At 41.7% G+C, this 144,179-nt stretch overlaps 3 protein-coding genes across 4 annotated transcripts; all 3 read right to left on the reverse strand.

Annotated features, from left to right (window-relative positions):
- Positions 1-33,067: 33,067 nt before the first annotated feature.
- Positions 33,068-49,787, reverse strand: CCDC34 (coiled-coil domain containing 34; the record flags this gene model as incomplete). Its single annotated transcript, XM_079536965.1, has 6 exons — positions 33,068-33,276; positions 34,731-34,872; positions 36,051-36,209; positions 45,771-45,878; positions 47,720-47,848; positions 49,593-49,787. The coding sequence occupies 6 exons, from the start codon at positions 49,785-49,787 to the stop codon at positions 33,068-33,070; spliced, it is 942 nt and encodes a 313-aa protein (XP_079393091.1).
- A 6,170-nt stretch (positions 49,788-55,957) lies between these two features.
- LGR4 (leucine rich repeat containing G protein-coupled receptor 4) lies at positions 55,958-112,486 on the reverse strand (the record flags this gene model as incomplete). The annotated part of the gene is made up of 18 exons (XM_079537677.1): positions 55,958-57,237; positions 60,170-60,244; positions 60,852-60,973; positions 62,326-62,451; positions 62,737-62,808; positions 63,712-63,783; positions 64,979-65,044; positions 65,642-65,713; positions 65,965-66,033; positions 66,674-66,745; positions 66,832-66,903; positions 67,503-67,571; positions 68,668-68,739; positions 69,383-69,598; positions 78,609-78,680; positions 79,946-80,017; positions 91,816-91,887; positions 112,302-112,486. 18 exons carry the CDS (start codon positions 112,484-112,486, stop codon positions 55,958-55,960), a joined length of 2,856 nt encoding a protein of 951 aa, XP_079393803.1.
- Positions 112,487-119,831: 7,345 nt separating this feature from the next.
- LIN7C (lin-7 homolog C, crumbs cell polarity complex component) lies at positions 119,832-129,050 on the reverse strand (the record flags this gene model as incomplete). 2 transcript variants are annotated; one of them, XM_079536749.1, is made up of 5 exons in its annotated part: positions 119,832-119,987; positions 122,538-122,747; positions 123,081-123,152; positions 124,145-124,263; positions 129,014-129,050. In XM_079536749.1, 5 exons carry the CDS (start codon positions 129,048-129,050, stop codon positions 119,832-119,834), a joined length of 594 nt encoding a protein of 197 aa, XP_079392875.1. The 2 variants fall into 2 exon arrangements, with proteins under 2 accessions (XP_079392875.1, XP_079392874.1); XM_079536748.1 differs by having other exon boundaries at positions 128,996-129,050.
- Between the last annotated feature and the right edge of the window lie 15,129 nt (positions 129,051-144,179).

A 144,179-nucleotide genomic window follows, 5' to 3' on the forward strand; every position in this document is an offset into this window, starting at 1 on the left:
TGTAAATCTATGTAGTGAGATGCAAATGCAAGTTCTGAAGAAATGTGGAGGTTACCTTTGCAGATGGTGTTGTGTCCCTTCTTTAATCCAAGAAATGCTACAGAACAGCTATGCAGCAACATTTCTCAATTTGTATGGTACCATACAGTTACTTATTTTAGGGGGTGCTGCACAAGCTATTAGAGTCTCACCTAAAAGGTTTTCAAAGTTGGAATACTACGGATAGAAAACAGGAGGGCAGAGAAGACCTGGTTTGAGTAAAATGGCTATATTTCTGGGAGGCAGACACTGTCAAAAGGATGAAATCCTGACTTCACTGAAGTCAAGGTTAGTAAGAGAGGGAGTACAGCATCTAATCACATCTGTAATTAGGAAGTTACTTTTCATACCACTGAGAATCCTGGGCTGAGTTAATAACAAAAAACATATTGAATCCAAATCAACTTACAAACTCCACTAGCTTTCCTGAGGCTAACATCAGCTCTTTCCACAGCTTGTCACACAGCTTGCTTTGGCTAATCTCAGTTCCATGGGCTTAATCAGAAATAGGCATTTCCTGCCATGTTTTTGTTTGTTTGCCTTTTCCTGTGGGTGATTAGAGTATCTTTGTAACTACTTGCATTACAGATTAAATACCACCTGCAGGTGGGCTGAAGTAATCACATTCTGCTGAATGTTTATTAAAATAGTAATTGCTTTCATTTCCTCATATACACAGTGCACACACTATTTGTTGTATAAAATTATGTTAAAATAAAGAAGTAGAACTATAAACCTTTACAGACATGGAAAACCTCACTTAGTCTTCAGCTTAACTGCACATAGCAATTGTAGATGGAAACAACTTGTTATTGCAGAAGCTGGTATGCTTGAATAATTTTAAGTGCTTTGAAAACCTTTTGCCAGTACTTTACAAATAGGTAGCAGCATTTGCGATGCCTAGGAAGCTTTACTTGCACAAACACTGAATTAATCTGGTGCTCAGGAAAAATATTCAGTGTCTGTCACAGGGCTTACCATATTGTTCTTTCTAATACACGACCAAAAAACTTCAGGAGTCCAAGTCTCCTTTTTGCATGTTGATGTGCAGTCTCCTGATTGATGAAACCTGTCCAGACCTCTGAAGTGCCTGCACTCCATCTCTCCAGTCCCGGTGATCCTCAATTTAAACAGCCTGTTTTTTGTTTTTTTTTTCCTTCAAACACTGCCCTCCTTGTCAGAGATGTTATCTGGCCAGTAGAAGAATGCCAAACGCTTTGAGTTCATGTAGACCTATACACCCACAAAGTCCTATGCTGATTAGAGCAAATAAGTCATGTTGTACAGTTTATGCAAACAAAAGTTGCACAACAGAATTTAGAAGCATTACAGTGGCCAGGTACTAACTGGAATCTGCTCCATTCCCCTTGTTTGATTATTCCCCTCAAAACTGAATGATGGTTTTTTATGTGTCTAATTCCCTTCATCAGTGGCAAAATAATTTCCAACATCAGTTGTTGGTTTTGACAATAGAACATGGTTGTTCTGATATCATACCATATCACAGCTCACTGAGCTTGCTCATGTGGGAGAGACCTCTGCTAAGCAAAACAAAGCTCATAGGAAATGCATGACTGAGCAGGTATTGGCTGAAAAGCCATGTACGTGAGGACACAAATCTTGTCCTAAGGAAATTAGGTTTTTTTCCTGGGAATCACTTCTTCCAATTTCAAATGCAGCAAGCCCTGAGCCCACAGCACCATACCACTGATACCAACAAAGCATGAACTAGCATGGAAAAAACATCAATGCTTCTATTCATGCGTACCTAATCTCAGAGAGCTGAGGTGGAGTGCATCTTCATCACATCTCCACAGCAAGCAAGAAACAGGTATTCAGACAGCTTTCTGGCGTTACTGGCTGGTGAGTGGGTCTAAAAAGGATGCCACCAGTCAATCAGTTGTCATCTCTGGTTCAGGAGCTTCTTTGTTAAGAAAAATAAAAAAAGTATCATTAGTTCTTTAGTCCTGTGTCATTACCATTCTTTCATTAGCTTACCTGTTACTAAAATTGCAACATTAACTAAACTGTACTAGATTTATCTTGAAACAGATTTTCAAGATCATTTAAATCATTGGAACCCTCATAAGCCAATGTGACAGATAAGATCACAGAATGGCCTGGTTGCAAAAAAGCACAGCGCTCATCCAGTTCCAACCCCCTGCTGTGTGCAGGTCGCCAACCAGCAGACCAGGCTGCCCAGAGCCACATCCAGCCTGGCCTTGAATGCCTGCAGGGATGGGGCATCCACAGCCTCCTTGGGCAACCTGTTCCAGTGCCTCACCACCTCTGGGGGAAAAACTTCCTCCTAATATTCAACCCAAACCTCCCCTGTCTCAGTTTAAAACCATTCTCCCTTGTCCTATCACCATCCACCCTCATAAACAGCCGTTCCCCTTCCTGTTTACACACTCCCTTCAAGTACTGAAAAGCTACAATGAGGTCTCCCTGGAGCCTTCTCTTCTCCAGGCTGAACAAGTCCAGTTCCCTCAATTTTTCCTCACAGGGGAGGTGCTCCAGTCCTCTGATTGTCTCTGTGGCTCTCCTCTGGACCCTATCCAACAGCTCTCTATCTTTCTCGTACTGGGGGCTCCAGACCTGGACGCAGTACTCCAGATGGGGCCTCACAAGAGCAGAGAGGGACAATCCTGTCCCTGCTGGCCACCCCTCTTCTGATGGAAGATTGTTTCAGATGCTGTTATTTTTTTTCTTATTGGTTTATTGGTAATTTGGAGAGCCCTTGTATTCAGATATCACTAAGGAGATGCTTTTTATATGCTTTTTGCTTTTGACTGGTCTTTCTCTAGAGAAAGACTTACACACCAGCCACTGTAAGGGGCTGGGGATTGTACTCTGGATCCCACTTCCTATTCCACACCAACTGGGGAGGAACCACCCCCAAAATTCTGCTTGTGCGATGCAGCCAGCTGAAGTTGCTATGCACAACATCCTTAGTTACCACTGGCTTCCCAAACATCTTGAAAATTACTCAAAATTAAATTAAACAGATAAAACATTTTTATTTGATTTGCCAAACTGATCTTTATAACGAGCTACTTGAATTCCTTTGTAATGCTACTTGTTGAAGAGCCAAGAACTGCTTAGGAATAGGCTTAGGAAAAAATAGGCTTAGGGAAATTTGCAACTCATCTTGACTTTTGGAAGTGAACATGGCTGGCATGGCATGGCAATCATTATTTTAAAAATGCAGTCTGTAGGCAGCTAAACATGGTATTTTCTTGCATATTAAATACCAGCATTTGGTTTCGAATCAATTTCACAACATGCTTGTGAATGCAGACCATACAATGATGCCAATGTACAGCATGAAGTCATCTCTGTGCGCTATTAGAAGAGCAGAGAGTAATTTTACACAAAAGGTGTCTACATCTGGTACTGTTCATAAACACTTTCCACTTTTCCCATTCAAAACAAAAATAGCAACGTAGGAAAATCTGGGAATCTTTCAAGAATTGCTATGAATTACAGGAGAAGGAAAGTTCCAGCAATTATGGAGATTTGCCACGGACGTTTGCATACTTATCCCAGCAAATGTTTGATGGTTTCATAGCAATTTGCAAACACATCATGTGCACTGATCGAGAGGTTGCTATTTTCAGGAACGAACCCAGGGCTCTTTACATACCTGGTGAAGACAAAATCTCTGAGGGACAACTTGGAGATAAAGTCTGAGGGGTTTTGTGAGCCCCCTGCTTCCCAATGACAGGGACTGTTTTAGGCCACACACAGTGGAGAGCTGGAGGATCTTCTGCTAAAATCATCTACCCCTTTCCCTTTCATTCAGACTCATCTCTGCATTCACAAAAGGGTGACCCTTCTGTGCTGCTAAACAAAATGTATTTCTTCTGCCTATGTTTCTTTCAAACTATTAGCATTTTTCTGGAGCCCACTTATATAAAAACTGAACTCCACATCTGAACTTAGCAGTCACTAAAAGAAGCAATCCCTTCATCCAGTATTAAAACAAATTAAATGCATGTCAGTTTCCACCCCAGAATACTATATTCCTCCATTCAGTAATAACATTCTAATTTCTTCAACTACTTTCAGCTCAAGAGGACACGAAGCTAAAACAATGTGCCTAGTTTTTTAAGTAATATTTCCTAATGTCATCAGTGTTTACCTTAAATGTAAACATTCTCCATTCATTCCCTGGCACGCTGATGTAGTGATCTGGTAGAGTGTGTTAGAATTCCCTGAGCAGTTTTTCACACAGTGAAATTTTATGGATCGTCCTACAGTTACATGCTCAAAAAAATAAATATAAAACAATTTAAAAAAAAAACCAATAGCAACAACAGAAAATGCAGAAATTCAGATTCTAGTACTTCTTAATGGAAACAAACTTGGCAGAAAACCAAGCAGCAACCTTTCCTTTCCTTTTATTTATGCTGTATGCCTAAGAGTGACGGTACTTTTCATAACCAACCATTTCACAAACGTGCAGAGTTGGAGGGCTGGCACAATGCGACTCTCACAAAAGAGTATCCACTTTCAGCCTTTCAAGGTTTGCAACAGTCCATTCCAGAAGCTGAGTTCTGCAGGAGTACCAGCTTAACAGAAGCCTTCCGCTTCTTTAGTTGGCTGTTGACAAGGAAAAAAGAAAAGATAAAGACAACAGGGGAAGGTAAAAGCCAAGCGATTTTACTAGCAACACAGTAATTGACAAAAATTTACACTGCATTAACAATTGGATTCATTCTAGTGAATGGCAACAAGGGTTTACTCGTTGAAAAGCACAGCTTTTCAGAAACCTGAATTTGACCTAGACAAGTACAGGGGGACAGACTTTAACTGAGACATACTGGCGTAGCCTCACTTCCTTCAAGTACCTATGCTTACAGGCATGAACTGAGATATCCAAAGTTCATTTGTTTTTCAGACCACAAAAGTAGGGCTTCATGTTCTACCAATGTATTTTAGTAAAGCTGAGTAATGGAGTCTCACTTTGCTTTAGCCCACACATTTTCATGTTTCCCATACATCTGTTACCTTTTTCAGGCTCTCACTGAACCAAAAACACATCTGAATTTCCAAACTCTGAATTTCCAAACATCTCCTGACTCGGTTGAGTTTGTTCCCGTTACTTCGTTTTTTCTGTTGCACATATATCAACTAATGTTAAACAATGAAGACAACTAAAGTAGTGTCTTCTCCACAGGTTATTAAATGACCATTAATCTTTTCCTTTCAGCTTGAAGTCCTCCACAGAGCGACGGAGTTAACTTAATTTGGACATTACACAGAAATTCAGATGTGAAAGCTGGAGCAGAGAACATGGCTGAAGAGGTAACCAGAATGGTGCAGCAAAGGAGAAGACTTTGCACAATATCATGGCAGCCTCTCTGAAAGGCAAACTATCTAAGTTGTCAGAGCAAACAGATAGTTACCCAGCATCCAAAAATATACTTTGTTTGCACATATTTAGCTAAAGGAATATTAAATAATGAGATGATAGTTAAAGAATAGATAATGAGATAATGAATGAAAGGTAAACAAAGAACAGGAAAATGTGATTAGCCATCTTCATTTCACTGGCCTCAATATTTTTGTTACTTAAATCAATGACAAAATCACTCTTAACTACAGGTGAAAGACGTTTGAAACCGTTGTGTGTGCTTGCTTCTGTTGTGATAAGCTTCAAGCTGCACCTCCCAACATGTATTTGCAAGCACTCAAACAATTCTTACAGCACTATCTGTTTGTCCAAAACAAAACCACGGGTTTGAAGAAAGAGTACATGCAAAGACAGTATGTTGCAATTTGAAATGTCAAAATATGTTTTAAAAAAAAGTTCTAAAGTCACCTATGATATTTGATACTCTATTCCCATGTTTCTCTTAATTTGTTTATGTAACACTGCTGCAAGCTGCTGAACAGGAATGGCTGCATTTTTGGGATGGATGTAGTAAGCCCATAAGCATAGACTAGGGAATTTAGGGAATTTAGGAATTTAGAGGGAGAAAGCGAGGCCATATACAAAGGACAGAAAGAGCAAGAGGGCTTCAAGACCTCAAGTGAGGGCAAATTCTTGGCTGCACTGGAGATTACAGGAGTTTGTTCAATTGTTTCAGGAAAATCTAGATGATAAGGGTGGCTATGATGTGCTTGTATCTTGTGTAATCCATCTCAACTGTGGAACACAAGGACCAAAACAACCATTCTCTTGAGATGGCCTCCTCCTTACAAATTTTCAGTTCAAAAACCTATCTCCAAAGACAGCAGTTTGGCAGCTTTAAGACTGATTCTGGGATGAATAGGATATATTCTTTTAGCTATTCAAGTAAAGGAAGGAAGAACAAATAAAATATTGAGATTCTTCCTGCAGAGATATTACCACTCAGAATACTTGTACGTGTTAAAATCTTTCCTTTGGATTACTTTCCAGTGAGCTCTCACAGTACCTCCTGAAGTCTGCCTCAATCGCATTTCTGTGCTCTGCCAAATGTCTCCATGACTATATTTTCCAGTATGATAGGACTTCTGTGATGCAAACTGCATTACCATGTAACCATCATCTGGCTTCTTCCAGCAAACCCAGCCCTGCAGCAGAAGTGAAAGAAGGCACTGTGAATGTTTCATAACAACTGAGATGAATACAGATTAATCAGAAGCAAATCTAAATTGAAATAATTGCCTTAGTTTGACAAATTAGAATTCATACAGTCAGCCTGACAAGAAGTGCTACAATTTCTTTCCAGTAGCAAATCCCAAATCAGCTAAATAATATTTAAACCCCTCTCACATCCACCTCCAGTTCATTTTCCACGAGGACACCCCCAGCTCATGCCGAAGGGCAACATGGTTCCCACTTGGTAATTCATCTTCAGTGCTCCTTCAAGCACAGAAAGTGTCAAAGCTGTCAGCTTTTGTTTGAGCTGATGAGCAGCGTGTAGACAGAAGGCAGAGAAGATGTACGGCAGGATGTGGTTGCACGGTAGGTGGCACTTTCCTCTATGAGGTTTCAGTCTGGCAAGAAGCCCTGGTCAGTTCCAGACAACAGATACATTGTCCAAAGGTTCAGAAATTGAAGTGTTATTTTTTCCAGTGCTTTTCACTTGCAGAACTGCTGATCTGCTGTTGTCTAAGAATACAGCCTCATGTCTCTCTTCGCCATGGGGAACGGGCTGTTGTTGGAATCCTGTAAATATTGTAGTGAAGTCTTGTGCTGAGTGTTCTGACCACATTCAAATCAGGTCAACCTCACTCCGCTGTGCAAAATGATCTTAGTGGTTTGATTTGGATGAAACTGTTCTTTGTGTGCTTTGCACACACCTCTTCTATCAACTGCTATTTCTGTGAGAGTGGCTACTTTCCAGGAATGGAGAAATTGATTTCTGTGTGTGCTTGAGAAGGTGAAAAAGAGACAATTCAGCTGAGTTCACAGTTCACCTGACACTGTTGTTAGAATCTCAGAGGAGATGGTATGAAACAGTGACCCCCTGAAATCCTTCATCAGGAATTAGACAATACAATAGTTACAGTGGTTTAAAATTAATTTTTTCCACGGGCCTAGAAATAGTCTAATCAAACAAAACAAACATGTGGAATGCATCAGGCTTAAATTTTCAACATCAGCAACACTAATAGACCTTTTCTATAGCCAGGCACAACCCCTGTAATTCTACAAATTAGACTGAGCCCCTGGGAACTGTGCAACTGCAGCTGCTACACAGATGTGCAGATAGAAAATAAAGCAGATTCTTCCAAATAAGACTGGATGGGGTTCTGAAGCTAATAAAATTACCACTGATCTAGTGTTGACTGATAACTTTCTTCATAAGAAAAAGCCATACATTTTACCCCGTAGCAAAACACAGTCAGAGCTGAAAAGCGTCTTCCCACGGATGGGTGACAAAATCAAATTCCTCTCACTATCTAAACTCAACTGTGCTGCAACAAGAACTGAGGACAAACTCCCACTTCAGAGATGGTTAGATGACTAAACAAACTTTCAAAAGTCTGGCCTTGAGCACTTGTTTTTTCGGCACTTTTGACAACCACAGCTCTAAGATCTAAAGAATCTGACCGTGGCAAGTTTGTTTGGTGTGGAGCCCGTGTGGTTCAGCAAAACGCTTTAACAAAATGACTTTATAGAGCTCCGTGAACTTTACCAATTGGAAACTATAAATAAGTCACCAATGTTCAGGCACTGAACTGAACTTCAACAACCTTTAAGAAATCCTAATTAACACAGACACTGACAGCACACCGAACACTTCGGACTGCTCCTTTATGTGGGCATACCCATTCACAGCTAGATTCAAATGGCCAGAGTGGAAAGAATCCCCCTGCACTTAGGAAGAGAGAATAAAAAATGAACAAAGCGGTGATGAATATAGAGCGTGAAGCAGGAAGGGACAGGAAACAAGGAGAAAAAAAAAAAAGAGGACAAGGATTGAAAATGGACAAGAGTTGTAAGTGGATGTCACTGATGTGACAAATTCATAGGTGAGGGGGCAAAAGAGATCTTTATCAGTAAGCACCCTCCCAAACACACACATCTTACTGCAGAACTGTTTAAAACAGATTAGAACTGATTAAAACTGCATTTTAATCAAAAAGGCCTTTTACATGCTCCTCTTGGAACCTCATCAAAGTGTTGCCTCCTTAGTCAATATATTTCTTTAAGTCCCCAAATGTGCCTGAAACATTCCCTTTTGCTACTGCCGTAATGGCCTACAATCACTACGAGCTGTGGTCTTTTCAGCTAGGGTAAACAATATTGTGCCAATATTTGGCTGACAAAAACCTCCAGAAACATACCAGGAGCTTAAAATGGAGACATTGTAATTTTGTAGACAGCACTCCTCCCTGTGAATTACTGTTCTGCTAGCATCCTACCATGCCATTAGCAGACAGCAGTCTGATACCAGCCCAGCTAACCTAGGGCTTGTTTACAGTGCAATGTATTTGCTAAGGCATCACCACACCAACGTAACTACTCCCTTTCTGCTCTCTAGCCACAAGCAATCTCTCCAAGATTTGCAGTACGCACCACAGAAGTTTCAGAGACCCTGGCAGCCTTTCACAGAAGTAAGCAGCACAACAGTGGTGCCTTTGCCCAGCTCCCAGGGCACACGCCACAAACATCTTCTCAAGCCAAATTATTCCTATATAGTTTCCTTGGAGTGCAAGGTATTTCCATTCCATACCAGTCTAGAGCTGCTTATCTGGACTAGTGGGTCATTGTCCATTTTCCACCATCTGAGTCCAATGACTGAGAAGACTTGCTCATAACGTGCTGTTTTTAAAGCTCTTTCCAGATAAATACATGATGATATTTTTAAGGATGCCTTCCTGCAGCAGCTGAAAACATTACAGACTCTGACACCTACCTCATGGGGAATGGCATGCAGAGCTGAAGCTCAAAGCAGCACTGAGGCAATATCACAGGGAGCCGATCCTATTCCTCACCCAGTCTTGCAGATCACCCCCTGCACGCGGCAGATGCTGTGGCTGATCAGCATGTGGCTGATCCTCCAGAGAGAGGCAGGTCAGCATGCTGCACACTGGCCCAGCTTCCTCCATTTCCACCCTGGAGGGGCAAAACTCACAAGGGGAACTTAGGTATAAAGTGCCATAACACGCAGAGCAGCTGCTATTTCTCTTTGTGCCCCACTCAAGAAGTCAAGGGAAGAAGTTACAGCTTTGCTCATCAGCTTTTGGCACTGCCTCTTTCTTTACATGAGGATAACTGGAAGGCTGGATGAACTAGGGAATTGGTAATGAGTGATAAAATGCTTTTCAAACACCACATGTGCTTCTGATCAGTATTCCCTGGACAGCACTGCAGGGCTGCCATTGCTGCAGAACAAGACTGCCTATTTCACTTTTATGTATTGGTGGTAACACAGAGGCAGCTAATCATCCCAGTTCTGTAACACTGTAAGTAATAATGCTTGTCCTCAAAAGTTTGTATGTAAGACAGCCAGTGGAAGAAAGGAAATCATATCTTTGTTTTGCTATGGCAACTGATGCACTGGGATGTTTTTGCAAGGTCACATCGGAAACCTGCAGCTGAGCCAGAATTTGAACCTATCTTTTCTGCATGCAATTACATCACTGCCCTAACAGGTCCTTCCTTCCTGTCATACATTTGTTGTCTGACTTCTAGCTAAAGGCTTGAACCCAAGAAAATCAGCATGGAAAACAAGCATTACACGATTGCATCTAGCAAACAATTCCATCAGCAGTCAGCAGACAAAAATTCCTACTACACCTGCAGATCAGGACAGAGCAGTTATTCTACTGGCAAATCACAGTCAAATGCTACCTAGCTTTATTATGAGGCTCCCCATCGCATGTTCTAGGAGGTATAATTCTGGGCCAACTTTGAAAGCTATCCATGGAAAAAAAACGGCAAAGCTTGTTTGTATCTGTGCTGTGGAAGTGTGAACAGTACTAGGAGATGGAAATTTAGACCTAATGTACCAGCAGAAAGAGCTGGACATTGCTCAGCACATCGTTCAGCACAGCTGCTGGTTCACTGCCCGTTGCAGATACCTTTGCTTTCCTCAAGGAGCCCTAAATAAGAGCCTAGGATCTGACTAAGCAGAAATTGTTTGTTCTCTCCCAGAATGTAATGACAATTGCATTCATTTTGGGGAAGGTTTGCAGATACAGCATCATCAGCGCTAATGTCTTTGGACTGATGCTGAGCTTGTACAGAGCACACTGCTACTTCTCAGAACAAGCACAGTAACAGAAAGGACAAAGCAGAGAGGGAACACCAAGAAAACTCACAGCAGCAGATACTGTGAAATGGATAGCCTTAATTTACTGCATATTCTTCTCAGAAGTTACGGTAATAGAACATAAAAATAAAAGAGTTCCATATATTTCAGTTGTTCACAGATCTGAATGAGATGCATGCTAGCATTGCAAATTCCACTTCAAAAATTTAAGTGCAAGTAATAATCTGTTTTCCCCACTTAGTTATTGCTGTAAATCTGTAACATTCAACACTTTCACTTCACTGAAAAATCCTAGTTCACAAAAAAGAAAAAAGAAAAAAAAACTGGCTTAATTTTGGATTGGGTCAAAATGCTTGTGTGTTTTTTTTGGGGGGGGATGAGGAGGGGGATGGAAGGGGGGAAATCTCCCTGAAATCTGATAAAGTACATCCACGTTGAGAAATCAAATTTCACAATAACAACAAAACTCTTGCTGTACAAAGCTGTACACGTAGCTTTGCTCCTGCATTCCTGCAGGTCTACAGACTAATACACTTCGAAGAAACCTTATTTCAGAACTATTCAGTGGCTATGAGAGTTTTCAAGACTCCTAGTTCTTTTACTGCTTCAGCTGGGACCCTTGGGCCAGCCTATGCCTTGGGTTTCCGTGTTCTAGCCACTCCTTGGAAATGCAGCTTCTATGGCGTGGGGAAGGTCACAATTCAGAAAAGCCAAACACAAAAAGAGAACCAAGCCAGTCCAATACAAATCAGCCTTACAGGCAGAGTTTCAGTAGAGTTGTGAAGTTGATTTGGTGAAAACTCGCCAAAGTCTTTTATTGCAGAAGAGCTGCTTTAAATGTCAGCATGGGTTCTAAGAGAAAACTAGAACTATATGCCTTAAGAGACTTTGAAAGAGCAGCTAGATCTAGGGAAACCTGCCTACCCAAAAGCAAAAAAAACCCACCCAAAATGCCAACAAAAAAAGCCACAAAAAACCATTTATTTTTTCCAAAGTCCCTCTTATTCCAGAAAGTTATCAAGCAGCAGTCTACACTGTCATCTTCTTGACAGCGACTTAGAATACAGCCAAATGACAAAAGGCAATTTCGATGTATTTTGGTGGCACAAATTTCAAAAGCTCTCTCTCACATAAGGCCAAACCCTCCAAGAGATGCATGAGACAAAGTGGATTCACTGATTTTCCTGAACATACTTCTGAAATTTTGTAAAATGACTCAAGGAATCTAAATTGTCATGGTTAAAAGGTAGCAGGAAGATTTACAGGAACAAATAAATGAAACTGTATCATGCATCACGTTGACCTTCCAGCTACAAATCCAGACAAAACAGGTGATAATATAGTTAACCAGAATTGAATCTAATGAACGTAAAAATAGTTGTGCTCTCTTTGTGGACAAGATGTTATCTGGAAGGAAAAGCAGAGGGTGTTTGAAGACAGACAGATACATTTCTCAAAAAGTCTTTCGTAAAATACCAGGTCATTTAGGAAGTTTCCTCTTTGAATGCCTTTCCTTCGTGCCTTCTGTAACATGCCTTTCTCATTAACTTAAGTGGGAAAAGCAGGCACATTAAAATAGTTCCCCTAGGCTATAGTAGGGAATGTTTCTGGCACTTCCACCATTGTCTTAACTCCACCTACCACCAGAAAAACCATAGTGAGAGAACTGGAGTAAGGAGAGCATCTATGACCTTGTGCCCATTAAAAGTACCTCAATCAGAGTACGCAGGGATCTGCTATCTGAGACTAACAGGCCCAGTACTGAAATATTACTATACAGAACCTAATTTCCAGAAGTGTTTCCAGCACGATTACCTGGAAGCAAGCAAGGCTAGGAAGAACGTAGGGACACAAAGAAAATCCTGATCCTAAAGCTCAAGGGAAAAAAGAGGAGGTAAAGTAAACACGATTTTTCGGTACTATAAAACACTTATTTGATTTGGTTCTCATAACTGTAATTAGTTAGCTGATGGGCATACAAATGTTGTTAAGCCAAGTAAAGCATGTAACTTTCTAAAGGATTTGCCAAAGTAATAATTAGATTTTTATGTAGCAAATGCTGTTACTACTCAGGGACTGCCCTCTCTACTGTGGGTATAAAAAGATGCTAGAATATTATTATTAGAGCTGAGAAAAAGGCTTGTTAATGCATGAACTTCTGAAAGCATTTGTTTCAAAGTTACTAATGCCAACTCTGGGTGGCTACAAATACAGAACACAATCTAATTAGACCTAATCCTTAGATCTAGTAAAATTAGGCCCTAAAACCACAAACTTTACCTGAATAGTAAGGGAGATTAGGATTTGATCCCATGTCCCTGATGTTAATTTGTCACCCTAAATTGCCTGGTAGTAAACAATGGAAGGCCAATCCAGTGAGGTTGCTAGAAATTTAGGGAATATAATGCCTGGCAAAGATAAAGAAAGAATACTGTCTCCTGTTTACACTGGACATCAGCTGTATATGATTATCTGACCAGCTAGGATTAACTGGGCAATTATCCTGGCAAACAATGGGACATTGATGACAGTAAAACAAAAGCATCTCAGAGCACCTCCTTTGTTAGCATTGCTACCAGCTGGAGCCCCACTGAATTGTGTCCCTCCTGGCTGTCGTCCCAGTGCTATCAGTCCCCAAACAAGGACTCCACAGTTACAGGGGAAGCAGCGAGGGAAACAGTTTCTCTAACCTGTGAGCATTTAAGAATTCAAATATTTTTCCTCACTATAAAAGGAGCTGAAAATTTGGAAGGGAAGATGTCCACAGACAAATCACATGCAGAAGAACAGAGAGAACAGTTTTGCTTTCCACCCTTTTGGAATATTTCCTTCAGATTTTCATCTCCTTTATCTGAGCAAAAGCTGCATTTCAACGCTGAATTTCTAAAAGAAAAAAACAGAGAGAAAGAGAGAGAAATAGCAGAATAGGAATATCAAAAAACTCAGCTAGATTGTTGAATCTTTCCTGGCAACAATTCCAGTTCAGCAAATGGATTCATCTCATCAGAAGATTTCTGACTGGCAGTAGCCAGTGATACATAAAAAGATAAAAGAATAAAACAACAGCCTCATTCCCATGACTATTTCAAGCACAGAGCACTCCATTAAGGCCTGGCATGGCAGCTGCCATACTCTGTGGTGCTGTTTCCTACCCAATACCATAGCAGGCCTAACCAAATCCCAATAATTCAGAAGCTTAGACCTAATTCATCATCTGGCCAATTATATTTAGCCATAATGTTTTCTCTCCTGTAGAAGGTGAACATTCTCACTTCTGTAACGCATCAGAGGATGATGATGTCTGTAGAACACTTCATACTAAATCTTAAAATAGCTACAGTCTATAGCTAACAAAGTCTAAGACTCAATAACTTCCATGAATTCAAGTAGCTTTTATTTCTCATATTTCATTCCAGAGACCGATAGTCACTGAAACTTCATCAGCTTCAAATATACACTAAGTAAATAAGAGTGCTCTTCAGTTTAAGGAAATTAGTTGCATATACAGATATTTTTCCAGAAATTGAAGGCTGTGGTATTTCTTTTCTCCTGCTTTTTTGTGTCCAATATTTGGTGGAGATTTACTGAAGTAAAAAAGAACCACAAGGAAAGAGGAAAAATTACTTGAAAGTCATGCAAGTTAGCAAAAAGGAGAAAGCATGAAAGAGGGTCTTAGTACTTCATATTGCTAAGCAGGAAAGAAGTTGGGCAGAGATACTTTTTAATGAATGCGATGCTACATTTACATTCTTGTTCTCTCTGGAGATTTACACGTATTTTTAAGTTTTGACTGATAATAAATAGTAGATTTCCTGCCATTAACTGCAATGCTCCCTTTTCCCCTCCCAGGTTAATGGGCTCCATCCAACAGATCGAGCCCTTTGCACACAATAGCTCCCTTACTGCTGAGGCCCTGCAGAGGCCTGCTGAAAGCACACAAAAATATTTCTTCTGCTCTCTTCCTGAACTTCTTAAACTCTAGGTGACACCGAGTAAAGTACACTTTAATGGGGCCTCAGTCAAGTAAGCCAACCTTGTTGAACTAAGCAACGCTAGGTAGAAATAGAAAATAACTTTAAAAGACATTCTTGTTTCTTTCTGGAGGCTTGGTTCTTACTTTCCTTCGCAAGGAAATACTTATGTTCCCAGTTTTAATCCTCACATTACTGTAGAGTCAGCCAGCATTATTCAGATAAAGCAGCTACAGTTCATTATGCAGTGCTGCATCTGGTTTACGGCAGTACTTCTCCACTGCCACAGCAGTTGTCTGCTGGACTATGATTGTGATTTTCACTGAGTAATTTCCTCTGGTAGTCACCCAAGTCCAGTTAGCTAGAAGCAAGAGATGATCTAGGTCTCTTGTCACACTCCTTGAACATATATAATAAACACTGTCTTGAGACAACATTCCTCATTCAAACTGTACTTTGTATTGCTCAGCAGCATGCTTTACAACATTAAAGAAAATCAGCAAAAGATTAAGAGAAACTTGTGCACGTTAGAAATTCACCTTCACTCAGAAATTGGTTTAAAATCAAGCGAAGTATTCTACATCACAAGGATTTGCATGTACAGGGGTTAGACACTATCCTTCAAATATTTTACACTTTTATGCTGTGATAGTACTGTGATAGTAGCATATGTTGCTTATATTGATTTGACAATCTGTGTGCAGTAAACAAGTGAGGATCTACGCAACTTACAAACATTCAGGGTCTATGGACTCCCCAGTGATACAAGTAAAAGAGTAAACATTGGGTGGCAGGGCTACTTAATGTTGGAGGTAGCAGGGCTGAGGAGTACACAAGGAATGAGCAGGCACGTAAGATGCATGGGTAGCTGGAAAATGTATGGGAGGATTTTAAAAAGCAGAAGCGTTGATTTTAACAGGATCCTTCATCCAAAGTATAGTGAACCTCTCAACTTCACGCAGGTGTTACAGACCATATCTTCCATCAAGACATTTGTGATCTTTCCACAGCAAGCAGAAGTAGTAACCTTATCCATCTCTTTCTCGTACACACCTAGACTAATATACACGTTCCTTAACATTGATAAGAAACACTTCACAATTGTTTTTACTTTCAGTAGAAACTGAGAATAAATCACTGTATTCCACAAGAACATGAAATTTTCTATCTTTAATCTCAGTGTGATATTGCAATGAGAGAAGCCAGGAGTGTTTTAGTAGACATTATTTTATCCTTGCTGTGCTTTTCTCTGGAACAGAAGTTATGTTTAACTGTGTGGTCATGCAAGCGCTGGGAAAAAAGATGGAAGACATAAGATGTCTTCAAAAAGATGCTGTGCTACTAGTATTGTAAATCTCAGTCTTTATACACTCAAATTGCTATGAATATGATAAACCTACATTATCAAAATCATGCAGTCTTGAAACAGTTTTAATTTGGATTAGAATAAGAGTCATAAAAGACCTGAAATTTGAAACAAACCCAAACCCCAAGCCTTGATACTGTCACACGTATTTAAAGAAATTTGACTATACCAAAACCTGTCAAAATTAGCTAATGAGCCATAAATCAGCATGAGCTATAAACACTCTTTCAGGTGTAGAAAATAGTGGGAGATGTAGATTCTTCTTACCAGCTTAATCTGTACTTTCTATTTAGGTTTTCTTGTCTTTCACTGACCTCTGGGCACAGTCCTGGTAGGGCTCCAGCATCAAATTTCTGTTGACAGCAGACTGTTTGCAGAGTCCGAAAAGATTAACTAAACTCTATCTTCCAGGATTCCACCTCCACCAGTTTCTTACACAGTTGTGCATTCTCTGGATTTACATGTATCTAAAACTTCTTTATGACTGAAAAGACACAAATACACATTCCTTCATGCCTACTAGTATTTATACACAAGCAGCCAGTCTCTACCACTGCACAGCTACAGAAAATGCACCTCTTTCATGCTGGCATTAATGTATTTCATTCAATATTCAAAAGCAGTCTTAGGAAGGAGAGTAACATTTTCTTTAGTATGAAGCAGTTCCCAGTTTTGAAAATCTTACCACATGAATTAGATGGCAAGTCTATAAACCCTGAGGCAACGTAGGATACACACACTCCTTTTAATACAAGAATTTGATCATTTAAACAGCCACATGCATTTTGAAATATAGTCCTTGGAATTTTCACTTTACCCCCAGGCATTCTTTAAACAAAGGCTGCCTACATTTGCTGCACAGGTCTTCACACAGAGGTTAAAAACAACATCTTACAGTAAAAACCACAGCAACAAGAAAAACGCCAGTTTAAATGATGAGCCACAGCTGGGGATCAAGGGGTCAGCATTTTAACCTGAAGGAAATCCCTCTTCCACTCTTCTTATTATTTATTGAGCTAATTTCTGAACTATACTGCCATGAAGAGCACCGTTTCTGCACTTTCGCATGTTTACCTCTATATTTAGAGCAACTGAACAAAAAATGGCACAAGTAGGAAAGCAATCCACAGCTACTACAATACCAACTGCCTCTATTTTCCTTTTGCCTCTCCTTACCCCACAACCCACAACAAATTTTGCTTTCTCCATAACTTCAGTTCACTATATTTAGGTTAAACAGTCGCAGCCCTTAAGCTGAGATGCTTATCTCCTTTCAACTGCTAGCATCTAAAAGTGATCACAGTCCTCAGGCCTTTGTGAACTTTGCAACTTGCTGGATTTTTCTTCCTATGTGTCTATTCTGAAAAAACCAAACCCATGGAAAAACTAACTGAAACCAAATGCCAAGTGATCAGGGCCAACCATAACACGAGAGCCCTAAAATAACAGGAGAGACACTGCGGTAATGCCTGACCTTCTGAACTGTACATACGGGTTGAAGCAAAACAGCCCAAGTTCATGTCTTAAATGGTGCTTACTAATAGTTTATTTGTAATGCAGAAGAACACAGTTTATAGAGCCATGATTTTAAAGCTTCAACGACTTGCTTTGCATGCCAGAAATGACTTCACTTTTGGAATAAGCTTAAACAAGGTCACAGTTGAACTTTACTAGCTTGTATGGTCAAAAAATATTGAAGGAGGCAGTTTCAATGGCTGTAGACACTACCTCTGTCTTCTACCATGCTCCCACCTCAAAAAAAGGCAGGTAGTCTAGCAGATTTTCTGCTCCAAATATAGGGTTATTTGGCTGGCTCAAATCTAGCAATTCTACAATTTCAAATCAAAGTTTACAGACCTACAACACAACTTCAACAAATTTTTTACAGGGAAGTTGCCAGCCTGTTTCGATGTGCACCCAGCCCTTAATCAAGTGATACATCCATCAATTACACTTGGATTAGATCCATAGAAACGTGTGTGATCCTTATAATCTACCTATAATCTATAATCTTACTGAGGACAGAAAAAAACCCACAGTCCTTTGTATACATCTAAAGTGTTCAGATCGTAATGCCATCAGGAGGCTTAGTGATGAGAAACAGTTATCTTTGTGAAGATAAAGAAACGGTGATGCCTCAGTGAACAGTAACTTCAAACAAGAAAACTACTGCAGTGTTAATTCTACAGCGTCTATGCCACACATGTACAATGAAACCTGATTTAATCAAAAGCCCAGCTGCTGCTGGCAGAAATATAGACAACACTTCCTTTTCCTGCATATTTTCACTTCATTTAAAAAGTTTCATATGAATAACAAGAAAAATACAGTTTTATCTTCCCTTCCACCTTGGTCTTGAGTACATGCATATCTGTGTATCCATGCATATAGCCCTCTCACAGCAGAAGCTACCAAAGACCCTGGAAGAGATGGGCATGTAAATAGGTAAAAGAGCCCAAAACCATGCAATTTGCTATATTCTAATTGATAGATTAACTGAAATAAACAGTTTTGACAGTCCAGAAAGTGTTGAAAGAGATGTGACAGCCAGACTATAGAGGGGAATAAAAAAAATATATCAGTAAAATGTTTCTTAATGTATGAAGAACTCGATAATAAAAATGGAATCATTCATCATACACAAACAGATAGGGCAGTGCAGCCAAAGAATGAGCTGTTACGAACAGCTCATTTTGGCATAGGATCATACTTAACTGTACTACTTCCTCCAGCCCGTAGGTGAAGTCCTGCTAGAAATACTGCTGGGCAGAAACCAAACTTTCATCTGACCAGAATCACTGAACACAAACACTGAGACCTTTCCAACAGAACTCTTAGAGAGGAAGTAAAAATACGAGGGCTGCTTCAAAACTAATGTCTCCTATTTTATTCCAATGGCTCCACGCATCAGAGGTGAAATGTTGGTGATATGGCAGTAGAAGTTGAACCTTCCTACCAATACTCCATTACATTTTGTTGTCATGTAACAGGTGGCAGCAGAGGGGCAGTCTGACAAAATGGCATTGGACATGGAAGTACATACAAAGCAAAGGTGTGAATCCTCCACGCAGAAAAATTGCACCCACTGACAGTCACCAGTGCTTGCTGAATGTTTCTGGAGACAAGAGAGTGGATGTGAGCACAGTTTGGGGGTTTTGGTATCAAAAGTGAAGAACATTCGTTTCTTTTTTTTTCAGCTGGTTATAGCTGCAATAGAAGAATACCCAGAACTAATCAGGGCTTTGACAAGGATGCCTATGACTTACAGGAAGCTGGCAAGGACATGGAGTACCAACATACTGCTCCACCATACCACGTCTTTGTACTTGATCTTCTGCTGACAGCACTCATAACGTTTTCAGGATAGCACCACAAGATGCAGACATGACTTTGCAGGGGAAATAATAATTGCAGGCTGCAATGCCTTCCTTCTGAAATTCATAATGATTAAAAGTCCAATTATTTCATATGATCAAAACAGAAATCCTTCAGCCCTGACATCTGCCCAGTCCTACGATATGAAGGATGATCTTGATCTTTACAAAAACATCCTTGCGACATCTGCCTCCCCTCCCACCCCTTCAAACTATCAAGCTATTCTCAAACACTTGTACAAACAGGAAAAGGAAACTGAACTGACACTAACATTCTAAGCTTCAAAAATTACTGAGCTCCCTCATGCTGCATCATTTGTTGCCTTTTCAATCTTAATGAGGTACAAAACGTGGCGGCACAAAAGCTTTACTCAATTCTTAACAATTTTAATTCTTAACATTGAGGGTTAATTTACAGCTTACTCCAAAGCAGCACAAGCAAACAAGAGGTCTTACTCCAGAACTTTGAATTGTTATCTACACAGGATTGCAAAAGTTTTAATTTCTGATTCCAGAAAGTTATCTTAGCTCTTCTGTATACTGTCCTCTCCTTCTAAAAACAATCTTAAATTCCTGACTGATAAATCTCTTTAAGTCAAGAAAGCAGGATGATTTTGCAACTTTTCCTCTATCTGGTATTTTCATAAGTGCTGGAGAGCAACAAATAGCAGTGACACTTCCTAATGATTTTGCCTACATCAGTTTCTTGTGAACTAAAAATTCACAATAATGCAGACCCATTAAACAAAACATATTCCTAGCATGGTGTGAAAATCAAGCATCTGACAATCTAAGTAACAACACTTTGCCTGTTTTTGTTAAATTAAAACACTCAGACTGCAATTTATGTATTAATGAAAGGAAGCTCGTGCAATGTTGATGAATTTTGTCCTTAGTCCAGTTTAGAAAAACTTTTGGAAAGCACCTACATCAACACAAAACTTCAAACGCAACGCCTGTAAGCAGCAAACTACCTTCCTGAATGAATGAAAAGAAAATCCATGACTGTACATTTTTAAGACTATGACAAACAAACTAGCTTGTGTCTCATAACTGACTGTGCATTATTTGCCATGGCCCTCCCTTATGCTGGTCGGGAAGCTAGGACTTTGTATTCCTTTGCCTTTCTATAAGCTGCCTGTGATAGCAAGACTTACTTGGAGAAGTAAGAGAGAAAGAAAATGATTATGGAGTTAAGCAGCCAGCTACACCAAGGAATGCCTGCAAGGCATGCACCGTGCTGCGTCCTCAAGATGAAATATTTGTTTTTCAAAGCAATTGAAGAGAAGGAACTTCCAACAACAAAAAAGGATCTAGAGATTCATTAGGACTTACAGTTCAACTAGATGAAAGAAAAATCCCACTCACTTCTATCAACACTTCCATCTGAACAGAATATACTGAAAATGGTTTTAGAGTCAAACCCCTTGGCTTTTGCCTACTGCACTCATCAACTGATATTTTCTTGGAATTATTAGGTTGCAAACTTTTAAAAATTATTATTTATTTAAATCAAGCTGAACATTTCCATATTCTGAAAAACAAAAGTTCATGGGAGCAGTAATATTGATTCTCATCTGGGTTAACAACTGACAAATACTGCAAACCTTCCATGAAGATGAGCCTGCTTAGCATAAACAGAACTGTTGTCAGATTCAAAAAGTAACCTTTCCATTAAAAAAGGGCGTATGTGCTGGTCATAACCTATGGATGAGCTGAGCCAGATGCATTTGTTTTCATGGTGTGACGGTTGTAAGACCAGCCAGAACGTCACATCACTGCCAACACTGCTGAAACGCACCACAGCGCTGCGCTCACATCCGCTGTTTTCTCTCTGGAAACATTCAGCAAGCTTCAATCAACGTTGGGTGCAGTGTTTACTGCGTGGAGGAATTCAGTGACACACCTTTGCTCCACACACTTTCCCACGTCAGACACCATTCTGTGTGAGTGCTTTTTGTGATGTTTTGAGGGCGTCTATGAGAGCTTCTTCTTCCCAACTGATTATGATTTTATTGTGGCTAGATGGCTAAATAGCAAATTACTTTTCACATACTCAAAATCCGGCCACAAGCTGCTACACCAACGTTTCACAGAAATTTCCAATCATTTCACTTGCAGCAGCATGCTTGGAATTTTAAGGATTTTATTTCAACTCATAAAAAGTTTTCTCTCAGTTGCTGGAAAGCACTAGAAAGTGGGTATCTGAGCTATCTGGAAGGATCTGTGAATGACATTCCCTGTGACAGACCAGACTCAACTGAGGTTAGCAAATAAAATTCATTAAAAACTAGGCCAACAGGATAAAGCCCCTTATTAAAAATCGTAATGTGTGAAAAAACGTATCATTACTAAAGCATGCACAGAGTATCTACGCATATCATCATCTCACCATTTTAACAACTTACAAGCTTCATTAAGTCTTATATATGTTTCCTCATAAAAATCTTCCAGATTCATCTTGCAACTTGCAGGGTGTTCACTTTTGCAAAGTAAATAAAAATAGAAGCTTTTTTTTTTTTTGCTTTCCCTACTTGGAGTGATTTTCTTGCAACCTGAGATGCTGCTACACATCAGATGCAGAACCCATACTATACATTTATCCATGATTCATTTGTGCCCTGCTCCGAGTGATGCTGGACTGAGGACACACAGCCTGCTAGTGACTGTCCCACCAGAAACCTGCACAAGCATATATACAAAATACATGTTTTATATTTTTAAAGCCTGTATCTTGCCTTTCTCCATATTACAGAGCAAATTAAGCTTCTGATCGGACACAGTATATTTAAAACCCAATACACAGGTGCAACTTAAATGTGAGGCTGTGCACTGAAAAACTGCTATGCTATTTTCGCTTGTTTAGGAATAACTGGAACCCAAGCAAAGAGTAATTTTATCTAGATTGACCAGTACGGTTCTGCACCCAAGAGTGCAAAGAGAATGAGCTGATCATCAGGAAATCAATGGAGGATTAGCTTGCAATTCACAACACTGCTTCTTCTGTTTTAATAGTATTTGGAGGGGTTTGGGGTTTTTTTTTTTTTTTTTTTTTTAAATTATCATTCAACCCAAGATTGTAATGAAAAAATACCAAGTATAAGTCTCAAAAAAAGAGCTGTGACAGTAGCAACAATGGCAGATAGTTCATTTTGAGACACAGCTAATGCTGCAGAAGTTGTGTACAAAAATGGCTGAAGGTAAACCTGACCAAGCAGCAGAGACCTACACTGCAGATATCATCATCAGAGACAGTATTCATGTGAAAGAAGCGTGAACTTTTAGAGTGCAATTTGTTTTCCTAGGAGACACGTAACTGCATCCTGAGCATACATATCAATTCACTGATATAAAAGAACAGTCAGAGAAGTTTACATTGTAGGATTCTCAAGTTAGGGGAGATGAAACCTAATCCATTCGATTTTTGGTTTTCCTTTCCCTCAATATTTGAAGTAAACTTGAGGAAAGGTAAACCCAATTTAAAGTGATCAGGAGCTTGTCAAAATTCGCTTTCCTTCAGGCATACCAAAAGTTGCTCAGCTAAGGAAAAAAACAGCACTTAAGATGTGTACTTGAAAGCGTACTTGAAAGTACACTGCAATGCAACCAATTCTTCACGTTGCAAATAATGTTTTGTTTAAAATAAAAGACATAGACTCACTACCTTCTCCAGCAACGGGAAAAACTTGCCCTTCCAAAAAGCTGGATTCCAAATTACACCTCAGGCTGCAGGGAGTCAAGGTTTCGTATTCGTTCATTTTTGGTGGTTTTTTTTCTAAAAAACTATACAAGAGAAGTGGACTGGACTTCACATGCAGAAAAACTGCCATGTTTTCTAATTGATAAGAGAGGGGAAAAAGTGTATAAGCAATCTGTGTTCCAAAGATGTAAATGCTAATTAAGAGCACGGTATCAGATTTATAATCAGTTAGAATTTCCTCTATTGCCAAACATTTTTATTTGATTTTCTGGCAGGCATTTTTTTTGCTTTTTAATTCCAGACATTCTTTGATTTTTGTTTATATCCTACAGAAAGCTTTTAGTTTTTTAGCTTTTGAAAAAAAAAAAAATTCATACTGCCGAAGTCAATTTAGCTGCTTACCAGAGCACAACTTTTAAACTCATCATCAAAAACAATACTGTGGCAGTGAAGATGGAAACAAAACTAAACGTGGTGGAAAACATACAGTGATCAGGCTTCTAGACAGCATTTAATTGTATCTGCTTGAGACGGTGTCTCTTATAGCAGCAGATCATCAGTGCAATTAAAAGCAGTCCTGTATATGCTAGCCATTACAAAAAAAAAAATAAAAGACAATTCTAGTTCTCTCTTCTCATTCAGCTATTCTGTGTAACTGGGCCTACTACACCCTTTTTCATGTGTGTTTTTTCATGGCAACCAAAGTGCTAATTTACGAATGCTGCTAGCTTTCAGATGTTCTAACATTGGCAGGAAGAAGTTACTTTGCTTCTCTTAGATCTAACACAGAGTTGGAGGCAGAGCTAGATGTATAACTCAGGAGGTTTAAATAAAATTCTTTGATTTCATCTTGACAGTGTTCTTACCCACTACGCTGTCTCAGCGTTAATTAAAGAGTTTACTTTGGAACTCCACAAACTTACTGAGCTAGACAAGAATTATGTTTTGAGATCGTGATTAAAAAGCATGATTATTCATTTTACTTCCTCTTTAAGAAGTCGAAGTGACACTAAAACTTCGCCAGATGTTTTTCATATATATAAGAATACACATGATATATAAGACTCCAAAGAATTGAACTTGAAATCCTTATGCAAATAAAAATAGTTTCATACGTGTTTCTACCCTTTAAAAAGTCCCAAGATAAAAAAGAACAGAAGTATTTCACAGCGTTATAAGGAAGAGGAAAACAAACCAAGCCCTGGATACATTCTGTAGATTTTATCATTAACTTGTGAAGCACGTCTTTTGTTTGCCAGTGATTTTGTCTAGAAAGTTTAGATTACAAGCTCTTATAATAGAGAACCTAGACATAATTTAACATCGAATACGTGCACAATTAAAAGGAAGAAGTAGCACACTATTGCAATACTCATATCACAATTAAAGCAAAAATGCTAATAGCTCTTCCCAGCTAGCCTCTGCATTCATCACACAGGGAAATAGCACTTGCAGTGCACAAACAGGACTGGACATCCATGCACTCCTACTCTGCCAACCACCTGTGTGCAGCCAAATCTTAACTGCAGCTAAGGAACAGGGTGGTAAGAATAATTAGCTTTCTGGCATCAATAAAGGAGCTGTATTTTCCTAACCCAAACATCTCCCCAAGGCATCATTCAAATCATCATTCCAATTGTATTCACACAAAAACCAGGATAAAAAGTGCAAAATATTGTTCACTCATCACCAAAATTTTGACATAAAATAGTTTGTATTGTTTGCTATAAATAGAATATATGATGATTAAAAGATAGATTTTCCCCTAACCTCCTGACAAAACCAAACCACATTATTTCTAATAGGCAACAATTGCTAAGAGTATCAGCGATTTTCATTAATTTCTCCCTTGTACATTCAGGTGAGTGGCCTAGCGACCAAATGAGAATATATTAACTGGAGATGTTCAATCCTTTCTGCTGGAAATATTTCAGTAAGCATACATAAGTAAAAGTTCATGGATCAGAGACTGAAATTCACACATCCTATCTTCCAAGCCAGCAGCTTTAGAATCATTATTACTATTTGTAAGTTATTTTCATTTAAAAAAAATAGCAATAGCTATTTTCAATAGCAATAGCTGAAGGAGGTCAAATGCTGTGAATTTATTAGTAAGGACAATAAACAAATGATAGAACAACATTCAGATATATAACTAGCCATAAAGTAGATAAATATTTTATCTGAGTGTATCAAACATTGGAACAGTTACACAGGATATACTTCAAAAATATCACAGGTTTATGTTTAAATTTGGAGGTGTGATTCTGCTCTTCAATAGTATTAAAAGCCCTAATGTTGAAGCATAATTCTATTTAAACATTCTAATCCTGAAATCTTATACCTTTGAAGCAGTCTCAGAAAAACCCTAACAGTTTTATGCACGAGCAGCACACCCAGACCACCTGAAATAACAAGAAAAAATAGGAAGGTGTTTGCTTTTTTTTCCCCCAAAAGGTTTGTGTTGGAATCCCATGAAACTTGACCAGCACACCCACTGCATTCAGGAGATTACATATAATCTTAGCAATTATCAAAGTCAATCATCTTAACCACAACAGTGAAGCAAAAATAGATCCACAGTCAGTGTTTAAGAATGGACTACGATTCCCATATCTTCTGTTTTACTAGCAGATTAAACTAGCATCAGAGTTACTTCCCTTGCTGAATTTGTTGGGACTGTATTACTCACTTTCCCTATACAGATTATTTCAGTACCATTAAACCATTACAACTCAGTCATTTTCCAGCCTAATGGGAACAAGAAATAGTGCTAAATTCTGAAAAGCAAGGTGAGGTTGAGATTCACACAAGAAAAATAGGAATTTTCATATTGTTAATGCCAGCTAGGATAGCCTGAAACATCATGGGCAAGTGCTAGCTAAATGCTAGCAAATCAGTGCAGCAGCTTTGGCCCTTAATTTAATGCACATCAGACTGCCTAGATTCTATTGACGATGGTCATTAAAGCTGTTGCCATCCAGACTTGGGATCATTTTGATATAACCCTGACAAACCATGGGTAGGGTGGCACAGAAAGAAAGATGGACAAGCATGAGAATTTGTTTGCTCCAATGAGACAACAAGTACACATTTATGCCATATGAAACAAGTAATGCAGTATGGTTACCATACTCTGCCCTTTCACAACTGAAGCCTCACTTGGATTTTTGTTTCCTGGAAGTTACATCTAGTACAGAAGGTTTTTGTAAACCTCACCCATCCTTCTACATTTATCATGGCCTACATCAATATGCTGTGAGCTGGACCAGACGTCCTTACTGAGAGCAAAATCGTTTCTGAACAGTGGAAATAAAAGGCAATAGCACATGAATTTCCTAGGATCTGTCCTACATAATTCAACCAGAATTTTCCCAGTGAAGGCTGAAGTGTGGATTTCTCATACTGGCATCTTTGGAGGTCTCTTTGAACAATAGCATAACAGCCATCTTCTTTTATTTAAGGTACTTCGCTACATAGCTTTCAGTAATTTATATAACAGTGGATGCACGTGTGTCAAGTAAAGGGAAAACTGAAGAGGTTTGTTTTCATCCCATCTTCTTAACTAAAACAGCTTATGGATTTCATGCCTGCACATTCATATGTGTGCAGCACTATAAAACAAAGTTATAGGCTTATATAGATGTGAAAAGAAAGTCAACTCTGCTCAGTGAAATGTCCTCCTGCCAACCTGCATTCATAGCCCACAGGTTAAGCTCAAGTCTTGCAATGCAGTCCAACATCAATTGCCTTCCCAAATTCTGAAAATGACAGATCCATAGACCTACAGAAAGGTTGCCACACTAAATTCTCCTTCCTGTTTTCTTTTAAGGGAGTACTGAGGGTTGAGTGCCACAGCTGAGGTACAACGATGTATAGAGAACATCCTGCCCCAGCAACGGTAAAAATATATAAAGAGGAGTGGGGCTCCAGCTACAGAGAAGAAAATTGAGCCTATTTTAACTTTTCACACTGCTGCATTCCTTATGATAAACTTGCTGCCTTAATGCCAAAACACATAACCCTACGCTATTTAAACGAATTACCCGCGGAAGTCAAAGACCCATTTTCCACTGAATCCATACACAAAAGCACCCACTAAAACATTTTTCTGGCTGGGTTAATGACTTATCACATTTGGTGCTAGTAACATTAAAATCAATGCAGCTCTGACTTCAGCAGAATAAATCTGTGTAACAATATTATTAACCATCAAATCCATCACTGAATTTAATCACTGCAAAATTCAGTAGATTTTGCCATGAAGAGCTACAAGTATCTCAATTTTTTTAATCACCAGCTGGCCAATTTTCCATAAATGCGGATTTTACTCTGAATTAAATATTTGCAGCCTCTGCTTGATTCACTAAGTTCACAGAATCACAGAAACACCAAGCTTGGAAAAGACCTACAAGATCATCCAGTCCAACCATCCACCTATCACCAATAGTTCTCACTAAACCACCTCCCTCAACACAACGTCCAAAAGTTAGACCAAGCAAACAATTAAGTTTTTGGATACTACAAAAAAAAAGCTCTTGTAATTTTGCAATGTTTTATGCCCATAACTAGCTTTAGAAATTGCTATAACTCCTTGTAAAACAAGGGCATAACCTTACATATGAAACAGAATGCACGACAGCTTCATCCCTGCTTTATCAATGATCTCTTAAGCACCTTTCAAGTTAATCAAGTGTTTATAAGCTTTACTAGATCAGGGTGCTCAGATTTCCTTTTCATTACTGAGTTTAAACAAAGTTCATCGTGTTGCCCAGGGGACAAGAGTCTGGAACACTCACCTTTTGACCACAACAGCAAAGCACAGAAACTTCCATATTTACTCACAAAAATCTCCCTGTGAAAAAGATAACAGGAGCACTGACTGCTCTTGCAACTGGATTCCAAAACAGCAAATTAAGAAATCAATTTTAGAATTAAACATGACACTTGCAAAGTCATTATTAGAATGTGAAGCATTATCTGGTTAATATGAAACTCCAGCTACCCACCAGAATTAGTAACAAGAATTCCAACAGCATGTTGGAATTTTTATTATGTCACATTAATGGGACTATTTTCTAAGAACACAATGCTTTCTACAATAATAGTGATCTCTTACTAACCATATTTTTTTCCTCTGTCTTCCTTTGATCCACTTTACTGCCTGTAGACTTTCAGCCCTGAAACATCTCTGGGGATCCACTGTCAATTACCAGGAAGTCACGCTGTTCTATGGAGCACCTACACAGCAATTTTCAAAAAACAGACAAGTCTTGTAGGAGACACAATCCTCCACAGTAAGGCTGACTGTGGTATTCTATTTGTTACTAAGAGACTGAGGTGAGAAACGATTGTGCATCCTAGGACACATAGATTTGGAAGTGGTCAATGAAGTCTTAGAAACAAAAGATCCACAAAAAACGAGTGAATGAAAATAAGGTAAGCTCGAGACTCCTATTATTTCAGTGGCATGGACACCAACATAAAAGATCTGGGGTTGTTTCTAATGAGCAATTATAGATCCTGCAACTTTTACTGTGAAATTTCACAAGTTGAGAAATCCGGGAGAGAATTTAAGAGAATACAGAATGCTGCTTAAAGCTTCAAAGTGTTAAGATCTTATCTTTCTAATGCCTGAGAAAGGGATAAACTAATTACCTGCCACAACAGCACGAACTTACAGCCTTCTGTAGGATACAGTCTTAAATCAGGGTACAAGGCCAGGACATTTGGCTTTGTGGTTGATAAACTGCTGGAAAAAATCCAAACAATACTTCTCTTCCTTGCTCAGCAAAAACGTTATGTTGACTGAATCAAAGCCAATATGTACATTCATGAGCTATCTTGCCTTAGCCTTATTTGTAATCTAATTAGGACAGAATAGTATTTATGATGCTATGGATGAGGTACAGCAAGGGTCTCATTTTAAAGTTGGTATTTTGGGCGTTACAAGTCCACTTACAGATCTCTCTCCTGAATGAAACAGCATGTTTTATTTGAAGGCAGGACAAACCTTTCCAGAGAAAAATTGGCGGAGAAAAAATAATACCACCTAAGGATGAGAAAGAAAAAGAACAACAGCTTTAGATATTTATGAGTATTTTCTAAAATCTCTAAACTAGAATTCCAGTAAGTATTCAGCTGAATTATTTTGGCCGAGTCATCTGAAAGAAAACTACCAGGCTTCAGTTATTACTAATATATCCATATTCCTGAACCAAATATGTGTTTAAGATTCTTCTACTTGGGTGAGGACACGAAATCCTGAAGGTCCACTCTCTTTAATTCAGTGTAGAAAGCTCTTTTAAGTAGCTATCTCTTACTATACAAGCCAAGAGAATGCTTGTCAACTATGTGTTACAGCAGAATAGTCAGAGATGCTGTCAAAATCTGTTAACAAAACCTGTTACAAATACTACCAACGCCTATATTCACATGTTAGGCCACATTACATCAAATAAATGCTATCTTTAGTTGTTACAGCATTATTTCACTGGTACTGGTGGCCATCTGCTATTTCAGAAAGACTGCCACAGAAGATATTAGCATGACAATGCAGAGCTTCTCTAAATCAGTGTCCTAAGAAATCTTCATCAATTAATCTAAAATTCATTACTTACGTCATGGTAAAATGCTATCTCTTCATCTGAGCACTGATAAACATCAGGTAGCTTACAATATTGCCCAACTTCTTATTCACAAATCTCCACATGGGAAGGTCAGCTCAAAAGACTGACAACTAATACACTCATCCACTGGTTTCATAACCCATTCAGCATAGATGCTTATAGAGAAAGCTAGACAGAGTTCTACATCCTGATGATATTACAGAGATTTCTGCAAAGCCCCTATACTCCTAATTTACATAATTATGACACTCCACATATTTTGTGGTGTCCAAATTTCTCTTTTTATAGTCAAGTTAAATAGATACACAGGAGCGCATGAACAATTAAGCTTAATTTTTTGCCTTAGAAAAAGCAACCTGCAGTTTTACATACTTAAGAATATGACAGTAACCTACAAACAAGATTAAGGGAACACTGTAGTAAGTAATGGAAGTGACCTTCTGAGATCTTGCTGCCTTTCTTGATAGCTGCATGAGGAGTCTTTGTTTCACTTAGAGACTAGAAAAAATAGGAAAATAACTTGGTAAATAAATACAGCATAAAAGGACTAATTTCGTATTATTTATACATGTATTTTTAACTGTTTGCCCTATGACAAATACTAGACTGCAGAAACTCATGAACTCTTAGCAGACATTCAATAACTAATATAACGATCACCTATACTGTATATTATATATTCATGAATATTTTACACTTTATTCAGACATTGTGACAGGAAAAAATGAACAGACCCACCACGGACTAAATATCTTAAGAGACAGTCAAAGTGAAACGCATTAGATCAGCCCATGCACCCACAGTACATGCTGAACCAATCTATATATTCATTAACACATGGCATGGTGTTAAAATACAAGCCTACACAGAAGCAGTTAAAGCTCTTAGATACCGGTCTATTGAACAAAGTCTGAGTTTTTACCAGTGGTGCATCAGGCTTACCTGATTCCCATTTTTGTACTATGTCACTGAGAACTAAACATACAGGGCTGCTGGCTGCAGAACCTCCATCTCCTTCACAATAGAAGCTTTCTCTACGCAAGGATAATTGCACTCTAATCTACAACTCTGACTGCTTGAAGCTTGCCATTTCTCAGAAGAGCATCATGTCCTTACACTATGTGCTAACAGAAGGTTATTATTCTCAGTTACACAGATAACTTTAGGCAGACACCAAGCTCAGAGATCCAGTGAGAAACATTTCTAAAAAATACAAAGGTTCTCATTGTCTATTCAGTTATCAAAATTGGTACGTCATGATCCATGTGCTCTTAAGTACGTTCATAGAATAACAGAATATCCCAAGTGAGAAGGGATCCGTAAGGATCGTTGAGTCCAACTCCTGCCTCCACACAAGACCACCCAAAAATCAGACTGTATGTCTAAGTGTGCTGTCCAGCTGCTTCATGAATTCTGCCAAGCTCAATGCTACAACCACTTCTCCAAAGAGGCTGTTCCAGCACCCTTATCACTCTCTCAGTGAAGAACCTTTTCCTGATGTCCAACCTAATCCACGCCATTCCCTTGGGTTCTGTTGTAGGTCATCAGAGAGGGGAGATCAGATCCGGCCTCTGTCGAAGAAGCTGTAGGCTATGATGTCTCCCTCCAACCTCCTCTTCTCTGAGCTGAACAAACTAAGGGACTTCAGGCACTCCTAAGTTTGTATGTATAACCAAGGCTGTCCCTTCTCAGCTGAAGAATTGGACCCTTCATGCAGTTGATGATTTCCCAGCTTTCTAATTTGTCTAATTTGACCCATCGGGTCCCTTGAACTTCTATGCATTCAGTTGAAACAGCAGATCACGAACAATAACCCTTTTCCAGGAAGACAGTGAAATTTAAGAAAATCCCACAATGCTCAATGGATTGCAGTCATCATTTGTAGTGCCAACTGTCCAATTATGGAGCGCTTAAAAGCAAAACTAGGCAAGACTAAATAAAAAAAGCAGTTAGATCTTATAAAAGGATAAGAATGTTATTAGGTACAGCAGGTTAGGGCTTTTTCTTTTTTTCTCCTCCAAAGATGAGGATCAAAACAACAAAGACTGTGACTTCATCAGATTTCACACTCTTTTTGTTTGATTATCAAGTCTATATAAGTCCTGCACTTTTTACTTCCCAATTGTTTCATGTATCATAGTTAGAGACTTGGAAGGTGGCATATGAAGAATATTTGAAGAAACAGTGCTCACTCAGCCTCGCAAAGAGAAGGCTCAGTGGAGATTTAATCTATATTCCAACATCTAAAAGATAGCCACAGAGAAGATAATCTCTTCACCACATGGTAACAAGGAGAGAGAATGGACACAGGTTGCTCCAGAGTAACTTGCATCTGCATGTAAGAAAAAGAAATCACCAAGAGAACAACTAAACATCAGGAAAAAGTTGCCCAGAGAAGTGGTGGAGTCTTACTCACTGAAAATTTACAAGATTGAGATTGACAGGACATCTGATAATGCATTTCAAGGCTCTCTTTCAAGAGGGGGCTCGGTCAGATGATCTTGGGAGATTTCTTTCAACCTAGACTCCTGTAAACGAGCTTCTCTTTGTCAACTGGGCGAGGAAGTCATCAGTACCCTCCAGAAGCTCCCTTAGTCGCTTTTTCTCTGCTGTATTGCCCTTCCAGCAGATTTCGTGGTGGCCGAAGTCTGTAGCAGATGTCACAGCAGGATCCACACACCTTGGTCTCCCTTTAATCCTAACTCATAAGGTCTCATCTGGCTAATCATCAGTCCTTAGGTAAAGCTTCATGAGTTGTTGCTGCAGCTCTCTCCTTGTTGGCCCATCCTTTCTGTCCTAAAGGTCAATCCATTGCAGTGCTCCAGCAATGTAAGCTTTCAGAATATATTTTTGTGGTCCCAATGTCATCACTGTTCTGTAGCTGCACAGAGGCCTCAAGTTTCTTGTAATAAAGCCAGTAACTGTTTAAAAGTTTGTTATAATTAGAATTGCTAAAATAACGCAGTTATACTGTTGCCCAAAATAAGCCTTTCAATGACAAAAAAAAAATGAGGACAGCAACAATCCCGTATGCTTTATTGATATTGAAGTACAGTTCCATTAAAATTGCTAAATGTCACTTTAAAAAAAGAAAAACACATTGAAATCAATACACAAAAGCCCTTAACAATGTGATCAGTCAGTCACCTTCAAATACAAAACCTGGTCACAACAACAACAAAAAAAGGAGACAAGTTTGTACGTATAACTTTATACTTATGTTCCAGCTCTCCCAAGCTCATAAGAAAGACTTTGCTTTCTGTGCTGTAACTACTTTCTATGAGAGGACTGTACACAAAGGTTGTTCTTGGGTTTATATATTACTGTAGGTGAAAACTTATGTGACCGACAAGATACAGATCTCTTACTGTTCTTCATGGTAAGAGCACTTTCTTCCTTTGGAGGAGGAATGTGTACTGGTTTCCAAGGAATGGGGTTGCAATATGCTGGAGCTGGATATGAATTCCCATCAGGACGCCCTAAAATGTTTAGAAAATAAATAACTTAAAGTTATTAAGTAACTTAAGTAAGTTTTAAGTAACTTAAAATTAATATGTACTCAATGGGCTTTATAATGCATGCAGTTCTAATAATCACCTAGGGTAAGACAGAACAACGTCTTCAGAGGAATACAGTAAATGCATGTGACAATTCAAATGATTCAAAGTGATAAATCTTCCACCCCCTATTACCAATGACTGGTGTATTCCTCATCCGTATTAAAAAAAAAAAAGCAGGTTGAATTCTATGCAACATTCAAAATGCTCAGTCTTTTGTATGCTTAAAAGATGCATATGTGTGTGAACTGGCTACATCACATCACTTCAAAGCATTTATAAATATTACTTCCTGTCACCACATATATAAAATACACATATTTTTTCCATCTTTGCTTAACTACAACTCTTCATTTTACCGAGGAGAAAAACATGCAAGTTTCCCACAGTTTAATTAATTGTTTGCAATTATTAGCCTCGGGGACTTAGACCAGTGTAAGAAAGCCTAAAACACTGCAGAAGGAACACGTTGTTCTGTCAGTCACTTGTCTGTAGTGAAATTCCAGTGCACACATCACGAGGTTGAGTAAAACAAAGTCTACGACGCATTCTATTGCATGAACACTACTGAGCATAGAAATACTTCTTAAAAAAAATGAAATACTTAAGTGTTTGCAGCTGTCAGGAAGTAATGAGCTACAAATGCAAAACATGAAAGCGAAGCGTATCACCATCTACAAGCAGATGTAAGCAAAAGAGCAACTGGTTGCTCATCTGCTACATGGATTTTCTTAAGCATTCAGAATCTAGGTCCTATAATACTTTCTGTCACAAACACAAATAATAATAATGATTTGATTCTATGAAAAAATAAAGATGAAAGTATAGTCTATTTTTTTTTTTTAAAGGACATCTAATCAACTGAAATGTAATACAAAATACTACTTCTTACTGCTCTTCAGCTTTTGTATCACGTAGAATTACAAACAAAACATAATAACTAAGACTCTCAAATCTCCACACCATCATCAGCATTCTCTTTCACACTTCCCCTCAGAGTGAAAAAAGAATATGACAGCAGATGTGAGGAGGTGTGAAGCAATTGCAAAGCTAAATGGAAACTGTCACTCAGCATTGAAGTTACATCCCACGTAACCCTTTTCAAGCAGAACTGCCAGACCTTTATTAATCTCTGCATCTCAAAAACTGCCCCTTTTCTAACACGGATTCTGGTGCAACAAGAGGGCACGCGTTTCCTGACACACAAATACTAATTTTACAACAACGTCATCACAGCTGATATGCTTCACAGGAACCAGTAATTAGCCTGATAAGGAACTTCACAAGATCAAAATCAATTATAATTTGGTATACCACATTATTCTCAAGTAGCATTCTTTTCCTCCTAAAGCCATATGCACGGTAAGAGTACAAACCTGCAGACTTCCCATGTGGAAAGCCATAACCATTTAATACAGGGCGTGGTTTATTTCTAGCATTACGTAGCCATTCATTAAAGATCTTCTCTGCTCTCTCTTTCTTCTTTTGCAGCTCAGCCTGCCTTTCTTTTTCTTTTTCCTGAAAACAGAATAACGTAAGATGCCTACAAAGCATGTCGGTATGTTTTTACAGGCACTGCAATTGGATTTAAATCAAGTTGAATTGATACTGTGAGCATGACTTACACGAACTTACATTAACAAAGAGAGGAGTAAAGGGAATGAATATTGGTTTAAATCTCTCTTAAGACTCCCGTTTACTTTGGTTTCAAGTTCCTTGTGTTGTGCTTTTTAGACACCCAACAGAGACACAGAATTGGTTTAAACAGGACACGAACACAACCAGTATAGAACAGTTAAGTGTCTTCCAGTTATATGAGAAATTAGGAAAGTCTACAAAATTAAGTCGTTGAGGCCTCTAAATTGGTCTGAAACAACTTAGGGTATTTTTAAAGATAATCCAAAGGAATTAGTATATACACTTAAGAAATACAAATCTTTTTTGCACATTAAGAACAACAGCTACAATTACAGCAGGAACATGGACAAATTCTTCTAACCACAATCCCCCTAACACTTAACAGTAGCATCATACAAATTCAATAGAAAAATAAAACTGTACCATTAATTAAATTTAATTACAATCAATCAACTTTAAGCATAATAGCTGTAGTTGCCCACTCATTTTCAGGCACAAGCATTACCAGTATGTAACATCTATATGTAATTTGCCCTAGGACCCCAATGTCTGTGTTTTAGGAAACTTACAACATGTAAGGGGTCTTCTAGAGCACACTATAAAAATAAATGGCAGGTTAATTATTCAATCTGAGTTAACATTAAAATTAGGACTCCCAGCATCAGACTGGTATAGAGAAATAGAGAGAAAAATACTTCTAATTTGAAACACGTTTAACAATCAAGATAGTAGTGGTGCTGAGAGAAAAATGACTAGAAGGATGCCTATTTTCTGCTGGGGTTGAGAAATGGAGATACAGTTTGTGGTTCCTATTTCTGTTTCTCTTCTCACATCACCATTGCAGAGGGTTTGCTTGGCTTTGCAATAGAACTAGTAACAAATATGCATTTAATGTGCATCTTCCTTTGCTGGCCACACTTCAACACATCAACAGTATAACTTTTGAAACTATTCTTAACATACATTACTCCATCTGATAAATTCCAATTAATTTAATCAAGCACTACACTTAATATGTTAGGTAAAGCCATTCAAATACATAATTAACTGACAAATACCTTCTCTTTCTTCCTCTTTTCTGACTCTTCAGCTCTCTTCTTCTTTAACCATTCATTATACTTCACTTCGGCCTTTTCTTGTAACTGCAATTTTTCTAGTTCCTTTGTGGCTTTCTCTGCCATTTCTTTGCTCAATTTTCGTTCTCTTTCCCTCTTTTCCTAGACGAAATAGATCAAAGAGGAAGAATGTTAATAATGCAATATATTTCGATGGGCAGTTATTTCGAGGAATGCTTCTATTGCATAATTACAAATAAAATTATCACAACCCTGGAAACGAAACCCACTCATCGCTAGACACAAGACATGATAAAAATTTCCTTTCAGACTCTCTGCACTATTATGCTTACTCTGACGATTATTTATTTAGACATCTTTTTTAAAAGACTTCCAACGCTTTTCAGTATTTCTGGAAAAGAAATCTATGCTGCAATTCTTGATGAGCATGTTGTAGATTAAGAAGTCTGCTTTTCAATTAAACTAGAGCAAACCACGGTTCTAAGTGGAAGTCAGTCTGCACCCTTCTGAGTCACTGCCACGCACATGAGCCCTGTCAGATAAGATACACAGAGGTTTATCACTTCTGTGTCTTTCCCAAGTATGTGAATATAATGGCACACAGCATTTTGAGAGCCATTCTCTAAGCTAACGAGCACATACTGAAGGAAGCATAGTCACATGAAGACTAACAGTACCCCTCACCGCTCTACCCTGTAGCCTTTCAGAAATGCCTGGGATTCTACTGGTTCAGTACTTCCACATCTTTGCTCACTTAGCTCTGGAGAATCTGCATACACACACAAAAATCTATACTAGACAAACTATACATGTGACATGGAGGAGAAACAGAAGTTTGAGATCAAAAATTTTGCATTCATAGAAAAGAACTGCTGAATAAAAAAGCTTTTAGGAGGGTAGGGAAGCTTCTTAGATAACGGATTCTTAATTACAATACTTTAAATGAGCTTAGCCAGAATCATACAATCGTTTTGAGTTGGAAGAGGCCTTTAAAGGTCATCCAGTCCAACTCCCCTGCAATAAACAGGGGGACCTATCAGCTCCATCAGGTGCTCAGAGCCCCCTCCAGACTGACCCTGAATGCCCACAATGATGGGGCATCCTTCACCTCTCCAAGCAACCTGTTCCAGTGCCTCCATACCCTTACTGTAAAAACCTTTCTCTTATATCAAATCTACTTCTCCCCTCATTTAGTTTGAAACTATTTTCCCTTGTCCTATCACAACAGACCTTGCTAAAGAGTCCAGCTCCTCCTTTCTCACAGCCCCACTTTAGATACTGAAAATCCTGTCTCATGACTGTCCAGAGCCTTCTCTTCTCCAGGCTGAACAGCACCAGCCCTACTATGTCCTTACCCTTCCTTGCCCCCCACCCTTTCTCTCCTGAGGCTCCAGCCCAGCAGTGCCCTGCCCTGCCATAAATGGTTAACACTTTGGTGGTTGCTGTTTCTCTTTGAGCCTGTGCCCCCTGTCACAGAACTGCAATGACACCAGGCAGAGTGATGGGCAGGACTGGCTCCCTCGCCCTGCTTTTGATGCAGCGTAGGATACGGTTGGCTTTCTGGGCTTTCAGGCCATACTGCTGCCTTGAGTGCAGCTTCCCATCCACCAGTACCCCCAGGTCTTTTTTGGTAGGGCTGTGCTCAAACCTTCCATGCCTCAGCTTGTACTGATAGTGGGGTTGCCATGACCCAGATGCAAGACCCAATACTAGGCTTTGCTGTACGTCATGAGCTACACCTGGGCCCACTGCTCTGCCTGTCTAGGTCTCTCTGGATGAGGAATGGATGGCATCCCATTCCTCAAAAGCGTAGACCACAACACACAGCTCGGTGTCATCCACAAATTTGCTGAGGGTGCACATGATACCAATGGACATTCATTGAGAAATATGTTAAAGAGCATCAGTCCCAGTTCTGACCCCTAAGGGACGCCATTTGTCAGTGATACCCATCCAGATGTTGAGTCATGGACCACTGCTCTCTGGGTATAATCTTCCAACCAGTTCCTCATTCACTGAACAGCCCGCCCACAAAATCCATATATTTTCAATTTGGAAAGAAGGATTTTGTGGGGGACTGTATTAGCTACTATTTGTGCTTCCCCAAAGTTAAGTAAGTCCCTATGTGAACAACAACATGCCATGCATACGACCATGAAAGCCAAAGCTATTGCTGAAGTTTTACTTCCAATAAGGAATTGCAAGGACTGGGAGGGGCCCCTACAGAATTGCAGACTCCACAGCTGCCCAGAAATTATTCTGCAAATAAATCAGAAGCGCTTCCTTTTTCTCTCTAGCACAAAACAACTCCTTCAGAAAGGTGGTTTACATCACATTCCCAGCTGCTTTAATAATCTGGTTTGCATCAAGCTCCTGTCAACTCCAGCCTTCCCAGCTTCCCCCCATTCCCACTTCTTGTTCTTATCCAAGTCTATCAAAAAGGCTAGGAATGTGCATGTTAATGCACACGATGTCCTTCAATCCGTCCTTCACACTGCTTCCACATACGTCAGGGGAAGGGAAATTATATAATTTGCTTATGTGTGGCGTTGATATAAGAAAAAATTCTCTTTGATCTTGTGCTCCAAACAGACATACCTATTATTCACTAAACCAGCAGCCAGTTGACATATACTCTAAAATATGATTACACACGTTACATAAGTTAAGGTATTGATTGTAAAACATCCCATTACTTATTGCAGGAAGAGCCTGTTCTCCTGCCACTCCACCCAATCACATTATTAAGCAGAAAGGATACAAATCTGGCCTGAAGGTTCACTGCTATGGGCTGCGATCCTATCAGGTCTCGGAACCTAATAAAGACTGGGCTGGGTCAGTACTTGGAAACCCCGCACCCAGAACAAACCCAGCCATGGCACAAAGCAGTCCTGATGACTCAGTGGGCAGTGTGTGCCTTACTGAGTCACTATCAAACCAGTGTCTCATCAGCAGAACTACTAAGCTTTCAAGAAAAAAAAAAAAAAAAAAAAAAATCAGACCTATGTATATGTTGAGACTTGTCAAAGAAATTTTAAATGTCATGAGGCATCACACTTCACTTAGCCTTACTTACTGCCTTCTGCCAAAAAGAATTTCTAAGGCAGAAAATGAGCCCAATTACACTGAAACAGAGACAACATTCCAGCTGGAAGAAAATTAATAAAACATACACTCCTGTACTTTCATATTAATAATTGACCGAGAGGCTGCAAAAAAGGATCAACTGCAGAGCTGCTTTATATTCTGCATTTTCTGTATACAGTCTCATGGCAGGGGAGGCAATCCGTAAAGGTCCCTTCCAACCCAAACCCATGTCATGATTTTGTAAACAGAAAGATTTCCAGAAATTTATGCTGTTTCGATTTTTTTAGATCCTTCTCACAGCAACTGTTTTCCTGTTTTCTACTCCACAAATATGAGGTGTTTTTCCTTTCAGACGTGCCCAATGACTCTATTGCACAGTTCCGACATCTTTGTTTCTGTATTCCAGCATCATTTGATACTGAACGATTGATGAAATATAAGAAAAGACCACACTGTCAGCATCAGAACATATCTGCAAATTTCCTTGCATATCTTCACAGCAATCTGGAATGTCAGTTGCATTTAACAACTTCAGAAATAGAGGTCATTCAGCCAATTGTTACTATCTTTTCAATTTAATCCTATTACACAGCTCAGTCACCAACCCTGGCTCACATAAATACGTCTATAACCTCTCCAGAACTGGCAAGCAAAAAAACACAAGAGGAGAGAAAGGAAGTCAGTGATACAGCACTACCAACAGGCAGGTTTACAACAATGTTCACACAGTCAATGTGGACTTGACTATGGTCTAGAAGTCAGAGAGTTCTAAGACAGAGCATCGTTCTCCTGGACTGTGTTTCTGTAAAGAATTACCATGTGGGTATTTAAACAAGTGGCAAGCAGAAAGTCTTAGTGTACTTGGTGCATGAATATTCTCAAGGTCTTCAGAAGAACGCAGACTCCGTGAAAGCTGCCACAAAACACAATTACTCTCATTTTAATCATCTGTCACTCTGAATTCAAGCTCTGCAAGACTACCCACAATTAATTTTGACACTAAATGTGAGAAATTGGTTCATTCTACTACAGAAATCTAAAAGTAAGCCTTACACAAATAAGATTCGGGTACAATCTAAAGTTATATAGATTGGCCTTGCACAACCTCAAAGATAAATGCAATGTGAAGAGACATCAAACACTGTATTAAAAAAAAAAAAAAAACTATTTTGTAATGTATTCCACATTCCGGGTTTAGATGCTTAGAAATATCACTCCCTCATAAATATAATGAAATATTCATTAACTGGAAGAAAGGCAGCATGAGCACGACTTTCTAGCTTGAAAGTCATGCTGGAACTGCTGAACAGTCCATATGCTGTATTAACAATGGTGAGAGGTAACATGCATTCAGCAGTCTTTGGAAAAAGGGTTGTGATGCGAGTCTCTCTTCTGTAAGGAATCATACAGCATATCAAGAAAGAGAAGTTGTCTCCAAGAATATTGCCATTCATTATTTCATTGCGTGATGGTTCCAACTTCCATATTTCCTACTGCTTCTTCCTTAAAAGGACCGTCAGCCAAAAGCAAAATAAATGATAAAAAGATGTTTTTTTTCAATGAAAAACCAGCAACAGCAAATCCTCCCATCCTGTAATTTTTCACATGACGGTGGTGATTTTCAGCAAGTAAGGAAGTCTTGCTGAAAGAAATCAAAGAGGAATAAAAAATCTGGCCATAAAAATTCTAAGAGTAACATCTTTTTTGCAATGTCTTGTTCTCTTATCAACGACAACACATTTGAGATGTTAGTCAAATTAATGTTGGGAGCAGATTTTTTTTTTTTTATTTCAGTGCAAGGTGTGTAATTTTACTCCTTACTCTCTCAGCTTTGCTGGATACCACATTCATATAACAATGTATTACATTCAAGTTAAAGGATATTAACAAGATGAGTTAGAGAATTACAGCTGTTTGGATGCAAACATTCTGCTTTTGAGATTCCAGTTACTCTTACAAATGTGTATTACATACACATACAGGTTTGGGCTGGCATTAAATTTTCTTCATAGTGGCTTATATGGTTCTGTCTTGGATTAGTGACCAACACAATGTTGGTAACACACCAGCATTTTCTATAAGACTGAACAGTCTCAAGGCTTTCTGTTTCTCATGCTGTCCAACCAGCAAGAAGGCTGGGGGTTCACACAAAGCTGGGAGGAGATGCAGCCAGGACAGTTGACCCAAACTGACCAAAGTGATATTCCATATTGCATGATGTCATGCTCAGCAGTGAAAGCTAGGAGGAAGGAGCAGGAGAGGGAGGGAGACATTTGGAATTACAGCGTTTGTTTTCTAAATAACCTTTAGGCACAACAAAGCCCTGCTTTCCTGGCAATGGCTAGATGTCTGCCTGCACTTAGAAAGCAGTGAATTAATTCCTGATTTTGCTTTGCTTGCACGTGAAGCTTTTGCTTTACACCTATTAAACACTTTTTATCTCAACTCCTGAGCTTTCTTGCTATCACTCTTCCAGCTCTCTTCCCCATCTTGCTGTTGCACTGGAAGATACAGAGGAAAGTGAGAGAACAGCTGTGTGGTGCTCGGCTGCCTACCAGGGCTAGCCAACAGTATATAATGGAAGTTCCTATACATAAACCTAAGTACGTACACAAACTGATTTATCTTGATATTTCTAAGTTTATATTCTACCAACATTATAAAAATGAAGTAGTTCAGCAGCTAATAAAGGTGGATTTCACAGAATTGGAAAATACATTAAATAGACTGTAGACAGTGAAAAGAACTGCATCCGTGTCAATTTAAGTGTTTAATCAAAAACTGCTGTTGTCAGTCCTTACCTTTAATCTAACTACTTTATCCTGCATGAATTCACAAGAGGTTTCTATAAGGAATTTATAACATAACACTCTAAGGAATTAAATGGTCACATTATTTTTACAGACGTTTCACAGTCCGTGCATCCACGATGCATTTCTCAAAGCAGCTGGTACTCTGATTTGATAGCAATTAATCACTATATCACTACTTAAATGTACCTAATTTAAGCATTCAATCCCACAGCTGTTGATAGGAACCAAAGAGATTCACATCTGTGGATCAACAGTTAGGTAAAGAAGAAACTTTGCTACTGTTAACTACAAGCTTCCTATTCAACAAATAGGGCAAAACAACAGGAGTTGGTCTGTGTAACTGGGGTTCTTCACATATGGACTTGTAAACACAGCAGTCTTGAAACCTTAAACCCAGATTACGCTTAGAATTATAACAGGAGAGGCTGGGATCCTGTTTACATGAAGAACATTTAGTGTGAGACTGTATAGAAGTCCATAATCAAAACCACCCTCAGTTCTTTTCAGAAATATCTGGAAGAGGATGTAGAGTAAAGAAGAAAGGGAGCCTGGAAGGACAAAGGTTTTATAAACCAATGAGTTCTGTGTACTGCTCCTCAACCATGAGAGACAAGATTCTGAGAGTGAAGTCAAAAAAAAAAAAAAAAAAGCATGAGAATGAACAGACATGAAGAAAATAAGCTTTCACAGCCACTGATTCTAACCTAAAGGAATGAGCCAGCAGTTAGTTTTCAATGTCTATTCAAACTTTAGACCTATGGTGACCGGGGGATTGGAGGATGTCAATTCCTTTATTTTTAAACTTCACAGTTCAGCTGTAAGTTGTCTGCAAAGAGCTCGTTACTGAACAGGAGTCTAACGACAGCAATTAGCAATCAAGCAATCATTTGAACGTATCAGAAACATTAAGATACATTCTAATGGCTTTGCTCAAAGTGCAGTTCTGTGCACCAGTCAAATCCATTTCAAAATAAGGCTACTTTAACAATGAAAACGTGACGTTGGACAGCTTTGCTTTTCCAGCACTTGTAATCATACACAGCTCATTTTTTATCCGTAAACCTAACAGTAATGAAGAAAAAGATTTGAGTATTGGTTTCAAATTTTCTTCTGGAATCTAAATCCATGCCTGGAGATACCTTCAGAGTTAAAATATTTTGACCAATATTGCTGTGACTTGTAACACAGAGCTCTATTACATCTAAAACAGAACAAACCAGACAATTTACTGTCTGCCCACAAATGACTCAACCTTGAGAGACAGAGAAAGTAAAATTATTTTTGCCCAGCAGAGGTCTAGTATCTTAATGATTTGTAAATTTTGAAGGCATTATTAGAACCACAATAGCACCTGACAGCTGACTTTTACTAAGTTTCTCCTTCCTCGTGAGTTGCAAAATTCCTTTGTATTTCCATACACGTTTCACAGCTTAGAACGTTCTCTGACAGTTCACTCTCAACCTTTGAAATCACAAAAACTTACACGCACCAAAGTTTATTAAATGGTGACCACACCTTGATTGTCAAAAATTAGGTATGCAAAGCGACTGGAAGCATGCAAATCTCACATCACATGTGATGACATTAAATAAATACTGTCCTCAAGTACTTCTTCCTAACTTGAAGCTAGTGGACTCTATGGAACAGCCAGAGCCCTACAACTGACACTGCCACGTAACCAAGGGCTACTGGCTTGATACATAGAAAAAGAGCAGAATTCTTCCAGGCCCACACAAATATTCTGGCATGGATCTGCCTTATAAAGATTTTTCCAGCAGCGTCCTGGGGCTGCTGAAAGACTTTGTGCTCAAGATGAAGGGAAAAGTTTCACTTACACTCAAGCATCCCTCACTGCCTTCATCAGTACAGTACTCAGCAAAGGGGAAGGATTCAGATTTGCAGAGATCACAAAGGTAACATCCCTGAGAGGATCATCTCTTGTGAAGCACTTTCTGCATTCTCTACAAAGAGGTGAGAATCACCAACAGGATACAAACAGGGTGAGTGCTTAATAGTTATTTTAGTGAAGAAAACTGAGTTTTGTCCTCAAGGAGCACCTTCTCACACTAACAGGAGGAAATAGAGACCTTTTGCACATGCAATTATATTTTCTGAGAAAAATCATAGCAAGTATTCATGAATCCAACCTTAAACTTCACATGAAATCTGTCACAAACACAGATTTAGCCACTGAATTGACATACTTATCATTCAGTAAGTGTTATCCACAGGCAATCTTGTGAAGACCTGCACTGCGGAGGAATATGCTGCAGAAACGTTAAAACTCTAGAGAAAGCTAAGCCTTCAAAATCAGTTTTTTCTTGCTTTGAGAGTGGTTTACAGAAAAGACAAGCCAATGAATCATCTGATTGAAATGAAAAACAGATTACTATTGGTAAGTGCTTGGGACGTGGCCTAAGAATGACCATAAGCTTCCAAAACATAACACGTACAAGTCCAAACACAAATACTTTCTTCCCCCCTGCTGTTCTCTGAGCTGATGCTGCCATCAAAAAGACCTGCTCATCCCACTGCCAACAGAAAGGAAGGAGTTAACCAGTAAACCCACAAAGTTACAGGGAGTGCATAAAGAGGTAGAGATGTACAGAAGCTGACTGAGATAGATGGACACCCAAAGAGAATATTCAGTTTTGAGCTGTGAAGTGAACCATTTTAACATGTAATCACGCTCGTTCAAGCCAATGAATAGTTGCAGGAAGCTGTTAATTTCTGTTTTAGAAGGGGAAAATGTCACTGTGCTGAATGATCAATCCTATGCTTTTTGCTGAATACTTCAGTAAGGAAGGTCCCTTTCCTCATCACAGCAAATGCTTAAATCAGGATTGCTGTGGTTCAAGGTTATGCTAATCATCCAGTCAGCAATGAAGCTAGGAGAAATTAGGGAGCTAGGTTCAAACACAAGTTTTTCTAGGGGTCCTAGACTAAATTAGGCCTTGATACCTAGCCAAAGCACTGCTGTTGGGAAACTTTCCTCTGATTTTACTGAGAACCAGCAGTACGGAACAGTAAGAAATTGGAATTGCTACAGACCATAAGACAGTGAGCAAATATGCCCATGAATTACCAGGGGCTAAACAAAACCAAATCTCCCCAACTTTTCTATTTTTACCACTCAGGACACACAGTGTTTGTATTACAGAGAGCTGTACAGTGTCCTCTTGAGATCAGCATTCTGGCTGCTTCTGACATGGGATTCTGGCATCCTCTCCAGAGAGCTGAAAAGGATTGCCTGATCCCATTGTGAAATGACTTTTTAAATGAAGAAATTCCCAGTTGCAAGCTGTGGGCTACCGATAATATCCTGAATCTGGCCTCACACCTCAATTATCTCTCTCAACTCCACCATACTATTTTCCTGTCCACAATGGTATTTAACTGAATCCTTTTCCTGGCTCTGTTTGGTGTACAAGGCACTGCAGTTAAGCTGGAGACTATAATCAATATGCTAAGGCGTTGAACCTAGGAAGCCAGAAAGCCTAGGGTACACCAAAGATCAGAACCCCAGCTGTAATTAGCAGGCTGCTGCACAAGATGTGAGACAGCTATCAGTTACCTGACTATTCAGAAAACAAATGTCTTTGGGAAAAAAAGATCACAAAAAAAAAAAATCAGTCTTGGAAAATTGGTTAACTGTGTGAGCATGTTTTTGTAATTTTCAGTTGAAACAGTCTTTCTTTCAGCAAACCAAAAACATGGCTGTCCAAACAGTCTAAATAAACGGCACTCAGGTTTACTTAAGCACAAAATGTGCCAGCATACTGGCAGATGACATATAATTTACCTCTTCTCTTTTCTTTTCCATCCATTCTCTGAGCTTCTTTTCAGCTGTCCTTTTCCTTCTCTCAAATTCTTCCTTTTCCTTCATTTTCTCAAGTTGTATATTCATCTCCTAATCAAAAAAAAAAAAAAAAAAAAAGCACACATCTTTAACATGTCATGACCACATATACCAGCATGCTCAATGCTGGAAACAGTGCTGAAGTTAAAAAAAAAATTATTATTAAGCATTGCATTTGGAACACTTCAAGATTTTGCAAAAAAAGAATGACAGTTAACACAGGAACATTATGAAATATAACCAATGGAAATGTAGAATTTTTACAGTACGAAGGCAGGCTGAGGGAGCTGGGCTTGTTCAGCCTGGAGAAAAGAAGGCTGCAGGGTGACCTCATTGCAGCCTTCAGTACCTAAAGGGAGCCTACAGACAGGAGGGGAGTCAGCTCTTGGGAAGGGGAGATGACAGCAGGACGAGGGGAAATGGTTTGAAGTTGAGGGAGGGAAGATTGAGGTTGGATGTCAGGGGGAAGTTCTTTGCTATGAGAGTGGTGAGGTGCTGGAACAGCTGCCCAGAGATGCTGTGGATGCCCCGTCCATCCCTGGAGGTGTTCAAGGCCAGGTTGGATGGGGCCCTGGGCAGCCTGGGCTGGTATTAAACGGGGAGGTTGGTGGCCCTGCATGTGGCAGGGGGTTGGAGATTCATGGAGATTCCTTGAGGTCCCTTCCAAGCTTGGCCATTCTGTGATTCTGTGAACTGGAAACAGATATTTTTGTTGGGCTCCAGAAATTCTTCAACACAAATCGTTCCTTGGCTCATTTAAACATCACTCAATGGGATCTCAAGTGGTATTACTACTTTTCTGCAATACTTAAAGCTTAGATGATTTACTACTCTGTATTTAGGAAGGCATCAAAGCTAAGCGATGTATTGATCTGTGACATTTAATATCAAAACTATAGGAACATTAGGGCTTAAGCCCAAGTTTAAAGAAACCAAAATTTTTAAGGATTTCACCGAGTTTCAGAATAAGATCCATATTTTAAATGCAACAGAAGAAATTCTGAAGTATATCATCTTTGTAAGACACAGTAAATACACAATTACTTATGACTCTTTGAGGAAATGAATCAATAAAGAAAAATCACGATGAAGATAATTTAATACATCAAGACCGTATGAGAAGTCCTCCAACAAACCTATTTGCTGTACGACAGCAGAATGGCTATTTTTTCATGCTTAGAAATCAAAACAGGGGGACAGTTGCCAAACTAGAATCTAAAAGGAAAGATGTGAAACGTGTAGACAATACAAACAGATCAGAAAATATTGCTCAAGTTCAGTGTTATTTTGGCGTTACACTGACCTCTAAAACACTGTTTTAAGACCTTCCAGTGTTGGGAGTTACAGAAAGAGCCTGAGGCAACCCATATATGTTACATACACTTTACAGATTAAATGAATCACAGAAAAGTGAGGCTGCTGTTCAAGGTCAAACGGTAAATCAGTAACTTAAGTGAGAAAATATCTACCTTTGATGCGATTATTCTAACCACTACCCAGTTCTTCCAATTTGACTTTCAACAATAGTATCATTCAATCAACTGCAACAACAAATATATTAATCACGAAAAGATAGGGCGCTCTCACTTACTTCTGCCCCAGTCTCAGCGTTCAAGAACTGCTGGTTTGCAAGCGGGACAAAAGATGGAAGGAGGGAAAGAAATCCTGGGATAGAGCAGCACAGCCTGGGAAAGGACACCAAGCAGTTGTGCAATTACCCACTGAGTGGGTAACAACGCTGTGCCTCATGTACAACCAAGCAGCATGCAGTGCTTACACCCAGCACACACCCTGTCATGGCTAGTTTTTCTAAAACCAACAGAAAATAAAATCCTGGCATTTGATGCTTGCTATTTGCTACTAGATTTTATGTCAAGCTAAGATACATTCACCTCTGCAGCTCTAGCTTGTAAGTGGGCACGTAGTTCCTTCTCTTTTCCAATGAACCATTCTTCCCATGGTGAAAGATAATCTTTCAAAGGCGAGCGCTCATTTGCTTCTGTTATTTCAGAGTCATCATCCTTCCTGAGTGAAAAATGAGAAACGTACAGGAACGTTATCTGTCAGAACTCTGACTGAAAGTCCATCCAGTTTTGTTGTCTCAAAAAATCCACATTTCTCTCTATTGTAGCAAAAATTACATTATTCTTCCACTTGTGTAGTAACCTCCAGGATGGTAAACAGCATTCTTCTTGTGTTCCTCACCATCCCCCTTGCATTCTAGTTACCAAGTTCTAGCTTGTGACTTTTCTTTCTGTTCCATACTGTGGAAGAGGTTCAAACGTTACCTTCTATGAACTAATCAAACCCAACATCAGAAACATGGAAGCATTTCTGTCACCGAGAGGCTCAAAGGAAATACACCTTAAAAAATACGGCTTGTGCACACTTAGTGATATTATACAAGGTAAGACATTTAGCAGAACACTTTGCATAACTCACTCATAACTTTACTCATGAGTAATGCAGCGATCCTACCTCCAGGCCAGAAATATATTTTACAATATTCTGTACCTGTACTCCCTCCTAAGCAAGAGAGTACAGTAGGCTTTAATTGAAAACATGCCAGAAGATTTCTTTAAGCTCTTCTCTCTCTTACAAGAATTTTTTCTTAACAACAAAACAATGAGGTCAGACTTCATGTTAATATTTTATATGAACACATGCACTCCAGAAACACCTACCTACAAACTTCACTACAGGGAGCAACTCTGCTTGCTTAATTTAAGCTATGAAAGAGGCACCCAAACAAGCATATTACATAATGCTCCTGAAATTAATCTTCTATGCGTACGTTTAAAAATAAAACATATATAAAGTCTTGCACACAGAACACACATAGACAACCTGCAGAGAAGAGCATTGCAGGCCTAGAACTCCTTGCACAGAGCTGTCCACCTGCTGTGATGTGTTATGATCCACACAAAACCTGAATTTCGTAGCATCCCCTGCTAGGACGCCAGCATATTCATAGCCTTCATCAGAGTAATTAAAATAACAGACTTGATAAAGTAGTGCACTCTCAAGCATACATTTGTATTTAAATACAAGTATCTTAAATTGTTTTAGATGAGTTTGGCGCAGTACTGAAGTTTGATGAGCAGAATCCACATACAGTCACTGAAGTCACACCACCTGACATAATACTGATCTATACTGAAATTATGACCATTACACAAGGCCTCAATTTCAGCTCTTCTCTTCTACAAATGCTAATTTTCCCATGTTACAAGTTAGCCGGAGGCAGACCTTTACGTAGTTTCAAGACACCACCACCACACACCAACTCTTTAAGATACAGTGGAGGAGTGGCTGTGTAAGAAATGGCTGTTATTATCATACCTGCAATCTTGGCAGTTACACGGGGTAGCTACTAGATGAACATCTGGTGGGCACCCATTAGGATCAGAGAGCCATAGAATGACTTGGGTTAGAAGGATCACCAAGGATCACCAAGCTCCAACCCCCTGCCACAGGCAGAGCTGCCAGCTGTGAGATCCAGAACTGGACCAGGCCTGTTCCGCTCTCTCTGTAAAAAACTATCCTGGCGTCCAATCTAAATTTTCCCTCCTTCAGCTTAAAAGATGCAAAAGAAGAGGAAAGACTGCAAGCAGACTGACAGGCTGCTTCAACCCGAGGTTTTCTCACTGTTCTCCAGATTTCTCTTGGATGTTTAGCTCTTCTTTCAAGAAACAAGGCGAAGCTCAGCGTCCCGCCTTCCCTCACTGCTCATCTCAGAGACGAGCTCTCCTTCCCCCGCCCCACCGACCTGCTCACTCCCCAACGGGAGGCCGTATTCGAGAGCGAACCGGGCCTCTCCTCCTCCTCCTCCTCCTCCTCCTCCTCCTCCTCTTCCTCGCGGAAGCCGCACCGGGAAGAGGGGAAGGAGCAGCTGGAAGGGCTGAGCGGCTCTTCGCCCTCCGAGCTGCTGAAGGAAGGCGGCGGCACGGCCCTCCTCATGGCGGCCGACGGCTCGGAGTGGAGTTCTTACACGCTCCCGCGCAGCACCGCAAGGCTTCACCACAGCGGAGCTCCCGGCGGCCACCGCGCCGCCGCCATGGAGACCGGCAAGCGGCACCGCCCCGCGCATGCGCGTTGTGGAGACAGCGCTCAGATGGGGCCTCACAAGGCAGAGCTGAGGGGACAATCCCCTCCACTCGAGCGGGCAGAAAAGCGCAAAAATAACCCCGGCAGACTGTGATCTAAGCAGCCCTGTAACACTGACTGCATCACGAAGCAGCAAATCCATATTCTTGGTGTTGAAGGAACTTTAAGCACTTATAAGTAGATCATAGAGCTGATCACCACCCAATAGGTTCAAGTCTCATTAGCTACAGTCTCTAATAGACAACTGATGACACCAGTCAGAGTAACAAAACGATTCAAGCACTGGAGACAAAAGTATCACTAGAAACCAAGCATCAGGCTGAGTAAAGTTACAAGCATTTTGTTGGCTTGCTTTTCAGATCATACAACACCAAGCACAGTATGCAACCTGTCAAGCCTTGCAACATACAAACGACCTGTATCTATATCCATACAGCACGTGTCCCTGTACATACTAAAGTTGTTTGATGCCCCGCTAAGCAAACAGCATGAGCAAAGCTTCACATTGTGACAGGCATGAAAACGTCAAGTATGTCAACAAGCTGCAGACCAAAATAATTTCAGTATATCTTACGAAAGCCAATTCATTTTCTGGGCAATTACAGTTACTGAAACAGCAGAAATTCAGCTTGGAGAAGGCTCCGGGGAGACCTCATTGTGGCCTTCCAGTACTTGAAGGGAGCATATAAACAGGAGGGGGAATGGCTGTTTACATGGGTTGGTAATGACAGGACAAGGGGGAATGGTTTTAAAGTGAGACAGGGGAGGTTTAGGTTGGATATTAGGAGGAAGTTTTTGACACAGAGGGCGGTGAGGCAGTGGAACAGGTTGCCCAAGGAGGCTGTGGATGCCCCATCCCTGCAGGCATTGAAGGCCAGGCTGGATGTGGCTCTGGGCAGCCCGGTCTGCTGGTTGGCGACCTGCACATAGCAGGGGGTTTGAAACTAGATAATCTCTGAGGTCCCTTTCAACCCAGGCCATTCTATGATTCTATGATAAAATCCATCTGCCGTGGCAATAATTAAATATGGTTATTACTAAAGCCTAAACCCAAGCTGACATGACGAAGAACAGAAGTTGCCACAAACGATGTAGAGAATGAATACATATGTAAGCATCCACATGTATACACACACGTGTGCACACACCCACATGCCCCTACAGCTGTTACTGTTGTGAAAAACCTGCCAAAAGTGCTCACCTCAGAAGTGACAAAAATCTAAGCTCAGTCTTTTAGAGCTAACCAAATTTACACCATCACAGACTGCGTGCTTTAAGCTATATAGAAAGAGGGAGTTAAATTCAGAGTAAACCCATACTCATGGACCTACAAGTTGGGTCTGTTCAGTGACACGCCTGAACTTCCAAATGATCCTAACAATGTGCTTATGTAATTCCTACCTGTCATCCACACTACTTGAAACACCATTTTCCATAGAAAACGGTGCAGAGAAACTAATTTTACAGGTGACGAAACACCTGTAAATTTCTGTAAACAGAAATGAAGTCAATTCTAGACCTAAATAAGCTACTATGAATTATTAGCTACCGCGATTTGACAACGCTATGAAATGTGAAATTTGCCAACAACTCCTCTGAAACATTTTTTGAAATTTAACTGTAATCTGATCAGCTCAGCCTCAGAGAACATAAGGAACCTCTCAGTTGAATTTAATTAACACTAATCAGATTTAACAAGAAGAATCAAATGAGATTGCTCTCAGAAGTCACGTCTAGTTCCACACGTGCATTCAGGAACATAGAAAGAAGATAAAACAATCCAGCTAAAAAAATAAGTGAACTAAATGAAGGCACAAACTAAGGCATAGGCTACGTACCTTTAGTTAGCTGACACCAACCAACCAGATGCCCACGAAGAATGTACGTCTACATTTTACTTGCCAACTGAAAAGACACAAAATAATCGGAATAAACGTAGTTCAGGTTAAGAAGTCTGAGCCTTTGCACTTTGTGACGTGGAGAAAAGTGGTGCCGCACAAAGCTACTTAGCTCCATACTCACAGTCAGAGCTGACCAAGCGCTCTCTGCCTGTGCACCAGTATTTTTATGCCTGTATCTGTAGTTCTGCTTAATTAAAGTGGTCTCGGATTGCTTCAGTTTTCCTTCATTTTCCAGCCCATTCTCACCCTTGCAGAATGCCATTCCCACTACTGGTCCCAGTTCAGGCTTTCTGTTCACTGCAAATACAGAGCCATCTCTTTTTCAAGGACCGCAGCCTTGAGAATGAGCTTCTCTCTTCAAGGGCATGTGCAAGAATCCTATGAAACAAATCTACAGTGAAAACCCAGCTTCACAATGCAATAGCATGATTCCTGCTCCACTCAGTTGGCTGGATTTCAGCTTCTACGTAATCAAAATGCATCTGTTTTTGTACTGGTTGGAGATCACAGCACTACTACTGTTGAACAGCCTTCATTTTTTGAGCTACTTATGCAAAATCTTTACCTCAGCCCTCATTTAAAACTTCAGTTTTTAGCAGATTTATTCGCTTACTCTGGGACTGACATTTGCAGAAGGCACTAGTGAGCTGTGCATCCTTTTGTTACCGGAAACCAATGGTAAAACTCCTAAGTTGTTACCCTCAAATCTGAACAATTTCCTCATAGTAAATACAGCCACATTCACCATTAACTAGTACTCTCAAATAAAACCTAAATAATGATTTTTTTTTCCTACTGCAGTGCCACTACTGCAACAATATGGAACGTGCCCGTTCATCCTCCCTGCACAACAAGCAGTAGATAAAACACAGTCATTTATCATGTATTATCCCATTACACCTTTCATTTGTTCCCTTACTTTCTGAATCATATTCAATTACTAGCTTGAGAGTAAATAGCTCAGATTCTACTGCAGAGTATATGAAAGGCAATATTAAAAACCTCCAGCTAAAAATAAACTTATTATACTAGCAATAAGAGATCAAAAGCATCTATGTAATTAGAAGTTATTAAATTGAGAGTACGTATGAAATAAACTGTACATTGTGCTTTTAATTAAAAACATTACCCTGTAAATTAAAACCAAAGGCTTAAAAATTACAATCAAAGTTTAAAGTATCCTGGTACAACTCTGAGATTTCTGAGTAAATTTGTGATTAAACTCAGGAATTTCTACCTTGATGGAAAAGGTCAGAAGGGAATTAAACCCAGGAGTTGTCAAGTGAATAAATTATTTACGTAATTTCAGATAAAGGGATCTCACCTGGATACTTTCTTAGAGCAAGTTGACAGCTGTCCATAAACTACTTAACAGGGAGAAGGCATGGAATATCTCAGCAACAACTTCTGGCATCTTTGGCTTTTCCCTCTGCACCACTGCAGAAAGCTTCTTGCTCAGGACATCAGGAAAAGGAAGAAAAAGCGAATCCTTTCTTTACTGAAAAGCTTTCATTTGTTTAAAGTCAACAGCAAATTCTTTTTGCCCTGCTACACCTGGTGCTGGAGTCCAGTACAACAGATGCTTGGGGTTTCTGTGGATTCCAACAAGGATGTGTGACAAAGGAGGGATTAAGTACCTGGTGGCTGGATTTCTCTGCATTCTCCCCAAGTGATTGTCCACAGGTGCTGGGCATTTGGTGACCGAGACAGGCAAGTTCTGCAGCGCTGCTTCTCAATGAATTAATTTGAGTAGCTACGGCCTGCATTCCTTCTCCTCTACCAGCTGTTAAAACCTGAGCATGTTGCAAGACACTGGACTGACTGCATTAAAAGATAACCGCCAGCACAACTCAACCAACATTAGTGCTGCATCATGAAATACCGCAACTCCAAATGAAGAACATTGGACCATTTCAAAAGCATCTCAGTGAAGGCTCATTTTGTAAAACAGAAGACAACATACATCCTTACTCAAGAGCACTGTGGAAAATTCAGCTGGCTTTTTGGAGCTCGATAGCTAGATTTCCTTCCTACTGCTATAAAATGGCATCTGAAATTTGTTTTCATTTTCCAAAATATTATTGTCACCTGTGAGTAGCCGACCAACGGAGGGACCATGTAATAAACCACCTCTTCCAAAATCATGGTTTCAAACAATGGAAATGCCACAAAAACAGTCAGCATCTGTACCATCTTCCAAGCCATATTAAAAGCTTGAGCGCGATACATAATGTCTATTATAAAGAGACTGCTTTGCAAAAATGTAAGGACTTCTCTCAAAGTTTTAACCTTCTGCAGACCAAGAGGCTGCATTAATCAGAAACGGTGAATCCACTGAATCCACAGTAAACTGGCAACTTTCTTATTTTGCTGCTTTTTCCTGCCCCAAACCCAAACCATGTTAGTTCTGCTGGTTGCTGTCTGCAGTTTTGTGCCTGTGCACCATTTTCAGCTTTGGAAAAACAGATAAATAACCATCAATGTTCATGTACCCTTTATTTGCTTTCAGTGTAACATTCCATGCTAATTGCAGATGTAATATTCATGAGTATAAATATAAGAACTAACAGTTCTGGATTGGTTTTCTCCTGTTTTTACACGTGAATATTTTGGCTTACAAAATTAACAGCATACAGTAAATAATCCTCCCATATTTTGTACAAACTACATGATTTTGATATACAAGGATTCTGTTTTTATTACAGTGACAATATACAACCATGTCTATTTACAATGCAAAAAGTATATAAACCACATTTTAAACATTCTGCTACTGGCAGCCACTATTGTTTAGGAGGTAGCTTTAATTAACAAAATGAAGTGAAGCCACATTTCCCATCATGTGTTCTATCAAATAATTTACAATACAAAGATAAAAATTCATTGTATGAACAGTATATACAGGTTAATTCTCAAAAACTGCAATCTAGCTTTAAATCGTAAGAAGACTGTTTCCAGAGTAACTGGGATGGCAGTAAATTCGCTCCTGATTTATTTGTTCAAACAACATAACTACTTAATTGTGCATCCATCATTTCATATCGATCAGATAGCAAGATTTCGAACTAAATGCAGATACATTGGGATCACTTAAATCATTTGGATCTCAGGACATAAATGGTTTAAAAATAACGCGCTGACCGACACTCACTGTTCTTCTATTGCGAAGAATATTGCTTTCTGCTTCCTCCCCACGTGCTAAAATCTACAACTGCTCACACTGACATCACTGGTAAGCACTAGCACTCAACAGGCTGCAGAACATTAGCCAGACTTGTTTTTTTAACCAACCCACAAGCTGCGTACGCTGGCAGCACTGCTAACACAGTGCCTGATGCATCCAAGCTCCTTCCAACAGCGTGACCCTACTGCGTAATACTGAAGAAGATGGCTGTGGTTCACCTGAAGTAATGCATCGTCACTGAAAAACATCTTCGGCCCTATTACTCCTGACAGCTGTCAATGTTCTTATTGCATTCTCTGCAGACATTGCGGATTACAAGTGTTTTTATTACAACAACCTTTTTGAAAAAGAAAAAGTCTGAACGTTGGCTTGAAATACAAAACAAAAATGGTATTCCCATATTGCCCTCACAGTTATGCATGGGAGAACTAATCCCTTTTTTGGCCCTGCAGTAAAATTCATCCTGAGATTCGATGCTGAATACAAAGCTAGCAAGAAAGTTGTCGCTTAATTATAGAAAAGTCACATTTAAAAATAATGTCTTTAATATTAACGGCTGTCCTTTATATTGTGCTTTGGCAGAAAGAAAAACAACACATCAGAACTTATTGACAGCAGAAGTAAAACACAACTGGAGTACAACGTGGAAACAGATCATCAGCATGTAAAACCAGTATAAAAGGAACCGCTATTGCTTGGACAGAGTAAAAACATCGGGTAACAAATTTGGTCGACCAATTATTTACGGTCAGGGCAATTTATTTATCCGTTTAATTCTTTTTAAACGTATGGCTCAAGAAATGACTGCCCACTTCCCTTCTTTTAGAAATGACACTAAAGAATGATTACAAAAGTGCTTCCTGCTCGCAAAGGCTGAAAGAGGCAACGGTCTGTGAAGCGTGGCAGCTCCTCGTCGGGGGAGCCGGCGGCCGAGCCTCTCAGTCTTTGATTCTCGGTATGTTGTAGGCGTAGCGAACCAGAGGGAAGCCTCGGCTTTGGTAGAAGCAGGCCCGGCCGCAGGCCTGCACTTGGTCTGAGCTGTCTGACACGAAGGAATCGTCTTCGTCGGCGTAGTCAGAGTGGGCCGACTGGGTGCCGCAGTCCGACCAGTAGCCATCCGGCCTTTGGCAAGACACCACCGCCAGCGTGGGGCAGCTGTGGGATTTGATCAAGTGTTTGCATGGCACGGGCTTGGACAGGAGGAGCGACTCGCAGCACTCGCACACGGCGATGCTGCCGCCCTGCAGGTGCGTGTACACGCCGCAGTCATAGTAAAAGTCCTGCGTGGCGCATCCTCCCTGAGCGCTGACAGCAATGGCTACCGCTCCGCTCTTCCTGCTCACCTGGCGCCTGAGCAGCTTCCAGTCCTCCTTGAACTTTGGGTTGAAGAAGACGTACAGGACCGGGTTCAGGCACGCGGGTAAGGGAAAAAATATCAAGGTAACAGACTTCATGATCTCAGGGCTGATAGAAATCGCAGTGATCAGCGGCGCAAAGGAGAAAAACGCGACGGGGCAGAAAAAGATGCAGTTTGTGAAGATGAGCCACGCCACGTGCTTAATCATGCTGGACTGCGAGTTTTCTGAGAGGTCCTCTTTTTCCAAGTTGCAGTACAGTTTAGTGTAGATAACAGCCATCAGCAAAAATGCCAACGAATTCAGAAGCACTAAAGTTACTGTGAAGCCCAGGGACGGCGTCTCTCCAGTGGGGAAGGGCAAGCAAAGGGGCGACGCCGAATACTTTGCTTTATGGAAAAGTGGTAAGCATCCTGCTACCACAGCACACAGGAAAGCAAGAACTGCTGCAATCTGAAACTGTTTTTGGTGATTGCTTTTCCCCTTTTTAATGATTTCCTTTGCAGAGAAGCTCCGTTCAACAGCCGCCAACATCAGGAAAAAAATGGCGCTTTCTGATGAAAATACCGCAAGGAAGCCAGTGACTCTGCAACCGCTGCCTGTCTCCCACCATATGCCAAATTCAGCAAATCTTCCCCAAGAGATAGCATCCAAGAAAGTTAAAATACCAGTATAGACTCCCATAAATAAGTTAGAGATGGAAATCAGACCTATGAACAGTTTGGAAGATGGCAATGGAGCACAAGATGCAAATACTGTTAACATGACAAGCAGGTTGAAGAACAAAGCAACCAAAAAAATAAACCAGACAGTAAGTCGAATCATCCAGCTTCCCAGTAAGTATTCACAAGGCTTAAAAGCACCTACAAAAAAAACAAACAAAAACAGAAGGACAACAAATTTAGGGGGGAAAAAACCCAAAAACTGTGCCGTAATAAGCAAGATCTTCAAATGTCTTCCAAGAGTGCTACTCGTTCATTAATTGATGAATAGAGTACCCAGCTGAACTGCCAAACACTCACTTGAAAGTAAGCTGTTCTGCTGAAGCTATTTACTAATTAATTATGCCTGAAATAGTAATTACTGCAATGAATGGTCACTTGGGAATACTTTAAATAAACAAACTTGGTAAACACACTTAACTACCTTTTAGCTCCTCAAAATAGCTTTTATTAGTGTCCCCTACATACTTCATTATTGTAGGGTTTTTTTTGTTTTTTTTTTTTTTTTTTTTTTTTTTTTGAGATTTCATACTTTATGAAAAAGCTGGCAACTATACAAAATCAAAAGTTCAAAACCATCTTATAAGGGGCAAGGATTTCTTTTTTTTTTTTTTTAAATGAACATGCTCTCTGAAAACACACTTTACAAACATGCCTTTTGGAGATGCTTCTGATCACAAGGAAATACGTGTAAAAGAGCCAACAAATTCAATTTATCAGCTTTAACAGGGACAGGAATTCACCATGAGTCCTCTCCCCAACTCTGTCTTTCAGGAGAGCTTTGTGAGCTTGGAAAGCCATATACGAAAAAAGAGATTTTCTTCTTCTTTTGCCACTGAGGTGAAGAGCTAAGTGGTAAAAGAAGAAAAGTTTAAATAACAATGTCTAACAAGTAAAATAATTCAAGGCAAGACCAGCAAAAAGGTCACTCTTTCTGCTTACCCTTCTAATCCTTCTAATTGCTATTTATTCCATAGGGAAATCCCACTGATTTTATGTAACAATTAGAAGAATTCAACATCTCCTTTATCCGCATTAGGCTCCGCTAATTGTCCTGAACACAATACCAAGGGATCACTCCATGCAGTCAGGCCCTCTGTGAGCTGAAGGCAAAGCAAAAAGCCACCAAACCCCACCGCCAAACCAGGCTGGCAGAGCAGCTCCTGAGCTGTGCATCCAGAGCCCTGGGTCCTGGCCCCACGCAGCTCCCACCCTCTTTTTAGGCAAGTGAAAGGTAAGCAAAACCCAATCCTAATGCTGGCTGCAAAGAAAGCTTCAACATCAGCATAAACATCTCCCAAAGCCTCAAGCAATTTGCAGAAATAACTGAGGTGACAAGACAGGAAAGAATCTTTTTTGCTCGTTTGAATGAGCAAGCTTAATTTCTGAGAAACAAAATAATGCTGCTAATTGGATTATCAGACCAGCAGAACAAGCAGTAAATCCCCCTCCCTCTTCTCCCTTTCTTTCTGCAGGTATTCCTGAGCAGGAGGTCCTCAAGGGATCTAAACTGAATATTCTTAAAAATAAAAACAACTTCCTATCTAAGAAATTTTAAAATGCGAGCTGTGCTTCCAAAATCAATTTGAAGTCTGTTCTCTAATTGCTGCATCACGGTGCATCTTTAGACAAAGAACAAGAACATTCCAAACCCAATGGGAAAATTCGTGCCAGGGAGAGTGAATTTTGCTGCTCGAGTTCAAAAATCCATTCCTGCCATTAAGCAAAGTGGAAAGTGGATCTACGGGCTGAGCAATGATTCAGAATTTAGGTGGTGGGTGGAGTGTCCTACTTATGACCAGACAACAGCACAGCAGGGAAAATAAGTTGTTAGCATGGGAGGGACTGGTGAAAAACAAGGCAAATTGTGAACTCGTAAAACAAGCTTTTAGTTCCTTGTAGAGCTACAGCATCTCTGGTATGGGCAAAAAGGCTTTAAAGATTAAACCTGTGTAACACATCATCTGAACTCTCATTCTGCAAACAGGAGCTCAAAGCACATAAGCAGCAAATAAGTTCTCAGATAGCACACAGTTACATTAGTAGTGTATTTCACTTTCGGACCACTTTTTTTTTTTTTTAACTGTAATCTGGAAATCTTTGCAATATTCTGTACACTAAAGCTAGAACTATCTCAAAAGATGAAGGGCTAACAGGTAAGTTTTCACAGCAGATGTTAAAATACCAGTCTAGGAAAAAAAGAATAAAACTTGGAAAACTTCTGTTGAATCAGCTTCACTGGAAGCATACTTCTCCCCTGATCTATGTTCTCCTATCCATGCAAACAGGAGGATACAAGATGTGTGAAAGTTTCTCTCAACAGCTCATGGCAAGGGTGAGGAAGTAGGAGGCACCACAGCCAGCAATTTAGGAGCTGAGCGGAGCCGTGTGTGGAAACGCATAGTGGAAGGAAGATAAGCAGAAGGGCAGCAATGAAACTGCCCAGAAATATTTGTCTACAAGATCAAAGACTTTCAACACTCGTGAGCCATTCAAGCCCAAACTGGAGCTCTGGTACGCCCAATAAGGGTACTTACTGTACCAATATCCACAGCAGTTTAAGATGTTACTCCAGCTATTTGCAACAACCCTCTTGCTGTCGGTGCTGCCATGGAGGGGCTAAGAGAACATCGTCAGGCTTAGTTTAAACCCCAATGACAACAGTTTAAGCTTTTAAAAGCACAGGCTGACTTCTTGCTGAAACATGAGCATTCATAGCATCTGCTCCGCAGATACTTCATTGACAAGAGATACAGAATGAGGGGGCACTGCATTAAACACAGCATGCTCCAAATGTAAGTATCACAGTCTGGTATGTTCTGCTTATGGAAACTAACTTCAGTTTTTTGGTAACGTAGTTCTCCCATACGGTGCCGTGTCTAAAGCTGAGCCAGATCTTTGTGACTGCACATCTAAAATAACATTAGCATCAAATGAAGTTTCCCAAGTGCTACAGAATATAACCTTCTCTATATGGAGTGAATGAGGAAAGAAGCGTACTTCTGCAGACAGCTGTCTGCATAACACCGTGCATGAAGTTCAATATGTGGCTAAAGCACTTTATTAGATTTACCTGTTGCTGGTGTACAGTGAATAATAGCCTGACCCAGCTCCGCATTTTCCTCGTTTCTTAGACCATCTGCATCAGCTATATCCAAGCAAAATGAAAAACAGGTTAGTTGTAGAAAGAAAAAAAAATAAAATGTAATGAAGCTGCCTAGGACAGAAACACAGCTTTGAAAGATCAAAGACCAAACACTTTGCCAGCTTTCAAGCCTGTAACAAGTGGAGCACTTCTGGTTTGCCCCATAAGGACGAACACACAGTGCAGAAACTGCTGCAGCAGTTTAAGTTACTACTGCCTGTTGTAGCTGCTCACAGTGCTTTGTAACAAAGAAACATCTTTCATCACCAGGGAAAAGATCTACTGGCCTTGAACTAGACAGTGCAAGGACAAGCTTTCTGAACGTGAGGGCTGAAATACTGAAATCATGAGAACATTTCTGCTCTGGCACAAAATGACAGAAACAATCTTGGCAGTTTAATACAGTTTTAACCAGAAGAAAACAAACAAACGGGCACATCTCACGCTATCAGATAAATCCACCTCACAGTTCTAGAAAGAACATGGCACCCGTCTATCTGCAAGCAGTTGCTCAGTGCTTTCAGAGCCAGTTTTCCATGTTTGCTTACTCAAAGACAACATGCACTGTTACTTGGTCCTGCATGTTCCTGATCAGGAGAAGTGCACTTACCCTTTTCACGATCCCCCGTGGCATCTTGATCTTGTTGACCAGAATCTTCAGCATTTGAGTTCAAGTAAGAATCACAGCCCCAAAACGCACAGCACTGGTAAGCATACGGTACAGATAGAGACCTGAAATACAGGCAAAACAATGAAGACTGTAAGCTGATGCCACTTTGAGGTTTATCACTATTATAAGTATTAAGGGCACGCTTACTGTTACAACTAAGATTTTTGTCGTGGTCATTAAGAAAAAAAAAATTCAAATTGGATCAGCTGTAAGCACTTTTGATGAATTTTTTTCACAAGATAAAGGACTGGTGATGCATCCAAGCCTTGCCTGCAACAAGAACTAAGACAATTCTATGATGTTTTGCTCCCTTCAATCGCCTTTTTCCTACTTTCTGGTCAATGCTTGTGGTGTTACTGTACAAATTAAAACTGCAAATTAATCAAGTTAATTTACACAGAACTGTTTCGTAAGAAAGTTAATTCCTAAACGATCAAGATGTTATAAATGCATTTTTTTCTTTAAAAAGAAAACATAAAATTGTTTTTGCTATTGTCTTTCTGCATGCCTGCCAGAAATGGTACAGGCTATTAATCCCGGTAGAAATGTGGTACACCTGCATTCAGAGATTTTAAAAGTCCGTGTAAACAACTAGATAATAGCACACCAAAAGCAACAAGTTTTGTGACTCAGGGCTACAGTATCAACTATCTGCACCATTGTTCAGCAACTATGTTCTTGTAAATACTTAGGAGGAAAAACAGTCTGAAGGCTCCCACAGTGAATTAGTTCTCAAACACAGAGCACAAGCGAAAAGCTGATCTGTTGTTTCCATGGCACTGCTGAGGCCTAATTCTAAGAGTGACACTGAATCCTCTGCTCCTCTTATGCAAATCAACATATCTTCATCTCCTTCTTTTTTTTCCGCCAGGCAGTATAGGAAACAATTTTTAACTGCTTCATGAAGACTGAAATACCAATGTACAAAGATCTTTCAGAAAGGAAATCAGTTCACCACCTCCTGATCCACCACCTATTGAAATCAGTAACAGGTTTCCCTTTGAACGATTACTCTCATCATTCACCTCCAATAATAAACAGCACATGCTGCAGATACGTGTGGTGATTATGGAATCAGGCACCTGCAAGCCCGTTCCCATTTTCCACACGCTGAAAGACAGATGTGCTCAGCTCAGTAACAAATGGAATCTATCCAAAACACCGCTATAAAGTCAGATGATTGTATCTGCCTGAAAAGTGGCGGAGGAAAAATACAACAGGTTCCAGGAAAATAGCCTGCAAGTGGCATTTCTATCAGAACAGTCGGGATGCCAACACTGAGGCACTACAGGACTTGCTGAAGGGCCTGATCATTTGTCATATTATCTAAGTTGGCTTCATTTATTGTCAAATTGCTTGCTACTAAGTAAGTGAGGAAGTAAGTGAGGTACTGCAGCGCTATTAACCAACGTACCGAAGCTTTGCAAAGTTCTTCGCCGCCAAAGCTTCTTTCAGTTCAGGATTTCCTGCAAGTTTAAGTTGGTTCAATCCACTCAATCCTTCTGTTGGAACTGAGGTGAGTTCATTGAAACTTAGGTCTCTGAAATGTGAATATTAAGACAGCGTTACAACGATGTAAGTTTGAAGCCTCTAAGGTCTCACAGCAAAGCTGTGGTCTGGAAAACGACTCTCAGTGCTGCAGGCACTTTAGAGTATGCCTCGTTCTGTACGAGTACACCCTGCATACATTCAGCTAGCAAGAGCCTTCATGATCCAGGAGATGAAATGTATGATGGACACGTGCCAGTTTTAAGCTAAAAGCATTTACTATCTCTGCAATTTAACGACAGAGAGAGGAAGTTACTGTACAGAATTGCCTACTTACAGATTAACAATAGCTCCAATGGTGGTGAAAGCTTCCTTGTGGATCTTACGAATTCGATTTCTACTGAGGTCGCTGCAATGAAAGCCAACTATGATTATTTTAGCAGTTTCATCTAGCCTTTGCAACAACCACTGTTCAGAGGAAAAGTACATCCGTTATACATAATGACACATCCATTATACCTCTGATAGAAAGGCCAAACAGCCCTCCCACTTCCCTCCTCCCCCCTGGTCAGACAGGTGCAGTAGGGAAACTCTAGGACAGGCAGCCGTAACCAGCTTCACCCCATTCCCAAGGCAGCAACTGTATCCCACTAGAACTCCCTTTTCCCCTTTCTTCCTTGGCCTCGGCAGCTCAGCCGGCACCACCACAGCAGAGGCAGGCTTTGGCATCACCTATTCCCAGGCTGAAGGTGCCAGGAAGATCACTTTGGTGACAGCCACACCTGCAGCAGGGCAGGAGGGAAGGGGTAGGGGGAACAGAATAAAGACAAGGGCATCTCCTTTCTTGGATTTCAAAATCCAGATGCAGCTCCTGCTGGATTGCTATGATTTATATTAAGATATTCCTTTCAAAACCCCTGTCAACTTCTGCAATTTCTTTCCCTGCTAACTTCACTGTTTCTATGTAATCTTCATACAGCTAGACACGTGAAGGCAGGGGATAATTTTGACTACTGGTCTGCTCCTCCCAAGGAAAACAGATAGATGCTTCAATAAACAGCATATAATGCAAAACAGCAGACGACCAGAAAACTTCTCTTTAGATACACATACATGTGAATGTCTACAAAAGCAAAATAGAGTGTAAAATCGGCAGCTGCTAACATAGAATCTCTTGCATATTGTTTGCTTCACCTTAGGATGCAGCATAGTTGGCCTTCTGACATAAGATTCACAACACCAAACCCAATGTCAGTTCACACCGGAGTCAAGATTATTTTGTTTCATTCAGTATGTGTCTATGTACACTTACAGCACACGAAGGGAGGACAGTCCTTGAAAGGTATCATCTGTGACTTCATGGATCTGATTATGCTGTAAGGAACTGTGAAGAAACAAAACTTTATTGGCAAACAGCCTAACTTCAAACCAAGGGATAGCTTGATGGCTGCTAATAAAAGGTAGCCTTCCCAGGGGCAAAGTGTGTTCTAGTTTCCCCTTACACAAACTACATTTCACATTAGCTACAATAGCATAAATATGATGCTCCCTTGTGGCACCGTTACTCAATCTCAATTCACAGATCTTATAATTTAAAGGAGATTGCTGAGTGTGAACAGAATTATTTCCAAGCAAAATTTCCGTAGCACTCGACAAACTATCAAGAGTCACTGAGATTTAACACAAATCTACTTAACCCTTCAAGGAATCTTTAGGACACTTTAATCCTGGGTGCACTTTCAATTCTCAATACAGAGATTTATGAAAGGAAAATGCTGAGAAGTGCTTCAAGACCTAACGGGCAAATTACATTTCCAGCACATTTGCCCTCGATGTCGCTTTCCGACAAACTCCATTGGTCTCCCTTGTGTATACAGCAACATGTTCTAACAAGGATTACATCAACGGTGCCTTTGTTGGAGAGTAACAGGCTTCCCTCACACACCATGAGCTCTGAAGATGCTTTGCCAGATGTTTTACAGCAAAAAACAGGTACAGTGAGCCCAAAGTTGTCGGAGTAGAGTAGCAAAGACCTGTGAAAAGCCTATTATCCCCAATCTCATTAAGTGTTAAGAAAGTAGAGAGCAAGGGAGGTTTAAGGAGAAGCAACAACACTGGTAGCTGAAAAAAATGCATAGGGTCTTGAAATCAAACTTCAGAAGCTTTATACCAGTGAAATAAGGAAGAACAAACACAGGTTTTGAGACGGAGAACGCACCTCACAGGAACTACAGGAAAACATATTTTACCTGAGCACAGGCTGTTGGCTGAAGGTAACTGAAGTACGGAAGAAATACAAGGCAGGAAGGAAAACACCTCAGTGCTCATTACATTTGTGCATACAGCAATACTTCTACAAAATTCAAGATTCATGCGTCCTTCACTCTTTTTTGTGCTATAGGAACAATAAAACCTGAGCTGCTGGAATTTTCTGCCCAGCAGCCTTCAAATGACTCAGCCACATGGCCTTAAACTTAGGAGTGTACTTATGATCAAAAGCGAAGCGAAAACATTTCTGGAGATCGGGACTCAGGGTACTAAAGAGGTAATAAAGATAACCACTGTGTACTTCTACTCACATTTCTTCCAAGGAGTGGCAGCCCGTAAAACTTGGGAGGTCCTTTATATTGTTATAAGACAAGTCCCTTCAAAACAGGAAATGGAAAGAGGATGCTTAGTTTAACTCTGCTCTACCTCAAACATCTCACCACTGCATGTATGCGTAGCAAAAAACCATACTGTGCAAGCTCCCTGAATTCTGAGAGCTGTAATATAAGATCACTTTTAGATTTAAGTGGCCAGAGAGTATGCAGTGAGAAATCTAGTGCAAATTTGGATTTAGGGTGCTGCTACCTCCCAGAATTGTCCACGAAACTCAGCAGTAAAAAAAAGACGAGAAACTTGCAAACAACATTTAAATACCTTGCGAAAGGTAAGTCCCACATCATCACCCTCTAACTCAACTCATCTTCTATAAAACAAACGACACTCTTCTTCTCTCTTTTTCAGGAATGGGTTTTATTCTAAATTTTTTTGGGTATCCTTTGTAAACATGGCTTCGCCTACTCCCAAATGGTTTCGTTTTCTAGTTTGTTCTTTCGCACTCATTCTAAACATATCCTTACTAATTTTTTAGTCTTGCCTTTATAATAATACCTGAACAATACTTTAAATTAGCTCTACGTTCTCTACATCAAAAATTTTCATGCAAATGAAAACAGGAGCAAAATGAGTACACTTACAAAGTTCGCAGCATCTTTTGCTCTTGGCATAAATTAACAGGAATACTGTTTATCTTGGTCCCTGTTAGAGTTCTATTAAAAAAAAAATAAACATCACCATATATAAATATCTGTATCGATTGATAACATAAGAAGCCTAGCCAGGAGCAGAGCTGGGATGTGTTTGTAGCTGTCAGGTGCTGGATTAAGGCATTTATTGACAAGTAGAGAACATATACCCAAGTTGCTCTCTAGATCCCCTAAATCACATTTCAATCATTTCAAATCAGGCAAAACCAAAACTAATTTAAAAGAAGGAAATTGCTTCCGCAGAAGATACTTACAAACTCTCCAGATTAACGGTTCCTGTCAGATTAGGAAACCACTGCACCATGCTGGCACCCCGAATGACCCTAAAAAAGTTCCCACAAAAATTAGCTGTCGGCTATCACGCAAATGAATCACGACACGCAGTCCTGCTATCGGGTAGATATTTTCACTAACATCCCTATCGCTGTTTGAATTTTATACATTGAGCTACTCTTCTAAGTGCTTCTTTTACTAATGATCTACTTAGAAAAAACTGGAACTCATCAGATTAGGAAGCAAATAACACCTACAAAAAGTGCGTAAACTCTCAGGTAGTTTGCAGTTTCAAAGACTGACATCGCACTCCATTTTGTTGCTTGTCACCCCCATACCTGACATCATTTGAGAGCATGCATGCACTGACCTGCAAAACATCCTCACAATGTACACCTCTGTTCAAAACCATATTGGAGTTTATTTAAGTAAGAACCTGAGCATTTGGCCTGAGGTTACGTCTTACGCAAGGTAACGAAGATGAAAAAAAAAGGAGTTGTAAAACATATTTACCAGAGCTTCTGCACGTTCCTAACAACAGCAACAACAACAACAACGTTTGTTACAGCTAACTGCTAAAAAAGTTGTACAGAAGGAGCTAGAGGCAGCCAGGAAATTCTGCTAATCTGTTTTTCTCGCTGTAGCATTTTATATTCACGTATTGGACTATTCAGTTGAGATGATACTTACAGGGAATGCAGATCTGACAGATTCTGAAACGCTGAGTTCCCCACAAAAGACAAAGGATTATCATACAAATGTCTGGGAAATGAAAAGCATGTTTCAATCACTGCTCTTACAGTTGTTGTCTGCTACAGACTACAAATAGATGCATGAAAATTACTTACATCGTTCTTAGAAGGGGGTTTCCTGCAAATGCACCATCAGGAATTATGGAAATATAGTTACTGTGAAATGCCCTAAAGATAATAGGAAAGAAAACCTACATTTAGAAAGATATTGCCAGTAGATTCAACCAACAGTCATCTTCTCTGTAGACACACTACACCTATGCAATTCCCAGCCCTGCCAAAGTTAGGATAGTAGTTAAATACGACTACGTAAAACCGTAGCAGCAAGTCTGAAGGCATGATTTTTGTCTATGGCACATCTGCTGAACTGAAAGAGATTCACTAGGAAGAAATTATTCTGTCCAAAACATGATCTTTTGCTTTCTCTCGTTTGCTTCTCTGTTAGAGGAGGGGACAAGGAAGATATGCACAATCAGTGCATACATAATTCTGCTACTGGAGGCCAAAACCAGCTCCAGATTAAGATCTATGCTAATGGTACTCCTGAATAAATTCCTTGGTTATATAACTCCAAAATCATTTTCAGCAGGCTCCCTCTGTAGTTGCAGATTACATTTTCCTTTAATTACAGCATCACTTAGCATAACTCGATCTGATTGAGGCTGCTGCATAATCAGATGAGTATTCTTAAACCTGGAAACTTCTTTTTTTTATTTATGAAAAGGAGAGAGAAAAACAGGTAAAAAGGAGTAACGGGCAATACTCACAACTCTTTTAGATTTGGGAGTGCTTTTATGGCTTCGGGGAATTCCACCATGTTATTATAATTTAAGTCCCTAGAGGAAACAAAGCAGGAAAGTTTAAAAAAAAAAAAAAAAAAAAAAAAAAAAAAAGATATTTAATCATGGTTATGAACTGTTAAAATCATTTTTATTTAAGACAACTCAATGAAAGTGAAAAGTTTTCAAAACATCTCCAACTACACTGCAGAATAACTTGATTTTTAACTTAGTTTCGGTCTTCTCATCTATTACACGCCTTAGAATCAGCTAATTAACTTCATAAGTTACTTAAGATTGTCCAGGATTATTCATGCTAAGTCAAATGACATTTGTTCACAGCAAAGCTCAGTATTTTCCACAGATTTTCCTTCAGATTAACGTGCCGAACAATGAACTAAGATTTCAAAATAACAACAACGGAACGTTGACACACGCGATTGCTCTTTAAACATTTACTCCAAAATCTTTGATTCCAGGTTTCCTAAAAGAAACAGTAAGTAAGCCAGTATGCAACAGCAGATCTCCTGCAACAAAATCAATTCTCAGTATTGAAGAGAAGCACAGGTAAATGCCATCACACTGGAACGGTGCGTATCAGTCACTCGTTTAGGAGCCGCCAGGACATTTGCAAGACAGCTTCCAGCAGTGCCCACATAGCAGTAAGAAAGGAGCAGCAGAAAAAACAGCCCAGTGAGGAACTTCCTGCTGTCACACAATGGATTTGACAGCCTATTTTAAATAAGTTTAATCCCACAGCAAATCTGAGAAACAAATATTTGTCCCTTATCACATACAGGGCCACTCAAACACTTCTGATACATACGCCTGAGTCCGTGGAGTGCTGTGCAAAGACACACCAGCTGGATCAGTGCTAGGAACATTAAGAGCCACGCCATCCAGCGTGACATTTCACCCAGGCTAATATTTACCTGCTTCTCAACAAAGCTAATTACTTTTGGTGGAGCACTGCACTGATATTAGCCTTCACTTCCGAAACCTGAGATGAACACAAGTGTGGGAGTTGTGTGTTGTGCTGCACACATGCCTTATTTGCAAAATCTTCACTGCAACAGTGAAGTACCCTTGAGTAGGCTGCAACGAGATAAATCACACTGAATCACCAAAGAATTGCTTTAAGAAGCATACTTACAAGGTTTCAAGGTTGTCCAAACCATCAAAACAGTGTTTTCCTATTGTTTTTATTTTATTGTTATGAAGATGTCTAACAAAGAACAAAGCAAAAAATGAAAACAAGTGAATGACTTCATATGAACTCATAAATAGCAGACAATTCTGTGAAATCGAAATAGTTCAATGGCTTAGAAAAAACATTACATGGGATGGATTATGCAGAAGAATGTCTTTCACTTCAAGAAATAAGTCACTCTTGTATGGGAACAGAATGGACTGCCTGCAGTCAAGACAACCTCTTTAGACCTTTATTCGCTATCCAGAAGCATGATAAATATGATATAAATGTATAGATAAAAAGAATTTTAATATTTATCTCTGGAAATATTTAAGACTAGATGGAAACAGGATCTGTGGCAGGTAGTATTTTCTTTGTATTTTATATTCCTTTGTATTTGGAACCATTTTCTGACAGCCACATGTTTGAAACATCCATTACTAAAATGAGATGAAAGCATACAGCAATCTCACTACACGTTTGTTGCACTTTGGAGTTTCTGTTTAGGAGAAAATCTTGAGCAGACTGACTAGTATATTTGGGAACAGCAACGTCCTGCATTGGTAGCAGAGGCTGTTACCAGGTCACTGAGCTAAAACAAACCAAACACCATCTTTGGGGCCATCTAACTGGGGGAAATCTAAGCGAGCCATCCAGCACAGCTACAAATACTCACAGAACAACAAGACTTGAGAGGTTTGTGAACGCGTAGTCAGGAATGTGCGTTATTTTGTTGAGGGCCAGTGTCAACGCCTGCAGGGAGGGGAGGTTGCTCAGCGGACGGATGGGAACTTCTGTCAAACTGTTGTCATCCAACCAAAGGTGACGCAACTGCACCAGCCCCTCAAAGCTGTCTTTGGGAACAGCTGTGATGTGGTTAGCATCCAAACGCCTAGATGAAAACGGAGACAATTGGCACAGCAAAGTGCCAGAAGGACAAGTAAGTTAAAAAGTATTTTAAAGTCTTATTACTTGCAAACGTTTCTGTTACCTTGAACACATTAGAGTGAAATTATTTAATGCCAAGAAGTTGGAGTGTTTACTGAAGTGACACGTGAATACTCTTTCATAACACAAAGCTTCATAACAACTTCTTCTCCAACGCTTCTATTAAAGCATTTTAACCAATTTTTATGCTCACAGTTGGCTTGACCAAGTGAACTGGAAACTGGAGAAACCTCCTCCCCACCAACCCTCCTGCTCCCCTAAGTACCTCACTAGAACAAGCCTTTAAAATGGCAACTCGACATTGTATCCGAAACTAGAGAGGCAGTTACTGCTTTGAACTGATTACCCCTGGAGCTATGCTGTCAATAGCATCGCACGCTGCTACGTATCCCTCTGGGTACTTCTGTACACCTCAAGCAACTACCTTAGAAAACAGGATTATTAAAAGCAGTGTTTAAACAAAGCCACAGTTAGAAACGGCGTTTCCACATAAAACACTGTGTACTGTCAGCTAAAACTGAGACATTTCTTCCACTCTGGCAGCTGATCTCCCCTATCATGCTGCGCAAGAAATGGAAAACGGAACTCCAGCACTGTACGGTGTTGCGTATTATTGGATTTGCCATTGCATTTTTCCCTAAATTCACTCTGATCTCAACTATTAGCAGTAGCAATGACCGTGCAGCCTTTCTAAAAGAACAGCAAACCACACAAAACAATTGCAGTACAAAACCAGCTCACCTACGCCATTGGATTTCACAGCTTCTTCCCAATTCAAAGCATCCAAAAAAAGTAACTCCACACCTGGAAACCGAGGTGGTGAAATGCATGTCCTCAGCTAAGGCCAGCTGTGAAGCCCCAGGGATAGGACGTTTTACTTGTGGTATCCTGCTGAGAGCCCCCATCCAAGGGAACGGATAGATGCAATACTGCCCAATGCCTGGCTTTGGTAGTGAACACTGAAAATCCTACGCAGAATCACATGTGCTTGTCCTCATGTGATGCACTCTGAAGGACAAGAGGTAATGGCTCAACTTGAGCCAAGGAAGGTTCAGACTGGATTAAGGAAAAATGTCTTCTCTTACAGGGTTAGTGAGGCACTGGCTGCCCAGGGTAGAGTCACCGTCCCTAAAGGCATCCAAGAAATGTGGAGATGTGGGAAACGGTCAGTAGGCATGGTGAGGATGGGTTCAAGGCTGGACATGATGGTCTTAAGAGGTCTCATCCAATCTTTTGATTCTATGAATCTGGTCTTAAGAGGTCTCATCCAACCTTTTGATTCTATGAATCTATTTGTTTTTTCATCTTTCTACAGCAGCAGCACCAGGACTCGGATAGAACCACTGGAAATCACAGCTATCAGGAGGTTCAGGTTTGCCAACACTGTGCTGTGTAGTCAGATGTGCCAGGAATGAAAACAGAAAAACAATCACAGTGAAGGCTTCAGGATATATGCAGACAAATGGGTAGCTGTGAGGGATAGCAAAAAAATACAAAAAAAACCCCAGCATTACCAAAGAGCTGTTCTTCATCAAGGGAAGGCATGAAAGGTGAGGGGCAGCCCACAAGGTGACAAGAAAGAAAAAGTAGTAACAGATCGGAGTCTGTAGGGCTGACAGCAACACACTACATTTGCCTGTCCTCTGCCCTAGATGCTGCATCCTCTGGGTCAGCACCACACTGAAAGATGGAGGCTTCACAGCCAGCACGGAAGAAAACAACTTGCATAACTGGTTTGAAGTGACTGTGTACAACTGCTGTCTGGGGAGACAGACTCACATCCACTCCATTAGCATCGATGCTCACTGTGATACAGATCAGCACAGCACAGGTTGAGTTATATTAAGCGCTCAGCGAACTCCTCAAGCCATGATCAGACATGCTCTTGAAAATCTAGCTGGATCAGTTTAAGCAGCTTCTGCCTGCAGCCATCTGCCAGGGCTCGCAGCACAGAGCAGGTGACTGCTCCATGTTTGTCCCCATGTCAGCAAGCAGGCCTCTGGGCTCCACCTCCTGCATCACACCCAGGAGCAGAGGATGGGAGCCAGTCTGTCCCAGTGGGCTGTACTGGGAGCTGGGGGGGTCAGCAGAAGGGAGGCACCGCTTTACACTGCTCCACCTGCAGCCCGCTGAGACATCTCATTTCAGCCCTGCACATACCTGCAAGGAAACATCTGACTGCACTGAAATCAACCTTGAACAATTACAGTGCTAAAATGCTGGGTTTACCACAGTGGTCAGCATTAGTTTAATTATTCTCCCCCCTGTTAAATTTAACATATATGGCGAACTCAGAGGAATAAGAAAAGCACAATCACAGGGTCTCAAGAAATCTAGCATCCCCAAGGCTGTGAAAGAGGTTCTTGCTTTGCAGTGTGTATGGCTTGAATATTTCCAACAATTAGGGAAAACATGTCAACACCAGAATTTCCATAAAATAAAAAGTCAAGAAATGCATGAAATCAAGCAGCAAATATGCCAATATAAACAGGAATTTACAAAATTGCAGACAAAAGGCTGTTTCCTAAGATGAGTGAGGTGCCATCAACTCTCAAGCTACACTTCGAAGAGCTAATTCCTATGGCTCATACACTGGCATCCCTTTATCAGTTGCCCCATGGTCCGATAGGTGTGTACACTACTGTGCTTGAATGCTTCAAGCCTGCATCAAGGCTGCAATATTTCAGAGAAATTTAATGTCTGGTGATAATAATAAAAAAAAAAAAGGAGGAGGAAAGGGGTAGAGGAGAAAAGGCTCGGGGCTCTGCTTCAGTAAAAAACAACAACAACAACTAGAAATTACCTGTCTTTCTTCTCCCTCCTGAATTCACACACCTCCATGAAGATCAAAAGAATGATCTTCCAGTGGAATAAACATATCTGAGTCTTCCCTTCAACTCTTTTTCATTCCAAGAGAAGCAACGTACCTTGAGAGGCAGGCAACGTTCTCAGTCCTTGTGACTACTTGCCTATGCCTATGGTTGCACTTTCGTTGTGCTCTTTCCTAAATTCCACTTATTCATGCAGATTTTAGGGGAGAAAAAAGAAGAGCAGACAGAAATAAACCAACATACAGAAAAAGAAACCTGAAAAGGGCACTCTTCTTGCTCTCCATGACTTCTTGGCAGCTAAACAAGCACAATGTCTGAACAGAGGTGAAAGCAATTAGGAATGCCAAATCCTAAAGCCAAAGTTAAGCACGCTGCAATCGCTTGCATCGCTGAGTCCTCATTGAGCCTGAGATCTGGCTCTGTATATGGCTGTGCTGGCCCCCACCTTGCCAAGGCCAGCAGACATCACAACAGAGGTTTGCAGAATGCTAGAGTACAGATTTGAAGTGAAACCCTGTGATTTATAGACACAGTAACATCAGAAGAACCATGCTGGGTACTACCAGGATTATACACAACAATAATTTATTGCTGCTTGATACCAGTTACCAGTTATCAGACCTCAAGACTTATCTTTAACTTATTCAGCCATTTTTGTCTCATTCATTTTCTTTTCTGCATTCCTCCACACCTTTCAGTGCAAACAGGACACGCCATAATTATTATTGATTCTTTCTTCCAGGTAAAGCTTTATCTACATTGCGTTCACTGTGCAAATCACAGCAGCAGTGCTTCCATTTAACGTGAAAGGTGCAGAACGGTGCACTTCAGGGAACAAGGGAAAAGTACAACTGGAACATTAGGCAACTCCTGCAGAACAGCACCACTCAGCTAAGCACCGCCACATTTCTCTCCGGCGGCACAAGGAAGGCTTCACTAGCACTAATAGTTTAAGTATAATAAATATTTTTTGCTGTTTGGACTGAACTTTAGCAAAGTCTGTCCTCTTCCATTAAAGTGTTAAAGATAAGACCACGTTCTTTAAATTAGAGCTTGCAGCATATACTCGAATTCCTTAATCTTTCAGAAGCGACTCCAATTCCAGCTTCCCTCTAGGCAATGGCTTGTGAGAATACCTTTCCATTTTAGTCTATAAACTCAGAGCTCACTTGCTGAGCTGTCATCTTTACTTTTATTACCTGCTGGGTCCTCTCCTCACACAAACTCAAACTACGCAAGAAGAAAAAGCAGGAACACAGCAGAAGCTGACACATGCAGGAGCTCTCCCACAAACGTGCAGTGTACTGTTTAAGCAGATAAAGAACAGAACAAATTAAAGATCTACAAACTATTTGCCTTGCTTTAAGGCAGCTGTAAAACTAACAGCTTACCTTAACTGGAATGAATGCAAGCTCTGAAGCCTAACCAACACACGTGTGTGTTTATGTGGGCAGCAAAGGCCAGGCTGGATGGGGCTGTGAGCAACCTGGGCTAGAGGGAGGTGTCCCTGCCTACAGCAGGGGGCTGGAGCACCATGATCTTAAAGATCCCTTCCAACCAAACTGTTGTGTGATTCTATGATTCAGACCAGGCCTGACAGGGACGTGGCAGCATGTGTGGACCACAACCATTCCCAAGCAGATGCTGTTGGCCACGCCAGCACCCATTTGCACCACCACATTTCAGCCACTCAAATCATAACTGCCTTGTGCTACTAGCAAGAGCCTAACATTGATGTTAATAAAAAGGAAATCACTCCTGACTCTCGTGCAGCACCACTTCTGCTCAATAGCAATTATTAAAGAACTTTGCTCTTTAAAGTGCTCCTTCAAACACTGCAAAGAGATCACTCAAATAACCCTGAAGTAGATTTTTAGGTTTTGAAGTTGAGTACTGATAAGCCTGATCTATAGGAAATTGTGCTACAATGAAGGCAATACACCTACCATGTTAACAGGGGCACTTTACCACACTTGGCTCATTTGCTCACTTCATAAAGCAGCTGCTCTCTGCACCTCACCTATTACAAACAGCAGTGCAAGGATTTGCTTCATTTCCAGACAAATTTACAGCAGCTCTCAGAAACAAATGATCCACGCCAAAGCTATTGCCATCACTGGTGCTGATTGCCAGCACCTACATTTCTCCCACTGGAATGTTTAAGGTGGGACTAATCAGAGAGAACACAGTTTGCTGCAAATAACACAGAAGATTCAGTTGATCTTCACTCACAATGCTGTGTAAAGGAAAATAAAAGCATTCAGCAATATTTTGTTTTCTTCCTGCAAAACCAATGTAAAGAGCATGCAAGCTTCTCCCTTGCCTGTTCTGGTGCTGATAGTTGCATTCTTCAGCTTAAAACCATCTTGCTTGTAGGTTCCTTCTATCACCTAAATAACAGCAAAGCAGAAACCTGGAAAGTCTCCAGAGAAGGTCCACTAAAAGTTGGATCAACTGAAAAAAGATATGAAGGAGAATACTACACCTGAGACAGAACAATGCTTTTTGACTCCTTCTACTTATTGTTGTTAATCAGTACCATCTACAGTCTTTCAGCAAAGATTAACCTTACAGATGCCCCTCCGTCCTTCAAAATTTGGTAATCCAGAACTATCAATTTACCAAGAGAAGGCATACCACTTTATTTTAGGTCAAGCACTGGAATGGGCTGCCCAGGGAGGCGGTGAAGTCACCAACCCTGGAGGTGTTCAAGGAACAGCTGGATTTTGTGTTGAGGGATGTGGTTCAGTGAGTGCTATTGGTGATAAGTGGATGGTTGGACTGGATGACCTTGAAGGTCTTTTCCAACCTTGGTGATTCTGTGATTTTGTTTTTAAGGAATACACTGACAGAACCACGCATTTTTGCTACATCACAAGTGTTGGTATGGTCCGCTCACAGGTTGCCCATTCTGACACCCATCACTGCACTCGTGTTCCACGTTACTAAAACTGCTGTCATCCATGTGAACTACCACATGAAGCTGTGTGTTTTAATTACCATACTAGTGCAATATTTCCAGAAGGGATCTGTGTTTTAATTGTTGTTTGTTATATACACAGGCATATGAGTAAGAACCCTTCCAAGGAGAAGCATTCCTCCATCCCTGGAGACTTCCCCCCATCCCTGGAGACTTTCGAGGCGAGGTTGGATCAGGCCCCGGGGAATCTGATCTAGCTGTGGTGTCCCTGGTCACTGCAGGGGAGTTGGAAGAGACCTCTGAGGGCTGTGTAGTCCAACTCTAAGGATTCTATGATTCCATTAAACGATCTGAAACTTCTGTTTTGTTTTTAACGCGATAGTTTCAGTATCCATCACATTCAGAATGTTCTGTGCTGTGACCTGAAAATCCATTGGGTCACCCAGTGACTGAGAGCAATCACAGAAGTGGTGTAGCTTAATGAGCTGTTGTGCAGACCTCCTGATTTAAACCCCAGAGTAAGCAACGTTGCAAAAAAGAGCTATCAGAATGGAATAGCTCCTTATGCCACAGCACTGAAACAAGGGTCTCTCTGCCATCACCTCCTGCTCCTTCCAGGACTTGCACACATCACCTCAGGAACGCACCGCCTTGCCACTTCTGGCTCTCCATATGGCCTTGGACTGACAGAACACCTCAGCAACACCATCTCCAGATTTAAAGAACGTAGCACGCCACTTCATTGCAAATCCTGCCCGATTTGGTATATGATAATGATGATAAAAAGAGCGTTTCCGCTCACCAGAACTCCTCCTTTCGGTAAATTTCGCTTTCATAAAGAATAACTCCATTCTAGCTCTCCTCAGGAGGCCAGAGCTGGGAAGATATCCAACATAAACAGAAAATAAAGAGCTGTCATTTAGTATTCTGAACCACGCTGGCTACTCTCCAGCAGTAACACAAACACCAGAAATCACGAAGCTCCTGTAACCATCTTCTTTTTTCCGACCCAGGTATGTTTACTGGGCTCACTCACACATACAAGGAGGCAGCTGCCTTCCTACGCAGCTAGGACTTGTGTTCATCAAGACAGAAACGAGGCAGTGCTACAGGAGCTGCAAACCAAGCCATCATCAATATGCTATAAAGCTTTACAAACGAGTAATTTGTGTCTTCACCAAGAAAAAATCCCCCTGAAGCCTACTTTAGAGCAAACTGGGCAACTGCCAAAAGAGAGTCAGTTCAACGATGTTGGAACTTGCAAGTTTTGGATTGGGATTATGTATTAACAAGATAGAAGCAGCATATATTCTGCAGTGAGTTATTTGTTTTATGAAGTCAGAGCAGCTCAGGATTCTTAAATCCATTCTGACACATTCTTTCAAAAAGACTGTGTTTTTCTTTGTCTTTTTTTTTCCCCCTTAAACCAATAAAGCAGCATGCTGGCATTTATTTTTCCACGATTACTCCAATTCAGAGGACAGACCAACATTCCCTTGCCAGATGCCGCCCTCTGCATTAGCAGGGGGATCTAAAGAGCTACACTGTAATTTTTGCAAGAGATGTAAGAAACTGAAAGTTTTCCTGAAGCTTCTGAAAATGATGGGAATGCATTCAAGCAAAGTTTATTGATAGTGTAGTAAATACGCTTTACACTTCTCGTGACACTCTAGAAGACAAATTATCCTCAAATGGCTACCAATTCTAACAGACAGTGGTGATCCAGTAGTGCAGATAGCTATCCTCTTAGGGACAGAGTGGGAGCCAACCCAAGGCAGGATCCACAAGAGAAGAAAAGTCTCTGATCTTCTGACACTGATATTTGATGACCTCCAGGCTGGGTTTGCCCACTGTATTTCTCACAGTACTTCCGAAAATTCAATCTGGTTTTGCGCAGAAAAAGAATAATCAAGTACCTTGCTACTTATTAACGCAACTTCCTCCTCCATCAAAGAAAGAGAAAGAACTGAGATGCTGGCTCAACCTTTACACTTACTGTCTTTCCCTTAATTTTACCATTTCTCATTTGCCAATAAAATTAACAAACCAGCAACAGGCCATTTCAGATTTGAAGTTTTAAACAGAGAACAAACATTACTGCAGTTAAGTAGAGACAAAAGCATACTCAGAAAATGAAATGAATTACTTCTAGGAAACTTGCATATTTACTAATGTTGTTTCTTCTTTGGCATCACAGAAATGCTGGAAGAAAGGAAGGAGTGCTCTAGCTCTTGCTTATTAGAAAAATGACTACAGGGTTATTCATGCCATGTAGTCTGGAGGGGCTTTATTACAATGCATAACCTCTGCCCAAGCAGACTGCAGCCCTCAGATGAACACGCAGTAAAATAAGATGAACATCAAGGAAATCTGCAGAATTACTGCAAGTGGAAGCCCACATTCCTACACCTGAATGCCCAAATCTGCTTGCATCAAACTACTGCTGTCTCCAGAAAGCACCTCTGCAAGTTACTCCGTAATCCTCCACAATGCAAAGAGACAGGATCTCCATCAAAAACTTGAGCTCTGGCACGGAGGGAACAGATAACCTGCCCTCTCTCTGTATGTTAGCAGAAAGGAGGAACAAGTTTGAAATCCCTCTGCTCCTCCATCACGAAGACAAGCATCTACCACCTAGAGAGCTGTAACTAACTACTAAGGTCTGATTAAGATGCTCCCTGAAATACAATAAGCCAGGAGATAGTTTCAGCACATGTGAAATACTTTATGAGCAACTAGCAATAATGGCTGAGTGCTTCTAACTGTCCAAGTGATTTCAACACCTTCCAGTAAACCCCGTACTACGCATGTCTCAAGCAGCACTCCTTCCCAGAAACCCTTCTTCCTCCTCCAGATACAAAAGACTTGGGAACGATTCATTTTTGCACAATGCTTTAAAATGGCTTAAACACCTAAGGACATGTATAAGAAAGAGAAATACTTTACCACCTCTACATATATACAGCAACCATGTACCTTGGTTTGGGTTTTGAAAGAGTTTAAGTCACCCCCAAAGACAGCAAATACAATTCCTTGTCAGCTTTGCTAGAAAAGCTTTGCCGCAGTTGAAACCACAGGATCAGAAACTCTGGGTCCACTATTGCTCAAACTATCACACTTCAGAACTTTAAACAACAAAGCAAACTTGTACATGGTGTCTGAAAGTAGAATTTGGAGAATAAAAGCAAAGCGAGAAAACTTACAAGGACTGTAAACCACTCAATCCTCTGATGGCTTCGTTAGGGACAGTCTTCAGCTGGTTGTTCTGCAGGGTTCTGCAAAAATGCCCAGTGTGTCAGTCCAGTACTTGACAATAATGTTTATATAGAATACCCCACAGTCCATTTCTAACCCGTGCAAAAGAATGTGGCATCATCGCATTCATTTTTCTATTAAATCATCCTACATGTGCTACAGAATACACAAACCTCTTTTTTTTCTTAAAGCTGCATCAATACACAAAGCATTAAGAATCTAATTTACAAAAGTACACTCACAACCAAGCACCTCTGAGCTCAACAGCAAGAAGGTACAGAATGAAACTAGAGCCAAGCACAATTATGTTACGCTGTGTTTTTAAAAGCCCTCTTGTGAGACAACACACTACTGCATTATGAGTACTTTATATAAAGTGAATGCAAATAACTGCCATCTCACATGTTAGGTATGATTAGGTTTGGATGCACGTTAGGGTAACTGCTGTTGGACATGGAAGTTAACTGCTAATTAATAACTAATTTTTCAAGAACTGCTAGAATTTCAGGCTCCTCCAGAGCCGAGTATCCCAATGGAAAGACTTTTGAAGGCTTTAATGCTAGGCATTTTGTTCCCAAAACATCGTGGCAGACCAGTAGTTTCCTCATTGATGCTGTTTGTTCATGCTTTTTCTTTACAATCTCAGAGTCCCTCTTCATCAGGTTATTTAAATATCTATTTAATTAACTATCTATTACCCTGCCAGCAATTGGAAATACTACCAATGGCTTAAATGCTACAGCAGAAAACCTTTTATCCTTAGCAATGGAAAAGAAATTGAAGCAAATGTTTTAAGCTTAGAAGGAAAACCACGATATGAGAAACTGGGCATCCAAGACAAACTGTTTATTTTTAATAAGAACTTTCTTTCCTAGTAATAAGTCATTTTCACCTAAAGCAACATCAAACTATCAAAATGATTTCTATCACCCTCAGTGGACAATGCAAAGGTCAACCAGTATCATTAGACTCTAAGTAGCAGAAATCTGAGTATCTGACGGAATAGAACGAGGGGCTGAGAATAAGAAAGCTTTACAAACCCTTCACGAGCCTTCTTCCTTCTTAAGATTCTACTGCTACATGCTATACTTCAGAAAGAAAAGTTAAGTGCTCCCATTAGATGCAGTAATTACAGTTCAGGCTGTTAAAGTAGGAGCACTGTACGTTTTTTGGGGGGGTAACAATATTGTTTTAGCAAAGAAAAGAAATCTCCATCCAACCTATCAGTAAATGGGCTGGCCGTGCAGTAAGAAGGCATAAGAAGCTCTAAAACCCAATTACTTACAGAACTTTGAGTTCTTTCAATCCAGACAAGGCCTTCGGATGGATAAAAGAAAGGTCATTGCCAGCCAGTCGCCTGGAAAAAAATTGTAATAATAATTTCAATCATTAAATACAGCACTTCTACAAATCTTCTAACATGAAAAATCAGCAATGCAACAATTCCTGCAAGCAAGTAGGCACTCCGAATCCAAGTATGCCCTATGCTTGATCTTCCAAGTTTGTATCAGGTAGTTCAGTCATTACATATCTTTTACAACCAAAATTCACTCAAACCTCAGGGATAAACTTCTGCAAACATGCTAGGAAAAAAAACAACACAAAAACCACAACGCACTACAGAAAGATGAAGAATCTTCTTATTGCGCTGGGTCTGAAAAGCGTACTTCCCACCAACAACGTGACCCTCAGGCTTTTGGCTCTGCTTTGGTGAAACGCATGCTCTGATATCCATGTGTTTTTAATCTATGCAGCAGTTTCTTCAGAAACTATGCAGCGAAGGAAGACCAGCTAGATGCTAAGGAGGGGCAGGGAAAAGTTTGTAATAAAGTCTCAAGCACAAAGGCAATACTCACATGGAGGCAGAATGTTTATGGTGCTGACAATTGACAGGAAGCCTGCCAACGTTATCAAGACATCACCTTGATCACCTTTTTTGCTACTTATTTGGACTTATTTTTCAGGAAAGAAGCCTGTTTTGAGGGGAGGGAAAGAGAGAGGAAGGAAACAGAATCCTCAGCCATACTCGTGCTGTCTCAAAACGTGGCTGCTTTCAAACTCGGACTGCTGGACATCAGCACAAACTAAACTGTGAAAACAACTGTGATATTGGAAGCAATAAATCCAGGAGGCACTGCAAAAGACAAAGCAGGAAAGCAGAAACATCAGCCCCAATGGCTGCTTTCCAACAGCTCCACCCAGCCCCCACTCCTTGCTCTTCAACATTTCACCCATATCCTGAGCAGCAGACACTGTGTGGTCCAACCTTTGCTGAGCTCTCAGCGCTGTGACACGAGGTTTTTTTCTTTTTTAGGGGTAGAAGACAATAATGCAGAACACCTGCTAATCCACAGCTGCCAAACGATGCCATCATTTCGGCCAAAGTATTTGCTTTCAGACTTGGTTTCACATCCAAGCTAAGCAAAATCAGCACTGGGAGAGGTCGTAAAATGAAATCATCTGGTGGAAATACTACGTATGATGCAGCGTTGATAATTTAAAAACCCTATTTGTGCTTTACAGGATACCAAAACACACCACTGTTGTTACAGGGAGATGAAGTGAGCCAGCTATACTAAGGGGAAAACAGTATTTCTAAGAGGAAAAGAACAAACTAGTAACATCTGAAGTGCCAAGCTTGCCAGCACAAAGCAACGTGAACACATTTTTATCAGGGACCGCCCGAAGCATTTGATTCCAACACAGATCTGCCCGTAGCAGAATTAATGACTTAATAAAATGCTGCCTAATGGAGAACATGATAGCTCTATTTATCAAATCCATTTGTCAAAAGTGGAAGATTTTATTTCTAGAAGGAGAAGAGGATTGCTCCCTGTCCGCAGAAAAGTTTGGTTTTAGAAAACGGTTCCCATCACTCAAACAGAAAGAAACAGAAGAACTGGTTCTCTACACCAGCTTTTTCTCAGTGATCTGCAGAACGCGGTATTCAAAGGCTTGAAAAAGAAATCCTTAAATCAAGAATAACCTGAGGCTTCAGCACCGAACTACTCTGGCCCTTAAACAGCGATCAATTCCCACTGCCTAGCACCCACTTCCAAAAGTGGCAATGCTGACCAACTTTTGCCCAGCAGCTCCAGCTCAGCTGAGCTTCCCAGCGAAAGAAGTTGGCGTGCGACTTATCAGGCATACGCTGTAATTTCTTCCTCTCCCCAAAGAGACCCAGGATTATGATTTGTTTTAAAAAGCTAAACTAAAGCCAGTTGGATAACCTCCCCCAGCCCTACGGAGCATCGCTCGCCGAGTTCCACTATTTACAGAGCACTGGAAACTAAACACAGCGGAGCCTGAGCAAGGCTTGCATGACTTCAAACAGCAAGACTTAGCCTTCCTCAAGGCAACTCCTGTTTATTCAGCCTTTTGCAACCAACCAACTGAAAAAAAAAAAAGAAAAAAAAAAAAAGAAAAAAAAACTGCAATCCATTACATTTCCGTTTCTCCTAAAGCTGGCAGCCTTCCAGAAAACAGGATACAACTAGCTAAGTGTGCAAACGCTTTGCTAATCAGTTTGCCAAATACACATTTATCATTCGTGTCCTGGCCTTGGGGAGCGCGGCTGCTCCGTAGCAGCTTGAGGTGCAGCTTTCCAGCAGGCAGAGACAATGGGTTGGTTTGTGCAATGTACCTGTGCCTGCTGCAGCCGTGCGCAGCAGGGCTGGGCTGCTTTTCACATAGCCAGCTGCATTTTCAAGAGAGAAAAGAGCAAATAACAAGGCGTTCAAGAGCTGCGGAGATGCAGCACTGAGGGATGCGGTCAGTGAGCGCGGTGGGGCCTCACTGTGCTGCTTGGGCCCAGCCTGGAAGCTTCCACGCCACAGCAAGAACTCCAAACTGCTACGAAGTGACGCCTGGAGGCAGCCCTACCTTTGAGCTGAGAACCCATCCTTCCCTTCCTTTGGAGAAGACACAGTTTAAGAGACCAAGGCTGAATGTCAATCTACAGCTCGCTGGCCAAGTGACATCAATTTTCACTTAGAACTCTAGCTCCAAAAGGTGTAGGACTATACAACAGATTAATCTACAAAGACAGCCCTCTGTCCAGGGCTGCGTTAGTGCATCCAAGCTACCTCAGAGGTTCTGTGTTGCAGCATTACAACTGAATCACAGTTTAATGAAGCACACTAGGTAGCTTTATTCTAAGTTGGCAATCTCTTTGGAGCTGTGTAATGTTGAGAACTGCACTCTTCTATTCTTACTGGGGAAGAAAAAAAAAAAAGGTATTTCTATAGGATCAAATTTCTGCAAATTTGGACAAATTCAGATGGACAAAATCTATTTCAGAGTAGCAGGATATCAGAGGAGGACGTATGGAGGACAAAATACTTCTGCTATCCTGTCATCTCTGGTAGGAGACCAGTACCCTCTAATCATTATTTTAAGGGCACAGTAAATGATCTTCAGATGTAGAAGACACCTTGTTGTTATTACAGAAATCAGGACACAATCTGGCTGGGGAATAATCTTCCACAGTATCTCATTCTCAGAATGCAAAGCAAGCACAGCTTCTTACACTGAAATTCTTCAGAAAGCAGCAAAGACTATTCTCTTTCTTCTGAGAAATTAACAATTGTGAAATCTTTGTGGAAATAAGAAATGTGTGAAATCTTCTTCAATAAGTCCGGCAACCCTGCTGCATGTTAACAGGGCCAAGTTCATCGCCCGTGTCACTCCAAGATCAGGAAGGATGTCCCACAGATGCATTTTTGGCTGTAACAATTAAAACCATCGCTCTCATTTTGGTAGGATGCAATATGAACATCTTGGAAAACTCTCTGCTTGTCTTTCGCCCCAGATGGTGGTGATCCTCAGGTTACTGATAAAGAATAGTCTTGTTCTGCCCTTCTGAAAGCCTCACACTTGCACATGGGGAGAGGGAGAAGTTTTGCTGTGGGCTTTTTGTTTTCGTGTGGGATTTTTTTGTTTTGCTTTGTAGCATGCTCCTAACTCTACCTGCCAATCTTGTCTCCAGTGATAAACCAGACGGTTCTTCTTCCATGGACACACTGTAATCTTACCTTCTCAACAGAAAACCCAAAGACTCGCACAGAATACAATCCTTACACGTCATAAAAAAAAAATCACATGATGTTTTATTTCCACTGCAGCTGCTTTCTGGTGAGACCTAAGCCTCCCACTCAACATCACATCACAGTCCATTTGCCACTGCTCCCTCAACACCTCCTTTTAATTCTCCAACTTCTAACTATTTTCATCCTAAAGGGAAATATTCCATTGCTTCCCCTCTTGCACTTCTGCCAGTTCTTTACTTCTTGCCATCTTCCACCTTCCTAATGTTCTGCCATCCTTATACACTTGTCCCAAACATCAGATTTTTCAGGGTTCTTCAGGCTTCGCACACAAACCTATTCACACCTTTTCCAGATAAGTGGCCACTTTGAAACAGAATTCAGTATTCTTAAGAGCAAAACACAGATAAAATGTCCGATTATTTAAGACAAAGAAAAAGAAAGATGAAAATGACCATCTTCTATCCACCTTCTAACTTGCAACAACTGAAAAGCACTGGAGACACTGTAATGAGCAATGCCCATTACATTTGTAAATGGGAGCCCCACTGCTGAACTGAATTTCATTTTGGTTATCTGTGCAAAGCAAATGGCCCTTCTGGGACTTTGTCAGCTGCAGCCTGCTGCACTGCTGCGAAGGAAATCAATCACCTACAGATTACTCCAATTCCTCCATGCCAATTTAGCCTAACTAAACAGACACTTTATTCTGTAACAGAAAACACATTCATCCCCTTCTCCCTTTCTTGCAGTAGTTTCATTATTACACAATCTCAACCATTTTTTATAAAATAGCAATCATGTAAGCCAAGGCACATCAGGAGCCTAAAAAGTCTTTAACTAGAAACAGTGCTGAAACTTCACCAACTCCATCAAGCTGAGTAGGCGCTTCTCATCCCAAAGCTTTCAGAGAGCACGTACAGCTCTCTGTAAACTACACTGTACTCCAAGGTAATGGCTTATTTTCCAAATGCATTCCTGATCAGAGACTTAAACGATAAACTAAACTGATGAAAAAAGAAGTCTAATGCCTGCCCACAGTCCTACTGCTCAGTTTTCAGCAAGAGTCACTGGCACCCACTCCAACGACAGCTGAGACAGTACATCCTCAAAGCTGCTTTATTCTGTCCACACAGCCTGTCTGCTGCCCTGACACTCACCGCACTTTCAGGCACGGGACATCTGAATGACCGCGCACACAGCGGGTGACACTGCTAAACGTGGAAGTGGCTTACATCTGCATATGTGTGGCAACTAATTCTGCTGCCAGTTTTCTAACCACTTCAGACACCTAACAGGTAAATGCAACAGCCAGGTTTTGCAGACGTCTCCACAATGAAAACCTTTGAGAAATAGGAGTCATTTTCACGATGGTTCTTCGAGTAAAGGTTAAGACTCAGGTTATCCAACGACTTGTAAAAGCTGAAGAAACCCAAAATATTTTATCAGAAACATCTACAATTTTACCTCTATAAAGGAGGTGCAGAAGAACTTTACATCAGCACGGGTTACTCTGTCAGCACAAAGATAAAATCCGCTGATGCTAATTAGGTAAGAACCTCAGCACTCACAACACTCACAAAAATATACCTAAATCAACTACCGCTCAAAAGGAGGGAAGAAAGCAGGCGAAAGAGTGATGCAATCGTGTGTTCTTACCATGCCATAACACCAGAGCTACACCTGATTCTTTCCTGGGCTGGAGCCTGGGGCTCCCTGCACTCCTGTCTTCTCCCTCACGCTCAGTTCCAGAAGCTGAAAGGAAAAGCTGGGCTGAACAGCTCAGGCATTCTCTGGGGTCTCTGTGGGAAGGGAGGCCTCCAGCCTGAGAGCCTCTGAGGTGCCAGTGGGTCTGCAGAAACTTCTCGCCTAGTTTATGCCTTCAGACAGCCCCAAACTGGTGCTCAGGCAGCGTAATACAGCCAGACGTGTAGGACAGGCCTGCAAAGTTCAGCCTCCGGGCGGCTGAGCTGAGCCAGCTCCTGTGTGGGTGCATGCGAAAGTCCTGCTGAACACCAACTATAGGTGACAGATAACAAAAAAGCTTCAGTCCTTCTCAAACGTACTTAAAGCTGACATGTCTTGGTATAATTACACACCACCACGATGAATTTCAGAGTTATTACATGGAAATACACACTAAAAATAATGGAAATTTTACTAAAAATAATGGAATTACTACAATTCATCCCCTCAGACAGCAAAGATGTGCAACTGTTTGGTACAGGGAGAACTTTCTAAGTCACATCAGCAGGACTGAAACCAATCCAGAATAAAACTGATTCAGGGCTCACATAGATAAGAAAACATTAATTAAACACTGGTTGGCCAACGTGTTTTTAAACATCATTTAGCATCTCGCGCAGACCGGGTAGGTGATGTTTAAAAGCATCTTCACTGACTGCGGTTAATTCTACTTGGGAGTCTTTGCCTAAAGGTTTGTCTTGACTAGAATTTGATGGTGCGAGCTACAACATGCCGACACGCTTTCTAAAGCTCCAGCACACACAAAGCAGCAAACGTTCCTAATGTATGCTAGGTGGTCAAAGCCCAGGCTCCCAACTTGCTAACACATGTGAAACCTACACCTCGCATTTTCTTCATTAGAACTTCACCTCCTGGAATTCAGGCTGGAGGGAGCAACTGAAGAAATTGCCTCCTCCAGCTGTTCAAATATTCAGAGCTGGCAGACGGATGCCGAGCGCCCATCAGCTCCCAGCCCCATGCCAGCCAGCTATTTCTGACATCCCATCAAGGGATGGCCCAGCTGACTGACCTGCCAAAGGAGCAGCTGAAGGGAGCTCCCTGCCTGTCCCATGTGCATTCAGTGGGAGCTGGATGGAGTCTAGCATGGCCTGTTGACTCCAGCCATATCAGCCAGTGGCACGAGAGGATGCTTCAGCACAGCCTCGGCGACCACATGGCAGCTAGGCATCAGGAAAACTGTTCGTTCTTACTTTCCTACTCAAGATGGACCCACTGTCTCCAGCTTCCCCTCAGTTGCATTTACAAAAGAGCGGAGAATCACACCATCAGGCAATCCCAAAAAGCACTCTTCCCAAAGACCAAGCCTCCTTCCACGCAACGCTCCGCAGCCAGGTGAGAACAGACCGCATCCCAAACTACCGACTCAGCCTTGGTGGCCTTGGCCTCACTCCAAGACGTGTCTTATTCACAAAACCAACATAATAAAAGAGACAGACGCTCCCTCTCCCTCCTTGAGGATAACACAACTCGGTGCCGAGGCAGAAATTAGAAGGAAGGGGATCATCTAAATTACATACTGAAATAGATACTACAAAAGCAAGCAGCTGTGACGTCTCAGCCAGGTGGTCATCTTCAACTGCAGTCAAGAGGAAAAATAACCCTAGACATTTCCCTTGCAGATACTTCCTGATTACAACCTTATGGCAAAAACATTCTGTTTTCCACTGCCAGCATGCATTTTAATTAATCCTTACACTCTCAAAATATATTTTGTCAATTAAAAGCCACAATCAGAGACTCTGGCTGGGGGAGGGGGTGAGTGAGATGTTTAAGAAAGACCTCTTAGTGCTGTAATCAGCACGGATATAATGAAACAGTCATTCCGTTCTCAGCTGGACTTTTTCCTTTCCTGAAAAACTACAGTTGCATGCTCACTCTCTCTCTGGCTGCTTACTCACCTCTCAAAAAGCAGATGAGCATTTCAGAAAGGAGAAACCTTTTATTGATTAAGACTTCCATTTTGTCGTTTTAATTCTCTGGAACCACTTTCACCCGCTAATAAAAGCCTCAATAAAATAACAATCTGAAGACACCATCACAGAAGACAGACTCTTTTGTATCACATGAAAAAAAGCAGAAACAAAACAGACCTTGGCACAGCACACATCTGCAAGGTCATCGAGCACCGCAGCCTCTCGGTGCCTTCAGGAGTGATGATTTTCTGGCAGTAGGCAGTACACTTTTCGAAACTACAAGAGTCAGAGGGCAGCGAGCATCTTCCTCACCCTCATAGAGGGGGGGTCAGTGCCCTGCTTCAAGGCTGACAGCTTCAGGGGGCAGATGCCTTACTGTTTAAGCTCTACCCAGGGCAAAGAAGAAGGGAAGGTTTTAAAACATTGAAAGGGTGGAAACCAAAACAAGGTAAAAAGGTCATTAAGTCAGGGAGACATTCGCTTTGTTTGAGTGGTGCAAGTTTCTGAAGTCAAAATAGAAAACTGGCCAAGAATAAAAATCACTGCAATTTGCTTCCCTGAGAGACAGCCATTTATAATTAATCCAGCTGATATTTCACCCATGCAGTGAATGGAAATCACACAATCAAAACCCCTTATGCTACTTCAGATAATTTTATATGTTACAAGGAACCAAAACAGTTTAGAAAAGCACCAAAACATTGTGCAGCCCAGCTCTTCTACTTAAAAATTCACATTTGCAATGGTTTCTGCTTTCTAAAAACACTACATTATCCAACTATATTTTCCTCCTCTAGCTTTCTATAAATATTTTAAGGTGTGGTTAGAAAACTGCGGCCAAATTCTTCAAGGATTTTTCGTTTCCATACCAAGTTCAGGGCTGTATCACATTTATGTTAACATTTTTTGGAGAACACACTTCTTTAACTGCTGTGGCAAAGCCCTTGGTGGTCCGCTCCTCACTGGCTCTGACCATTGCTGTTTCAGTCATTTGCAAATTACTTCCAGATGGGTATCAGTTACACAGAGATGGAGAATTTTTATAACATATATAAATAGTGCAAGAATCCCACAAACACATGGTAAGTGCACTATGCTGCAACATGCACAAGCTGGTGAGCAGGGGCACAAGGAGCACACACACAACCCAAGGGGCTGATGCTGCTTGCAGATTAGCTGGAATGCCTGTTTCTGCTAGTAGTACTCAGGTATCATCATGGCACAAAAACTCAGATGGTATCTGCAAATACAACGCTTTGTAGGGTACCCAGTGCCCTGAGCACAGCCAGTTAGCATCACACAAGGCAGTCTTCTTCCACTTGGCCTCCAAGCGCCACTGCAGAAGGCCATCGGTCACCATCATCGGTGTGTGGGATCTACCAGGCTTGTGGAGATGTCTCAGACAACCCATCGTGCCTGGAAACAGCACCAGATGCATAAGTTTAAGGCACCCAAGGCAGTGCCTCGGTGATGTGGCATCTTTAAATGAAGCAGCCAGCTTTCACACATCTGGTATGCTATTCCTCTCACTGTTAGTTGCTACTACAGGATTTGGAAAATGATGCTCTGAAGACTGTTGAGACTACCAAACTGCACAAAGGAAATGACAACCCCAATATTCAAGAACTCCTAATGCATTTTTAATCCAATCTTCTCCACATGTGCACCACACAAGACTTGACCTCCTACATAATACATTTAATTGTGCTCCATTTACACTCAATTAAATTTTGTGATACTGTTTTGCAATACTAATTCTTCCAAGGCTGGAGGATTTGACAAACAGCAGGGCTAAGGAATGATACAAAGAGAAAGGTGTCTGGGGCTCATCCCCGGCACGAACGGAGTTACAGCTGTTCTCGGTGGTGTGGTACTCACTGAGTTCCCATTAGTTTGTGGGATTCTCATTTGCTGTAGGCATGTAATTCTTGGGAAAAGTTCTAGATGGAAAAGTTGCTCTCAGCACAGATTTCAACACCACTGTGCTTTAACTCTGTCTCTCTTTCTTTGGCATTGAGACTCACACCCAGGTCTGTGTGCTGAAAAAGCAGTTTTATTAGTGCCTGGCAGTCAGAATTTGGATCTGTTCAAGTGTAAACAAAATCCAGGAAGAAAGTTTGAAAATCATCTGTGAGTGCAGAGGGAAAATTGTGGTTGTACAACGGGAAGTATGACTGTTTGTTCTAGAAACAACCAGGAAAACTGAAGACCAGGAATGTCTGTACTTCTGTAGCCCGTCCCACAGAGAAAATGGAATCAGCAGAATGAAACCCAGGCGTGTCTTGTTTGGTGCTGGCTATTACAGATAAGAAGGTAAGCTTTCAAAGCTTTTGGGTGTTCACACAGAACTCTGAGCTTAATGCCAGCCTTTTTTTTTTTTCTCCTCCTGAGGAATGACACGTCAGAATCCGGGGGGACAACGAGGTGCATGTAGCAGAGAGCAGTTAGGTTATAAGCACGCAGATGGTGGCTGAAGGCTCTGCCTTTTTTCTTTACCTCCTGACACACCCCTGGGTTTATGGAAGTTACGCAATATGCACACCCACCAGTTATGTTTTATTGCTTAATTACTTCTAGGGAACAAACGAAGGCTCCCACACTCACCTCAACTTGGGGATGCAGTTGAGAAAACAGCATTTTTGGCTGTTTCTACATGTGGTGTGAAAAAAAAAACGTTTTGGGGAAGAAAAGCACTACAAATATAGGCTAACAAAACAAGATACATACAGACAGTAGCACATATTATAAAGCACATAGGGAGCGCTGGCCAATACAAGAGCCAAGCAAGCTTCCCCCAGGCCTCTAATTTTTTTTTTTTTAATTGATTACTCAAGCCATGCAGTAGCCTTTCTCATATCATGTCAATCATGCAAATGCACCATTTGAAATCCTGGTAAATAAATCTTTCTCCACGAGGTATACTAGAATTTACTATAAATTTAAGCTATGCTTAAAGTAAGATGTAAGCAAACAAAACTGGTAAGCAGGAAGAAAAGTACCACAAATGCAATTCAGCTGACATTCACAACTGCACTGAAAACCAAACCAGAGCTACTTAAGCACAGTGGAAACAGAGACATTTAAGTGTATTACCAATGGCAGCTGCTACATTGTCAGCATAGACCAGAGACCAAAATTCAAGCAAAGGTAGAACTCCTTATTAGACCCAACAGTGCAGCTGCAGCAGAAGGAACACACACAGAGAAGCCTTCAGGAAGACAAGCTTTTTTACAGCCATCTCTATCAGCTTCTGCATAGTTTTGGTCCACTGAGATGGAACAGATGTATCAGTTATAACAGATAACTAGAGTCAGAAGATTCCAGGTTTTATCTGTCATTTTCCGACGGTATCAGTTTAACCTGCTGCCCTCTACAACTGGCTTTTTTTTTTGTTTCAGTTTCCTTTTCTTTAGAAGCTGGAACAACGCTCCCCTACTCCTAAGGGTTTGTCTCTTCTTGAGAAATGAACTATTATTTCCCTGAGATGCATTTATCAAAAACAGAATCTCTTAACATGAAATTCACAGTTCCAGTCTCTGCAAAATCACAAACGGGGACAGCCTTATTTTGTATTTTAAATAGTCTTTGACATGTGAAATACTACTTTGGCATAGTGAAAATGCAAGAGCAAAAAGTGGTTTTGCCTTCCCTGCTGCTTTTTATTGGAGGTTGAACCATTACCCTACTTTACAGATCAGGAAACTAAGGCGGACAGAAGTCACTTGTCACTGCTTACTGAAATAGTAAGTCAAAGCCTTCCCTGTACTTATCAACTCTGAAAACAGCTCTCAAACCCAATCCCATTTAGTGCTATGCTGTTAAGGAGTGATTCAGCTGCAAAGGCAACCCAGTGAACGCTTCGGTTCAGCAAAATACTGGGCACGTGAGCACGGGGGTTAAAGTTCAGAAGTGCAGGTACCACCTAAATAAAACCTAAAGGTGAGAGAGGGACAGGTCACAAGTGGGTTGCGGGAGCTGGAGAGCGATAAAAAGTCCTGAACCACAAAACTCAAGGTTCTGAAGCAGGTCAGGATGTGCTCCTGAGCACTGCCTCTGCAGCCTGCAGGGGCAAAGGGAGCAAGCTGCTCAGTAAATGAAACAACGTGTATTTTATGGAAGTTATGCAACAGCTATACTGTAGCTCCATCGGAAACAATGGTAATTACACACCTCTCATATCATCTTTGGATAACACTGTAATTAGGATGTGTCATCACTCTAGCCGTGATTAAAATAATTACCGTAAAAAGTCCCTTGTAAGTAGCATTTACTGTTCCGGTTTCCAAACACGTAGAGGATTATTATTTCTTTTTAAGGCATAATTGCTTTCTCTGTTCACAACTTTTCTCAGCACTGTTTCCCCAGCCACCTTCCACTTTTACACGGCCATAGGATGTCGTAGCAAAACGAACTCGTGCAAAAACACTTACAGCTCTTCCAAGTAGGGAAAGTTCTTGAACGCATCCTCTGGTAGCCTGGTGATGTTGTTCATGCTGACATCCCTGGGGAAGAAGAAACAGAGATTTGTCAGCGAACGGTAAGAGATTTTCACACTCTAGGAAAAAAAAGTGGTGGAGGTGGTCTGATAACAAACAGAAGCTTTCAAGCATCAAACTCCAGTAACTTTCTAGAAATATTCAAGCCAAATTTTCAAAGGCTAGTAACCTAAGACTCCAGTCCCAGCAAAAAAAAAAGCAAACCTTTATCATGAGGTGTTGATAAAAATGTTTTCTGCTAACAAAAAGACCAGAAGCCTACAGGGTACGCATGCATGGTAGAGTCAATATGGTGCTGTTATCCCCAGCACTGATTTTCACCAACTTCCACATGCACACAATTTCAACACATGGTTAAGGCCGCTCTAAAACCACAGCATATGAGAAAAAAACTTTAAAGATTATAGCCACCCAGCATTCACATTTTCACCCCGCAATGCCTTCATTTAAAAAACAACACACAAAAATAAATTGGGACATGCATTGGGACTCAAAGAGCTCCTGACAAACAGCTTCTGGAACAGAAACATGTCCCAGCTCCACCACTGTCCTTTTTTTCTTTTCCTTCCTACAAAACCTATAGGCGTCCTCAAGGTAATAGCTTTGAGCAGATTTCACTCACAGGCCATGAGCAGAGGCAGGCCAGCAGCAAGTGCTTACATGATAGGTATGCAGACCTGTTCAGCTTTCTGCTTTCCAAATGAGGAATAAGTGGCAAACTTGGTGCCGTCACCTCAGTTCACATCTATGCAACCATCACAGATAATCTCCTCCTAAAGCAAACCATTACTCAGTACAAGAAGTAGCACAAAACCAATTCAGCTCGATAATTAAACTAATAACTGCCTAATAACAATTCAGGAAACAACACCAGTCCTTACTTTATACTTTGCTACTTCTTTGTTTAAGCATAAATTCAGTGAGTTTAAGGAGAGTCAGCGATGCTCCTTGGTACTGCTGTCACTGGAAAGCACTTCACAGATGGACACATTGCAGCTTGTCAAGAACTCTGCATGCAGCACACGGTGCTTCTTAGGACAGAAGTATGCAATCCCATCCATCTGAAAGCAACAGCCCTGAAGTTCCTAGAGCCAGAAAGGTCCAATCTTCAGAAACATCCCAGGCAATCCTCAAAAGAGTTGATGGAAATCACGTAGACATCTTGCGTGGCTGGCGTCCAAATTCTACGTAATTTCAGCTTTCTTTGGGATCCGAAATTAGCAAAGAATGCTTTGTCTGTAGCTCCAAGCGTTAGCACCTATCATTTCAGCACAGTAGACTCTCTGGACTAAGCACTAACCAGAACACCTTAACAATGAAGATTTGAGAAGCATCGTCAATATCCACAAACTCTAATCTCATTTTCAGCAAAATTGCATTTCTAACAAAAAGATGCATCGTGATTCCAAACTCAGTACTACGATATGAACGTTCAGGGTGTACCTACCCCACTGCTCTGCTGCAAAGCTGGTTTTATTACCAAGTTGCCTCAAACAGAAGCGACAGCAGCAGACAAGTAGCAGGGGCACACTAGGGTTTGTTCTTTGGGGACTGCTCTGCACGTAATAGCAGAGCAACTGTTAAAAAACCCTGCTTACCCTGACATTTAGTGGTACATTTGAAGCTCAACTGCGCATCTTAAAGGCGGTGGGTTTGCACCCCAGACTTGCTGCTGGGATAGGAGCTCCCCAGCACACCACACTGCGGGCCCAACGCCGCTGGCGGCGCGGCCAGGCAGAGCTGCAGCTCCCAGCAGTTAGCCATTAACTCGGCTTATCTGTACGGAGGAGCTGCGCAAATCCCTGCTCTCTTACCACCTTCGGCTGGGGCAGGTCAGGGCGTGATCAGGCACGGAGCTGGCACCGAAACTGCAACAATGAGCAGCCCAAGGTGGCAATGCGTTGCACAACATAAAGCTGCACGGAGGGGATGGCATGAATCACGGCCCTATCGTTGCAATTAGTTTCGCCATTTCAGGCAGAAGAGATTAACAGCAGTAAACAGCCTGCTTCTCCCTCCGACAGCACTACTGCTGGGTGGCTGAGCCATCAACCAGGCTCGCACGTGGACAACAGCTGCGGCCTACCCTGCAAGTTTCAGTCTTCTTTCCGGACAAGGGAAACAGAAAGAAGGATGAACCACAAGCATCTTGCAGAAACCTACCGGGCAATATTGTTTCATTCTCCCATGTACAGCAGAGCCTGATTTCTCCCGCCTGGCAAAGCTACAGCAACACCCACTAATGAGCACAGAACAGGAGAACAGTGCTGGAGTGTCTGAACTAAGGGACATCTACCTGCAGTAGCCAGCGACTGAAAAGGAAAACCTCAGCCAAAGCCAGTCACAATGGGCCGCTTAAAAAATAAACTTGAAATACTTCTGTGCTTCATGAGCAGCTAACTTTTTTGTCCCTCCACCTATCTTTTGTGAGCCTTAGAAGGAGAAAGGGAAGGAGGGAGAGGAGTGTTTGTTGAAGGAAAGAAGATCGTGTTTCAACAAGGCACCTTTAAAATCCTATAAAATACTCCCTCTGAGCAAGCTTAACCTGTTTGCTGATAGATAATAGCATGTAATACTGCAGGCTCCATTCAGTCTTTTCCAAGTTCTGGGCCCTCTGCCACTGAGCTATTTAATTATAACACTTACAAAATGATTTAAGTAGAGTTATCTATATTTGAATAAAGCCCTCCCACCTACTTGTACAAAAACAATTAGGTAAAAGGTCCTACTCTTATGTAAAATTCCCCAGGTAGTAACACTGATCTAGCTTCAGTAGTAATAGGAAAAGCTACAGTTGTCAGTATTTTTTAAAAACTCAAACATTAAATAAGCCAGATTACTGAAAATGTAATACAACACAGTGCTGGAAAACACTCAGCAACAATGCGTTGCCCATTACCACAGGGAACATTAAAATCACAGTAATGGTTCCTGTCCCCCTTTTTAGACAGTCAAAGAACTGCTGGTCCGATACGCAGCTGTATGGCAGTGGTCATCACTTGGAACAGAATCCAGGTTAAGTCCAGCCAACAAAGCTTCAGAAAAGGACACTAACGCTCCGAGGGCACAAGCCAGTGCAAGTCCCAAAAGTGCTTCTCTTACGACCTCATTACTGCCAGTCACGCACCTCTACCAGCAATCAAATAACAGCAAAATTCAAACATGACAACAGTAGAACAGTTCTGGCTGCACAAGGTCTCACAGGAGAGCTGTGCACACTCCGTACTGGATTCTTTCCGCTGGGCCAGCATCAGTGCTTGCTGCATCCACACTAATGGGTCAGGAGCTCCACAGACAGACAGCGGGCTGGAGCAGAAGCCGAGCCAAGTGAACCAGGCTGGTTCAAGCAGCGCTGCGGGGCTCAGCGTTGAACCCCTTAGGAGGAACGTGCTCACGGGATGAAAACCAATTGATACACAACCAAATCATATCCCAGCAGGCAGTCGCAGCGGAGACCAACAGCTGAACTCCACCTCAGCTTCAGAGTTACTTTCCCATTTGGCCAATTCCTTCAGGATAGATATAAAAACTCTCAGGGGACAAAGCAAGTCAGTTTACATTAACAGTGTCCCACATCTTAATCATATTTGGTATGTAATGAAAGTGCAGAAAGCCTGGAGGGTCAGCAGTTAAATTTTAATTAAATTCATTCAATTAAAAAGAGAAAACGTCGGGCTTTTTTTGTTGTTGTTGTTTTCCTGTATATCCCTGATAACAAGAAGCTAACAATTACTTTCCAGAAGCGTTACTTCACAGACACCACACTGAACACTAATTGCCCAGACTGTGAATTCCATTAATGCAACTACAATATGTGGATCTACTATATGCAGGCATGCCAGCCCCAGCAGCTAAAAAATCACAAATGCCAAGGCAAACAAACATCAAGAAAAGGAAAGATGATGCCCACAGAAAAGCCTACACTTGGAAAGTGACCTTGCAGCAGTATCTGAATTTCAAAAATGGTGACGTGACACGTCAAAAAATTTATTTCTTACCTTTTAGACATAACAGAATAGAATCATATAATCATTAAGGTTGGAAAAGATCACTAAGATCATCAAGTCCAACCATCAGCCCATTCCTACCATGCCTGCTGACCACGTCCCTCGGTGCCACATCTTCATGGTTCTTGAACACCTCCCAGGATGGCAACACCACACATTTCTCACTGCAAGGTTTGCTCACCTCGACCCGTGCCATTAGTTAACAAGCATAAAGTAACGGCACACAGGTGGCCCAGTGTTTGGCACTGAGCTTAGAACCTGTATTCCCCAGCTTCTGATGAGGGCTAGGCAGGGGTCAGCCCAATTACCAATGGGCCAGGGCAGCTACCCCATATCTTCCCATTCTTACTGCCAGGCCCCAGCACAGTTTTCTCCTTCCAGACTTCATTTACCACTTCTTTTAATTAGAAAAAATGTTTGGAACCGTGTTTTGAATTACAATAGATATTATTCCTCATTAATCTTAAATATGGTCTTATTGCCCCTGAAATGACCACAGACCTCCAGTGCTTGAAAAGCCCAGAAACATTTTCTGGACGCATAACTTAATTTTGCACTCACAATAAGCATATCAGTCATGCAATTTATGCAAATGTTTCCTTTTCCACTTCTAAGAAACATTCTTGTAAGAAAGGAAATATCCAAATACTTCAAGGCTTAGTCAACCTCTTCCCTGACCAAGGCATTAACGCTGCTGCATTCCCACCCAGCAAACACACCACTGCTTCCTACAGACCCACAGCACCTTATCACCTTTTGTTTGCACTGCAGCACGAAGCCAGGAGCACGGTTCAACGTGTCACCCTGACTGGCTCTGGACAAACACTTGGCTGCAGACACTCCTTGCCTGCAAGGTTTGCTGCTCACCTGAGCATTCAGCCACTCGAGAAGTTTTCTAGGCAATGCTCAGTTGTGGATGAAGCACGTAAGATTCTTCCTCAGGGAGCCACTGCCATTCAGAACAGCCACAAATCCTGGCTAGAGAGGGGGCCAAGGCACACCGCAGCTTTAAGAAATGAGGTACACGGAGCCCTGCTTCAGGAAAAATACCTCAAACGCATATGCATTCTGTTGATGCCAGTCAGCCTTGGGCATTTTGCTGAAGCAGGACCTAAAACATTTTCACTGACAGCCACAGAAAGGCTAAAAAATGCCAGACAGGTCTGTTCCTGCAACAGAAGCAACATTCCCCTCTTTCCCCACCATATTTGTCCTTCCTTCTTCTCATGTCACATCAACCTGTTTTTTTCCTCCAACATGATGTCTTAGCTTTCTTTCAGACACAGTAACTAGCTCTAATGTACCCTATTCATGTGTCAGTCAAGCCATCATCAAGATACTGGAGGGAACAATACTTGTATGCAAAGACCTATTTTGGACTGGTATTTGAGTCACAGTGGGCCAGCCATTAAGCAATCACACGTAGGATTAATGGTCTCTGTTGACACATGGTGTGGAATTAACCAAGAGAGCTCCAATGAGTTATTGCTAAAGGGATCACAGCCCGGAATTGAAATACAGCTCGAGTTCCTGTGCTCCGCCATTCACTTCTCAAGAGCCACAAGTTCGGTGTGGGATTGGGGCTGAAGGAAGAGCTTATTTTCAGCTGGAGAGAGAAACAAAATGCCTTTCGATGTAAGAGTATTTCCCTCACAGATGTAGAAATTATTTAAAGCAGAGTGAAATGATACATCATTCAGGTTTTGGTATTTGCTTACTCTCTGACCCGGGGAGCGAGCACAAAAACTGGCCGTGACTGCATCAGGCACGGCAGACAAACAGCCTAAGGGTACATCTGTGCTGAGACACTCTTCACACACCCACAGGTATCTGTTATAGGATGGGACCAAGTGGCCCTCGGGAGGCTGTGAAGAAGTGTTGGTGGAGCAGAACAGAAGCTGGGACCTTCCACATCCAGGGTCTGTGCGGGATCCTGCGTGCCACCCCAGCTCTGGGCACGGAAGCTTCCACGTGGTTCTATCAAAGCACTCTCTGACTTCCAAGTTCTTAAAAGCCATGAAGTACAAACCATCATTGACATCCAAGGCAGCTGGGATACTGCGCTCGCCTTAGTGCAGACTTGCATCCAAACTATTCTTAACAACCAGCACTTGCTGGCAAAACTGGAGATGATCTGTAGAAGCCAGCCGAGGTGACCAGAAGGAATTTTCAATCCATAAGCCTCCACGCACAAATCTGACAAGTGCAGCCTTGTTGTGGGGGAGAAGAGAAGACAGCAACAGGTTGTATGCTTTAGGCTACAACCTATGGCACCCCCAGGGTGCAGTTACACCCTATTTGCTGACAAAGAAAGCTGACTTGTGTTCCACTGTGTAATTGCTTATAGGCAGCATGCTGTAATCAGATCATTAAGAAAAATCAGACCAATCATCTGGATATAAATAATAACCCTTCTGCTTTCTGTCCTCCCTACAGGAAGGAGGGAAGGTACTAAAGAAGGCAAGGAAGACTTGACAACTAAAGAAGACACAACACACAGCTACATCATCAACAAAATCAACACCAAATTCCCTAAAGAGTTTGACAAAAAGACATTTGTCGTGCCTTAAGTAAATGAAGTTTAACACCATGCTTGCAGCCCACCTCAAACAGGATGGTATTGGCATCTGAGTTTCACAGTAAACCATCAACATTACAACCCCATGCATCTCTATTTTCATTCATGAGTTAAGTCAGTCCCAGGTTAGGGACATGTCAGCGTTTTAATTTAAGGCTAAATCCAATACAGACACTCCACACATGTGACAAGGTCAATGTTATGTACACAGCTATTGAGGGAACTCTCAAGCACTTTTCCCCTCATCAAAAGCTTTTGTGAGCAACCGCTGCTGAAGTTTAAACGACAGCACCAATCTATGTAACCTAACCAGCTTAGTAAAGCCCATCTTGCTTTCTTTTTCCTCCCCACCTCCCTTCTCACGTCCCTGCTCCTCAGCCACAAACACCCACAACACGCTGAGCTCCACGCACAGCTCCAAGGGCAATTCCAAGCAGCTTCAACGCCTCCGAGGACCCAGAGAGCCAGGCTCACCCTTTGGACTCCAGGACAGCACATCTCGCTCCTCCTAGCAACAGCCCTACAACAAACAGTGGCAGCCCAGCGCTGCTGGAGGAGCTGGCAGCCTCTGGCCACAGCCCCGACCAGGCACCACCAACTCTCAAGAAGACAGGGATACAGCTATGGATGTTTCTGACAGAGCCCAGCACTTAAAATCACCAACAGAAACGCAGCACTATCCTTTTACATGCACACACGTATGGAAGTCTTCTGCTTTCGCTTCATCGTTTTGCTCTGTTAAGAAGGAGCACGTGAACGGCTGCAAATTCAACTGCACAAAAAAGCCAACTTCAGTAACTCCAAGTATTTTGAATTTTACTCGTTTTCTGCTGGTTTATTTTGGTCTGCTCGTCTGTCCCACCCAATGTTTAGAAAGCAACTCGAGCCTCAGAACTCTGGGTAAGCCCGACATTTTTAGGAGACCAAAGCAAAAAAAGGCAAAACAAAATTAGCGTATGAACACAGTCACTGATAGGATTAAGTCAGAACAGAAAATATAAACATTTCAACCAGACCAAACCTATAGACAACAGTGCCAACCTTTGGGGATTTTTTTCACTTGCATAACACACATAACTTGGATGCAACTAAAAATTATTTCTGGCAAAAAAACAACAACAAAAACAAGCTTTTTCTGCAGTACAGCTCTATAATTATCTATATGCTGTGGGAAAACAAAAAGCACACAGTGCTGCTTTCTAGTGTCAAAATAGATTTCATGGCAGCACCTGGAACTGCCTTTATAGAACTAAATGTGCTTTCACATGGCACTTTCTGAGGCACCTCGAGCTGGCTAATGACAAACAAGCTACTCAGTTTTGCTAAGATGCAAAACGTAGGGTTTGGTAATTCTTAATCGTCAGCTACAGCATAGCATTTTAACAGGAAAGTAATTCCCAATTTGAGTAAAAGGCTTTCCACCATGCTGAGTTATGCTGGTTTCAGCTACATTCCTCTTTTTGATCTGAGATGTATGGCCAAGTCCACTGCGCACAGCAAAGTACAGCGGTCATTCACGTCCACCCTTACATCCCAAGGAGCCTTAGACACTAACCTAAAGGAGAGCCACACGAAATGCCTGCCAGGACACTCTCAGAGATCAGCTACAGGTTCAGCTGGTCAGCCCTTTCACTGCCAGCACATCTGCGTGTGCTGCCATCACTGCCAACACTGCACGAACAACTTCAGAGCACTGCTCACACACAGTTCATGTTCTCAGCAGCTTGGCAGAGCTGGGGCCCTGCCCTGAAAGCAGCTGACGGATGACAAATACATATATATGCATACACAAATGCACACACTATCATTATAAACCATGGCTAAATGCAGACTTTGGGTGGCTAGAGAAGGGGCCCCCACTGCCACCCTACTGCAATCACCAGCAGGCCTGCTGAGCAGCTAAGATGGATTTTGGCATAACAAACCTCAGTGGATGAACTGTGAACGAGACATGGCTTCTTCTTTATCTACAACTGCCCCAAACTGGAGCAAACATCTCCAGGATCAACACAGTTGCAAGCCCAGTTCATCATCAGCCAAACCTTTTCATTCACATGACCTAAAAGCATAGGTTCCAACAAAGATATTCGAGGAGAAAGTAAAAACAAGGGTGTAGGAAAGGCCATTATAACATTCTGAACTAACTGATGGCGATGTGGGAGAGGAGGCTGCAAGTTCCCAGCTCAAAGATGCTTCCTGAGGTCCCTAAATCTTGCAGCTGTGGGCTGTCTGCTAGCTGCAAATGTCATTCTGCAGCTATATCACAGAGCAGCTAAGCATGGTCTGACGACCATAACAGGGTTAATGCACACTGCAAACCAATGAATAAAATAAAATAAACACTCTACAGTTAATCTACTCTGTCACACAACCTGAGTACACTGCTAGCGCAGGGAACCCAGCCATTTAGGCAGCCCTACTCCAAGCCAGCATATTCACTGTAGTTTTCAATAAACATCTACACAAGTCACTGGAGGGGAAAAAAAAATAAAAAAATCTGTTTTCTTTCATACAATTCCACAAAACTAACTGTCATCACAACCATCCTTGTGGCAGAAAAGTCCATATTTGCCCGCAGTTAAATCCGTCTGCAGCTGCCCTGTGGAAAAGACAGCCAATAATTGGCTTCTTTCACCTCTGTTAACCACGAACAAAAGTGTCATTCAGCTCCCAAATGGACAGAAGGCACCAATGGATGGGCAGCTAGCTGAGCCAATGGGCTGGAATAACAATAACCCTGCAGCATTTTCTTTTTCCTTTTGTTTAGTCTTTCAAAGCCCTTAATTAAGACCCTCACAAAGCACCCCTACAGGCTCCTTTCAATGAGGCATTACACGCCTGTTTTCTTGTATTTAAGGAAGAAAAGTAACAGGGATTTCTGAAACACATTAAGCAGTATACACAATTTCCACGTATTCACCACCGAAATACTGTTACATTTCAGCTTTTAAATATTATCGGCAATAAAAGACAAGTTGGAGTTTGCTGTGTCCCCTCTTTGCTGTAGGTTCCTTGCTATTTTAAGGTAAAAAACACCAACAGCATGCAGTCGGCCATTGATGTGCCAGAAGGGCACGGGGCTCATCCAGCCCCACGGCGGGCAGACAGACGGAACGGATGGACTGACGGACACGGCCAGACAGCCCTGGCGGTCCCAGCATGGGCTGAAAATCGCACTTCTCTACACTCAGGTAGGCTCTGCTGGCTGGAGGGGCCTCTCCAATGATCAGCCTGCAATGCACGTGGAGGTCTTCAGCGTGACAAGGTGCCAGCAGACCTCCTGAAAGCACATGCTGCTCCTGGGCTTTGGCTGCGCCTCAGCAACGGCAGCCTCTCTGCTTCCTCTTGGCTGCTGTTTGTTTTACACTAACCCAAGAGCCAGCTGCTTGTGCCCATATTTACACAGCCCAGGAAGCAACCTGCCTTTCAGGAACCGTCCTCCAACGTTAGGCACCAAAATCCCTCTGAGTCTTCACCGAGACGGCCAAATTAATGGCCAACAAATACCCAATGGCTGTCACACAGCGTTCTTGCTTCCTCCTGCTACACAGAAATAGGATGTAGGTCTGCAACAAGGTAAGAAAAAAAAGAAAGGGGATTGGAAATATATGCATTATTGAACTCCAAGTGTATATTTTCAGGAAGCCTGTCCACCAGGACTTGTTACAGCAGTGATCTTGCTGGAATTTCAACGTTGATCAAGCAGGAATTTGCTCTCAAGTTGATGTATAAGAAGTAATTTAAATTTCAGAAATGAACATAAAGCATCATCCCAGGTATGTTTGGTGTTATTAGATACAATCCAAACTCATACTGTGCCAATACAAGTACCCCAACGAGAGCACCTGACAAAAGACCCTTCAAAACAAACTCCCAAACCACACAGAATCACACAATCGTTTTGAGTTAGAAGGAACCCTTAAAGGTCGTCTGGCCCAACTGCAAGAAACAGGGACACCTACAGCTCCATAAGGCGCCCAGAGCTCCGTCCTGCCGCACCTTGCACGTCTCCAAGAACAGAGCATCCACTGCCTCTAGGAAACCTGCGACGGTGTCTCACAACCCCCTACTGTAAAAAAAACTGCTTCCTTATGCCCAACCTAAATCTCCCCTCTTATTTTGAAACCGCTTCCCCTTGTCCTATCACAACAGAACCCAAGTTACACTGGAAGCAACAAATGCCACTGTTATAATATAGTGTAAAAAAGCAAAACAAGACTCAACTCCTCCCTCCCATGCCCAGAAAAAGCCCCAGGCCCAGCCACTCAAAGGGGAAGACCTGTTTCTCACTAGTGCACGGCCCAGCACTCAATACTGATGGCTCTCACAACCATGGCCTAAAAGCATAAAATAACACGGCCTGCTCTGCCAGCACAGTGGCTGCACAGGCTGGTGGAGGACTGCTCCTCCGTGCCCGTGTTCCCAGTAGAACGAGCTGCATCAGCACACAAGGTGTCCTGCTGGCACAGCATCTGCCCAGCTTGCTTGGTTAGGAGTCACATCCCAGATGGAACAGTTGTGCTAACCAAATTCAGCAGAAGAGCTCTGGGCCTTCTGGATTCTCCCCTGATACGAAGGAAAGAGAATAATGCTTACCATTGCTGACACAAGAATCTAAGAACACTTAGTGTGTTTTCCAGTTTCTCAAAAGAAAATTCATAAATCTGAATGAAATCTTTCACAGGAACTCTGACAAAATTGAATCTGATAGCTGTTGCTTGCCATTATAGATAAACGAGGCCAAAGAAGCACTTGTTATGAGTAATCTTATTGAAAAGGTCAAGTTCTTCCTTCAGTCTCTTCAGCACTCACATGACTACACTATTTAAACCTAAGTAGATTTTTATCACCAGACCGTCAAGAGAAAAACAGCATACTTAATGCAAATCCAACATCACAAGTATTTACATGAAAAACAAAGACCTACCACATGAACTATCTAGCCCACACTCTTTGCAACAGAGATTAAGGCTTGTCAAGTTTAATCATGTACACGAGATCAATTCTTTATATAAACACATCTAATGCACTTGCGATGGAAAAGCAGGAGACCCACGGAAAGCAGTCTAAGTGATCTACCTGCATTTCCAGCCTGCCTGGCTGTGCGCCCTCCTGGCAGCACGCATTTTGATTCCCAACAAGAAAACTGGACTTGTGATCCTCTGTTTCCTCAGCTACCTCCACACAAAAACACACGGCTATGCACACTTCATACACACTTTTCCAATACCATCCCTCTAGTTTTGCCTATAAACAACCATCAGGATATAACAACGGCAGCTTAATGGAAAGTCATACATAACACTGTCACATTCAAAGCACTTGATCTTTCCCACATATATGAAGATAGTCCATTTTATAAACACATTTGCTCTGTAATTAATAATAAAGTTAAATAACTTATCCTAATACAGGCACCATCTATCCCAGGGATCCAACACAAACTGAGCTTTTTATCACAAAATAGTTGTGTACAGTTACACAGCATAGAAGGCAGCATTCCCATCCCTTTGATATATCAGATGATATATCTTGTTTAGCACACAGATTAATATAAGTTGCAGAAGACAAAGCTGCTAGAACTAATTCTGCACTCCCCCCCCTTCCTAAATGATTCTTCTCTAACTATTACTGCCTTAAAATAAAAAGATTTTAAGGAAGAAATATCCAATGATAAAAAAAAAAAAAAAATCAGAAAGATGTAATCCTGAGAAATTTCCACCAAATTAAATATGTACTTATTTGCTATCACAGGAGCAATCAGTCTGGCAATACTGCATCACATTCATCTCAGATGGAGTCACGCTCTTTTGACGTTTAAATAGTATATGACTAAACAGCAGTTGCTTGTAAAAAGAAATGGCTGAATTAATGGAAGTTATTTACTAATTTATATTTCCTTTTACCTGAATCACCTCACATGCAGCACGAGAATGAGGTGCAAAGCAGTGCTTTTCTTCTAAGTACCTACTGCCTTTATTTAAGTGAGAAATTTGGTAGTTCTATACATCTAGCAGCGCACTGAAGCTTAACATGAAATGTAAAAGGTATAAATTATGTTTCCAGGACAGTTTCAGGCACTGCTGTGTTTGGAATTGCTTACTGAGCAACGTTGTTTCTCCAAACAGACTAACGTGCAGAAGGGTAAAGGGCAGTGAAGGTAATTATTGGAAGGAAATCTCTCCCTAGGCCAGAAAAGAATAATTAAGCTTGTGCATGTTAAATCACATAGGGGAAGTGAACAATGAAGTAATCAAGTATAAACGACAGTAAGGCCTATCCACAATTCTCTTGAAGGGAAATTAAGGCAGCAAGGTTGTTTCAGCAACACAACCATGGCATCCCCAAACTGCATTCATACTCTGTATAAACGCATACGCTTCCCCTAGACACACACACACACACACATACACTCTCACCCCCCAGAGAAAGCATGCAGTAACCCAGTAATTAAATGAGTGTGCTGAAACCCAGAGCAGTTAAACTGCATTCTGCAAGCCCAGATCCAACATAGTTTACTTATTGCTCATTAATCTCTCCACAGATAGCATCTTTTCAACAGTTAAAAAATGCTTAAAATACACCTGAGATTTTCAGCAGTGGAGGTGCTCACCGTGCTTCCACCATTACATGGAGGAAACCATCTTGTTCGAATGGCTTTAACAGAAGAGAACAGGTGAGACGAGCTATTTGCCTAGCCCTTCCTCAGAAGCCTTGGGCTGTTGTGCAGAAACCCAAGGAAAGTCATTTGCACAACCCCGAGAAGATGGTGAAGCTGCAACAGCATCTCCTCCTTCTACACGAGTTGCATATCTGGGGCAGAGAGCCTTTCTAAGGCACAAGCAATGCCTTTTTGCTGGCAAGGCAGCACCAGAAGAGCATTTGTTTGCCTTTTTAATTACACAAACACTCAGTTATTATTTGCTGAAGCTTCTTGGATGACCTACATACATTCCCATTTAAAACAAAAAGCACATATGGAGCATGCACTCCTTCACAATTCAGGGAGCGACAGGGAAATTCATATTGAGCTCATATCTGTTGAAGACAGGCAAGCTGGAGAACACACGTAACCCTCAACACCACAACACTAACAGGATGGAAAGAAATAAGAAAGGCTGCCTTATTTAAAAAGGCAGCTAGAGTTTGGAAAGTCAATTTTGGGTGTTTACCATTCAAGAGATCCACGTAGGCAAGCACATACCACGTTTTGTCAGGAGCAATATTTACTGCTCCAAGGTTGTGGGAAAAAGCTCAACGTACAGCTGCATTCTCACCTAACAGGGAACTTCATGTTGGGGGGAGCAGTGTGTAGACATTCCTAACTGTGTGTTCTCCACGAGCATAACTGAAGCTCATGGAGGAAGATGATTTCACACTGCCCAACTAATCACAACTTGCACATGGCATCCCTCAGACGTCGACAGGACACCGAACCCTCAGAGCTGCAAATAATGGCATTAAAGAGGACATTTTTGACGTTCCTCTTATCATTCCATTTTCCGTTGCTGATGGCACCAAATCAACCGAGACTCAGTGATGTGCTTTGCCTGAAAGAACTGTGGGATGAAGTCGGTTAGACAAAAATCCAGAGTATTTAGATACATGCATCAACCCAACGTGCATTACGGTATTCTTCCCAGCCATGTGATCGATTCATTATTAGGGCACAAAAAATTGTCTTGTGCGAATGAAGAGACAGCAACAGTACGGGCAGTCCTACTCTCAAGCAGGAATTCTGACACACTGTTGTTTAAACAAAAGTCTTCTCTTCCAAACACACTTCAGATTTATTTTACTGGCACGACTGCTCAGGAGAGATTCTAAAAAGGAAACGTCGGCTTTGCAGCGCAATTGCAGAGGCTGAAGCCATGAACGACTGCTGTTTATTATCCTCAAAACCCTACTTAAAATTCCTAACTGCACATTTCTGGCCCGGAGACCAGGGTTTTGTGGGAAAGATGGTAAAAAACAAACAAACAGATCAACAAACTCCTTGAAACTTCTGGAAAAGAGATTTCGAGCAAGAGTAAGTCAGTTCTGAATAGGTCACTACTTGAAGCTGGGTATTCAAGAAATTTAGTCTCCACTGAACACTCAGCACAGCGCCAGCAGATTTGCCCTTGGAAAAGACATGGATTTTCTACACCTAGCAAGAGCCACACTAGTTCTGTAAAATATTAACAGTTTGGTCAATATTAGCAAATCCATTTTACTACTTTTTTTTTTTTTTTTCCTCCCCCTTCTTAAACCTAAGCGTTCCAATTAGAATCATAGAATCAAGTAATTATTTTTACATGATCCGATAGCGACAGGACAAGGGGGAATGGCTTTAAACTACAAGTGGGGAGGCTGAGGTTAGACTTTGGGCAGAAATTCCTCGCTTGGAAGGTGCTGAGGCCCTGGCACTGCTGCCCAGAAGCTGTAGGCGCCCAAGCCTTGGAGGTGCCCAATGCCAGGCACATGGAGACCTGGGCACCCTGAGCTAGGGGGGTTGAAGCTCCATGATCTTTAAGATCCTTTCCAACTGTAAGCCACGCTATGATTCTATATAAAAAAAAAGAGGATAGCTCCTTGCAAGCTTTTATAACAAGAGAGAGCCAAGTGAAGGCTGGACGCAGCAGCTCTGCCAAGGAGCAGACCCTGTGTGCTGCCTGCAAAGACAGGACTGAAGTATCCCATATGTTTTCCTTGTAGTAACAGGCCTATTGAAAGCACGGCCATGCCGCTCTCCCCGCTGAGGCACTGGGTCAGGCTATTCATGTGCAACTGTGCACATGTCAAGGATGTAATGGGAAAATTCCCCCCCCCCCAAAAAAAAAACCAACACATTTTCACAGGACAAGGTTATAAAATGCATGACCATGTTTGCAGCATCATTAAGCCAAATTAAACAGGTTTAGGCCTCCCCTGCATACTTCAGAAATTGCACATCCATTTATGATTCATTGTTAATTGTGCACCATTTAAAAGTCCAAACACATTTTCTCCAAGCTTTCGGAGTGAAGATAGTCCATGTGAGACCCAGCACTCCTCCAGGATTGGTCGGGGGAGAGAAAAGGAGGAGGAACAGTGCTTACAAAAGTCCTCATATTTGAATAAGAAAATGCTGCGAGTACAGCTGTTCGCTGCAAGGACCTGATTTTTCAGGGCACTCTTCACAACTTCGCAAATTCTTTCCATTTTTTCCTGAAGGAAAAGAATTAGCACTTCTTTCCTTACCAGAAGGCAGCACCTTCTGTACAGCTTCTGCAGACCACATATGGGTGGTTTGAGGCTCCTCCTGCATTCTTAACCCAGGGCTTGCAGGAATAAGACGCTGAGTTTTAAAGAGTTTCTTATGTCTCATAATAGCTTGGGCTCTTTTTCTATTTTAATCCCGAACAAAATCACCTTCAATACTTTAAAGCAAGAGGTTTAATTAAATGTGTAATTATCGATATTAGACTTGAACAACAACAAAACCTATTGGTACGCTGAGGATCCCATTTCAACAAGAGAGCTGATAATGCCTCGTAGGAATAATCTTGTGTCATACCAGCAGACATGCAGCTCTGCCTCCAACTGGCATCACCTGAGAAACAAAAGAAACCTCCTTCTATAGGACAAATGTTTTGCAGTTGTCTTGCCCATTATTTTTGAGATCATGGTTTTAAGAGATACATATGACGAACAGCACAACTTGATTGTACTGCAAGCTTTCTACTTCAGCACAAGGCACTGACAGCAGCACTAACTCAGAACTTTGAAAAACAAGGTCAGCTCTTTTGCCAGGTAGATCACATGCAGAAATGGCATGATTTAATTACACTTTCTGGGCACCAACACATGGTAGATGCTCCCCATTTGAATCGTCTGAGTGGGAAGGGACCTTTACAGGTCACCTAGTGGGACTCCCCTACAATGCACAGACACCCAAAGCTCCAGCAGGTGCTCAGAGCCCCAACCCTGACCAAACTACCTTGATGTCCACAACTGCACCCAGTTCTGTGCCCACCACCACTGGCTGCCTCTGAGTCACAAAGGGAACGCTAACAACCGCAGCCACGTTTCCAAAAGGGGGTCCAAGGGAACCCAAAAAAAACAATACCACATAACCCGAACTGTTCAGACAATAGTTAGAAAATATCTTATCAAAAAAACTGCAGCAGTATTTGAAAGGCAGGTATGAAATACTACCCAAGAGGATTTCCCTATAGCCAAATCCTGGGTCAGTGCCGCAGCAGATGGTGAGCCAACCAGGTAGGGAGGACAGCCAGGACTTCTAACGTGGGAAATGCTGCTGAAGGCTCTGTTTACATGGGTCTCCTAACATCTAAATCCTCAGCGCCTGAACTGACAGATTTCTTTTTGCCATGTAGGGATGGTTTCTTCTGTCCTACCCTATCCTGCCAATCCTCTCCCACCTCTGTCACCTATTTCTAGGATGATGCAGATTTCTCCAGTTCTTTCCCCAGCTATTTCAGACCTCCTGTCATCCCCAAAAACCCCCAAACCCACTAAGCTGCAGCCCAAAAACTCAGTCCTCCTAACTGAGCAACGCTGAGGCTAACCAGCCGGCAGCCACCTTGCTGCCTCGCTTATTTGCAAAACAAGCAGCAGGCAAACCTGAGCTGTTTGCAAATTCTCCAGACCATAAACACCACATGAGCTCATGCCCGTTCCCAACATGAGGATGAGCTTCAGGAATGAGCACCAGGGCAGCAGAAAGGAGGAAAGAGCACAAGCAGACATGGGGAGACCCTCACCGAGCTCCCGCTCCCTCTGAAAAGGAGGAAGGGTGCTCAGCCCTTCTGAAATCCAGGCCAGTAATTTTCTCTGGGTAAATAAGAGCTTGTGTCCTGCAAAATTGCTGGCTTAGATGTAGAATACAAAACAAATAAAGATCCTTGCGGAGGAAGTTTCTTTGGGTTTTGTTTTGTTTTTGAGCCGTTCTACTACAGCTTCCATATTTTCCATCTCAGGCGGAGAGTCACCAGCAAATTCCTCTCGAGAACTGAAGAGCTAATTATTTACCAGCACAAACCTGCTTGCACTGAAGTCCAGTTGTGGTGGTTGTTTTTTTTTCCACGCTACAGACTTATCTCGATATCTGTTCCCCAAGTCACATTTACGAGCCCCTGCCAGTGAGCACCCAAGAAGAAATGACACATGGCTGAAATACGTGACCTCAACGTGCAAAACAAACACCAAATACCTGACAAATCATCTGTTACGGTGGGGCGCCGGGCCTTTTTCTGGGAGGAAGAAAAGGAAAAGAGAGGTAGCAGCCAAACATCAAGTTTGCTGCCAACAGAAAACATTCAAAGGATAAAAATACGCATCAAGCTTTGAAACAGCAACAAATTCCACGGAAGGGTTCCCAGCAAACCAGGGGCCTACAGCACCAGGGCCAGAGGAGTACCCAGAGCAGAGACAGAGGGCTGTCTGCAGCCCTTCAGAAACGAGGAATGAGGAACAGGTCGGCTCCATTCCCTGGTTCTGGAAGACAGAATAAGCTTTTTATTACTTGCCAGCGCATCACTGCTTTGTTGCACAGGCAAGTGAAAAACTAAACAGAGTAACTGTAAAACCTTCAAACCTCTCATTAGATAAGGCCTTTCTATCTCAGGAGGACAGCAATTAAGCTACATTTTCCAGAGCCCTGGCTGTGTCTGGACAACCTTTCTTCTCGCGTGGCAGCTCTGCTAGACAGCATCCCCTGAGCCTCCTCCAGGTCCTTGCTGTGCAGACTGGACGCCAGGGGATGCAGAGCACAGCAGGTGGGTACCTGGTGTTAGAGAAAGACAGCTCACGTCTACCCACTGCCTTTCAGTACCATTCTGCAAATAAAAGTGCCAGGGGACAAAAAACAAAAAACAAAAAAAAAAAAGAAAAAGAAACACACTCACTGTGCTGAATCCAAACAGTACCATATAATTTTGCCATTTATACATAAACACAGCAGGAAATTAACTCAAACGTGAGACAGGGGAGGTACTTCTGCACTGCCTATGAACTGAAAAGAAGGCAATCAGCTCTCTGCAGCAGCCAGAACAACCTGCATGACAATGGGGTCAAATAGGACCCTTCCTCAGTGTGACATCTTCATCCCATGAAGCTCTGGAATCACCCACAGCCGACTGTAGGGTACACAGGTTATAGAGACCAGCAGATAAGAGGGCTGCTTCATCCTGAACACCCAGCCCTGCGGCAAAAGTGGGTAAATGAGATCCAGCGTTCTGGGAGGCAACGAAAGAAGGCAACACTGGAACACTGACAGTAAAACCGGAGTGTTTAAAACAAAAGTGATAACTGTGGGGTCAATTCACAAAAGGACTGTGGGACAGACGGCTGTCCTGCACGCCCCTGGAAGCAGCCAGGCCCATTTCAGATATCCCTGAAGCCATTACCCAGAACTACCTGCTTTCTGTCTCCTGCAGACCACTCACACTATTTTACTTATTAAGCCCAAAATGAAAATTCCAGTTCTCAAAGCAGCACCGTGAGCACGCCCCGCCGTGACTTCTTCCCATGAAGATGAATGCGTTCCAGCATACGTGTGTGAAGTGTCAGAGCAAGGCTCAGCAGTGTGCTGCACTGACTACAAAAGCCAAGCCACCACCACCTCAGCATTATTGCCCAGGCATATCAGCTCACTGGGTGACAGTTACGTTGCAACCAAGCAGAATCCCAACCTTCATAAGCAGAAAGCAGGGGAGCTGGTAATTAAGAGCTACATAAACACCTACCTAAATTATACGGAACAAATGGCTGCCCACAGCAGAAGCATCAACTAATTACCCCTGGTCGTGTCCTCCCCACTCCCTCCACATTCCTCCATCCAACCCATCCCCTCCAGACCTTCAGACAGCTCAGATCCAATGCTGCCACACCTCTCTATCTTCCAAAATCCCTACGCTGAGATGCCTGCCTTCAGCTCTCCTGATTCAAGCCCTGTCTCTCCTGATTTAGAAGCAGAGCTGCTGCTCTGATATCACAATACCCCCGACGTGCTGCCTCGCAGCAACAGCTCTCAATCACCAGTGCCAAAACGCAGCCATATATTTGCTCCACTACCACAGAGCACTGTTTGCCAACCTGTTCTGAGCCATCCCTGTGCTGCAGACCCTGCTGCCATGGCTGTAATCACAACAAGCCCCGTAGCAGCACTAAGGGGATTTCCTAGCATCACCGTGCTGCCCGACACGGAGCACAAAAACCTTTCTTCTCTACACACCGCTAAGACGCTTTGCCATGACACAGACGTGTCAGCTGGAGGGAGCGATTTGATTTTCTTTCTTTCTTTGCACAGCTCTCCCGGGCGCAGCCGGAGCAGGTTCGGAATAGGAAGCAATAGGAAGCTTGCTACTGAGCATTCTGTATGCTGAACTTCCAGCGGCCTTACTACAGGAGTCTGATTGAAGCGCAGAGCTATCGCGAAGGCACCCCGTTTTTGCGCTGTAAATATGGGAAAAAGAAAAACAAACAGGGACCGACAGCATCCTTTACGATCAGCACAGCTGGGGAGCGCCTGCTCGGGTTCCAGTCACTCAGAAGCAGCCCTGTGGGAGCTGACCTGCACAGCAACACCAAGTTAAAGCTCTTTGTCAGCCCGATCCGCGACGGCTGCCGGTTCTTCGGACGCACCGATTCCATTTCACGAGACAACCCAACAACGCGGGAAGCCGCCAAACCCAGCGCAGCCCAGCGCTTCTCCCAGCAGCAGCTCCGATTCCCCACCTCCAGCAGCGGAACGAGCCTCGCACCGTGAAGCGGAGCCGCGGAGCTCCGGAGGCGCTGTGCTGCCGGCGCCGCGCCCCGCTCCCACCTGCCCCCCTCCGCCCCCCACTTACAGTGCGTGCGTGAAGGCGCTGAGCCCCGGCGGCACCGCGGCCAACCCCCGGCCGGAGCAATCGACTCCTCGATCCCCGTCGCAGCTGCAGGAGGCCGGGCACGGTGGTGGAGAGGCCCCGCCGCTGGGCCCGGCCGAGCTGCCCAGGCCCCAGGCGACGAGGCCGAGCAACGCGAGGCACCGCATCGCCGGGCACCGTACCGCAACGCGGCACGGCCCCGCCGCAAGAAAAAAAAACAATAATAACAATAAAATAAAAATAAAAGCGACGGTTTAAAATAATAATAAAAAAAAATTATAAAAAATAATAATGATTACAAAAAAAAAAAAAAAAAACTAGCACCGCGGAGGAGGACAAAAAGCTCTCCCGGTCGCCGCCCCGCCCCGCCGCTCCTCAGCGCCGCAGGTAGGGCGCGGGGGCGGCCATGGCCAGCGGACCGCGGGGCGGACGCGGAGCGGAGCGCGGCGCAGCCCGGCTCCCCCCCCCACCCCTCCCGGCCTCAGTCGCTGCGAGCGGCGGCGGCGGCTGCAGCAGCTCTGCGCCCAGCGCCCAGGCGCGTATGCTAACGAGGCGGCCGCCCCCCCGCCGCTATTGGTGGGAAGAGGGCGCGGGGCCGATGAATATGCAAAAAGAGGCGGGCGAGGAGCGGGGCGGGGACTCGGCCTCCCACGGCTCGGCCCCGGCGGCGCGGTGCGGCGGGAGCCGGGCGCCTCAGGCGGCGGCGCGGGAGCCGGGGACACCGCCGTGAGGGCGGCGCCGAGCCGAGCGGACCTCCGGCGACCTGCCGGCCCGCCCGCCCCGCGGTTACAGCGCGCCGTGCCGCTCCCTCGCATCTCCACGCGGGCTGCGGAGGCGCGGTCGACGCCTCGACACGGAGTCACGCCGCCCCGCGTTCAGCTTCCCGCTCTCTCGTTTCTGAGAGAAAGAAGGGAAAGAAGACCACGCTTGTCCTCAAGCTCTCGCTTGTGCCCTGTGTTTGTCCCCAGCGCTGGAGAGGGGGGCATTAAAAGGAGCCGCGTCCTGCACGCGGATCCACACAACATCCAAACCGAAACAAGTGAAAGCGATTGTTTTTCCATCTGGAAAAGAACAGTTGAGCGCTTACCCTGTGCCGACTGTCCCACTCCACTGCCCGCACAGAATGGCTGCAGGAGCGGCAGAGAATGGGTACGTTTTATTCAACAGCAGATGTCACCAAAAATTGCACTTCAGAATTATCACAGTTGAAAGCTCAGGTCTCAAATAACCCTCCGTTCCAACAAGCATCCTCCAAAATGAAGCCCGAGGCCCATGGGCACGTTCCAGTGACAGAACCACCTGGAGCTGAGCAGAATCCAGCGGTGGCACCAGTCAGCAATGAAACCCTTTGAAGCCCTTTATCAAACACACCCCAATTCAGTGCACTGCCATCACTGTTTCCTTCTGCCTTGTGATGTAAAGAAACTCAGATTTTGCTCTATAGTGTAAAGTTAATGCCAGAGTAGCTGCGCTTGCACAACCAACCAAAAAGCTGGAAGTGTCACAGATCTGTTCTCCAAGTGAACACAGTCACTTTCCTGTCAGTTGTTCATGTTTCCTCTGCCAACCTGCAGCCCCTGCCAAGCAGAGCTTATCCCACGGCTTGGCTCCAGCACGCACAGGTAGAACGTATGCTGCAGAACCAAACCCAGACAAGAAAGTCTCCAGACCTTCCTCCACCTTGGGAATCTTGGAAACATTTATCTGATGCATTCTCTACCCTTCTCTCTACTTAGAAAATAGAAAGGTATGTAAAAGCTGCGACGAATTCTTCAGGTTTTGAGATCATCGCGAAGGCCAAATGAAGATCACGAGATGCTTCTGCCTGGTGCACACAGCATTTGACACGCACCAACACCGATGCTTTCCAAAGGCTCTGGGCACACTTCAAACACACTTTTGGTGTAGAACAAGCGGACCGCTCACTGATGAACTGCTCTTTTAATTTGAATGATTTCCAATATTTCTTCTGACGATGCTCTTGTATTTACTGAAAGATACTGTGTTCCTACACAGTTGCCAAATAGTGTGACACATCTAGTGCCAGCAGCAGTTCAGATACATTCTACACATGTACTTTGCTAAAGTGTAACCCCAATTTCTTAGTCACTCCACTTGGAGCACGCTTGAGATCACATTAAAAAAAGCGTGGCTACTCCAGGCTCTGATTCAACTAGATTACAGATATGAACCTACCAAAAAATAATGGATTTTAATACAAGTGAGAGGCACGCTCACTCTCGTGCCTCTTGGAGGTAGTTAAAAAAAATAAATAGTGCTTCAAAGTAAATCACAGAAAGCACAGGAGAAATCAGAAGAAAAAAAAAGAGAGCTTATCTACTGTACTTCAGCTTTCTTCAGCCACAAACCCTACAATTTCTTAGCAATAGACTGAGGCTCCCTGGAGCCAAACTATTTGCTCTGCACCTGTATACTGCAAAATACAATAGCGTCCTGAACTTCCAGATGCTATTGAAATACACCTGACACAATAAATCACCAAATTCTGCACTTTACTCACTGCCACTGGAAGCAGGTGAGAGCTGTGATGACTGCACTGCTGCTAGCCAGCCCGTCTCCATCGCAGATCAGATTTTGTTCAGACAGCGGCACTGGCACTGCACTGCTCCAGCAGAAAAGCAGAGCTGCGCTAAGAACCACGTGCAGGTGACTTTACTTACCTTTGGAAGCACACAAGTCAAAGCCAGCGTTCAGGAAGATGATGTTTTATTGTCGGTGGGTTCCTTCCCCTCACCCCGCCACTTTGTTCCACAGATTTAGCCTCCAGAAACATGGAGTAACTCACCTTCTTTAAATCTTTAGGCAGATGATGGACAAAACTCCACCAACTTTTTAAAAATTGGGTAACTTACGTAACCATATTTGTCTCCTATGCTAACAACTCGCATTAACTAGTCAGGAAAGTGGAATACTATCAAAAACCATGGAAGAGGCTGAAGGAAATTAACCACTGAGGGAGCAAATGGTTGTTTAAACATCTTTTCTCAATGGGACGTATCATTCGAATATAAGCCACAAGACCAAATATTAAAATATATCACTATTACTCCATTAATTAGAGACGTTCCTGACAGGAAAACAATTATCAATACATCAAGGTACAGAATTAAACAGACACAGGATTTGTTTGAAGCAAGTCCCACACGCCTTGCATAGTAACACAGCTCTTAAAGTAGATTCCAATAAAGATTTTACAAGATAAAGGATCACAGAAACTCGGTCTGCTCCACACCTTCGGCTTCTATGCAACTTCAAGCAGTTGGTCACACCTTTCCTTGCACCAGCACAATTCCTTTGACACTAGACACCATCCTGTGTTCATGCAACAGAAATAAACTCAAAAAACTGAGTCATAATTGGTCTCTGCTAAGATACCAAATTGAATCTGCTCAGTACAGAGTCAAAAAAAAAAAAATATCAGTGAATGCCACCACAAGCAAGCATGCAGTTGAGGACAAAAAGGCGACTCAGTTTATGTTTGTACACAGCCACACTCGGATACTTTTCAGACTCAGCAACTTTTGGTTTTTCTCAGTTCTTCTCCAATACGAATGTATCGTTTTTAAAACCAAATTGAAAATGTGGTTGTATTTCCAGTTTTGTTACCCATCTTCTATGTACTTACATAAATGATTTTTGCACGCTGTCAATTTGCAGTCTGGCTTACCTGTATTAAAAAAAACCCTGTGCATTCCAAACTGAAGCATTTCTCCCACCTTTATCTTGGTTCATAACTTCAGGCACATTTTTCTTGAAGACCTCACAAGGTCTTTAAGCAAGGAATTAAGTTATTTAACATCTCATTACCAGAGATACTTGCTTCAAACAATTAAAAGATAATATCTGACTCGGAATAATATGCACCACGTAAGCTCATGCAGTTGAAACTAAGGAGGTCTCAAAAATGCAGGAGGCCCAAGATACTACGTATACTTTACAGCATTCTAATTCTCATCTCTCCAACAATTCACAAAACGTAGGGCAGAAAAGGGAAGGTTCATAAGCAACCAGGAAAAACTAAAAAGCCAGATTTGAAGTTTTTCTTTGCATGCCCACACACGCGCAGTTTACACTACGCCCCAGAGATCATAAACACCCAACTACAGCTGCATGAAAAAAGTACCAAATATGGAAACTCAGGAAAAAAAAAAATACACAAAAACAATGCATGTGAAATTTAACTTTTATTTTTCTGTTGATAAAACCCAAAGATTCCTCACAGCAGCAATAGATGCAGATCTGCAGAAATGATATCTCTTCTTAAACCGTTTGCATACCCAAAGATATCAAGTGTGTAGGGACTGCATATTAACACAGTACAGGCACTGCTCAGTAGTAAAAGAAATTAAGCTTGTTGGTGAATCTGAATCCACCCTTTCCTTACTGTTACAGGTCTCCATAGTATTAAACATGACTGTTAATGAGTTTTCTGATTTTTTTTTTTTGTCGTTATTGCCATTAAAAAGCTTTTTATCAAATGCTACAATTTATATGCCCAGGTACCCTTCCCCACATTTCGTAGTGGATGACAAGCTGTATCCAAATGCTACACTTCAGAACAATAATGCTATTGCATTCAGTAGCTCAAGCCACACTAAAGGAAGTTACCTCAGAGTAACAGAAACCACTGCTTTGTTCAGTAATGCCAAGGGATACAGGTTCTAAAAAACACATTTCTACCTCGTATCCATACCTTTAATATTTATATATATATTTTTATATAGCTCTAAAACAAATATCTACTATCTTACACTTAAATTAAAACACATCCACGATCGCCCTAGCGATTTTGGTCTCAGTATTTTCAACATTAGCTGTTCCATAAAAATATACAATTCGACAGCACGGTCCTATCAGCGACATGAGGCCTTTGGATAGAGGCCTATGACAGATAATAAACCATGCAATTCAGTGCTCAAGATCACCTAACTGTTAAATATTTATACTGCATTTTCAAACTATCAGTATCTTTAAAATCCCAGCTTCTATTTGCAGGCTTACCATGCTTACAAACATGCAGAAAGGAAATACGTTTCTCACCGGCCTGTCGTGATCACAATTTTTCCTTCTCCAGCAAATCAACTGAAAATGCACAAACTTCATGCTGCCATTTTTAGATCCTTAACCATTTACTCTCTTCCACATAGTTGATTATTTCACAACAGACTGTACTGCTCCATGTGAACAAACCAGGGAACAGTCAAATGGTCAGAACTGCGCTTTTCAGTTTAAGCCTCTAAGAATCAAACTGCTAATACTCAATTAGGATGCACTCATAGCTGCCATACAAATGAACAGACTCCAGTAGACAATCAAGTTAATTATAGATATGTACCAACAAGTGAAGCTTTTAAAATCAAGTATGCAAGTACAGCATCAAACCTGGTAGTTCCAAGAAGAGTACCTCTGTCCAGATAAAGTTTTACAAAATGGCACACCAAAAGCATGCCACCATCAACCAGACTTGAGCAAAGACACACAGCACTTAAACTGGAGGCTTCTTGTTACTATCCCAGCACCATTCCATATAAACTTTTAGAGTGATGTTGATGCTACCATTTCTACGACTGCAAGCTCTTAAATGGGAAGCAGTTCAGTGATAAATCCCAAACAAGTTCACCCCAGGGTTACTTGACATGTAAGCCTCAGAACGTTTTACTCTTACAGATGCAACCATACGTGATTTTGGTACTAACTACTCCAAGTCCTGCACAGTTACTCTGCATGTATGATTACAGTAAGACATACTAAAACCACAAGAGTTATGACCATTAAAATGAACTTTTTTTTTTTAAAACAGCAGAAAGTCAGGGAAACGCCTGAAATTCTTTTGAAAGCATTAACATATCTTCAGTCTCTGAATATAAAAATACATATAGTCAACCCAGAACTGCAAACGCAGTTAGCCCCCTTAACTGCTTGAAAATCAGTACAAAACAATGTAAGTTACAGGAATGATTGCTGTGATAACTCACACTTATAAATCTGTAAAGGCGTTATACGAGAACACCGATTGTACATTATTTACAGGTGAGGTAATAAAATTTCCAGAGTAACAAATTATGATTTAGCACAAGTGTAAAAATAACGTACTCACCAAAACTTTATAAAACCTGGTAATTGTTATCAGCCGTGCAGTTGATCACGATTACTTTTTGTAGTTGATATATAACATGTTCTTAAGAAAAGTGCCAAAACACTGCTACATAAAAATCTTTCTTTGCAAAATAATTCAGCGAGAAAACTGAAGATGTTAAATGAAAAAGCAGAATAGGAAAGAAGTCATGTCAATTGTAGAAACAGGTCTTACTAAATGCATTTGAAAAACCTTTCAATTTATTTGCATGCTTAGAGGTCTAATATGAAAAAGATGCATACAGATGCAACATACACACTTTTTTTCGGGTATCCTAGCTGAGTTTGAAAGGATGCATTCTTTTTAAACTGTGAAAAATGCAAAGAAATGGAAAAGAAAACTTTCAAAAGAAGGGTGAACTGCCAAAGGCTGCAACTGGTGGCAACAAGTCCTGCTGGCAGCAAGTCTCTACTGACATAGTGCAGAGGTCAGCACTGGGCTCCACAGCGCTTAACAGATGCATTAATAACAGGGCAACACGACAGACTACGCTCCCTCCATACCATTCCAATGAACCTTGAGAGGCTGCAGAAATGAACTATCAGGAAGCTCGAAAAGCTAAAGGAAGTGCAAGTCTTACACCTGGAGAGGAACGATCTACACCAGCATGGCTGGTGGCTGACCAGCTGGAAAACAGCCTTGCAGCCAAAGATACCAAATTGACTATAAGTCACTAACGTATCACTGCAGCAAGAAAGGCCAACGGCCTGCTGGTCTGCAGCAAGTCAAGGGAAGTGATGTTTCTCTTCCACTCAACCTAATTGATGTGACCACCTCTGGGTTCCCCAGTGCAAGACAGGCATAGGCAGACAAGATCATGTCCAGAGGAGGGGCAGAAAGTTGATTTCAGTGATTGGAGCATCTGACAAACAAGGAGAGAGGCTGAGACAACTGAGACTGTTCAGCCTGGAGAAGGCTCAAGGGTGTTCTCAACAAGATGTGTAAATGCCTGATACGGAAGAATTAAAAGAGGAAAAGCAGACTCTTCTCAGCAGTACCCAGTGACAAGACAAGAGGCAACAGCTGTAAACTATAATATAAGCAGCTCCATTTAAACAGAAAAACATATATCTTTTAGCACGAGGGAGATCAAAACACTAGAACAGGCTGCCCAGCGATTTTGTGGAGCTTCCATCCTTGGAGATGGCTCAAGACCCAACTTGTCACAGCCCTAAACAACCTGCTCTGGCCGACCATCCTCTAAGCAGGGCTACGTAATCCCCAAGAGTCCTTTGCAACCTCACTCATTCTACAGTTCTATGAAAATGACAGTAACTTATGTACCCCGGGCACTGCACTGACCAAACTACACAACGTGAAGGGCGTGTATCTTCTTGAAGTCATTGCGTTCAACATCAGTTTTGCTGCCTGCGTTTCGCCGATCTCATTTTTTCAAATCTTGACTCCATTTCTTCCAGGACCTTCGGTGTGTATCGTACAACCAATTTCACCTTGCCTTGGGCTGCCTTCAGTAGCTCTACTGCTTTTTCATGGTGTTCACCTTCGACGCTCTGCAAAGCGTAAGTCATTAAGGATCATATTAGTGAAAACACACACTGAAAACACACCTGTTCCATTTTTCTGTGTCTATATAGTCAACTAAAATATTCTAGTTTCAAAACTTCACAAGAACATCATCCAAGCTTGGGATTCATTCTCCGGCAAATCACTACAGAGTGATGATAAATACACCAATCAGTAGTAAGAAGAGTAGTGCAAAACTTCTGGTTATGCTTATGTTAAGTCTTTACATACATTTACATCAGATAAGTGAAGTACGGAGAATAGGCAACTTTGAAATAACACTCAAAAATCAACAGCTTCAGCACACTTTGTCTTTTAGTCCGAGATGGCTTTTCTTCTATAATCATGCACTTTATAGTCGTCCTCAATTTGCCTAATAAGCTACTTCAAATTATCTTGCACTTAGCTAAGGACAAGAGCTCACAGATAACTGCAAGATAGCATAGGATAACATCAAAAAGGCAGCTATGACAAAGCAAATCACTGTCTACTGGACACCTGCAACAGAACACGTAACAGGCAGTGTATTGTTTATTTTAGCACTCCGTACGTGTCTTATCTTCAGTGCAAGGTACTCAAATTCACTTCCTGTAAACTCATTAAGAACCACCTAGCCCCATGCTCTCTCCCCCAACAAGTCAGAACAGATTAAAAAACAAATAACACTTCACCAAACTAACTCTCAGGATTTATTACTAGATTCATCTGATTATAATATTTCAGCAACAGTTCTCAGCAACTTTATCCAAATACACATTCCTAGATGGCACACGTTTTATCAGCACAACTTATTTCTCCCAAACTCATCAAACACAGCAATGGGACTACCCCAAGCCTACCTCCCACGGGTGCTATTAGAAGCTAGAAGGCAGGTGATGTACCTGTTGATTGGAGGGTTTCCCCGTTACTACAAAATTACTTACAGAAAGAAAGACAACAGTTAAAAAAAACAAACCCAAAGTTATTTCTCTTCCATCAGACTCAGACAATGCATACATTTGAATGTTTTCATGTTTGTTATTCAAGTGGATGTGGTGGTTGTTCCAATAAAAAAACTACTGATCGTTTGTGAAGTCTTAGTGTCAACTGTGCCAAAGCATAGAAAATTCTTCAGTACACTTAAAATCTCCCAGTGTGAAAAGAGTAAATAAAAAAACCCAAACCACCACCAGAAGTGCTTTAAGACACATCCACTGCCATCCCTGCAGCAGCAAATTACTTCTTAAGTATTAAGTAATCATAATTGCTAACAAGAATGTCCATCACATATCAAGATGACAGTAATTAATCTGCAAACATCAAAATCTTCTTCCTCTGAGCCTGTTTTCTTGCAGTGTTTTATTCATTCACTGTATTTTTACAATAGCTACATATATTTATGTGTGTATGTGCACAGATGCAGCCGTTCTCAGCTGGGATTACTGTCAAATGATCAGAGTTTTGGGGTGTGGTTTCTGCTTTGTGAGGGTCTGTAGGTGAGGAAGCCTTCATGTGAAAACAGCTGCTGCTTTATGGACAGCTGACCTGTCCCTTGATGCCTTCAAACACAGGAAGGCTAGGCCAAGGATAGCTGCACCACTAAGGACACCATTACTCTCACATCTCCCACGTAACAGTCAGGAGCCAAGCATGACAGAGCTCTTTGCTAGCAGGCACCTCCCAGAGTACCAAGAACCAGCAAGTCTCGATTCCTTTCATATGCCAAAAAACCCACTCAGACTAAGGAGCATAAAGGCTTAGTTCAACTCTCAGTATTAAAATAAAGCTGAGTTTGCAGATGTAATTACGAGAACATTCGCATTCTAAGCATATGATGGAAGCCTCTATAAATAAATCCAGGATTTTGAGAGATTAATATGCATTTGACAAGCAGCTCTTGGAAATCAAAGCCTGCCCATAGCCTCCTCTTTCCAGGCGTTCCGTTTTTCTTCTTGTATTGCAACTCAGCAGAAGAGGATACCTCTTAAAAATAAATAGCTACAATGGCACATCAGACATGTACTCCTTAAAATATAAATACTTGTTTTGAAGCTTATAGCACTTAAGTAAAGATAACATCACCCTGTTTTTCCATCTTATACAGCTTTCATCAAGCAGTAGTGCTCTTACTGGGATAACCATGTCAAAGAGCCCCTGCTCAGTCTACAACAATGCATCACAATTTACTACTTACCTTAAAAGCTGCAGAAAACTAAGTTAAAATGTGCATCATCAAACTTGATCAAACAGGAAGCCATAATGGCACTTTAATACTATTTCAGAACACAACACCTACCAGATTTATACAGCTTCTCAGAATCTGAAACGTTGATATAAATAGTGCCATTTTCAGTGGAAAAATATAACCAAAGCATAATCCACCAACTGTCACTGCACAGAATTAGGTTCAGAAACCTAAAGATGCTCTTGAGAGGACAAAAAGAAGGAATTTTGCTAGGATCAAAAGACACCCTGAAGCTGTGCCATGTATATTCTACGTATGCCCCCAAGTGGAGACAAGTAGTTACTGCTAAAGAAAGTGGAAAATCAATTCCTACCACTCCGTTCACAGAAAGAAGCTGGTCTCCACGTTTCAGGCCTCCGTGCCTATCAGCTATACCACCAGGGATGATTCGGGAGATGTAGATGGGAGAATTTTGTTCTTTGCCTCCCATGATGTTGAATCCAAGACCTTCTTCAGTTTTTGGCAGTTCAACCACTCTGGGATGCGAGTGACCTTCACTAGCAGCAAATGCAGCTACAGTGGCCTGTAGGAAATAAGATCTTCCTATTTACATGAATATAAACTCCTTAGCTTGACACAGTGAGCAGGCTGAAAAATTGTTTTCATCTCAAAGTGCTAAAATATAACGACAAATCAGATTAATTTCCTAGACAACATTAGTATAAGAAATTTAGAACTCAAAGAATAAAGCATAAATGGAAGAAGCTTAAAAATAATGTTTTGTTATACCTTTTAATGACCTCATATGCTTATCCGTTTGATCAAACACCTAGATGGTACACTTCTGAAGTTTAAACACCTTTTCTCTGCTACTAAAGTAACAAACTACTGCATTTTACTCAAGTTTGGCATTTACCTTGGCTGTTGCATTAGCTCTCACTTCTGGGCTACTGCTGATATCCACAGTTTCATATACATGTTCATACACCTTGAAAGACAAGACAACTTCAGCATGGTGAAAACAGTTATTTTCCTGCTTAGGTAACATAACAATCAGTTGCAACTTAAAATTGCATAAATGAAACAAACAAACACCTCTAACAAATGAATCCCTGATGCGTGGTGCCAAGCAAGAATTTACTGTACAATGAAGAAATAACTCCCAGTGTCTTTACTGCTCAAACAGCACACATTCTAGGTCTCAACCCAAATCCTTTTCCGTGGAAAACATGCAGACCTCACCATGACATCTGACAGCAGGTATGGGCGACTAACTTCTTTGATTCAAGCTGGGACTTTTCCATAAGGATGCATGAAAAATTATGCAAGGGCGGCTCTCCAAAGCTCACCCAACAATCAAGCCCTCCCCTTAAAATCTGCATTTTCCTTCACCTGACACAACTGACTGAATATCTAAAGAAAAGAAAGGCTATTGCAAGCACAAAGGCCATAAGAATGCTAATGCTAAGTGGGTTACTGATAGCTAACCCAACCAAAGCAGTCCTTCATAGAGGACTTCCTGTCTACAAACAGATCTTGCAAATCATTGCAGGTGTTATCAGCAGTGGCAGCGCTGTCACCACCAACAATTGGAGAACACATTCAACCATCTCAAATCTCTGAAAGAGCATCCGGAATGAAGACCAGGTGTGCAAAGCCATGATGCCAACCTGGCTTAAAAGAAGAGGCAATTCATACTTTGCCCATTCTTACCAGCCAACAGGATAACAAGGTACTAGCTGCCAGCAAGGCAAAACTCTCATCATAACCTCCAAGGAGCAATTTGCTTCTGAGCCACTATTTAATACAACACACCTGCACTACCCTAAATTGTTTTCTTCTCAACTTGTAAAAAATATGGAGCTTAACAGAAGACTTCAGTCAAATTCAGTTCTATGAAGAAAAAAAGTGCTGTTGCATTGAACGTTTTTTAAAAGTACCACTTTTAGTGCAAGCTAATTGTTTGCACAGTTAACTTACCTCCCTCACAGCATTACAGAATTCACTTTGAAGGACCCTCTGCAAAGCCTGCAGTTTCTGTGGTGGCACTTCTCCACTTCTCTGTAATTTTTCCAGCAACTCAATTGCTCTGCAGATATCTACAGAAAAAAAATAAAGCACTTGTAATAAGGAATGCCTGAAAAGACCCTAGTGATGGTTTGTTGGCTTTTGTTTTATAAACTAAGTTAATGCAGTAGCCTGTGTGTGCTTGTGTACACCTTACAGTTTCATTTCTTCCACATCACCATGTATCAACAAAATATTAGAATAAAGCACTTTATTTTCAGACTGTTTAGATCAAAGACAGCAATGCAGCCCTCTAAATACCTAGAAGCACCACAACCACATCTGTATTTTAAGTAATTTCATTTTTCCTTGAAATCAGGCTGCAATATTTCTTTCATAATAAATACTAGCAACATTTTGTATGCATAAAACTTCACAACATAAGTAATGCATGGCTATCACATTTTTAAAGCCATCTATAGTATTGTCAAGCACGCTAACACTCCTTTTACATTCAGAAACTAGTTTACCAGAAATACACCCAACGCTTTCCCTACAAATAAGGCCAACTCAGGCATGTAATTATATTAATTGGATGCCAAACAGCAGCTGGAATCATAAAAACTCAATTAAACCTCGTATCAGTTTGAAAATACTTTCTTACTTCCTCCACCTGCAGTGTGTCTAATTCATCACAGCGCTAGGAAAAAGAGCCCAATCTCCTCAATCACCTCTATGGAGTGCTCTGTATCAGAATCCCAAACCCAACATTGTTTCCCAGTTGTTTTTTTTTTTTTTTTTTTTTTTTTTTTTTTTTTTTTACACTTCCTGGAAGATCACACCGTCACTGAAACCAAAATCTCATCTGAGGAACTTGATTTCAAGACCAGTACCAATCAAGATGGGCATCAAACATGACATCGAAGCTATGTGACCTTCTGCAGGCAGCTCTTCAAGAGCAGGAATTAATATTCCTCACTTGCATTTCTAGAGCGACCATTCTTCTGAACCATGGAAGTCCTTGACCAGAAGTAGAATGGCCTCTCAGAAAAGCAGATAGACGCTATGGCCTTCATTATCACAAAGGCACAAAGAAGCATAGATTAATCTACTACATCAACAAGGCACAGATCATTCCAGAAGATGATGAAATCTGGAACATGACCGTGTCCTAAATGCATTACTTCCCTTTTTCCATAATTAACCTCAGGGAATCATCTTTCACGTGGGACATCTTCTGTGCTGCCACGGTGCCACTCAACAGACCGGCAACAGCTGCAAACTTCGAGACCACAAACGTGTAAGAGAGAAGTTGTAGCAACCAACGTCCAGCCTGTCATGCTCTGAAATTAAGGTGTGCTGACAGAAGGCAACCCACAGTTGATGCTGCCCGCTTCTGTGAGGTGCCAGTCAGGTATCTCACAGACACTGATGGCAGCTGGCAGCCAAGCAGAGATGGTACGATGGAACTTCTTGAACTGCTCATCCACTAGCACTGTGTTTGTACTGCACACTGGACATCAATCACTCACGGAACAGCACCCAAATACTGCAGCTGCCATCGCACACAATGCTTCAGATGAGAGCGTTCTATAAGATAGCGCAGGTGTGATTGATGATTTTTCTATCTTAATTATGTAAATCCATAAATATTCTCAGTAAACCCTCTGTTCAGCATCAATAGTACAAACTCTCTTTAATCTCGTGAAGTCCGGCACTGAACAGCTTGAAGGAGAATAATAAACAAATGGAAAGAAGAAGCTGTTCACATCCTTTGGCAATAGCAGGAGTTCCAATCCTACAACACTCCATATATTCACAAAAAGTCTGCTACGGATGTAAACTACAACACAACTATCAAATATTCACAGATGTTTGCAGACTGTTTCAAGCATATGAAGAGCACGATTCTACACAGCAGCCCTCACAACCCGTGCTCTAGCTGTAATGTGTATGAAGTCATCTAACAGTTTGATTAGAAGACTGTAAGAAATTTAAGTGACCGAAGTTTACTAATGAAAAGAGAAGCTGCAGTAACCAGCACTCAAGAACTCCACTCACCGATTTCTTTATAACCTCAATGTTTTCTCAATAAACTGCACGTACTTCCTACCTGGGTCTCCTAAGAACTGAATTCTTTGACTGTGCAGCCTTTTATAGCCTAAGGTAAAATTGGCTAGCTTGGGAATCAGCTGTCTTTTAGAAAGCACAGACCAAGAGCACAGAATCAGCTCGTCAAGAAGGTACTGAGAATACACACAGGTTGGACGTGAACAGGATTCCTGCTAGGTGAAACTAACACAGAATATGCATTTACTTATTTTTAGAACTGCTGACAGACCAAAGGACTGAACTACTGATGTGAAAACACAAAGCAGTTCCTACAGCTGTTTGTGAAAAGGAAGATGGCTGATTATCCTGTTGACACAGCCTGCTTCCTCGTGAGCTGCACTCAGAACGTCATCAGCTGAAAGCTATCCTCCTCACAGAATTACCATTACAGTTTAGCCAACATACCAAAACCAGACACAGACATGAGTTCTGTTCCTATGACGTTCAAGGAAAAACATATAGATAAATCCAGAAGCAATTAAAGATAAAAAAAAAAAATAGAAAAAAAACCCTCATCATTAACCACCACATAATTGAAAATTTTTCTTTTAATCGTTACAGCGTTTTTAGATCAGCTCTTCAAGTTTTTGTTTGGGGCTTTTTTTTTTTTTTGTGATTGCAGGATAATAATTTGAAGTCTTGAAAGAAAAATGCATTTAAATGCACATTCCTCAGATAGCCTCGCAGTCATGTAGGCCTGCATTTGAACACCCTGGTGAATCCCCTCTGCCTATACAGACCCGAGTGGATAGAACTACCCCAGGCAACCCACAGGCTTGGGGAGGAGTGGCTGCAAAGCTGCCTGAGGGAAAGGGACCTTGGTGTACTGATGGTCAGCTAATATGAGCCAGCAGTGTGCACAGGTGGCCAAAAAGGCCAGTAGCATCCTGGCTTGTATCAGGAATGGTGTGGTGAGCAGGACCAGGGAAGTCATCCTGCTCCTGTACTCGGCATTGGTGAGGCCTCACCTCGAGTGCTGTGTTCAGTTTGGGGCACCTCAGTACAGAAGGTGCTGGAGCAGGTCCAACATGGTGGAAAAAAAAAAATAATACAGCAACAGTGAGACGCCACCACTCCTTAGTTTGGTGTGTGAACAAAACACAAGAGAAAACAGCATCCTCACAAACACTCCTGTGGAACCACTTCTGCTGCCTGCATTCAAATAGCCTCAGGTACCCATAGACTTCCTACACATCACCACCAAACAGTAATTTGTAAATGTTCAACACTGCTATATCCCTGTACTCCAGCAAATTTGGGTAGTAGTTTTGTGTGATGAAGCTTGGAAGAAGGAACAGACTGGGTGAATTTTTCAATTGCCCTGACGGTAAGCATATGGTAAGCATTTTAAATCAGCACATTTTCTACACTAATCTCTCTTTTTATATGCTATATACCAACAACATTAGTGGCGTTCATTTTTGAGCTGAGAATGATTCAATGTAAGGTTACCTGCAGTCAACCCCATGCAACTACCCAGCAGTTGTTTAAATCCGTAAATAAAGCTCTTCCTTTTGTAGGCCCACTACACTGTGCTTTTGCTTAAAAAAGAAAAAAAAAAAAAAAAAGCATTAAGACTAACAGCTCTTTTGTTCCACTGATCCCAAAGTAACTCCACACATTTGTTTGTTTTCACATCAAGAGCATAATGGAAGGGTAATGAGGTGGAGGAAGATGCAGCCTGAGGTTTAACTCTACAGCCCAAGCAAAAGCAACTAATCAACTGCCAAAGCAGCTGCCCTAATTAAAAAGCTCTGGAGCTGGGTGGGTTGATGAGCTGCCGAGTGGGAAGCAAAGTTCTTACATAAGTCCCTGCTTACAGACCTTCTCTCACACATCACAAGTGATTTGCTTGCAGAGCAGGAAGGAGGGCTGGGCACAAACAGCTGAGTTCTGTGATAGGCAGCACTTGATGTAGATATGATTACAAATCTACAAGGCACTCTGAGAAGCGGACCCAGAGGGGACGGCAATGAGAAAACACTCAGCTCATGCAATTACCTGCACTCCACATAATCGCCATCCTTCTCAAACACACTCTAGGCGGTTTACCACCGTCTCCTAAAAGTGCTCGACAAAAGACAGCACAGATAAAAGACACTATAGAAAAAGTACACAACCAGGCTTTGTGCCTTATCCGTCTCTCTAGTGGCTGTAGTTACGTGCCACACCCCGCTAACGACACAAACGAGGCTGGGAGGGCACAATGGAGCCAGTTAGAACTCGAACAAGTACAGAGAGGCTCCTGCACAAGTCCTTCGTTGATTATAAAACAGAACCGGGACCGACTGCTAAGACACAGTCTAACACACTCAACTCAAAGCCACGAATTTAACAGTCCTGACAGGAACAAGGAGCTGGCATCAGGGGCGAGCGCGTCCATGGAAACCGACTGGAACCCGAGAAAAATGTCTCCAGCTGCGCGATTGAAAAATAAAGTAAAATAAAATAAAATAAAACCCACAAAGAAGCAGACCTAGCTAACGCACGGGGCGAAAAGAAAAAAAAAAAAAAAAAAAAAAACAGAGGCAAAGTTCACCAAGCATCTGCTGCACGGCGCTGCCCGCCCCACAAGGAGGAAGAGCTCCCTCTGTCCGCCGCTGGCTCGGGCCCACGGGCTGGAGTCCGGCCCTGGGACCGGGGCAGCGGCAGAAGCAGCCGGAATCAGAGAGCAGCGAATATCCGCGGAGAAAAGGGAAACGCAAAGCCCACGGCAGAATTCGTACTCGCCTCGTTCCAGACGCACCGGTTCACCCAGCGCCGCCATCTTGTCTTCGCCGCGGCCTCGCCGGAAGTGACGCATCCCAGCCGGAAGGAGGAGGGAGGCGCGGCCCCGCCGTTGCCGTGGCGCCGCCTGCCACGTCCTGTGAGGAGAAGCGTGCCGCGGGCGGGCCGAGCCGGTGTGGGATAAATAAAGCAGTCTTGACTGAAATAGCTAATGTTTGTCGTGCTTCCTCGCTCAACCACTCCTACTCCCCGTTAACACACAAGAAGTGCCGCCTACGGAGCGCGTATCTGTTCATGCGCCACGAGTGCCCTTGGAGACAGAACGATGCATAAATCCATCTCTGCCCGTGGGAAATGTGCAGCGTGTGGTTTGCGTGTCTGTTTGGCGCCGGGCTTGTCTACGTGCGGGGCTAACACTGCATGGAACGGCGGTGTTACATTGGAGATGAGTGACGTACTCAGGCTTTTTCTGGAAGAGAGTAGGAGACCACTTCAGCACGTTTATTTATACGCTAATTTATTCTACGGGCTTAGCTCGGCCCGTTTGGCTTTGATTTAGTCTGTGCCTGGTGCTTGCAGCTCTGAAAGAGAAAGGTTCTCGACAGGCCTCCAAATGTCAGCTAATGTGATGGTGATGTACTCCCTCCCCTCTGCAATCCGTTTTAATGCCAGCTCCTCTCAGTTTGAAGGATGTCGTGTGTGCATTTCAATGGAAAGGTCACACGAATGGAATTCTGCAGGTGAACAAAATTAAATTCTCACAGGCTTGTTTCCTGCAAGAAAAAGTGTTTGAGCAGCTGGGAGTGCAGAATGTTTCTGGAATAAAACCCAGATGTTTCTGTCACACTGGAGCAGGAACGGCCATTCTGTTACCAGTGACTGAAATTGTAAATAGCCTGCCCTGACTTCAGACAGATGGGACTGTTGGAAAAAAAAAAAAAAAAAAAGTTTTAGTATTAGGCACTATGTCAAAAATATAGCCTTGGTAGGAACACAGGTTTGAACGTATCTTTAGTGTAATCTTACCTTGACTTCTGTCCAGACCTTCAGAAATTGGAGCACTTGCATTAACTTTCCTCTAGAACTAATCAGCTGGACAAAGTCATTCAGACCTCTCCATTTAAAATATGACATTATGAGTCTAAGAAAATCAGAAAAACAGATTTTGTGTAGTACTTCCACTGTCTGCTTCATAACACTGTCACACTTAAACCTTAGTGCTCAGGAATATGATCTGATTTATCCTTATCTGCCCCAGTGACGCATCTTGAATGCTTTGTTCATTTGTGGGCTCCTCAGTTCAAGAAAGACAGGGAACACTGGAGAGGATGGAACTTTCTCTGATTATCTTTTATTCCAGAAAACTTGATCTTTTTTACATCGTGAATTCTGTTTTTAGCAGGAAAAATAGCAGCGTTATAATCTTGCAAAAGAATTGGGTCAAAGCACGCTCTTATTCTTTTTGCTGTTTTCTTTCTCTTAACACCTATGGTACTCAACCAACTGAAAAATATCAGAGAAACAGTATAAATTTGACATTTGATCATTCTTTCTGATGAAAAAAAGCTACAAGTTGACATGCGCACCTTTTCTTTGTCTTCAGGAGAAACCAAAAATGACAGGCTTGTTATTCCAGTGGAAGGAATGGAATTGCAATGCGGGACCACAGAGAAGAGAAGGAAAATAAAGCTACAGATGATACGGAAAAAGGATGCATACCCACTTAATTTTTCCTTTCTGAAGTAGCATTGTTAATATAGTGCTGTATTTTTGCAGTGAGGTCTAAGTTACAAAGCTAGACATTTCTATGATGGAGATATTTTAGTGCATTTTTGTCTTTGAAAATAGAAAAGTGTATTTGAATCAAAGAATCAGCTGCTGTGTGAGTCGAAAATATATTTGTTATCTCCCGTCCCCACCCTCCCAAAAAGGAGAGAACTTCTGAGTCTGTAGCAAGTCATGGTTTTCTCAAGACAGATTAAAAGCATTGGTGGATGTTGACAGATTCCATATGAACAAGATAATCAGTTTGTGCCGTCATAGTCAGGAAATCCTTATTTTGTTAAGTGTCTGGAACAAAAACAGGTCGCAGAAGTGGAGCGTACACCTCCCAAATGACTCAGTGCACAGTGGTGGCTGAGGAGCATGGAAAATCTAACCATTAAACTTCAATCGGTGTGTTTTGCTAAATATCATGAAATGATTAATTTAGACCCCACTGTCTGCATTGCTCAAGCTTGTGAAATCTTGTATCAGAGTTACTTTACTTCTGTCTTCATTGATGAATTAGCCTAGGTGTTAGCAGCTGCACTTTAATGCCACATGAAAGATGGTGCTGTACTCCATACTATGTGTCAGTAGAACCTCTGGGAGCAAGCACTTCCTGCCAGTCTTTTATGTACACAGTGACACCAATGTTGAAGGATTATCAGTAATGAAGTGATATAGCTTAAGTCCTCACTGAAAACAGTTGCATTAGCAGTCCAAGAGAAAATGGAAATCAATCTCCAGCATGAGCTAACTTGGAATGAACGTACAGTTTATTTCAGTTCAGAGGTTTTAGTGTATAAAAAGTTAATCCGTAAGCAAATAAGAAGATGAGCTTTCTTTATAAGTTAGTAAGGTCTCAGTATTTTTATGAGACTGTATCCAACAGCCAGCCCATCTGTTCTAGACATTCCAAACTGAACATTCTAGACAAACATTCTAGACAAGCCCAAATTGAAAGGTTTGGGTTGGTTTGGTTTGTACTTACATAGGTAACTAACTAATTGCTGTAGGAAATATATATGTCCAGCTGCCTCTAAGGGGGAAATGTTAATCATGTAATATAGTAAAGTGGAGTGAAACAAAAAATGGCTAGAATCCTGCATCAGAATGCAGGATACACTTTAAAAATTGCTGAAGAAACTCTGTCATCCACGAGGAACAACGTCTGCCCTGGAAGCCAGAGAGGTGGAATTAACCATGACTTCTATTTATGATTCAGGGCAGTAAAGAGAGTGCAAATTCAATTGTCATGTTTTTAAGACATCCTTTTGCCTCAGGACTGCCATGTTCAAGCAACTTTATTGCTTTAATACCACAGAATTTAATCACTTTACAACTTTGGCAGTTGCATTAGTATTTGCAATTTCAGTTGTGCTTTGATTCATTGGCTGGTCCAGAGTGAGTTTCATCGTTTGCCACACACTGGGATTGATTGCTGTTTTCCCTGTCAAAAATTCAGGTTCTTATCCATATTGAAGAACCTGGTACCTTTTCAGTCATGCACATACTTGCAATTTTTTCTGTCTTCGTGTGACAGAAGAGATTTTTCCTTTGTTACTTATTGCAGACAATGCATTTTGATTATTATCTCACGCATCGGTTGAATAACACTTAGAAAGAGTCCAGCTTTTTTGCTAAGTGCTGCCTAACCATCCTGCCAATTATTTTTTCCGCATAAAGCTTGAATAAGTGAGTTGTCTCAGAATTCTTCTGGTCACTCCTGACAAATGTAGGAGAAAAAAACAGATGTATGGGAAAGTTCTGCCTGTTATTTTGCATTTATGGAAAAATGGTAATTATCATCCTCCTCTCCCCTCCTGGCCTTTTCTGTAGATGAAAACGCTTTTTACTGACAATAATGCTGACAAAGGAGAAAGAGTCAAACTGGGAATTTAATAGCATGTCTAAATGCTGATTAAAATTAATACTCGAAAATAATTAAATACACCTGTTTTTGCGTTGTTTTGTTTTCCCCTGGTCTTGTAATTGTTCCTTTCACTGAAATTTAAAATGCATTACAAAATAAATTACAAAAGGCTCCACACAGGTAGAGAAGGCTCATCTTGTTTTAAACTCACATTGCATGGAACCCCTTCCCACTACTTTTTAAGGACAGCAGGCTTGTGTCTACCTGTGTCAGACAAACAACAAATGTAGTCTTTTTTTTTTTTCTTCCCACTTTTTCTTTTCTTTAAAATCATAGAATGGCTTGGGTTGGAAGGGACCTTAAAGATTGTCTAAGTCCAACTTCCTGCCATGGGCATGGTTGCCAACCACTGGATCAGGCTGCCCAGGATCCCATCCAGCCTTGAACACCTCTAGGGATGGAGCATCCATAGCCTCTTTGGGCAGCTTGTGCCAGTGCCTCATACTCTCTGAGTAATGAATTTCTTCCTAACATCTAACATAAATCTTCCCTCTTTTAGCTTAAATCCTCTTGTCCTATCATTATCAGACCATGTAAAAAATGAGTCCCTCTCCTGCTTGTAAGCAACCTTCGAGTACTGGGAGGTTGCAGTGAGGTCTCCCTCGAGCCTTAGAATCACAGAAACACCGAGGTTGTTGAACTTCGTTTGACTGGCCTCAGCCCAGCTATCCAGCCTGTCCAGATGGCTCTGTAAGCCTTCCTACCCCTAGGCAGATCGTCACTTCTTCCCAGCTTGGTGTCATCTGCAAACTTACTGAGGTGCCCTCAACACTCTCATGATCAATGATGATACTGAGAGGACAGGACCCGATACTGACTCTTGGAGAGCACCACTTGTGACCTGTCCCCAGCTGCATTTAACTCCATCCACCACCGCTCTCTGGGCCCAACCATCCAGTCAGTTCTTTGCCCAGCAAAGAGTGTGCCTGTCCAAGCCACAGGCTGCCAGCTTCTGCAGGGGGACACTGTGGGGACAGAGTTGAAGGCTTTACTGAAGTCTAGGTAGACTACATCAACAGCCTCTCCCTCATCATCAGATGGGTCACTTGATCATAGAAGGAGATCAGGTTGGTTAAGTAGGACCTGCCTTTCATGACCTGATTAGACCTGATCCCTCAGTCCTGCACATGCCATGTGATCTCCCTCAAGATGATCTTCTTCATAACCTTACGTGCCACCAACGTCAGGCTGAGAGGCCTGTAGTTCCCTGGATTACTACTACTATTCTTGTAGATGGGTGTCACATTAGCAAGCTTCCAATCCTGGGACCTTTCCAGTTGACCAGGAGCACTGATAGATGATGGAAAGTGGCTTGGCCATCACCTCTGCCATCTCCATCAGCGTCCTTCTTCTCTACAAACTGAACAAGCCCAACTCCCTCAATCTTTCTTAATAGGAGAGGTGCTCCAGCTCTTTGAGCCCTCTGTTGTTTGATACAAAACAAAATGTTCCTTTCAAACACTTATATGACAGAATTTAGCAGTTCTACGCAAGTGGTAATGGTATAATCATTAAGCTAGCAGAATGCTGACCTACAATTGCATTTTCCTCGGTGCACAACTGAAGTCATTCAGAGAATGAAATTGCGCTAGTCAGGGAATTTCAGAAGAAACACTTTGAATGGGATGGGGATGTTTTTGAGGCGACTGCTGTCAAGTTGTGCTATTCTGTGCAGTCCTAGAGTTAAGATTGTGTTAGCAACACTTACCTGCCTCTCAAGTGCTTCGCTTAATGTCCTTTTAAAGTACTGTACAAGAAAAAAGGATGTGCAAACAGATGGTGACAGAAAAATCTCATTTTACTTTATAAAAAGTTATTTAAGCCTTTAAAGGTTTGAGTGTACTTTAAAAAAAGACCAGAACTAAAACTACCCAAAATAGATTTGTCAGAATAGCCTTTTGATACAAGAAAATAAACACGCTGAGGCTCCTTCTGCTTTCATCACTGTCAGAAATGTGTGCTTCCGCCCGTGGGAGGGTGGGCAAAAGGAGAAGCTCTGCCTCTGCAGCGTGCTCCTCTTCTCACTGTAACTTGGCAGGCATTCTGAGTAGGAAAGGGGAGAAAGCTGAAAATTCACTGTGTGTCCTGCACGCATACAGGCAGGAATTAACAGTGCATTCCAAGAATCAGTTTTTATTGAATATATGTAAGGGAGTAGTTCATAGTTTCCCCCTAAAACGTAATAAAAATGTCTGCAAAGACTTTAATAAAGAGTCTTAAGGAAAACTTTCCAGATCCCAATTACCATGAAAAATAATAAAATTATACTTGCAAAGGAACCATAGCAAAATATTTTTACTATGTATTAGACAGTCGCTGGTAATATGTAATTATTTCATGTTTTGTAAAACAGAACAGACTCTAAGTTGGCCAGACTTACAGTATTATTTTTTTTTCCCTACAGAATGTATGAAAGATTTTCTTCTTTACAGAAAAAAAAGCAAGATCCAAAGCTCGTAAGAGTTGTATGAACTCTTGCATTGTAGGTCTTCATCGGGCAATACAAAGTTTGCTATTTCCCATCTATCCTGAGCAGATGAACTGTTATCATCAGCAAGGGTCACAGCACCAAATTGGCATCTGTGCAGGTCAGGCCCTACTAAGTGTTTGGACTGGAATGTAATTTCACCTTTTGTCTCTTTCCCTGCAGTTGTGCTTCTGTGCTGAGTCTCTCAGTGACTCCAGTGTTCCCTGGCTCGTCCTGTTCCTGTGCAGGATTTCTGTTAGCTCAGCCATCTTGGAGGAAATCTCAGTGGGACCTGGAAAACACTGGTTTGACTGCTAAGATCTGAAGTTGTTCTGTTACGTCCAGTATAGTACAAACTTGTATGCATCTGCTTAAGTCATTAAATGCTTTTGACCAAACATGTTCTGTAAGTACCGTTTTCAGAAGTCTGATTGTGACAAAGCAAGCAGCCAACAATGCTGAACTGAAATCACTGTCCAACTGTTCATGCTTACAGAAATGCATCTAGCATGTGAGGCCCCCAGCAGATTCTCTAGCTCCAAGTCCTTCTGTACAGAAAGGACTGCGTGTTCCAAGATGTTGACTGTGTTTTCAGTAACATCACTGAATGGAAATGATCTCTGAGAACCGTTCTAACCCTCACCACATCACTGCACTTTTAAACTCAGAAAAGCAAACATCTCGAGCACATATGTAAAACTTCCTTTTAAAATATTTGAATGTTAAAGCATTACAATTATCTTCCTTTAGACTTGTATGGGACCAGATGACTTGCAGATGCAGCTCTGTGCAACCCTATTTTCTGCAGGCTTCTAGCTCAGTGCTACCCATTGCTGCAGTAGCAGTGTCAGTAGTGTTTGGTTCCTTTGATTCCAGGAGTTTTGTTGTTAATTGCAATTGTAGCAGGACTGGACCGACCTGACCAGACGGCAGGACAGAATGATGCCTCTTCACGTACGCAGCGTCATTTGTACCCTTACTATATTTTCTCCATGTCAGTAAAGTATTTGGGAGGTTATTTTCTCTATACTGAAGAATATGTGGTTGGAAATGTTGTGCTACATCAAGGAGACAGAGGGAGGGACCTGGGTGGAGGTGGAGGCACCGTAACAGGAGGTGTTCAAGAAACATGGAGATGGCACTTGGGGCATGGTTAGTGGGCATGGTGGGGGTGGGTTGGGGTTGGACTTGGTGATCTTGAAGGTCTTTTCCGACCTTAAAGACTATGCTTCTATGATATATATTGATCATGTCCCAAAACAGAGTCTTTAGCTGGTCTTTCTACCCCCCATCGATGGTGCCAGCCTGATAGTGCTATGGGCAGATATTTTAACATAACAAAATCCATATAGCTTGTTATCTTTAAGAAGGAAGTGAATTTGACAAATATTAACTAGACTGTGTTTGTAGTATCAAACTGGTACAGCCTGTACAGATGTAATACAATCTCCTCCCATACACTTTTATCATGTTACTCTGGTTTCTAATCTTGCAAATGTTCTCAAGAGGAATTACTCACATGCATAAAATAACCTCATATTCTTTAATGTTTGCAGGCTTGGGCCCCAACTTACAACGTAACTTGTATTGAAATTGTTTCTTAGAATAAAAGCCTGCTAATTATTGCAGATTCTTCATTTAGAATCGCATTCTCAAGGGAGAAGCATCTTATTTGTCTTATTCTATCTTTTCCTGTTTCCTTCTATGTGCTCTGTAGTTACACGTATGGGTAGAGCATTATGCACGTGGGAAAATATTTTGTGATTTGGTAATAAGAGCGCTCTCCATGCTCAAGAAATAAAACATTACAACTGATTTGACATTTCATTATTATTATTATTATTATTGTTATTATTATGGCTGAAAAGCAGAAGAAGCAATGCAGTTTGCACTGATTTGTCAAGCTGTATTTCAGCGTGAAGTACAGAATGAAATCTGAAACATTTATTTGCTTGTGTGAGTGTATTTTATTAACAAGGGCTTTTAGCTTTCTTCAAGTGCACTTGCTTGTGTTCTACATTTCAACCCAAAGACTGAAATTAAATATGTGTAGGAAGCCAATAAAAGGGGTTTATGAGTGCATTCGACTTGCTACTTATTTTCAGCCTACGAGAAAGTGAATTTCCATGGCAGCTTGTAAATTCGTGAAATGTAGAGCTTCAGGTAAAACCAAAAGCAAATAAATGACAGAGGAAGCGAGGTGAATGTCAGTGGTTTATGGGCTGGTTTGGCCCGGTCCTGTGACTAGCTGGACAGAGGGAGCCATGGATCCATGCCCTGGAAAAAGGGAGAAAGGGGAAAAGGGTAGAGAGATGGGCTTAACAGCGGCAACGATCTGAGGAGAAACAAACTAATTTACTAAATAAGATGTCAGAATGCAAGATAACACATTATAATACAATATAATACAATATAATTGGAATTGAAACTAATAAATCAAATTAAATGAGTGTCCGAAAGCTGAAGGGCTTACTCTATTGCTGTGTCAGACAATGGAAAAGGGCCATCAGATGGCCTACAAAGGCCTTTCATCTTTTCCCTCGGAGCAGAACTGATAACAGAACAGCACACAGTCCCCTGGAGGATGTAGTAGTTCTTCTGGGACAGGTACCCAGACCTGGAGAATTAACTCTTTGACTCCCAGCGCACTCCATGGTGTTATGATGTGGAATACTGATAACCAAACATCATAAAACCATGACAGTCATGATGCAAGACAGTAAGATTTGGTGACTCGGGCACTTCTGAAGTATGTTCATGTTTTTCTGCACCTTTGAACTTCAATACTTTCACCAGAATGGTAACTTTTTACAGGCTGGGACTGTGTTCCCTAAGTCCTGTTTGTTCTGTGTTTTCAGTGATGCTTGTCCCATGGGTTTTAGCCTTGCAATTCAGTGAAAATATTTCTGTATGACACTGACCTTTTAAGGTACACCTACGTGAAGAGTTTCTGCATTAACAAGCTGCCAAATCAAATTCTAATGCCAGAAGTTGAGGCTTGAGTTTCTGTAACAGCAAGGAAACTAGATTCCTCCTGCCTTAGGAAAAAAAGAAAACAACCCAACCCAACCTCTGCTGTCCCTTGACCTGTCAAACATTAAAACCGGTGATTTGTAACAGATGGGAAGAAAGACTGCTTGGATGATTAGGGGAGGGGAGAGCCTGTCTTACAAGGAGTTGGCAGAAGATATTTACCTTCTTTGAATAATACATGCTGGGTTTTGATGGAGAGCAACCTTCCTATGACAACGATTAGATATAATTTAGACAGCAGTAAAATTAGGAATTAGGAACAAGCTCTCTGCTGTTAACAAAATCCGATTCTGAAGAAGCTTTGCATATGAAAGAAAGAAAAAAAATCCACCTCAAAACCACTCAGAAACATTTCTTTAGAAGGAAGACTAGCTCATTTCTGAAGGAAGTTCTGACATTGCTTCTAAAATAGCAAGTGGTGGGATTACCTGCTCCAGAGCATCCAAGAGATTGATCCTCAGGACTGCTATCTGCATTTTAACTCTACTTTTTATGACATCAGAGCTTTTCACGCTGCCACAACTTTCAGTGACCTTGGAAGATAGGAGTATATTGAAATTAATACGATTTTTTTCTTTTTTATTCTTCAGAAAGACCTGTGTGGACTTTCAAACTTGTCGTGTTGTCTGTTTTTGGCTTGCAAAGACAGAAATTAAACTGTATGAAAAGTCTAGAAAATCTGTGTACGCTGAGTAAACACACTTAAAAGTCAGGAGAGAAATTATAGCAAAATGCTTTCGTTTAAAACATAGCAGAAAAGAAAAGTGCAATCAAATCGGGAGATGATGTGACCTGGAACTTTGAATGGATCTGGAGCTCAAAGACATCCCATCCCTAGGATTACCTTGGCAAACACACTGAATGAACTTGTACATATAAAAGCCTTGATGAGATCCAGGCTCTATCCCTCTTCCTCAGGTGCCATGAGTATCATGATGACAAATCTAGGGACCCAAAGTCACAATAAAAAAAAATAAAGAAGAGAGAACAAAACCATCTCTATTAGCTATGCAGGGAGGGCTGTGAGTAACCTTCATTGTTGTGCTCCCAGTAATTTGCAGTGATTCAGGAGTCCAGCCAGCTCCTGTCCACTGCAATGCAAACACGCTGCCTCTCCCCCACACCCTGCTGCCAGAAATAAAGTGGGATTCTGTACTCTGCTGCTGAATTTGAATTTGAAGGGGAGTGGAGGGGGCAGTTAGGTTTGCTCAATTGCCCCTGCTTTTCCCCACAGCTGAGAGAACTGCCTTGATAAAGCTAATGCATGCTATTAAAGGGCAGCATCAATTTTAGAGTACCAGTCTATTTCATATGGCAGTGTTCAGCCTGACACACTATCTATGTAAACTCATTCAGTTTCCCTTGCTTTGTAATGCAACCTACTCACTGAGGTTGACCTGGCCAATGAAATGTCTTGCCAAATTAGCAGCAATTATTTGCTGATTTTTCCTCCATTTTCTCAACAGGAATCACATAAAGGCAAAAGTTTGCTTTATGCTTGCCTTAGAACTGATGCAGAGCAGAACCACGGGAAGTCTCAGCCCATGCTATCACCCACAGGACCAGCAGTGCTATGTGGAGTTCCATAACCACCTTTTATTCAGGGTTACATAAGATCTTTCAAATGCCAAGGAGAGGGATTAAAAGGTTGTGTGGGGCTTAAGTGTGAAGGATGTTCTGGGTGAAAGGGAAAAAGCAGTAAATCCAGAACCTGCCTGTCACTCCAGCAAGAGCCTGGTGCACTTAGAAGTGAATGCACACGACAAGGCTCTGTCAGAAAAACTGGAATTTAATGTTAGACCCCCAGAGACACTTTGTTTGTTGGTTGCTTTTTTTTTTTTTTTTTTTTTTTGTCCTTCTGTAGTTTTTTCCCCTTTAAATGCTTGCTTCAGTTTCAGTGCAGGCTGAGGCCAACTATGAGAATTTCAAGATTTTTTGTTTGTTTGTTTTGGGTGTGTGTGTGAGAGAGAGAGAAAATAACTAACTGGGATGGAGTAACTTGCACTCTCTGGCTCAATTAATATTGATGCATCCATGCAAAATTAAACAGTTCCATTCAAAGAAAGAAGTAAATGTACCACCAGTTACATAAATCACATGAATATCTATAGCCCCCAACCAGTTCCAGTTCCAAATTAGGATCCTAAGCAGCCTATTTCCAGGTGCATAACGTAAGCAGCAGGATATTGCTTGGTCTCGAATGGCTTGATCATTTTCCTTCTTTCTCATACCTCCTTTTGACTGGAAATTGTCACTTGAGCCCAGCAGCTTAGTGGTAAAGACTTTTCTACAATGTCTACTTCAAATACAGTCAATAAAGCATTAATTTATTTTTCATTTACATGGAAAGGTTAATCAACTATTTATATTTAGCCCCCAAAATCATGCCTACCAAAGTGTTCTCTGAACTATTTCTCTTTTAAAGGAAAAATGAAGTCAGTGTGTTTGAGTGGGCAAGCCAAGGGGTAAGGTCCAAAACCCAAGCAGCAATCCAGAAGCAGGGAACAAGTCAACGGGACAGCTGACTAACTGATTTTCAGCACTGTTCCTGGTGTTTTCCCCCATGTAAGAGTGACAGTTCACACACATAACACTCTTGATAATGAATTTCTCACAATATGCTTTTTATCCCCCAGGGCTCCCCTTGGAGTAACAACAGCAACAGCTAAGCCACGATGCAGCAGATTTTGTGTACAAAACCATTACTAAATGCGAGTGTATTCGTAGAATCATAGAATGGCTTGGGTTGGAAGGGACCTCAAGGATCATCAAGTTCCAACTCCCCTACCACAGGCAAGGCCACCAACTTCCATATCTAATACTAGACCGGATTCAGAGAAGGCAGTTTCAAGTTTTGCTCATGGATGTAAAAAGTTCTGTGTCATCTGAGGAGATCACCGATGCTGAAAGTGGTGTTCCTGCCATTGGAAAAATGGCACTTGGCTTATCAAACAGAAAAGATATAGCAGTTTGCAAACTTAACATTTAACATTAACATTTGGAAGTCCTTTCATGACAGCAGGCTCTCTTTCTCTCTTTCTTTCTTTCTTCCTTTCTTTCTAGGATTTGACCAGCAAGCAAAACAAAATTCAAGTCTCGGTTCAATGTAGCATTCTAATCAAAAGCAACATGAGATTAAGATGAGTATAAATGAAGTTAGACCAAAAATGGAGAAAGTAAGTTTCTAACCCAAAAAGAAGGTTATGGAAAAGATTCATAACGGCGTTGGGGATGAAAAAAAGGGAGGAGAAAGTCCTCATAACCTAAGAAGGAGCCCAGGGATGGATGGGCAGGACTGCACACTGAGATTGCTTCTCAGCGCTGCTGCTCTGCTACCCTGCTCATCTCACTCTGTTGGCATGATGAGATGTTCTCATTGCACGTGCACTCCTGGGGAAAAGAAGTCAAAATGTGGCAACAAGCATGATTGCATATGGGAAAGAGACAATGCAGTAGGCTCAGACTCTTCCACTTGGAGACAGGATGGTTAAGGAGGAGCCCCGAATCTTGGAAGCAAGGAGCAGAGCAGAGCCAAGTATTTGCCACTGATCTTCCATTGAAAGCACTGGGAAAGCAAGAAGGATGCAGAAGTGAGCAAAGCACAACAAACGGCAGCCCACAGAACACCTGGCACTGCCTGCCCAGGGATGCTACCGAAACCAACATCCATGGCCAATGGGAGGCTCAGCCCAAACCAGCTCCTGAAGCTCCCTAATTTCAAAAAGTCGTTGCAGGGAAGCTGCTGCGGAAATACAAAATTTCCTTGCTCTGTTCTCATTTCTTGTCGCCTGCTCATGCGTTGCTGGAGTCAGCCCTTCTGCCTGACTGCTCTGATGTTCCCTTCCAATTCTGTTCAATAATAAGACTGCGGGGGATGATTCAAAAGCAACTTCTTGAATGACATAAGATAGATGGAGAAAGCATGGATAGATTTGTTTTCCTTGGAAAGCAGCCATGTGTAACTAGAATAATTAGTTCTGGAAATGAAGAGTGATTTAGCTGTGCTCCCAGCCACCTTCTTCATGTTCAGTCTTTGACACCTTTCCAGGGAAATAGCCTCAAGCCATGGGAAATTCTCCGATTCTCCATCTTCTGCAGAGTATCACTGACAGCAGCGCTTTTTCTCCAAGTGCACTTTCGATTCTCCAGCAGTCTATCTGTAATTTACTTTTCCTTGTTATTTTTTTTGTTTGTTTGTTTGGGGGGGAAGGGGGGGACACAAAGAATGAGAACAGATCTGTTAACATTCAGAAGTGGTCTTGAGGCTTTTCTGTTTTCAGACTGGATTAGAACACCTCAGAGAAACATCACCTAAGAGCTGAGCTTCTGCCAATATCTGCACACTCTGGGTGAGATGTCGTACAGTAAAGGATGGCAGACAGAACACAAAAGAGAGGAAGAGAGGATCTGGATGCTTCTTCCTCCTCCTATCTCCCCCACAGATTCATAATTAAAAAAGACTGCATAATTCTGTGAAAATGCTCCAGCATCTGCTTTAGTTCTTTACACCCAGCTTATAAAAATCTAGTGCAAGGAATGCATCACAGGAACACAGCTTTTCCACAACACGCAGGGAAAGCTGTTACCCGATATACAGAATTAATGCTCTAAGTAAGTCCAGTGATGTGTTACTAAGAACAGGAACACTTTAATTGCCTTCTGGCAGTTTTGGATTACACTTTACACTGCTCCACATCTGTGCTGTACAGATGTTGAAGTGCAGACCTTTCTTCCAGCAGTAATAGTTTGGCAGCATTTGCGGAACAGATTGGTGGGGGTTTAAAATCCAGAACGTGGTTGTAACAGCCTGGTTCTACAGGGGTGTAATATTTTTCATATTAAGTAACAATATATATCTTTGCTAATGTAGCACGGCAGTAATCACAGCATCTTTTCAGCAACCCATTTACGAGGGCCAAAACCTACTTCTGTCATTTGTTCTCATGCTATGTCTGCTGCGACACTGAAATCTCTGAGTAACCCTCTGTGAGCAGCATCTGCTTTAATGGATGAGGGGAGGGAGGGCAATGGGGCTCTTCTTCCTTCGGTCCATCTCCAGCAGAGCCTCGCGGTACAGCAGATACAACCCAGCAGTGCCTAGACTCAGGTTAACTCTGTGCTGGCACTGCTACACCTGATTCTGAAGAGTTTCTCTACCCGTGAAAAAGCAGTTAAGCACATCGGATACGTGGAATCATTAGGAAGCAGAAGGCAAGTAGGACTGACAAGATTAGTGCACGATGATTTAACTCACTGTCGGAGGAGTTTTTGATGTTGTATTCAGCCGTATAGCTCTCTACCCTTGTTTTGAAATAAATGAAAACATTTGTAGAATTATCCGTCTTACCAACACGCCTGTATGGAGGTGGCTGTGCTATAGCCATTATGGTTTTCTCCTGGGAGGAGCTAGCTTGATAGCTTGCTAGTTTGAGTTAAATGACTTAAATGGTAAGTGGCATTTTGTTCTCATTACACTGAGAAAAGTCAATCAATATAAAGCGCATCAATGCATTAATGTAAAAGCAGAAACCAAAGAGAACTGATATTAAATGGAAATTTAGAATCCATTATATTGAACACTACAACTCAATTTCCTGAACCAGAGTTGACAAACCACCAGTAAATGTCCAGCAGGGAGTAGTTCTGCCCTGATTATACTGAGTAGATGATTGAATGGCTCTTTTTCCTCTCTAATACCTATGAAAATATGAAAATCAATGTCAGCCCACTTAGTGAAAGTACCTTCCCTCCTTTGCATGGTTCGGGCTACCTGTATGAAACAACATGAAACCATGCCAGCAGAAACGGGCTGCGCATCACCTCCCTGCAGAGCCCTCTCCTCCTTGCTCATGCAGGATCTCAGCGAAAGCTGGAGAAGTGAGTACCCCTAGCTACGAGACCAGGCACAGGTTTGTCCCACCGTTTGAGTGCCTCAGTAAAGCAACCAAGGAATATGCCAAAGAGATTTGCTG

This window comes from Tetrao urogallus (genome assembly GCF_951394365.1).
Source record: "Tetrao urogallus genome assembly, chromosome: 6".
Lineage (NCBI taxonomy): Eukaryota > Metazoa > Chordata > Aves > Galliformes > Phasianidae > Tetrao > Tetrao urogallus.